At 47.2% G+C, this 118,256-nt stretch overlaps 5 protein-coding genes across 6 annotated transcripts; 3 read left to right on the top strand and 2 right to left on the bottom strand.

Annotated features, from left to right (window-relative positions):
* Positions 1 to 16,011: 16,011 nt before the first annotated feature.
* On the bottom strand, positions 16,012 to 29,185 carry sgsh (N-sulfoglucosamine sulfohydrolase (sulfamidase)). The gene is given in 11 exon segments (XM_052032623.1): positions 16,012 to 18,379; positions 20,926 to 20,953; positions 20,955 to 21,130; positions 21,796 to 21,877; positions 22,718 to 22,729; positions 22,731 to 22,775; positions 22,777 to 22,876; positions 23,497 to 23,647; positions 24,369 to 24,474; positions 26,047 to 26,207; positions 28,930 to 29,185. Coding segments are annotated over 11 exon segments (1,533 nt in total). The 5' UTR covers positions 29,030 to 29,185; the 3' UTR covers positions 16,012 to 17,807.
* A 21-nt stretch (positions 29,186 to 29,206) lies between these two features.
* Positions 29,207 to 60,412, top strand: slc26a11 (solute carrier family 26 member 11). Its single transcript, XM_052032625.1, is given in 21 exon segments — positions 29,207 to 29,330; positions 32,858 to 33,194; positions 34,301 to 34,493; positions 35,978 to 36,063; positions 38,497 to 38,576; positions 41,629 to 41,771; positions 43,371 to 43,546; positions 45,152 to 45,228; positions 47,172 to 47,221; positions 48,223 to 48,283; positions 49,352 to 49,364; positions 49,366 to 49,408; positions 50,436 to 50,468; positions 50,471 to 50,521; positions 50,524 to 50,577; positions 51,517 to 51,561; positions 51,564 to 51,643; positions 52,559 to 52,658; positions 55,306 to 55,439; positions 56,148 to 56,235; positions 58,904 to 60,412. Coding segments are annotated over 20 exon segments (1,764 nt in total). The 5' UTR covers positions 29,207 to 29,330; positions 32,858 to 33,008; the 3' UTR covers positions 58,975 to 60,412.
* Positions 60,413 to 60,454: 42 nt separating this feature from the next.
* Positions 60,455 to 68,565, bottom strand: arl16 (ADP-ribosylation factor-like 16). The gene is made up of 5 exons (XM_052032624.1): positions 68,302 to 68,565; positions 66,245 to 66,303; positions 64,511 to 64,627; positions 63,558 to 63,673; positions 60,455 to 62,380 (listed from the first exon to the last, which is right to left on the bottom strand). The coding sequence occupies exons 1-5, from the start codon at positions 68,372 to 68,374 to the stop codon at positions 62,203 to 62,205; spliced, it is 543 nt and encodes a 180-aa protein (XP_051888584.1). The 5' UTR covers positions 68,375 to 68,565; the 3' UTR covers positions 60,455 to 62,202.
* A 77-nt stretch (positions 68,566 to 68,642) lies between these two features.
* hgs (hepatocyte growth factor-regulated tyrosine kinase substrate) lies at positions 68,643 to 100,202 on the top strand. Of its 2 annotated transcripts, XM_052032620.1 has the most exons (23): positions 68,643 to 68,814; positions 72,054 to 72,138; positions 73,690 to 73,765; positions 75,865 to 75,957; positions 79,743 to 79,866; positions 81,686 to 81,738; positions 82,608 to 82,676; positions 83,039 to 83,163; positions 84,463 to 84,489; positions 86,098 to 86,182; positions 86,849 to 86,947; positions 88,037 to 88,132; positions 88,947 to 88,985; positions 89,094 to 89,237; positions 89,715 to 89,928; positions 90,385 to 90,557; positions 92,484 to 92,624; positions 94,383 to 94,560; positions 96,230 to 96,363; positions 97,006 to 97,119; positions 97,549 to 97,644; positions 98,265 to 98,382; positions 99,749 to 100,202. In XM_052032620.1, exons 1-22 carry the CDS (start codon positions 68,778 to 68,780, stop codon positions 98,370 to 98,372), a joined length of 2,310 nt encoding a protein of 769 aa, XP_051888580.1. In that variant the 5' UTR covers positions 68,643 to 68,777; the 3' UTR covers positions 98,373 to 98,382; positions 99,749 to 100,202. The 2 variants fall into 2 exon arrangements, with proteins under 2 accessions (XP_051888580.1, XP_051888581.1); XM_052032621.1 differs by having other exon boundaries at positions 68,650 to 68,814; positions 89,718 to 89,928; positions 98,265 to 100,202.
* A 2,561-nt stretch (positions 100,203 to 102,763) lies between these two features.
* On the top strand, positions 102,764 to 116,809 carry mrpl12 (mitochondrial ribosomal protein L12). The gene is made up of 5 exons (XM_052033009.1): positions 102,764 to 102,898; positions 103,783 to 103,969; positions 113,830 to 113,904; positions 114,680 to 114,817; positions 116,352 to 116,809. The coding sequence occupies exons 1-5, from the start codon at positions 102,849 to 102,851 to the stop codon at positions 116,466 to 116,468; spliced, it is 567 nt and encodes a 188-aa protein (XP_051888969.1). The 5' UTR covers positions 102,764 to 102,848; the 3' UTR covers positions 116,469 to 116,809.
* Positions 116,810 to 118,256: the final 1,447 nt, after the last annotated feature.

Genomic DNA, 118,256 nt, shown 5'->3' with positions numbered 1-118,256 from the left:
AGTTCCATCTGCTCATCACCCACTCACCCACCCTCCTGGGTCTCCTCCCCAGGTTCACCCTTCCTATCCCCCTCTGCCACTGCACCACCTACCCAACATGTGACCTTGCACCTTACTGCACTGCACTTTCTCTGTAGCTGTGACACTTTACTCTGTACTGTTATTGTTTTTACCTGGACTACCTCAATGCACTCTGTACCAACTCAAGGCGGAGTACAAGGTTAATGGCAGGATTCTGGGCAGTGTGGAGGAGCAGAGGGATCTGGGGGTTCATATCCACAGATCACTGAAAGTTGCCTCACAGGTGGATGGGGTAGTTAAGAAAGCTTATGGGGTGTTAGCTTCCATAAGTCGTGGGATCGAGTTTAAGAGCCGCGAGGTAATGATGCAGCTCTACAAAACTCTGGTTAGACCACACTTAGAGTACTGTGTCCAGTTCTGGTTGCCTCATTATAGGAAGGATGTGGAGGCATTGGAAAGGGTGCAGAGGAGATTTACCAGGATCCTGCCTGGTTTAGAGAGTATGCATTATGAGGAGAGACTAAGGGAGCTAGGGCTTTACTCTTTGGAGAGAAGGAGGATGAGTGGAGACATGATAGAGGTGTACAAAATATTAAGAGGAATAGATAGAGTGGACAGCCAGCGCCTCTTTCCCAGGGCACCAATGCTCAATACAAGAGGGCATGGCATTAAAGTAAAGGGTGGGAAGTTCAAGGGAGATATCAGAGGGAGGTTTTTTACCCAGAGAGTGGTTGGGGCATGGGATGTGCTGCCTGGGGTGGTGGTGGAGGCAGGTACATTGGTCAAATTCAAGAGATTGCTGGATACGCATATGGAGGAATTTAAAATAGAGGGATATGTGGGGGGAAGGGGTTAGATAGTCTTAGGCGAGGTTTTAAAGGTCGGCACAACATTGCGGGCTGAAGGGCCTGTATTGTGCTGTACTGTTCTATGATTCTGTGATTCAATGTAACTGCACTGTGTAATGAATTGACCTGTACGATCGGTATGCGAGACAAATTTTTCACTGTACCTCGGTACATGTGACAATAATAAACCAATACCAATACCTTATCTGGTTCCACCTCACTTTCTAGCCTCTGTTTCAATCTTCCCCTTCCCGTCCACCCACCTTAACTCCATCTGCCTACCCAACACCCACCAGCCTCTGTTTACATCTCCCCACCCCCTTCCCCCACCTGGGTCCATCTGCCCATCATTCCCCTACCCCACCTGGTTCCACCTATCACCTACCAGCCCCTGTCTCGCCCCTCCCTCTGTTCTACATACTGGCCATCTCCCCTCTACACTCTCAGTCCTGATGCAGGGTCTCGACCTGAAATGTCGACCCTCCCTCTGCCTCCACAGATGCCGCTCGACCCACTGAGTTCCTCCAACAGTTTGTTTTTTTTGCTCCAGATTCCAGCATCTGTAGTCTGTGTCCCGCATTTACTGGGCATCTCTACTCACCCTTCTTGAACGGTGGTGGTCCATGTGGCGAAGATGCCCCTGCTGTGCTATTGGAATCAGGAATTCTTAGGACCCAATGATGATGAGATAAGATATCTTTATTAGTCACATGTACATCGAAACACACAGTGAAATGCATCTTTTGCGTAGAGTGTTCTGGGGGCAGCCCGCAAGTGTCGCCATATTTCCAGCGCCAGCATGGCATGTCCACAACTTCCTAACCCGTACGTCTTTGGAATGTGGGAGGAAACCCACGCAGACACAGGGAGAACATACAAACTCCTTACAGACGGCGGCCGGAATTGAACCCGGGTCGCTGGTGCTGTAATAGCGTTACGCTAACCGCTACACTACCGTGCCTGCCTAAGTCCAAGTCAAGCAGACTCTGTTCCCATACACTGTTGGCCAATGGAAACCCTACCCCTGCCTTTGGGGGCGGGGGGGGCGGGGGGGTTAAAGCTGTTTGGTGAATGGTCCAAGGAGTGAGAGGCAGTCCCACGGGAGAACGGAGGTGGTAGCTGATGGGCAGTCCTGCAGCAACTGCTTCTGTGTTTTAGATGGTGTGGGCTGGGAAACTGGTCCGGAAACACTGGACTGATTGACTTTAGAGCTAGAACAAAGTTTCAGCAGTTGAGTGGACTGTAAACACAATGCAGAAGGCTATTCGGCCCTTTATGCTGGTGCTAGCTTCTTAAGAGAAAATGCTCCAAACCTAAACCTTTTACCCCATTGGCAGCACAGTGGCGCAGTGGTAGAGCTGCTGCCTCACAGCTCCAGCGACCCGGGTTCGATCCTGACTTCCGGCGCTGTCAGTGTGGAGTTTACACGTGTTCTCTGTGACTGTGTGAGTTTTCCCCAGGTGCTCAGGTTTCCTCCCACATCCCAAAGACGTGCAGGTAGGTAGGTAATTGGATGCTGTAAGTTGGTGAGAGGTAGAATCTGAGTTGAGTTTAGAGGAATGTAAGGAGTATAAATGGGTGCTTGAAAGTCGACACAAATAACTTTATGACCCTATGGCTATGAAGAAGAACATTGTAGTTGCTGAATTCCGGGAGGGGTAAATGGAATTCAGGGGCAAATCACCATTGAAATGTAGGTGATGATTTTTGCCTTGGTGGATTTAGTACATAGAGCACTACAGCACAGTACAGGCCCTTCGGCCCACGATGTTGTGCCGACATTTTATCCCGCTCTAAGATCTATCTAACCCTTCCCTCCCACATAGCCCTCCATTTTTCTATCATTCATGTGCCTATCTAAGAGTTTCTTTAATATCCCTGATGTATCTGCCTCCACCACCACTGCCAGCAGTGCGTTCCACAAACCCACCACGCTTTGTGTAAAAAAACTTACCTCTGACTTCCCCCTTATATCTTCAATCACATTAAAATTATGCCCCCTCATGTTAGCCATTTTCACCCTGGGAAAAAGTCTCTGACTGTCCACTCAGTCTATGCCTCTTAAAGGTGATAAATCCCTAGGGCGTAACGAGGTGTGTCCCAGGCTTGCTGTGAGAGGCAAGGGAGGAGATTGTTGGGGCCACTGGCTACAGGTGAGGTGCCAGATGACTGGACGACAGCAAATGTGGTCCCTTTATTCAAGAAGGGCAGCAGGGATAAGCCAAGTGACTGTAGGCCAGTTGGTCTAACATCAGTGGTTGGGAAAGTCTTGGAGAAGGTCCTGAGGGGCTGGATTAATGTGCACAGAGAGAGGTAGGGATTAATCAATGATAGCGTGGTTTTGTTATCGGGACATTCAGTCTAACTAATGCAAATTTTTCAAGGGGTGACTAAGTGTGTTGACCAACACTATCGCCTTCGTGTAATCTACAGGGACTTCAGTAAGACCTTTGACGAGGTCCTATGTGGGAGATTGGCCCAAAGGGAAGAAGCCATGGGATCCAGGGCAAATTAGTTCCAAAACTGGATTGGTGATGGGAAGCAGAGGACGATGGGGGAGTATTTTTTTGTGTGATTGGAAGCATTTGGCCAGTGGTGTGCTGCAGGGTTTGGTGCTGGGACCCTTGCTGTTTGTTATATGTGTAACAATTTTACTATGACTATAGGACGTGTGACTAATAACCTTGCAGGGGCACAAACACTGTTGTTGTTGTTGTTAGTGCAGAGGGTAGTCTTCAGCTGCAGTTAATATTGATCAGTTGGTAAAATGAACAGAATAATAACCAATGGAATCTAATCCTGAAAAACAAGAGGACCACCAAGGTTAGGATGCACACCATGAATGGTAGGATCCCAGGAAATACAGAGGAACAGAGGGACCTGCTGAAGGCAGTAGCACAGGTAGAAAAGATATGGAGAGGGTATTTGAGATACTTGCCTTCCTTCGTCAGTAATAGAATATAAGGGCAGTTAGTTATGGTACAACTATATAAAACAGTTAGGCCACGGCTGGAGTACTGTGTGTGTTTCTGGTCACCAAACTATAGGAAGGAAGTTATTGAATCGGAGAAGGTTCAGAGGAGATTCACTAGTATGTTGCCTGGGATGGAGCATTTCTGATGCTGGATAGGCTGGGATTGTTTTCCTTGGACAGACAAGGCAGAGGGAGGGCCTATTTGAGGTATAGAAAATTATGAGGCCATAGATAGGATAGACAGTGAGAAAACTTTCCTCTGAGGAGAGAGATGTCTATGAGCAGAGGTTTAAGGTAAGGGCTAGTAGATTTAAAGGGGATTTGAAAAAGAACTTTTTCTGAAATTTTCCCATGCCTCAGGCTTAGTTCAGGTCGGCTGGGGTAGATTGGTAAACCCCGTTAAAGGGCAAGACAGTGGACAAACAATGGCAAATATTTAAAGAGATAATACATGATTTACTCTGATTGTACAATTCTTTAAGGCAAAAATACAACAGGGAAAGTGGTCAGACACAGGAGAAAATAAAAACAGCATTCATCTGTGTTGTGGAGAGATGCAAGAGATTCTGCAGATGCTGGAATCTGGAGCGATACACAAAAAGTGCTGGAGGAACTCAGCAGGTCAGGCAGCATCCGTGGAGGGAAATAAACAGTCGATGTTTCAGGCCAAGACCCTTCATCAGAACTGGAAATGAAGAGGGCAGAAGCCAGAATACGAAGGTGGGGGGAGGGGGAGGAGCACACGCAGGCAGGGGAGAGGTGAGTCCAGGTGATGGACAAGTCCAGGTGAGAGGGGGATGGTAGGTGGGTGGGGGACGGGGTGAAGATGTAATAAGCTGAGAGGTGATGGGTAGAAAAGGCAAAGGGCTGAAGGAGGAGGAATCCGGTAGGAGAGGGCAGTGGACCATGGAATAAAGGATGGGGGAGGGGAGGAGAGGAGATGGGCAGGTCATCAAGGTGGGGGAAGGGAGCCACAGGAGTAAGGGAAATGGGGGGGGTGGGGTGGGGAAGAGAAAGAAGGCGCGGGGTTACTGGAAGTTAGAGAAACCGATGTTGAGGCCATCAGGTTGGAGACTCCCAAGGCGGAATATGAGGTGTTGTTCCTCCAACCCGCGTCTGGATCTAAGGAAAAGGCTTATCAATTTGCTGGGAGACAAGCAGTAAGCTGAGGGTTGGGAATGTTTCAAAATTCAGCAAAGGATGACCAAGGACAATAAAGAAAGTGGAATATGGGAATCAACCAGCAAGAAACACAAAAACAGAGAAGTTTTACAGGTGTATAGAGAGGAAGACTAGCAAGGGCAAATGTGAGATCAAGGCAAAAGAATTTAGGAAGAGGAATAAGGAAATGGCGGAGAAATTAATACTCTTTTCTCTTACTTTCAAGAAGGAAGGCACACTCCTCCCAGCTCACTGGAGAAGCAAGGGTCCAGTGCAGCAAAGAAATACTACTAGCGAAGTAATGAGCAGGAAAACATCAGTCCCAAAGATCCAATGATCTACATCTCAGGGTTTTGAAGAGGTGATTATTAGAGATAGTGGATGCTTTGGTCATCATTTATTCTGAAGTAGTTACTGCAGATTGGATGGTAGCAAGTGTGACCCCACTATTTAAGAAAAGAGGGAAGGAGAGTGCAGAGAATTGCTGACCTGTTGGCCCATCCTCAATAGTTGGGAAAATACTAGAATCTATAATAAAAGGTTTAGAAAATAATAATATAATTGATCAGAGTTGACATGGGTTTAGGAAAGGGGAATCATGTTTGACTAACATATTTCGAGTTCTTTGAGGATGTATCCAGGAGAGTAGATGAGGGGGAACTACTGTATTTGGATTTGCAGAAAGCTTTCGATAAGGTCCCACACAGAAGTCTGGCAAAATTCAGACAACGTGGAATTGGGAATAGTATACTAGCATGGACTGAGAGTTGGGTAACAGCTAGGAGGAATAAACAAGTCCTCCTCAGGTCGGTGGGCTGTGTCCAGTGGGGTACCACAGGGATCGCTTGCTGGGGCCCCAACTATTCAACGATTTAGCTGAGGGCACCAAATGCAACATTTCCAAGTTCTAAGCAGGATTGTGAGTGGTGACGAGGATGTAAAGAGGCTTCAAGGAGAGATGGACAAACTAATTGAGTGGGCAACAACATGGTAGATGGAGTACAAAGTGGGAAATGTGAGGTTATCCACTTCAGTAGAAAAAATGCTGCAATGGTGACTGATAGGGAAATGTTGATGTTCACTGGGACTTGGGTGCCCTTTTACACAAGCTAATAGGAAGGTGTAAAAGGCAGTTAGAAAGGTAAATGAGGTGTTGAACTTTATTGTTAGAGGATTTTAGTATAAAAGTATATCACGGCAATTATATTGGGCCTTAGTGAGAACAATATGCAAATTTCCTTTGCTAAAACAGGATGTAATTTCTATAGAGGGAGTGCAGATTCAACAAACTGGTTCCCGAGGTGGTGCGAGACATTGAATAGGTTAGACCTCTTTTCGGTAGAGTTGACGTGAATGGGAGGTGACCTTGTTGAAAACAAGGAGGTTGGCTTACCTGGTTGGGGAGCCTAGAACTAGGGTTCACAGTCTCAAAGTAAGCAGTAACCATTCAGCAATAAGACAAAGAGAAATGTCTTCATGCAGAGAATGGCAAAAACTTTGGAATTCCCCAGCGACATGGGCCATGGAGGTTCAGTCATTGAGTTCATTCAAAGTTGAGATGAACAGATTTCTGGATATTAAGGGAGATGAGGAGAGTGCAGGAAGATGTTGCTGGGGGAGGAGATTGACCACGATCTTGACACAAGGGGCCAAATGACCCACTCCCACTCCTCATTTTTACACTCTCACGTCCCCGATCAATAGTGGTGTGTGTGCAAGCTCGCAAGTCTTTCTGCTTTTCTGCCAACGCCTCCAAGTTGGGTCACATATGGAAAAATTTGTCGTCCTCTGGCTATGCTTCCCGTTCTTTTGAGACTGTTTCATGACAGTTGTTCTGAGTTTTGAGCTCCAATTCACAGCAACCTGGATGTAAACCTGTGTTGCATGGCAACTGACCTCAGCTCTGACACTGGTAAAATCAATTATGGATTGTGTATTGCTGAATAAAGTGCAATGCAATCCAATTTCTCGACACACATGGAACAGCTGTGCAACATCTTCACCTGAGCTCTCTGTTACTTCAAAAAGCAAATCAGTCATCTTAACTGGGATCAATTTCCCTTTAGCATTTGTCTCAAAAATCCAATTTTTGTTTCATTTTAGGTTCTATTTCCTTTATCACCCTTGCTTATGGGAATATGCTTAGTTTGTAGCTGCCTTCATGATCTGCCATTGCTTATTTGCTTTCCAACTTGTTTCCAGTTTTCCTCTCCTAGATCCTTCTTCAGATCACTCAAGTTGGCTTTTCTCCCCCCAGGTGGATATTTTTTAACCTTTGGTTTGACTTTGTCCCTTACTACGCTAAACCCAATTATATTATGATCACTGTTACCCAGATGTTCCCCCCACACTTCTGAAACACACCCTACATTCTCCATCATTCCCCTCTTTGTGTGGGGATGCATTACCTTTCTGCTCTTTACTCTGTTTCCCCCCAGACATCATTGGTCCTTCACATATTATTCAGAAGTTTGCGTATTTTTATGCCCCTCGTCTTTGCTATTTTGGCGTCTCAAGTAAATTTACAGCAAATTATATAATCCCTTCATTCTAATCAGATTCAGTCTTTGAAGTCTCTATCTTCTCTAGGTAGAACTGCATTAATATCTTAGATCAGGATATTCCCTGCCCTGTTTTCCTGTTTTTATCCCCCTTCGCTAATGCTCCTGAATACACTCTGCATAAAAACATGGTGCTGGGCGAGGGATAATGCAGGGTTGCAAAACAGATATGGATCAGCAGAATCTGTCAACAAGGGACAGAGAATACACGTGTGCCAGGAATTTGTGGCAGAGCAGGGAAAGTGGTACACAGACCAAATTGAAGGCACTTTATCTGAATGCACAGAGCATTTGTAACAAGTGAATTATAACGCACACTGAAATAAGTAGGTATGATCTAATAGTCATAATGGAGGTGTGATGTCAAAATGACCAAGTTTAGGGTACACATATTCCAGGGTAACTAACTTCGAGAAGAGCGAAACGGGAAAGAAGATGGGGGTCACCCTGATATTAATGAGGAGAATAAGGACATTGGAGGGGAAGAACTGTGCTTCGGCAAAGCAAGAGGTAGAACTAATTTGGGTGAAGCTAAGAAACAGCAAGGGGTTGCAAATATTTGGTGATACTTGTACAAAGGCTCCCAAACAGGAGTAGTAATGTAGAGCACAGATCTAGAAATTAGAGGGATATGTAACAAGGGTTATAAAAATCATCATGGAGGACTTTGGTTTGCCTAATCTATATGTAGAGCAAATTAGCAGTGATTGTGGGGATGATGGATTCATGGAGTGTAGAAGGAATTTCTTTTTATCAGTACTTTAAGAAACCATCGCAGGAACAGACTTTTGTTTTACATCTAGTAGCGTGTGATGAAAAAGGGATAATTGATGATCTGCTAGTGATGGTAACACAATGTAACGTCAAGACTGAAAGTGAATTAGTTCAATCTGAAACCAGGCTCTTGATCTCAATAAAGCAAACTAATAAGGAATAATGCATGGGTTCGCTATGGTGGACTAGGAAACTGCACTGAAAGATCTGAAAGTAAATGAACAATGACTAACATTCAAAGAATTAATACGTGGTTTACAAATCTTTCATATCCCTTCAAGGCAAAAAGAAATACAGCAGGAATAGTGGTCCAACCATGGCTAATAAGAGAAATTGAAGTTAGAATTAGATCAGAGGAAAAGATTTAAACTTTTACAGAATAAAAAAGCAGTAAGGCTGATGATGGAATTATTTAGCAAAGGAGAAATAAGTCATTGCTAAGGAAGGAAAAAGTGAATATGAGAGCTGTCTGGTCAGAGACATAAAAACAGATTGTAAAAGTTTCTGTAGATACATAAAAAGGAAAAGATTAACTAAACTTAATGCGGGGAATAAGGAAATGGCAGAGAAATTAAATACGTTGTGTCCTTCATGGAAGAAGGCACAGTAGTGTAGCGATTAGTGTGACGCTGTCACAGCGCCAGCGACCCAGGTTCAATTCCCGCCACTGCCTGTAAGGAGTTTGTACGTTCTCCCCATGTGTCTGCGTGGGTTTCCTCCGGGTGCTCCGGTTTCCTCCCACATTCCAAAGACGTACAGGTTAGGAAATTGTGGGCATGTTATGTTGGCGCCGGAAGCGTGGCGACACTTGCGGGCTGCCCCCGGAACACTCTACGCAAAAGATGCATTTCACTGTGTGTTTCGATGTACATGTGACTAATAAAGATATCTTAAGAGATTTGATGTGGCTGACAAGTTCAAAATTATCATTGGTTAAATAAAAATGGTATTGGAGAAATTACTGAGAGAAAAAAGGACCTGCTGACCTGCAGCTTAGTGTTTTGAAAGAGCTGATTATGGAGATTAGCTGTCAGCTTCTAAGTTCCATAGATTCAACAGTTCCCACGGATTCGAGAGCAGCACGTGTAACCCTACTACTTAAGAAAGGAAGGAGAGATTTGCAGACCAGTTGCCCTGACATAAGTATTAAGGAAAATGCCGGAATCTGCTAGTGAGGATGTGGTAAGAGGACAGTGAGAAAATAACAACAGGATTAGGCAGAGCCAATGCAGGTCATGGAGAGATTTTACATTTGACAATTCTATTGAAGTTGTAACTAGCAGAATAAATAAGGGCGAACCAGTGGATAAGGTGTGTTTGAGGTTTCAGAAGGCCTTTGATAAGGTGCCATACCAGGGATTATGAAACAACGTCGGAGTTTATGGTATAGGGGATTAATGTACAGGTGCAGATCAAGGATTGGTTAGTGGGCAGAACTCGGAAACTAGGTTCATTTTCAGGCTGTGAGAATCTGACAAATGAGGAGCGATAGGAATCGGTGCTGGGTCACAACTGCTCACAACCCAGATCAACAAGTTGGACGATGGGACCAAGTGTATTATATCTAACTTCTCCAATGGGACAAAACCGAGTGGCAGTGTGGACTGTGAGGAAGGTGCAGAGACGCTTCAGGGAGAAATAGGCAGGTTCAGTGAATAGGAGAGGACATGACACTTGGAATATAATATAGGAGGTTAGTGCTGGTGGAATGGGTTTAGTATTTGATGATCACCATGGACGTGGTGAGCTAAAGGCTCTGTGACTCTATGAGAAATATGAGAGCTCATCTACTTGGGTGGAAGGTGTGGAAACTCTGAATGATTTTTTTTTTCAAAAGGTGAGAGACCTGAAGGATTTGGTGTTCAGTGGGACCTGGATATCGTTGTAGACAAATCACTGAAAATTAACATGGGGCTACAGTAAACAGTTCAGAAGGCAAATGGTACGTTGGCCTTTACAAGAGGATTTGACTATGAAAGAATAAAGACATCCTGCTCCAATTATACAGGCCCTGGTGAGAGTGCGCCCGGTACCTAGTGATGGACAGAATGCAGCAAAGGTTCATCAGGTAGACTCCTGGGATGGTGGGTTTGTGATTTGAGGAGAGAACTGGACTGTTGTTTCTCAAGTTTAGAGCAACAGGTATTAAACTCACCAACATGTCCAAAATCTTTATGGACCACAACAAGATGCTGAGCTTCCTCCCAAACTAATTGGTTGGCCATTCAGGACAGAGGTGAGGAGTCATTTTTAATCTCTGAGAATAATAAGGCTTGGAAATGCTCTACCCAAGAGGGTGCAGAGTCTCAGAGGAGTGCAGGGATATAGAGTCAGAGTCATACAGCACCCAAATAGGCCCTTCGGCCCAACTGGTCCATGCCAACCAAGATGCCCCATCCAAGCTAATTCCATTTGGCCCATAACCTTCTAAACCTTTCCAATCCATGTACCTGTCCAACTGTCTTTTAAAAGTTGTCATTGTGCCTGCCTCAACCACTTCCTCTGGCAGCTCATTCCACATAGATACCACCCTTCGTGTAAAAAAGTTGCCCCTTAAGTTCCTGTTAAATTTTTCCCCTCTCACCTTAAGTCTATGCCCTCTTGATACCCCAACTCTGGGAAAAAGACTATGCATTCACCCTATTTATGCCCCTTATGACTTTATACACCTCTATAAGATCACCTCTCAGTCTTCTACACTCTAAAGAATAAAGTCTTAGCCTGTCCAACCTCTCCTTATAACTCAGTCCCTCAAGTCCTGGCAGCATCCTTGTAAATCTTTTCTGCACTTTTTCCAGTTTAATAACATCCTTTCTACAGTAGGGCAACCAAAACTGAACACAATACTCCCAAGTGCGGGCTCACCAGCGTCCTGTACAACTGCACCATGACCTACCAACTTTTATACTCAATACCCTGAATTACAAAGCCTAGCGGGCCAAAAGCCGCCTTCACCACCCTGTCTACCCGTGACTCACTTTCAGTGAACCATGTACTTGTACTCCAAGGTCCCTCTGTTCTACAGCACTCCCCAGGGCCCTGCCGTTCACTGTGAAAGTCCTACCTGGATTTGACTTTCCAAAATGCAACACCTCGCACTTATCCAAATTAAACTCCATTTGCCATTCCTCAGCCCAAGTACTCAGCTGATCAAGATCAACCTGTCATTTGTTGATCACCATCTCCATTGCCAACTATACCATCTACTTTGGTGTCATCTGCAAACTTACTTACCGTGCTTTGTACATTCTTATCCAAATCGTTGATATAGACGACAAACAGCAATGGGCCCAGCACTGACCCCTGAGGCACACCACTAGTCACGGGCCTCCAGGTCAAGGAACAACCTTCCACAACACCCTCTGCTTCCCACCATCAAGCCAACTGTGTATCTAATTAGCCTGCTGTCCTTGGATTCCATGCGATCTAACCTTCCAGGGCAGCCTACCATGTGGAACCTTATCAAAAGACTTACTTAAGTCCATATAAACCATGTCTACTGCCGTGCCTGCATCAACTTTCTTGGTCACCTCATCAAAAAAACTCAATCAACTTCATAAGATATTAACTCCCATGCACAAAGCCTTGCTGACTACCCCTAATCAACCCAGATGTACGTACATCTTATCCCTCAGAATCCTCTCCAGTAACTTACCTACCTCAGATGTTACGCTTACTGGCCTACGGTGCTCAGGTTTTTCTTTGCTGCCCTTCTTAAATAAAGGCACAACATTCACTACCCTCCAGTTACCCGGCACCTCACCCGTACCTGTGGGATACTGGAGTTGGTGCAGGAAAGTGGTACTGAGGTGAAAAATCAGCCATGATCAGAGTGAATGACAGAGCAGGCACGAGGGGCTGAATGGCCTACTCCTACTTCTTATGTTCCCTTTCCTGCACATACTTGAATCAGGCAAAGTCTACTTGTGTTTAGTCAACTTTATTTGCAAGACCCTTAGCATCAACACACCCAGTATTCCAATACCATTCTCATGAGCATTGCCTTTTCTCCCCTCTCCAGCTCAGCGTCATTCTTTATCCTATTGCTGTCATCTCTCCTAATGTTCCAAGCCCAGGGTGTCCCAGGTTAGGAACGCCCCACTTATGGACACCTCCACAGACAAATGAGCTCCCATGATATTATTAAATTCAAAAGTCCGATGCACACACATACATTTGTTCCTTTGAATGGCCGAACTAGTTTCCTCACCTCAAACAATTGTTCTTTCTTATTAGTCTTTTGATGCCATCGTTACAAAACTGTGGAGGTATGGTTACCGTTGAGTGATTTTTGGATACTTCCTGATTTTTGTGTATTTTCTGATTTACAGACAAAATCTACTTATGGAAGTCTGTGAAAACAGAATTCAGGGATGGCCGGTAAAGCTCCTCTCCTCCTGGAGAATTGGGGCAGGTGCACAGGGATTACTGAGTGGGAGGAGGGAAGGTTGGTGATGGAGAGAAACATGTAGAGAACATGCATAACATCCTGCCGGAAGGAAAGTCGATATAGATCCATGTCAAAAAGGTTTTTAAATAAATTGACGAGTGCACTGAAAGTTAGTGACAGACTAATTCACACAGTAACAGATGAACACCTCTCACCTGTGAGACAGCGCCGGTCACAGTCACTGGGTCTGGGGAATGAGAACAACCCTTCTGAACAAGTAATTGTTTTTCCATCACTTCATGATAGACAGGTCAGAGAAATGGTTCATGTTTTCTCAAAGCATCTACTGCCAATAGGATATTTGTATGTCTCAAGATCCCATGAATACAATGTCAACAGAAGAGCTTGCCATTGACTTCAGGAAAGGGGTCGGTGTATGTGCTCCTGTCTACATCATCAGTGCTCAGGTCGAGAGGGTTGAGAGCTTCAAGTCCCTGGGAGTGAACATCACCAACAGCCTGTTCTAGTCAAATCACGTAGATGCCATGGCCAAGAAAGCTCACCAGCACCTCTACTTCCTCAGGAGGCTAAAGAAATTCGGTTTGTCCCCTTTGACACTCACTAACTTTTATCGATGCACCACAGAAAGCATCCTATCTGGATGTATCACGGCTTGGTATGGCAACTGCTCTGCCCAGGACCGCAAGAAACTGCAGAGAGTTGTGGACACAGCCCAGCATGTCATGGACACCAGCCTCCCCTCCTTGGACTCTGTCTTTACCTCTCGTTTGTCTTGGTGAAGCAGCCAGCATAATCAAAGACCCCACCCACCTGGGTCATTCTTTCTTCTCTCCTCTTCCATCAGGTAGAAGATAGAGGAGCCTGAGGGCACGTACCACCAGACTTAAGGACAGCTTCTACCCCACTGTGATAAGACTATTAAATACAATGAGATGGACTCTGACCTCACGATCTACTTTGTTGTGACCTTGCACCCTATTGCACTGCACTTTCTCTGTAGCTGTGACACTTTACTCTGTACTGTTATTGTTTTTACCTGTACTACATCAATGCACTCTGTACTAACCCAATGTAACTGCACTGTGTAATGAATTGACCTGTACAATTGATATGTAAGAAAAGTTTTTCACTGTACCTCGGTACAAGTGACAATAATAAACCAATACCAATGGGTGATTGGCACAACGTTTGGTGGTGGTATTGACTGAAGGATGAATGTTGGCCAAGGAGAGTAAAGTCCTCTTCAAACAGGACCATGGGGTCTCTATTTAATGGTAAATCCATTCATTGTTCACTGAACTTGGTGGATGTAATTTGGTTTAAATTCATCATTGTTCCTGATGAAATGGGAATTAAGATAATTAAAGAATTTGAAGGTGGAGAGAGAGGAGCTATTTCTGCTGGTGGGGAGTCCAGGACTAAGGGGAAAACCCTTAATCTCAGATCCAGGGGCAACGTGAAGAGTTCTTCACACAAAGGGTGGTGAAAATCTCCAAGTCTCTCTCCCAAAGCTTGCAGGCAATTGAAAATTTCAAGACAGACCAATAGTCAAGGGTTCTAGAAACACAGCAGAGATATTAGAACAAAAGGAGTTTAAGGTATAGACCATCCATGGTCACATTGCATAGGCTTGTAGGCCTGTGACTTCCTTCTCCTTTGTTACTAAGGAACTGCAAAATCTATGGTCATCGGCAAGGGGTGTTAGTAAATATCCTCCGGTATCTCTATGTGTTAAATAGAACAATGTTCATGCCATTTTCTTGCGATCTCACTACTCCTTCACCAAAGGTTACAACTGGGGAATAGGGGAACATTTGTGGAAATCCATGTCCTATGTGTCAGTTGAGGCTCAACAACAACCTGAATTTAAATAGCACATTTAACACAGTAAACACCCAGATGTACTCAACAGCAAGTGCATTGGTCAAATAGGCAAGTTTGAAGGATCATCTTAACTGAGGTTTGGGGAGGGGATTCCAGAGTTTAGGGCCTTGGAAACTGTAGGCTAATCCCTCAATAGTGGGGCTAAATTGGCTGAGCTTTTGAAGGGTTGCAAGCTGGTGGAAGATAAGGAAGGATTTGATAGAGCGAAGGATTTTAAGGTGTTGATCTGTTGCCACTGCAGATCAACAAGCTCAGAGGGATTCTCGCCTGATGTGTGTGAACTTTCACCACCAGTGCAACACTGCAGGAGTGCTGCATTGTCCGACAGACTGCCTGCTCTCAAAACATAAAACATCCCACCATACTCTTTGGAAAAGGTGGAAGTTTCACCAGTGTTTTGGCCAATGCCTTAATCAACCAGCGTCAAAACCAACTTCCACATTTCCATATGACATAGGAGGCTATCTGGCCTATCAAGTCTATGCTGGTTCACAGAGCAATTCCCTTAATTTTCCCCGTAACCTATTCTCCCCACATTCCCATCAATTCTCCAGCTTCTACTATGTACTTAGACTGGGGGGCAATATACAGCAGCCAATTAACCTACCAACCCACACGTCTTTGGGACGTGGGAGGAAACCGGAGCACCCGGGGGGGAAACCCACGTGGTCACAGGGAGAACGTGCAAACTCCACACAAACAGCACCTGAGGTGAGGATTGAACCCATAGGATAGAGGAGCAGAATCAGGCCATTCGGCCCATCAAAGTTGCTCCAACATTCAATGATGGTTGATTTTTTTTCCCCAACTCCATTCTCCCCGTAACCCTTAACCCCCTTACCGACCGAGAACCTGTCAATCTCTACCTTAAATACACCCGATGACTTGGCCTCCACCGCCCTCTGGTAACAAATTCCACAGATTCACCACCCTCTGGCTGAAGAAAATTCCTCCCCATCTCAGTTTTAAAGGCAAGTCCTTTACTCTGAGGCTGTGCCCTCTGGTCCTAGACTCTCCCACTGATGGAAGCAGCCTCTCCACGTCCACTCTATCCAGGCCTTTCAGTATCTGGGAGGTTTCAATGAGATCCCCCCCATCCTTCTGAGCTCTATCGAGTACAGGCCCAGAGATGTCAAATGCTTGGCAGGTCACTGGCGTTGAGGCAACAGCTCTACTGGCTGCGCCACTGTGGCACCCAGTCACTTACCCCTTCTCCATTTCTGGAATCTTGCTGTGCACAAATTAGCAGCCATGTTTCCCTCGGAGGTAAAAACTTGAAAGCTCATTGCTTTACACATTAAATGTTTAATATATATGCAAGCTCATAGTTTATGTAAAGAATCTGTTGTAACTCATTGGCAGTTTTCAGTTATACAAGCTGACTTGTTCCTTTAGGGAAGGTGTTGTCTGTACACAGTGGGTGCTTTATCTGAATGTTTATGGCAACAGCTGAATCCTCTCCATCGTCAGAGCAGCTGTTTGCTTTTGATAAGGAGCTGTTGCTCCCTCTGTCTGTGGTGCTTTGGTATAACCTGTGCTCAGCTGAAGCCGAGCCCTGTTCTGGGTGGGCCACTTCACAGCCTGGGAGCTGGGTGTGCGCAACAGGCAGTTCCGAACTGGCTCCTGTCAGCTGCAGATTCGAAGCACTGAGTTGTGGGTGAAGGGTCAGTGAGAAGGTTGAATTAGCCCAGGAGGTGTGCAGGATGCAGAACGGGGAGTCCTCTTGTGCACAAATCTGGTGCACAAATTACAAAAAGTTTGCAGGCAGGTGCAACAAGTACTCTAGAATGCAAATAGCAATTGTACTTTATTACAAGAGGGTCAGAGTTTAAAAAATAGGGAAATATTCTTACGATTATACAGAGTACAGGTGAGAATATACCTGGAGGACTGTGCACAGTTTTTGCTCCCTTTATTTAAGAAAGGATACACTGGCCTTGAAGGTAAAAGAGAATCACCTGATTCCCGGGATGAGCAGGTCATCCAATCATGAGCAGCAATGGAGATTAGATCTATATTCTTCAGAGTTTTAGAAGAATGAGGAGGGTGATCTTACTGAAACACTACGAGGTCCTCAGAGGGCACGACAGGGTAGATGTGGAGATGTTTCCACCAGTGGGAGAAACTCGAACGAGAGGACAGAGTTTCAAGATGAGGGGATGCTCATTTAAATCTGAGGTGCGTAGGGACAACATCTTGCAGAGGTGGTGAATGTCTGGAATTCTTTACCCCGGAGGGATGTGGAGGCAGGATCATTGGGCATATTTAAGGGGGAAGTAGATAAGTTTTTGAAAGTTCTGGGAATTGAGGGTAATGGGGAACTGGCACAGAGAGGGAGTTGAGGCCTAGGGCTGATCAGCCATGATCATATTGAATGGCAGGGCAGGCTTGAGGGACCTACTCCTACTTTCTGAGTGGCCCCTCAATTACCCACAGTTTGCACTATGCAATGCCTTCTAGAATGAAGCCAGGCCGCTCCCACGTTCTCAGCAAGACTAATAAAGACTAACTGCTTCCGGTCAGGTGTGGAAGCAGATACAACGGCAATATTTAAGAGGAACAAACTATCCGTTGGAGGGACTCAGCAGGCTGAGGGGTGCGCACCCGTGTGTAGAGGAATCGTCGACGTTTCAGGTCGAAACCCTACGTCAGAATGGGTCCTGACGCTGCTCAATCCACTTGAGTTCCTCCAGCAGATTGTGTGTTGCTCCAGTTTCCAGCATCTGCAGTCTCTGGTGTCTCCGGTGTTTAAGAGGCATTTAGACAGGCTCATGAACAGGCAGGGAATGGAGGGATACAGACCACGTGCAGGCAGTTGGGATTAGTTGAATAGGCATCGTGGTCAGCACAGACATCTTGGGCCGAAGGGCCTGTTCCTGTGCTGTACTGTTCCTAGACTGCACCAGAGGTCAGGACTGAACCTGTGTCAGTGGACATGAGAGGCAACAGTACTAACCACTGCAGAAAGCCACCCAGTAAGTATCCAATGCAAGAAAATATTATAACACAAATCAGAGAACAGCATAGGAGGAGCTCACATTGGTCTAACCTGTCCACATAGCAGGACACAGCCTGTGCTCTGGGTTCCCTTATCAACATTTCCTCCTGCTAACACCACCAACATAAGATGGACAACTTCTCCATTGTAAAAATCCTTTACACTCTCTCCCATGTCACAGCTCGTTGTACAGGGGTCTGCACTGAGGATCCAGCTTGTAGGAAGCCTGGTCTTCCAACACCCCATCCGGAGCACACACCCAGGGATCATCGGTCAGCCACTGCCACTTCTTCAGCTGCCCCTTCAGGTCCTCCAGCACGCGCTGGTACCGGGGGTCGGAGGCGAGGTTGCGGATCTCGGCCGGGTCTGCCTGCAAGTCGAAGAGTTCCCACTGCTCCCTGTAGTAGTACCGGTGCAGGGACTTCTTCCAGTGGGTCGGCAGGCCAGACCGCGTGCGGTTCAACAGGTCCTGGAAGGTGGGCGAGAGGTAGAAGTCCTGGTCGATGGGGAAAGGCATCTTGAAGTGAAGGTTGTGGACCAGTCGATACTGGAGGTGCTGGAGAGCCCTCATGGGGTAATACATGGTGACCTCGTGGTGACTCTGACTAGCGTAGGCCGTTTGCCAGGGCTGCTCGGAGCTCAGGACTGGAAGAATGGACTTGCCAGTGAGATGTACCATCTTCTTCCCAAAGATACTGTAGGAGGGATAAGGGACGGAAAACCAGTCCAGGATAGTTGGAGTTATATCTGCAGAAACAAAGAGCAAGATGATTTGTTTCTGGATTAATATTCTCTTTCCCACCTCCTGTGGGAGGAGACCGACTCTCTGCCTCTTGACCTTCCTGGGGATCCCGACAGCAAGTTGTGCGTGGGAGGCTCGACGGAGAGAGGTGGTCAGAACCGGCAGGGCTGTGCTACCTTCTGCAGTCAAGTAGCGTGCTGACAACGCAGCCCCACCCCCCCCCCCGCCTCTGCTCAGACAGACAGCAGAGACCCCTGCAGTGGGTGTGACTCAGTGGGCAGAGTGCACGTCTCTCAGACAGGAGCGGGTGGGTTCAAGTCTCACACCTGGAGGTGGTGGACATAAACCTGCAATGAAGGGTTAGATAGATGTGGGAGGGAAGGGTTAGATAGATCTTAGAGCAGGATAAAATGTCAGCACAACATTGTGGGCCGAAGGGCCTGTACGGTGCTGTAGTGTTCTACGTTCTATGAAGGCACAGCAGGATGTAGCCTGTCAAGAGGTACTGTGCCTCAGGTGAGGGGTTAAATGAAGGCTTCTCCGGGGTGGAACAGATCATGTCTTTGGAAGTGCCATAGAGTTCTACAGCACAGAAAGAGGTTCTACGGCACAGAAAGAGGCTCTTCAGCCCATCACGTCTATGCCGACCTTTTTGCCCACCTACATTAATCCCATTTACCTGCATTAGTGCCATGTCCTTTTGTCTCGCAGCAGCCACACAAATCAGCTCACATTTCCTTACAACACAGGAGGCCATTGTAACGCTTTACAGCGCCAGCGACCCGGGTTCAATTCCGGCCACTGTCTGTGAGGAGTTTGTACGTTCTCCCCATGTCTGTGTGGGTTTCCTCCGGGTGCTCCAGTTTCCTCCCACATTCCAAAGACGTACGGGTTAGGAAGTTGTGGGCGTGCTATGTTGGCGCCGGAAGCGTGGCGACACTTGCGGGCTGCCCCCAGAACACTCTACACAAAAGATGCATTTCACTGTGTGTTTTGATGTACATGTGACTAATAAAGAAATCTTATCTTCCCGCGTTCCCATCAACTCCCCCCAGATTCTCCCACTCACCCATACACGAGGGGCAATTTTCAGCAGCCAATTAACCCACCAACCTATAAATCTTTGGGATGTGGGAGGAAACCCACATAGTCACAGTGGGAACGTGCAATCTCCACACAGACAGCACAGAAGGTTAGGATTGAACCAGGGTCGCTGGAGGCAGCAGCTTTACCATCTGCGCCACTGTTATCAGAGCACAGTGCCAGAGACTCAGGTTCAATCCCCACCTCCGGTGCTGTGTGTGTGGAGCCTGCACGTTCTCCCTGTGACTGAATAGGTTCCCTCCCACATCCTAAAAACACGCGATGGGTGTGTGTAGGTTAATTGGTCACTGTAAATTGACCCCAGTGTGTGGGTGAGGGGGAGAATCTAGGGGGAGTTGGTTGGAATGTGGGGAGAATAAAATGGGATCAGTGTAGGACTGGTGTAAATGGGTGGTTGATGGTCAGCACATTACCCAGTGCGCTGGAGGGCGCACTTCCATGCTGTTTGACTCAATCAATGCCAGCAGGGTATTCGACTGTAGAAGGCAGCACAGCCCTACCTGACCCCAGCTGATGTACAGCAGGGTGCCCAGAAGATACAAAAACTTGAGAACATATACCACCAGGCTCGGGGGCAGCTTCTACACCACTGTTATAAGACTCTTGAACGGACCTGTTATACAATAAAGCTGAACTCTTGATCTCTCAATCTACCTCGTCGTGGCGTTTGCACCTTATTTGTCTGTCTGCACTGCACTTTCTCTGTAACGTAATATTCTGCATTCTGTGTTTTTTTCCCTTTTATATTACCTAGATGTAGTGATGTCTGGAATGATTTGTCTGGATGGCGCGCAAACCAAAAGCTTTTCACTGCATCTCGGTACGTGACAAAGAAAAAAAAATCAGGAAGGACGTGGAGGCTTTGGAGAGGGTGCAGAAGAGGTTCACCAAGATGCTGCCTCGATCAGAGGGTATGTGCTATAAGGAGAGATTGGACAAACTTGGGTTGTTTTCCCTGAAGCAGCGGAGGCTGAGGGGAGACCTGAAAGAAGTTTATGAGATTATGAGAAGCATAGATAGAGTAGACAGCCGGTATCTTTCTCCCCAGGGTTCAAAATGTCTAATACTAAAGGGCGTGCATTTAAGATGAGGGGGGCTAAGTTCAAAGGAGATGTGCAGGGCAAGATTTTTTTTTTAAAAAAAGAGCGGTGGGTGCCTGGAATGTGCTGCCAAGGGATGGTAGTGTAGGCAATCCACCAGAGGCGTCAAAAAGGCTCTTAGATAGGCACATGAACAGAGGGAGATGGATGTTGTGTAGGCAGAAGGGATTAGTTTAGCTAGGCGTTTAATTAGTTTTAGCACACATTGCGGGCCGAAGGGCCTGTACTCCTCTATGCAATAATAAACCATAAAGAGGGAACTGTCTGCAGGGCTGGGGTGGCGCTTTCACCGAGGCAGAGCCTTTAAGCCCCCCACTGGTCCCTGACACTTTTGAGCCACCACGTACCTAGCAGGCTGACGAAGGATTGGCCTGACTTGACCCCAGCGTTCCGGGTGCTCCGGTGAGTGGACCAACATGGGCTCGGCAAATCCAGGGTGGTACAGGTTGGTCCTTCCGTTGGGGAAGGGAATCCCGTTGTCCGAAACTGTAGATCACCAGCGTGTCCTCGCATGGCCAGCCTCCGACAGCTGCTCCAGCACCAGCCCGATCCCTGCAGGACGTCCAGAGGGAAGAGCAGAAGGTTGATCATGAGTGGCCTTTCGGCCCATTGTGGACGTGCTTGCCTTGCCCACTGTCCCCACTGCCCGGGTGGGTGGCTGGAACTCCCCTCACCCAAACCAGGCGACCACCCTGCTGTAGTGTTGGGGGCCTCCGTATCAGCTGCTCAGACCCTGCACACAAGCCCAGGGCACAGGTCTACGCCGACAGTCGCAGAGGCAGCCAATTGGATCCCCTGGGAAGGGAGGTCCACCTGACGGATCTGTGGGAGAAGCACCAGGCTCCCCAACCCTAGGGCAGGGAGCATCAAATCCAGCCGGAGACTCCCCAGCACTGAGGAGCACAGAGTTGTCAGTGTCCGCCTGTTGGAACCGACGTCACACTGACACCTTTACTGATGATGGTTTCAACAGATCCCAGGGCACTATTCAAAGAGCAGGGAGTGTTCCCCAGTGCCCTGGGCAATTTCCCTGCCCCATCCAACATCAGTGCAGGGTCTGCTCCTGCACAGTCTGAGGCTTCGGGGAAACACTGCTAGTGCTGTGTAAACACTAGATCATCTTCCCCACTAACTCTCCATTTGCCAGAACCATCACCTCATCCACTGAGAGCTCACCTGGGTCTAGAACGGCTGACGGAGGTGTAGTGTGAGTTTACCTTGGTCGAGACGGCTGATGGTGGTGTACTGTGCAGCCAGATCAGCACGGGATGCTGGTGTGTCAGGCAGGAAGGGAGGCACCTGGGGAAATAGGAACAGCGCGTGGGAAGAGAATCCTGAAAGGGTTTTAAAAAAAAAGCCTCGTTTCTGTTGTGGCATTTGCCTCTGCCCAGTGAGTGATCACAGCACAGTGCCGGGGGAACCAGGGAGGGAGCTGCAGAGGAGCTCAGCAGACAGCGAAACAGCTCCTGCAGACTCCCACAACCAAATCCAAGTCAAGTTAACCAACCAAAAGTCCAGTACTCAAAAATGCACGGTGGCAGATGACTAGTGACCTGTCCCGGGATGAGGGGGTCATCCTGGGATGGGACACTGAGCTGACTGGGCCTCGACTCTCTGAGTGGGGGGGGGTGACCTCATCGAAACAAAGAAAATATTCACAGGGATAGATGTACGGATGATATCTCCCCTCCCTTGTGTGTCCAGAACCAGGGGTCATGGTCTTAAAAAAAAATCATGGGGGGGTGAACCTTTCAGGAGAGAAATGAGAAGAAATTTCTTCAGAGGTTGGTAACTCCTTGGAAACTCTCTTCCAAAGAGGGGTTGTGGACTGAGGCAGCTTTCATTATGGGGTGCTGGGTGCAGGAAATGATGCTGAAACCCCCTCCCCAGGTTGTAGCACCAGGCAAAGCGAGCAGCTCAGCAAGGATCAGGGACTGGACGGGGATCCTGCTACTTGTGTGGGGGACCTCTGGATTCTGTACTCAGGCCGCACTGCTGGGGGAATATTCAAAGAACCCTTGGAATCCAAATGGATCCAATGGGAACGTGAACGAGGTACATGATAGCTGTGCCGGAGGACGCACAGCCAGATGAGAGCGAGAGCGGGGAGTCACCCAGTGCACAGCTTTCACACCCAACCTTCACCTGCTCTTGGGCCGTAGTGTTGTGGCTTCCAGTCTGGGATCCAGCCCATTCCTGGCTTCCCCGTTCCCAAACTTCTCACAGAAGGCGCCGTACTGGGGGTGGGAGTGTCCACACCGGTGTGGGTCGTGAAAGGCCACGTAGAGAAAGAACGGCCTGAGGCAAAGACCACACGGGGTAGGGGTTAAACTGAGTCCCGAGATACTGGTCCGGGGGGGAGACGCACCCAATGCAGAGACACAGGCCCAGACACACCACCCAACCCCCACCCCAACTCACCCAGACACAGGGCCAGACAGGACCCCCCCACCCCCCCTCACCCAGACACAGGGCCAGACAGACACCCCCCCCTCACCCAGACACAGGCCAGACAGACCACCCCCTCACCCAGACACAGGCCTAGACAGACCCCACCCCTCACCCACAGGCCCAGACAGACCCCCTCCCTCACTCAGACACAGGCCTAGACAGACCACCCACCCCCCCCCCCACCCAGACACAGGCCCAGACAGACCCCCTCCCTCACCCAGACAGACACCACCTAACCCAGACACAGGCCCAGACATACACCCCCCTCACCCAGACACAGGCCCAGACAGACACCTCCATCACCCAGACACAAGCCCAGACAGACACCCCACCTCACCGAGACGCACCCCGTCACACTGAAGCACAGGCCTGATCCCAGATGGACATCCCACCTACTGAGACAGCAGGGCTTGGAAAGCCCATTGTCACCGGAACAAGCCCACCCTCCCTGGGGGTGGGGCACCCACCTGTCCGCCGTGTCCCGCAGGAAGGTCCCAACCAGCAGCTTGATCCGGGTGATGTTCCGGCCCACCTGTAGGATGGAATGGTTCTCCTCCGTCTGCGCGTAGTCGAAGGGGTAAACAGACTCTGGGCCTATGTGCTTCTTCCCGATAATCCCTGGACAAACAAAGGTAATACACAAGGGTGTGTGATGTCGGTGGGGGGGAAACCACGGCTGTGTTTCTAGGAGACGGGGAACACAACACAGGAGGGGCAAACACAGTCACACAAAGGCTGGGGTCTGCAGCCCAACATACAAGCCACAGTGCACTGTATGTAGAACATGTGTTCCAGTGTACTGCACAGAGTTTAGCACACAAGCCAGAGTGTGTTGTGTACAGATAGAAAATAGCCAAGGGCACGTTACATGCAGGAACACACACGGGCCTTAGCGTGTTGCATGTACGGCAGCTCAGGTGTTGCACACAGTAATAACATGTTGCACATGGTATAGCACATAGTGGTTAGCATAACGCTCTACAGCGCCAGCGACCCGGGTTCAATTCCCGCTGCTGTAAGGAGTTTGTACATTCACCCCGTGCCTGCGTGGGTTTCCTCCGGGTGCTCCGGTTTCCTCCCACATCCCAAAGACGTACAGGTTAGGAAGTTGTGGGCATGTTATGTTGGCGCCGGAAGCGTGGCCACATTTGTGGGCTGCCTCCAGATGTACATGTGACTAATAAAGATATCATCTTACATTGTCCAGGGCACGTTACAGGGAGGGTAACACACAGCGAGGGTGGGTTACAGAGCCGCATGAGTGAGTGACAGAAGACACTGAATGGACAGTGCGAAGGTTTGGGAATTAGGGCTGAGTAATAATGCTCAAGGTCCTCACCGGTTCTGATCCCAGCCTGACTGAGCAGCAACGGTAAACTTCGGACAGCATCGAAGGAGTTGAAGTGATGGACACTGTGGTGGAGCCCGTACATTCCATTCTGATGCTGCCGAGAACAAAACAAACACTCAGTTCCCTGCATTGACTCCCGATCCCCTTCAACGTCATGTCACAAAGGCACCCAACACAACGGGTTTCAGCTGCTGTGCAACACTGACACACACACACACACACACACACACACACACAGGTGTGGGATGGCACCAGCTCTCTACACAGTGGGTAACTGACCAGTTCCTTTTGTCTTTAGTGTATGTGTGTGCTTATACGGTGATGCCCCCACAGCCAAATAGCTTTCTAATGCTTTGTGGGAAGGGCAGGCGAGGTGGGAGCAGGCGAAGTGTTCTCCTCTGGCAGTGGTGAGAGGTGGGGAGGTTGCCCGTTACGCTCCCTGCCCACCTTCCCTTCTGCTGATTTCACTGGAGAGCGGATCAGAGAGTCACTGTGACTGGAGGGAGGAGAGAGGGCTACAGAGGGCTGGCCGAGCAGAGGGTCACCAAAGCCCAACGCAGAACCGGCCCCCTCAGGGTCAGCCCTCAGGGGGAGCAGAAAGCAACAGGAGGTCCCAGAGTGACAGTGCGGCACTAACTGGGAGCAGGGACAGGCGCGAGTCCCGTCCTGAGCTTGGGAGGTGACACCCATTATGGGACCTCTGAACAACAGTTAGCCCCCTACAGTCAAAACACTAGAGTGCACATGGGGCATCAGGATCAGCAGGACATTTGGCCCCTTTAGACTAGCCCTGACATCTCAACTCCACCTTCCCAGACCTTGTACTCCCTCACAAACCTATCGCTTGGGCACCAAAGCTCCAACTCTGACCCACTAATGCACAACATTTTGGGTAGACCCACTGCCGGCCTCTTCCTGTCCTCTCTCTGTCAGATCCTGCTGGATGTTTGTGTTGGGATTTACCCCGGGGGAGCGGGATACTGGCCCCCTGCTCCCAAACCACAACCCACCTTCCCAGGGGCTGGTGATGCTCTAACCTCTGATATTATACTAACGGCAGCCTGGTTAAAATAGTTAATGTAGCCAGGGATTTGAATAAACCAGGTAAATAACCTGTGGCAGTCTGGTTAAAATAGTTAACACACCCATGGCAATCTGGGTTCTATAGTAACAATAAGCAGGCATCTGTTAAACTAGTTAAAGAATGCGCAGCAGGCTGGTTAAATAGTTTAACGCACCTGTGGCGATCTGATTACCATAGTTAACATATCCAGTGGTCTGGTTAAAGCAAGTTATGTACCTATAGCAGTCTAGTTAAAATAGTTAACACATCACAGACAGTCCAGTTAAAATAGTTAACCCAGCTGTGGTAATCTGGTCACTACAGTTAACATATCCAGCAATCTGTTTAAACCAGTAACGTACTTATGGCAGTCTAGCTAAAATAGGAGTTAACCCAAGTAAAGCACCTGTGGCAGTCTAGTTAAACTGGTTAACGTACTGGGTGTGGCAGTAATTACAACAGTAAATATATCTGTGTGGCGGGCTGGTCCCAGTAGACCCCCTTCCAACAGTAGCCCAGGCACGCGGGCCAACGTACCTGAGCGGGGCCCAGTCACGCGGGCCCACGTACCAGCGCAGGGCCCAGTCACGCGGGCCCACGTACCTGGGGTAGCCCGGTGAGGATGGCGGAGCGGCTGGGGGAGCAGCTGCTGACGGACGAGAAGGCGTTCCTGAAGATGACGCTGCGCCCGCCCAGCCGGTTGAGGTTGGGCGTCCCGATCGCCGTGTTGTTGTACACCTCGCTCTCAAACCCGGCGTCATCAGCTGTCAGGGAAGGCACAGCACAGGGTTATCCAACGCAGCAGGAACCCCACAACCCAGAATCACACGGCAACTGCAACAACCATGCCTCGTTCATCTGCTCCATGCTCTGTTGGCGCCGGAAGCGTGGCCACACTTGCGGGCTGCCCCCAGAACACTCTACACAAAAGATGCATTTCACTGTGTGCTTCAATGTACATGTGACCAATAAAGATACCTTAACTTATAATCTCCACGTGTACACATTACACGCAGACAGGACCACCCTAGAACTTGCCTGCGTGCACCACGCACTGTGGGGCTTTCCAAGAGAATTCTATTGCGTGGCGCATAACACATTGTACATACCAGTCAACACTCCAGGGATAGCACTGAGCCAGAAGGAACTCCAGAGACTAGAGCACAAAATTCAAGGCTGGCATTCTAGAGTGGGGCTGAGGGAGTGACAAACTGTCACTGGATAAGACATTAAATGGAGGACCCACCTGCCCCCTCAGGATCACTAGATAAGCACATGGAGAAATTTAAAATAGAGGGATATGTGGGAGGAAGGGGTTAGATAGTCTTAGGTGAGGTTTAGAGGTCGGCACAACATCATGGGCCAAAGGGCCTGTATTGCACTGTGCTGTTCTATGTTCTATATTCTATATGTAGGTCTCCTGGTATAATTTTGAAGAGCAGGTGAGTTACTCCTGGTGTCCTGGCTAACGTTAATCACAGAAGAGACAGCACAGAAATAGGCCATTCGGCCCTATCAGTCCATGATGGTTTATGCTCTCCTCGCACGTCCTCCCATTTTTCCTCAGCTAAACCTATCACCAAAACCCCTGTTCCATTCTCAAGTATTCACACACCCCTTAAATGCAGCTACACTATTTGCTTCTACCAGCCGCTGTGGGAGTGAGTTCCACATCCTCACCTCTTGGTAAAGAAGGCTCTTCTGAATTCCCTATTGGATTTCTTGATGACTGTCTTGTATCAATATTCTCGAGTTTTGCTTCGCTTCATAAGTGGGGACATTCTCTCTGTAAAAAAACTTACATCACGTTGAGGACCTTGAGTTTGTCAGTTTTCTCTCTGGAGGAAAGTGACCCAATATGTTTATCCTGTCCTGACAGATAAACCCTTGTATAATCCTTCTCTGCACCCTCTCTAGTATCTCTATGAGCTTTTTCAGTACTTTAAGTGTGGTCTGATCAAGAGTAAACCCTGGTGCTTGGTACATTGCTTTATTATTGTCACACGTACCGAGGTACAGTAACAAACTTTGTTTTGCATGCCATCCATGCAGATCATAGTACAAGGTAAAAGCAATAACAGAATAAAGTGTTACAGTTGCGGAGAAAGTGCAGTGCAGGCAGACCATAAGGCACAAGGTCATGGCCAGGTAGCTTGAGAGGTCAAAAGTCCATCTGATGAAAGAACATTTTATTAGTAATTCTTAGAGTCTTAGAATTTAAATTAAAAAGAGTAGAATGATTATAATAGAGGTAATGAATAGATCTGCAGAGAGCAGCTTGCAAGGAGTCACCACACTCCAGCACCATCTTGTTGGTTTGTGCTTGTCATGGCCTTGCTAACCTGTGGAAGAACTTTCAGTGGCTGGTGTATTTTGTACTCCAAGATCCCATTGGTCAGCCACACCACCACTGCTTGCAACTTCCAAGTACTCAGCGACCGCCTCAGCAAAATTCCTCTTACTTATCTTCATTTGCTAATTATTTGCCCATTCCGCCAGTTTATTAGTCTCTCCCCTGTTAATCGTAGCTGTAAAAGGCACAGAAGTACCAGGCAAGAGAGAGTCTAACCACCTACTCTTGACATTCAAGGGCATTGCCATCGCTGAGCCCCCCACGATCAATGTTCTGGGGTGGGACAGGTGAGTTTGAGACGGGCACCCTGCTGCGAATGACTCACCTCCTGGCGTCCCAAATGCTTTCCACCACCTCCGAAGCCTAAGTCAGGATCTCCGCTTGCCTGGCTGAGGGCAGCTCCAACAACTCTCCCGAACTTTAACACCATCCAGAACCAAGCAGGCCTCTCGACCACTCTAAACCTTCGTTCCCTCCATCCCCGGTGCCTGCAGCGTGCACCATTTACAAAATACGCCGCAGTTACTCACCCCAGCTATTCTGGCAGAGCGTCTACCTCTGGCAGAGCGTCTACCTCTGGCAGAGCGTCTACCAAGATGGACAAGGGTAGCAGGCACGCTACCACCTTCAGGTTCCCCTCACAGTTAGACACCGTCCTGATCTGGAAATATTTTGCTTTCCCTTCATCATCACTGGGCCTAAGTCCTGGAACTGCCTTCCCAACAGCACCGTGAATGTTGTATCTCTGTGATGCTACCGTAAACTATTGAGCACACATGTACTTGTGCACACGACAATAAACTTGACTTTGACTGCAGGAGCACCTTCACCAGCCGTTCAAGAAGGCAGCTCACCCACCAATACATGCTGGCCTTGCCAGTGATGTCAAGGTGCCAAAAGTAAATGATTTTAATAAACTAAACTATTTTTATACATAATGGTCTTCTGTTCATCCTATAGGAAGGTGCTGTGGTTTATGGTATCGAAGGAGGTTACTTGGACTGTTGCATTTGTAAAACAAGAGAGAAAACCAACTCTCTTGTTGGGTTGGGGGGGGGGTAAGAGGTGGTGGGGGTGAGGTGAGTCAGAGGGGTGGGGAGAGGCTGAGAGAGAGCAGATGCTAAGGTCCTTACCGATGATGAGAAGCACGTTCCTCTTCTTCTGTTGAGCCCACGAACCGCTGAGCCCCAAGAGGAGCCAGACCCAGAAGGGACCGCCAAACGGTGGGGTCATTGTGTACAGGGACACTGGCAATATTAAAGAACAGAGTTCATCTGTGACTGGACTCGAACTTCTTTCTGCTTACAATCGCGCTGTGCACTAACTAACCGTGACCAATCTGCAAACTCACTGAGCAAATTAAATTAATGAAACTCCAGCGAGGGCTGGTCCCAGAGCCAGTCAGCTTCCCGGAAGTGAACATGATACATTCTGGTGGCGATCACATGAGGCGCGGTCACGTGATGGACCTCAAATAATCCGGGAGACCGGTCCGGGAGCAGGGAGACGGGTCGTCGGGATGGTGTTGGGTTGGGTGAGTGAGGATACGGTGGTGGAGAGTCTGGCTGTGTAAGTGCGAGGGCAGTGATTGACCTGGGGGCGGCTGGCGTTTCCTTCCCCCTCTGGCTTGTCTGTTACACCATCGCCCTGAGACATTCCTTCAGCACTAATGGGAGGGGAACTGAGTCGGTGCTGTGGTTGCAGTTCGTTTGTAAATATTTCTGCTGGTTCAACCTGATGTTTCACGTATTTGCGATAAGTCGAACGTTTCAAATGGAGTTCTAAAGTTTGGTCGAATTTGTGTTTCTGTTGCTCTGGGCTCCGTCGCTCTATGGGTGTTTCTGTCTTTCGTGTATTGTTCTGTCTCTTTTGGTCCTAAATCTTATCCTGACACTTCCTCTCGGGGTTTAACTCGCCAGTTTGTGGTGAGTAGATGGATCCTTTATTGAGTCCTGTATCTTTGAAATCAGCCCAGTAGTGGGACCACAACAGTGACGCTGCATCCTAAGCGGTGGATTCTCTCTCCGGCTTCCTTCCCCCACCATTCACAGTTTCACTGCAGAGTTGGTGATTAGAGTGGTGTGAGGCTGTTCAAACCGTTCTGGTTCTATTTTATTCGTCGTGTGTGGTACCAGCATCGATAGCCCACCCCCGCACTGCCCTTCAGATGGTGGTGCTGAGCTGCTCTCTTGAACCCACGTTGTCCTTCTAGTGAAGGTGCTCCCACAGTGTTGTCAGGGTAGGGGCTTCCAGGATTTATGCCTAGTGATAACGAGGGGATTTATTTCCAAATCGATATTGTGTGTGACTTGCAGGGGAGTCCGTAGCTGGAGGTGTTCCAATGTGTTTGTTGCCCTTCCTGGTAGAGGCTGTGGGTTTGGGAGATGCTGGGTGAGCCTCTCTCTTGTGTTAGGTAGATGGTACATACAACAACCATGGTGAAACAGAGTTGGAAGGAATGAGGTTCATTATATGTATTTAAGACACTTAGATTTTTGTGTAGTAGGGGAATTGAGGGCTATGGGGAAAAGGCAGGGAGGTGGATCTGAGTCCACTGACAGATCAGTCACAATCATATCGAATGGCCTACTCCTGCTCCTATTTCTTGTGTTCAGAGGGATGAATGGGGTGGCAATCAAATGCAGTTTCATTGGCTGGGATGGTGTTGAGTATTGGACAGCAATCCAGCAGCGGAGTTGGTTTCTAACCATTCACAAACGCTCTGGGATGGGGAATTTCGCAGGATATTCGTAACTCCCTATGAAGAAATTTCTCCTCAGTTTAGTCTAAAATTTGAATATTTCCTCGTGACATAGGCCATTCAGCCCACCGAGTCTATGCCAACTCTCAGATCAATTCCATTCCCCACTGATTTGTAAAGTATCAGTCCCCACGTTCCCATGAAGTCTGCCACCTATGCCACAACTAGGGCAAGTTACAGTAGCCAGTTAACCTACAGATCTACATGTTTTTAGGAAGTTGGGGAAATAGAACACCCCCAGATAATCCACGTGGTTACAGTGCGAGCTCCATACAGCACCCAAGGTCAGGATTGAAGTGGAGCTGTGAGGTGGCATTTCTCCCCTCTGCTGAGGACTTTATCCTGAATCTGTTAACAGCACCTCTTGCAAAGGCACTACAATAAGTGCAGAACGTATTGGAAATTGGTGGCAGGCCAGGCAGCATCTGTGGAGAAAGAGACAGTCAACGTTTCATTAGAGCTGGGAAAAAAAAACTTTTGAGGTTCAGAGAAGGTGGGGTGGAGAAGGGCACAAGAAGGAAGGTGTGGGGCTGTGTGGAAGGCAGGAGAGTTGAAGCGACGATGGTGGATTGAGAAGGGGGGATGTTTTACTGACGTCAGGTCTTACTAATTGAGTTTTTCGAGGAGGTGATGAGGGTGATTGATGAAGGTCGAGCCGTGGATGTTGTCTATCTAGATTTTAGTAAGGCATTTGACAAGGTCCCTCATGGGAGGCTCATCCAGAAGATTAAGTTGCATGGGATCCAAGGTGACTTGGCCATTTGGATCGGAATTGACTCGTCCGTAGAAGACAGAGTAGTGGTTGATGGGACTTATTCTGGCTGCAGGTCTGTGACTAGTGGTGTTCTGCGGGGATCCGTACTGGGGCCTCTGCTGTTTGTGATATATGACTTGGATGGATACGTGGATGGGCGGGTTAGTATGTTCGCGGACGATACAAAGATCAGTGGCGTTGTGAATAGTGTAGAATTTGGCCAAGTGTTGCACCTTGGGAGATCAAATGTAAAGAGACAGTACACTGTTACTGCAACACTCTGTTGGATTAGACCGTGTATGTATGTGTATATGTATGTATTTTTTTCAGGTAATTTTTAACATGTGTAGTGTTTAATACACTTCAAGTGGCCGTACAAGGTATAACAGCTTCTTAGCTTATTGGTTCGTCCATCAGGTGAACACATATTTTCTCATTGGTTGATTTTGCCATGGTTTTCTGATTGGACTATTGTTATCTAAGGAGTACCTCTTATCTCAGGTATAAAAGGTGTCATTTTTTTGTTAATCAGTCTCTTCCCCCTCCCTGTAGCTCATTTTTGTTCCTTTGTCTCCCAGTAGTAAAGCTAGTGCCATGTGCTCTGTGACAGTTCCTTTGTTTTAAACTTTTCCAATAAAACTTTGTGAAGCACCAAGTTGTTTTCAACTCATTCTTGGACTCCTCAAAGAACCTGCGGATTCAAAAATAACCGATCTGACAGCCCTTAACAGTGTTGAAGAGCAAAGGGAGCTTGGGATCCAACTTCATAGCTTCCCGAAAGTGGCTACACAGGTTGATAGGGTGGTAAGGAATGCATGTGGCACACTTGCCTTTATTAGTTGAGGCAATGAGTTGGGAAGTTATGTTGCAGCTTTATAAAACTCTGATTAGGCAGCATTTGGAGTATTGCACTCCGTTCTGGTTGCCCGATTATAAGAAGGATGTGGAGGCTTTGGAGAGGGTGCAGAAGAGGTTTACCAGGGCATGTGCTATAAAGAGAGGTTGGACAAACTTGGGTTATTTTCTCTGGAGCAGCTGAGGGGAGATCTGATGGAAGTTTATGAGGTTATGAGAGGCATAGAATAGACAGCTAGTTTCTTTTCCCAGGGTGGAAATGTCTAATACTAGAGGGTATGCATTTAAGGTGACGGGGGTAAATTCAAAGGAGATGTGTAGGGCAAGTTTTTTTTACACAAGGAGTGGTGGGTGCCTGGAATACACTGCCAGGGGTGGTGGTGGAGGCAGATACGATGGAGGTGTTTAAGAGGCTCTGCAGACAATGGAGGGATAGGGACATTGTGCAGACAGGGATTAGTGTAGTTAGGCTTTTTTTTACTAGTTTATTTAGTTCGGTACAAGTTGTGAGCCATGCTGTACAGTTCTATGTTTTATTCTATGTTATGGGTGCTCCTAAATCTAGGCCCCAGTCAGGGGAAGCATCCTAGCAATAACAACTCTCCCAGAACCACATGCCCTGCCTGACTCTGATCCAAGATGTCGTCTACCAAAGATAATTCCAAGTGATTTTTAAACCTCTATTCTTCAGGGATCCCGGGACAACAAGGGGAGAGCAGGCGGTTTCTGAAGCCGTTGGCGGGGACTGAGGGTGATGTCATCACAAGAACCATCCGTCGGCTCCAGTGAGAAGCACTTGGCAAGACCCATCCTCGGACAACGGGAGAGGAGCCTGAGGCGAGATGGCGTCCGTGCTGAGGGACGTCTGCTCCCGCCGCACCTTGCAGAGGTGTTTCCCGATACTGGCGTGGCTGCCCCGCTACTCGGCTCAGTGGTTGCAAATGGATCTCCTGGCCGGGGTGACTGTAGGGCTGACTGTGGTACCTCAGGCGCTTGCCTACGCCGAGATTGCCGGACTTCCTGTTCAGGTAGCTGGTGTTGCTTTGTGATCAGTGCTCGTCCCAGCAGAGAGCATCAGCATCGAGTTTTAATTGGAATTGACGTTGGAAACACTCCATCAGGTCAGGCAGCTTCCGTGGAGAGAGAAATGGAGGTTGGACTATCCTTCCTCAGAACTTGGTACCAGCTGAGGTTCGATGAGCAAGTCTCACTCCAGAGACCTGCACACTCCAATGCAATGCTGCAGAAGTGCTGCACTGTCGGAGGTGCCGCCTGTCTGGTGTGAGGCCGACCCCAGATCCTGTCTGAAGACTAAAGTACTGCAGATGCTGGAAATCTGAGATTTAAAGCAGAAAATGCTGCAAAGTGAAAGAGTTGAGGGTCATTGACCTGAAATGTTCACTCTTTCTCCTTCTACAGATGCTGCCTGGCCTGCTGAGTTTCCTCCAATCCTATCACCTCCTGTAGAGGTGGTAATTCTCCCTGGAGTCTTGGCCCACATAAAGCTTATGGGATCTTGCTGTGTACAAATTGGCTGCCTGCATTTCTTCCTCCCACTGCCACAGTGATCATGTATTTGATGGCTGGATGTTCTGAGAAGGTGGACAATCAGACGTGGCTTTCCATTAGAGTTAGAGTAATACAGCACAGAAATGGCCCTTCGGCCCAACCTATCCGTGCTAACATAGTGTCCACCAAGCTAGTCTCGTTGGCACGTATCCCTCTAAACCCCTCCCATCCATGTACTTATCCAAATGTCTTTTAAATGTTATTAATGGACCTGCCTCAACCACTTCCTCTGGCAGCGCATCCAATATACACACCACCCTCTGCGTGGAAAAAGTTACCCCTCAGGTCCCTTTTAAATCTTTCACCCCTCACCTTAAACTTACGCCCTCCAGTTTTTAGTTCCACTTCTCTGGGGAAACAACTATGTGCGTTCACCCTATCTATACCCCTCACAATTTTGTACACTTCTATAAGGCCAGCCCTCAGCCTCCTACGTTTCAAGTAATAAAGTCCTTGGAGTTGTTCCCAACCCAGGTTCCAGTTCATTCCTGTCCAGACAACATGAACTTTCTCACTTAAGCGTTATTTAAGTATGTCAAGAACCTTTCCCTGGTTTCCTTTGCAGTATGGCCTCTACTCCTCCTTCATGGGCTGCTTTATTTACTGCCTGCTTGGCACCTCAAAAGACATTACCCTGGGTCCGACAGCGATCATGTCCCTCCTGGTGTCCACGTACGCTCATCACGACCCGGTGTACGCTGTGCTCCTGGCTTTCCTCTGTGGCTGCATTCAACTAGCAATGGGAATCCTGCACCTCGGTGAGTTCCTGACCACAAACTCGCTCAGTCGGTGGTTGACCATTGATTTTTTTTTTGTTCCCTCGGTTTGGGTGGGGGTGACAGAAGCACGGGAAGGGATCTGAACCATCCTGCTGTGTTGCCCAGTATGTCCTGTGTTGGTGGGGGACAGGCACATGCACTTGTGTTGGATTCGGGAGTCACTGTTGGTACCAACGATGGACAATTCCGGCGCTGGCAGCCGGGACGTGCCAAGGATTCCAGCTGTTTCGTGGGTAACCATCCTGCCTCTCGAGTCAGAGGTTCAGTGGGGATCTGGGGAGGAGCGTTTCCACCCAGAGGGTAGTTGGAATCTGGAATGCCCTGCCTGAGGAGATGGTGGAGGCAGAGACTCTTTCAACGTTAATCAGTATCTAAACAAGCATCTGAATCGCCAAGGTGTAGAAGGCTGATGACTGGGATTGTAGATGTCTACCTGATGGTCAGCTTGGATAGAGTGGGCTGAAGAGCCTTTATTTTTTGCATCTCTGTAGCTTAAATCATGGGTTTGACCCAGTACAGAGACATCAGCATAAAGTCCCAGCTGGTGTCCTAACACCACACTGAGTGCTGCACTGTCAAAGGAATGAGGTCCTTTGGAAGGTCACTGATTTGAGACATCAACCCTGCTTCTCTCTCCATAGAAGCTGCCTGACCTGCTGAATATCCCCAGAATTTTCTGTTTTTATTTTAAACTTACAGTAAATGCATTTTGTTTTTGATAAACTGAAGCCCTGTCTGACTTCTGGGCAAAAGGACTCGTGGCATGGACTTTGAGGAAGAGCAGGGGAGTTATCTCTGGGGTCCTGGACAACATTCAATTCTTGCTCAATATTATTTGGCAACTTCCACTGCCTGTGGGAGCTCTGTATTCCCTACGTTACAGCAGTGACAAGACTCCGAGTACTTCATTGACTGTACGGGTGCCATTTGACGTGCCAAGGTTCTGAAAGGCACAGGAAATGCAAGTTTAGTCTTGGGATTTATTTCAGCAATCCAGCCAAGCCCTGTTATTTTCAGCACAGTTGTGTAGCGGTTAGCATAACGCTATTACAGCGCCAGCAGCCCGGGTTCAATTCCGGCCGCTGTCTATAAGGAGTATGTACGTTCTCCCTGTGTCTGTGTGGGTTTCCTCCGGGTGCTCGGGTTTCCTCCGGGTGCTCGGGTTTCCTCCGGGTGCTCAGGTTTCCTCCCACATTCCAAAGACGTATGGGTTAGGAAGTTGTGGGCATGCTATGTTGGCGCCGGAAGCGTGGCGACACTTGCGGGCTGCCCCCCCCCCAGAGCACTCTACGCAAAACATGTACTTCACTGTGTGTTTCGATGTACATGTGACTGATAAAGAAATCTATTTACAAATCCGAGGGACAAATGCTGGTCTGCTTTTCGGCCAATGTCTGGGCTCTGACCCCAGACAGAGTCGGTTCATGTTTGCTGGATCCTAACCCGCTTTGGTTTACTTCTAGGTTTCCTAGTTGACTTCATCTCTTCCCCGGTAATAAAGGGGTTCACCAGCTCTGCTGCTCTGACCATCGGCTTTGGCCAGGTGAAGGTAAGGTGCTCAGTGAAGAACTTTTATTAACTTGTTTTTGGCTGTGGTGGGGTTGATAGAGTCATAAAGGAGGAGACCATTTGGCCCTTTCAGCCTGTGCCAACATTTCAGGATATAATGTTCCATTGAGGCCACATGATATTTTCCCTTCAAGTCCACATGCAACTTCCTTGTGAAAGCCCTGATTGAATCTGCTTCAGACAGTGCGATCCGGGTCGTTACCACTCACTGTGAATAAGACTATTTTCCTTGTGTAACCTTTACCTATCGTCCTAAATCACTGCCCTCTGCTTCTGGATTTTTCTGACAACGGAAGTGGTACTTCATTACTTAACTGGTCCAAGCTATTCAGGATTTTGAACATTTTCAATAAAAAAAGCGCTCGTTTCTGCTGTTCCATTGGATCTTCTAGCTTACACAGTGGATGTGGGGGAAGGAAAATATTTTGAGATTCTACCTTTTTTCCAGCCTCTGCAGTGATTGGAGTATCCTGGAATCTCTGGTTGTGGGAGATCCTTCCCAAGTGAAATTCTAGCATTAGCAAATCTTTATCCCTTTTCTCACCCTGTTCGTAACAAAATATTAAGCAGGCCACCTTAATGTGGTGAAAGTCCCTGTTTCATACACCCACCTTCCCCAGTAAAGGGGAAGGGACTGGAGTGCCTCTTGGCTGATGTCTCTTTCCCCTCCCTGCACACCCCACCCTGCTGCTGGGCAGACTGGTCTCTGGGATTGGCCTGTGCTCTTCTGTCTCCACACTGCCAAAGAGCGATTGGGGTGATCTGCCATACCCTGTGCCGATCAGGAAATGAATCCAAACTGTTTGGTTCACACTGTGGTTAGCCCCGGAGTTAAAGGTCAAGTGGAGTTAAACTTGGTGTCACAAAGGTTGGAGCCCTGAGAGGAGAATGCAGGGGATTAAGGGATTTTTGCTTTTCCCACGGGAACGGCTCTTGAAGTGGATGGAAGGGGCCTGGTACAAGCAGTGTTAATTAGTCAATGACACTCAACGTTTAATAACTCGGCCAATGACTTGCAGCTCTCTCCAGCTCATGCATGGCACCAGAGGACTACGGCCTCCTGATCCTTGCTAATCAGCCTGACCAAGGGTACAGAGCTCCCGGCCAAGGGGAACAGTTCCTCCATCTACTTTGTCCTCTTTCCTCCCACCTTGGTGTTGGGACTGGTCCTTGGAGGGGGCGGGGCTGCACCAGCCCAGCGGATGTCACTCTGCACTGTGGACCCTCGCCCCCCCCCTCCTGCTGCTTCATTGGCTGGAAGGGTTGTCACCTTCCCGGCCGGGCCTGGGATTTCGGACAAGGGACGCGGTTCCTCCTGCCCGTCGATCTGACCTGTGAAAGAGAGTCAGGGTCGAGAGGGAGAGGTTAGTTGTGTGTGGGGGTGGGGGGGGAGGGAGTGAGAAGGAGGAGGAGAGGCAAAGGGCTGGAGGGAGGTAGGTGTGAGGACAACCTCTGGTATCTCTTCCAGTGCCAGTAACTGGTGACCCATGGTGCTGGCAATTCATTCCATTGAGGGAGGGAATCTGCTCTCCTCGCCAGGTCTGGCCTGTGTGTGACCCAGCAACCCAGTTGACTCTATAACTGTTCTCAGATGGGAAGATCCTTTGTTCAGAGGTACCTGGGAATGGGTGATAAATGCTGGTCTAGATAGTGACACCCAACCCCATGACCAAACACAACACAAGGGAAGCCCAGTGTTCAAGCTTTGCAAACTGGAGATTTTGAAATACTGTTTCTCTAAGCACACACCCGCCGTGTAATGTTGCAAATCACTTGTACGAGGGTTTATCTTCAGGTATTGAGATCCTATGAGGGTTATTCCCAAAGGTGGGGTTTGTTGAGCCCCTTGTCTATAAGAGTTCATTGCCCCACATCACAGAATGAGCAGAGGGGGGAAAAGGGAGGTGTGTTTTTTGTTTCTATGTGTTGCCACATATTCCGGAAGTTTGCTCTGGCTGCTGGGGTTTGGGAGCCAGTGTAGTAACTAGGGAATGTTGAGTTTGTTGGTCTGATGGTGCTGTTGAGAGTTTGGGATGATGAAACAAGGTGGAGGTTCTGACTGGATCACACTGTCTGTACGTGGTCTCACCCTGACAGACTGTGTCCAGCGGGTGTAGATGGGGGGCAGTGAGGGTAGTGCCGGAGCAGCAAACAATCTGCTGGAGGAACTCAGCGGGTCGAGCAGCGTCCATGGGAGGAAAGGAATTGTCGACGTTTCGCGTTGAAACCTTCCATCAGGACTGAGAGCGGAGATGGCCGGTATAAAGGGTAGTGGTTAGAAAGTGTTCTGAGGTGGTTGGTGGGCTGAGGAGGGGTGTAAGATGACGGGTAGGGGAGGTGAGTGGGGGTGGAGTTGGCTTGCTGTGAATGGAGGTGCAAGTATTTAACTCTAATGCTCTGTCATTTCACCCAGAACATCCTTGGACTCCGTGACATTCCCCGCCAGTTCTTCCGTGAGGTCTACTATACCTTCTATAATATCTCTCACACCAGGTCAGTGTCCTGTTTACTGGCAGCAGCTCAAGGGTCGGTCTCGGGTTTGATCCTGGGCTTCTCTCGTGAATGGACGAGTTGGGTGTTGCCATCAACCATGACTGCCCCGGACGAGGGAATGGGGTTACAAATTGCCCTGAGATCCTGCTGCTAACAAGAATGTGTGTCAACAGTGTCTTTCACCACCTTGTGACATCCCACAGCAGTTTACAGCCGTGATGTCAGTGGTGCCATTTTTTCATGGGATTCTGGGCGAGGGGTGAAGTTAATGAATAGGCCAGAGGGTCAGGCAGACAATCCAGAGTTCAAATCCTGTGGAAACAAAATGGAATTTTAAAAAAAAAAGAATTATTCATCTGAACTATAGAAGCTACAAAACTAGTGGATTTATTTTAAAAACAACAATCGAGTTCACTTTTCTCCTTCCGGAGACAAAATCTGCCTTGCCCAGGCTGGTCTGTGTGATTGACTTTCAGCTGTCCCTCTGCAAGGGCCCAACAAGCTGCTCCTCACCAGTGCCTCCTGAGGGCAGTTAATGGACAATAAATGCTGATGAAAAGTGAATCTTCAGAAACTATTCACTGGCTGTAAAATGCTTTGGGACATCCATGGTTCAGCAGAGGTGCCCTTGAAGTAGACTTTGGTTCTTAATTTCTTTCCTGATTTTTTTTTGTTATGGTTTGTATGTGCATAGAAGGAAATTAGTTTTGCATATTAATGATAAGATGATTTCTTTATCAGTCACATATACATCGAAACACACAGTGAAATGCAGCTTTTGCGGAGACTGTTCTGGGGGCAGCCCGCAAGCATCGCCATGTTTCCGGCGCCAATGTAGCATGCCCACAACTTCCTAACTTGTACGACTTTGGAATGTGGGAGGAAACTGGAGCACCCGGAGGAAACGCATGCAGACACGGAGAACGTACAAACTCCTTACAGACAGCGGCCGGAATTGAACCCGGGTCCCTGGTGCTGTAATAATGTTACGCTAACTGCTACACTACCGTGCCTGCCTCTGGAGCCAAATACGGGCAAATGGGACTTTCTCAGTTAGGCAATGTGGTCAGCATGCATAATTTGGGCTGAAGGGCCTGTTTTCTGTGCTGTATAGCTCTATGACCTATAACTTACTGGTGGGCATTAGCATTGCTATTAGATGAGATGGTTTGTGGCTTTAAGAAGCACAGTTTAAGCATTCACTGTTGCATTTCTTTCTCCAATAGCTGCTCTCAACATCTTTTTGGTTTTTAATTTTCTCTAGAATATTGTGCTTGGGCGAAGACAATTTCTCATCCTCCTACTGAGGTGTCTCTTGTTTGTCTTTGGTTGTTGCAAGGTGTTGATGCTCCGACCTTCCTTTCGACTTGTAACATTCATCCAGTGTCTGTAGCCCCAGACCATCTGCAGTTAGTCAGGCACGGTAGTGTAGCGGTTAGTTTAACGCTATTACAGCGCCAGCGACCTGTGTTCAATTCCCGCCGCTGTCTGTAAGGAGTTTGTATGTTCTCCCCGTGTTCTCCCTTTGGCCCATGATGTCTGTGCTGACCATTGTATCGGCATGACCTCCTGCTCTTGTGTTCTCTACCTTGTCCAATAAACACAAGCATCCTGCTCAGCTGCCTCAGCTCTGTACGTCAGCCCGGCTACCTTCAGGGATCTGTGGACAAGCACTCCCTCAGCCCGACACGTCTCAGCGCCCTTCTCAACGTAGGAAAGCATCGCTGCAGGTAGCGCGGTCGACTTGCAGCTCCAGAGACCCGGGTTCAATCCTGACCTCGGGTACTGTCTGCATAGAGTTTGCACGTTCTCCCTGTGACTGTGCAAACTTTCTCTGGGTGCTCTGGTTTCTTCCCACATTCCAAAAACATGCTGCTTGTTGGGTTAATTGGCCACTGTAAATTACCCCTAATGTAGGTGGGGATGTGAGAGAGAATAGGTTACAGGGAAACAACTAGAGGAATGAAATTGCTCTGAGGGCCAGCATTGACCCTGGGACAAATGGCCACCTACGTTAAAAGGAAATATAATGCGCATAATTCCATTTGCTGCCTACTCGACCCGTCTGATACCTTTCTGCACTCTACATCTCCCTTGCTATCGACCAGACCTCATCGCAGCCTCCATGAAAAGCCAAGGATCTAGCCCCAATCCTCATGGAACCCCATTGCACCTGTCCTGGGGCAGCACGTAGATGTCATCACAAGGAAAGTGCGCCATCGTCTTTCTCAGAAGGTTAAGGAGGTTCAGCTTGTCACCGAACACTCTAACAAACTTCTACAGGTGTGCTGTTGAAAGTATCCTGACTGGTTGCATCATGGTCTGGGATGGCAAATTGAATGTGCAGGAATGTAAGAAGCTGCAGAGAGCAGTGGACTCGGCCTAATACATCACGGGCGCATCCCTCGCCACCATCGGTGGTATCTACAGGAGGCGCTGCTTCAAGAAGGCAACACCCATCATCAAAGATCCCCACCATCTGGGCCACGTCATCTTCTCGCAGCTGCCATTGGGCAGGAGGTACAGAAGCCTGAAGTCCCACACCACCAGGTTCAAGAACAGCTACTTCCCTTCAACCATTCGGTTCTTGAACCAACCTGCACAACCCTAATCACTACCTCAGTATAGCAACACTAGGACCACTTTGCACTACAATGGACTTTGCTTTTTTTTTTGTTCTAATTGTCTGTCTTGTTTAAAAAAAATTGTTTAATTTACATTTTTCTTGTGAATGTGCCTGTGATGCTGCTGTGAGGAAGTTTTTCATTGCACCTGCGCATACGTGTACTTATGCATGTGACAGTAAACTCTACCTTGAATTGTCAGCAGTGGACTGGTGGCCATAATGCATGTTGACCCTGGCTGTTTGGCCACTTCTGGATCTGGTATTGCAAGTCGGTCCCCATCGCGTTCTCCCCTCTGTCGTTACCTTGAGTTGGGGTGTGTTGAAGGGTTGATCATTTGATGGAGAGTCAGCAGCAGTTGTAATGGGCTGAATGGTCTGCCCCAGGCTGTTCTCACGTGTTGTTTCACCTCTCCTTCCTCTGTCCAGAGTGGGTGACCTCGTGCTTGGCGTCATCTGCCTTCTGCTGCTCATCCTGCTGAAGGTGATGAAGGGCCACCTGGCGGAGAAGCCCAGCCGAATGCCGCTGCTGAACCGGGTGTGCCACGCCATCGTCGGCTTCACCGCCACAGGTCCGTGAGTCCGCCCGTCTTCCCGGCAGCGGGGTGAGCCCAGGGATGCAGGCCATCACTGGGGACACTTGTGCAGTGCAAGGCGCCGCTCTGGGGTGGTGTGTTCAGAGTTGCCGATTACGCCCTGTGGTTGGAGGACCAGTTTTCCTCCTGGGATAGCCAGGCAGGGGGTTCTTGGTGCTTCTGTTGACCAACATGGGGAACAGTGGGTGGGGGAGAGTCCAGGACTGGGTGTCGGCAGTGATATGAGTATTTAAATCCACGTGGCGAATTTTTGGTTACAGTGAGACTCGAGTCTGCGGATGCTGGAATCTGGAGCAACGGACGATGAGCTGGAGGAATGCCGGCATCTTGTCCATTGCTGTTGGTTACTGGGACCCCAATGCTTGGGCAGGAGTCTGCTCTGATTGGCCATTTGGGTTTCCAGGCCCAATTTAACAGTGAACTGGGGGAGAGAGCTCTGTGTCTGAGCACTCCCTGTGTGTGCAGTATCCTGGCCCGTGGCACCAGTCTCAATCTGCGTTATGCGGGCCCCACGAGTCAGTGGAGTAGTTGGTGCTGCTCCTACACACTCCAGAGACCCGGGTTCGATCCCGACCTCTCTGCGTGGAGTTTGCACGCTCCTCCAGTTTCCTCCAGCATCCCAAAAAATGTGGGTTGGTAGGTTAACTGGATGCTGTATTTTGCCCCTGTGTCTGGGTGGGTGGCAGAATAGGTTACAGAGGATCAAGTGGGGAGGGGAATGAGATCGCTCTGAGAGCTAGCATACAGTCGATGGGCCCTTCAGCCAGTCTTCCCACTCCTCGGATATGGCACTGTTGTTGCCTGAGGCATTGCAGCCAAAGAAAATGGGCTGGGGTGTCAGTCTTGATTTGGGGAGTTGGGGGGGGGGGGGGGTGGGGGAGAGGAGAGCAATGTGGCCAAAAGTGAGGGTAGAAAGAGGGAGAGTGTTTGCTGCTGAACTGAATGTGCTCTGACATTTTGTCCCTCGTCCATCCTTGTGCCCCCTCTCCACATCCCACCCCCTCCTATCTCCCTGTCTCCTTAACGATCTGCTCACCTCCGCACCATCCTTTAAACTACTAAATTCCCAGTGAATTGATGTGAAAGTCTTGAGTTTTTGGTTAAATTATTGAGGAAAGTTGCAGTGGTTTTGTTTTATGGTTTGTAAATCCTGGGAGAAGGTCAGGTTTATTTGGGGGGGGGGGGGTGGAGGTGAGGAACTGTTGGGCAGTAGGTACTGGGGAGGTAAGGAAGTGGTCGAAGGATGTCAGTTCCTGTATTGCGGAGGGGGGAAGTGGTGACAGCTGTAGAATGGACCCGACACTGACCCCTCAAACCCTGCTGTGTCGGGCAGGAGCTGGGATCTGGGAGGCGAGACGGTGTTAGCAGGTAAAATGTTTGTGGTAACCTCACGATGGAAGAGTGGAGGGGTTGTGACTGCGTATTGACACAGTGGGAAGGGACTTGGTAATAGTCCTTGAGGTGGGAGAGGGAAGTGGGGTAACGATGGGGAAGATTGGGTGGGGGGGTGGGGTGGCGGCTGCTACTTGTGGAAGATAACTGTTGGATTTGGTCTAACATTTGGACCCTTGGCAGCCCGGAATGCCGTGGTGGTAGTGGTTGCCAGCCTGGTTGCTTTCTGCTTCGAGAGTCAACGTCTGCACGTGTTTACCCTGACGGGAGCAACGGCTCAGGGTCTCCCACGCTTCCAGCTTCCACCCTTTTCCCAAGCGGAGAGCAACGGCACAGTGTGCTTCACTGAGATGGTTCGGGTAAGTGTCCTCCTCTCCAGTCTAGTCCTGCTGAAGATCCTGGTCTGGTTCAAAGCCAGCCACATAACAGAGCTTGGGGAACTGAATCAAGTGTGATGGGACCCCACTGTACTGGGTTTGGTCTGAGTGTGATTGGTTTATTATTGCCACATGTACCAAGATGCAGTGGAAAAGCTTTGTTTTGCATGCTATCTGTACAGATCATTTTAAAACACAAGTGCATCGAGGTAGTACAAGGGAAAAACAATAACAGTGCAAAATAGTGTTATGGTTACAGAGAGAGTGCAGTGCAGGCAGACAATAAGGTGCAAGGGCCACAACGAGGTAGATTGTGAGGTCAACGTACAAGAGGTCTGTTCAAGAGTCTTATAACAGTGGGATAGAAGCTGTCCTTGATTCTGGTGGTGCATGTTTTCAAGCTTTTGTATCTTCTGCCTGATGGGAGGGGGGAGGAGAGAGAATGTCCGGGGTGGGAGGGGTAATAATCATGCTGGCTGCTTCCCCGAGGCAGTGGTAAGTGTAGTCAAAGTCAGTGGAGGGGAGGCTGGTTTCCGTGATGTGCTGAGCTGTGCCCACAACTCTCTGAAGTTTCTTGCGGTCTCGGGCAGAGCAGTTGTCATACCAAGCCGTGGTGCATCCATGATAGGATGCTTGCTGTGGTGCATCGATAAAATTTGTGGGGGTCAACAAGGACACAGAGTTTCCTTGGCCTTCTGAGGAAGTAGAGGTGCTGGTGAGCTTTCTTGGTCGTAGAGTCTACAATGGCTTGGACCAGGACAAGCTTAGCTGTGTGGGGTAGGGCCAGGGCAGCTCAGCACCTTATCTATAAAGCTTTGACTCTCCTCCCAGGTGATTAAATAGTCTGTCTTCCCTGTGGGCGGGGTGGGGGGGGGGGGGGGGGGGGGGGGGGGGTGTGGGGGGGGTGGAAATTGTCTCAGGGTCTTGATCCAAAACATTGGTAATTCCTTCCCGCTCCCACAAATGACTGCTTCGACCCCACTGAGTTCTTCACAGCAGATTGTTTCTTGAATTAAAAATGTGTTGGGGCATTTTGAATAATATTCAATACTTTGGAAAAATTTACCACTCTGGCATCACCAAAATGCCTGGAATGCCAGATTATTGGTTTCACTCTGCTTTTGTTTTGTACCCCCTAACTCTTAAGCTTTTGGTTAACAAAAGCCTATGGGTGTCAGTGATTAGACCAGGATTCACCCCCTGTTTGCAGAAGAGAGCTCCATGCTCTGTGTGGAAGTGTTTCCCAACCTCGCTCCTGGAAAGCCTGGCTCTAATTTATTCTCCAATCCCAGCCGTGACAACACTTCACTCTGCAGAAATAGGATGGATGGAGACTCTATCAGTTTCCCTTTACATCCTTCTGTCCTGGAACACTGTTCCAGGTGCTCTTGTCCTTGTCTGAGTTTTCCAAGAAGAAGTTTGGTGTAGAGAGGTGTGAATCAATGCCAGCTGTATCTCTGGTGTAATGAACACAGTGAGGGTTGGCAGTACCAGTGTAAGGTACCTCAGTGGGAGGGTGGGGTTGATGTATGACAGCCAATTCCAACCTTGACTTGGTGACACTCATCAAACACTTGGTCTTCACAGAACTTCGGAGCAGGTTTGGCTGTTGTCCCTCTGGTGGGATTTCTGGAGAGCATAGCAATTGCCAAAGCTTTCGGTGAGTGATAACTGCGCGCGCACCCGTGTCCACAGGCACATCCTCTCCCTAACCATTTGCACCCCACCCAGATTCTTTGAGCTACTTTAGAATAAGTTGCAATAAAACTCTTCCCCTGAGTGCAACAATCACTTTATTCGATTGATTTTTCCATAAGTTTAGCAGCAGATTGGCACAGCTAGTAGATCTGCTGCCTCACAGCGCCAGCGATCGGGATTCAATCCTGAGCTCGGATACCATCTGTGTGGAATTTGCACATTTTCCCTGTGACCACATGAGTTTCTCCTGGGTGCTCCAGTTCCCTCCCACATCCTGCCAGAGAAAGTCGTCAAGGCAGGTACGATAACATTTAAAAGACACTTGGACAGGTACACAGATAGGGGAGTTAAAAGGGATATGGGCCAAATGCGGGCACATGAGGCTAGCTTAGGTGGGCACCTTGGTTGGCATGGAGGAGTTGGGCTGAAGGGCCTGTTCCTGTGCTATATTACGCTGACTATCCCAAAGACATATGGGAAGGTAGGTTAACTGCCCAGTGTAAATTGCCCCTGGTGTGTAGTTTAGCAGAATCTGGAAGGTGTGGCGGAGAGAGGTTGATGGGGATGTGGGGGGAATAAAATGGGTTAGGGTAGGATTAGTGTACAAATAGGTGCTTGATGGTTGGCATGGACTCGGTGACCTGAGGTCCTGTTTCTCTGACCGACTGTACTGTCCGCAACAATACAATGGGGTATTGAAACCTGTGGTAAACTCATGACCAATGCTGCTCTTCTCCAGGCCCCTGCACCGCTACAACCCCACCGTGGAGGCAGGGCTGGGTGGTGCGGGAGTGCGGGAGGCTCTCACTCTGGTCCCCAGGGCCATTCCACAGCCTTGGGGCCGATCTGTTGGCCTTGATTCATTTGCTCACTATCGCTCCTTACTCTGTGGCCGCTCTTGGGGGGGGGCGCGGTTTCCGGGGAGGGTGGTAAGGATGTCCGCAGCCCTTCACCTGACAGACTGCTTCCAATGTCGTCCCCAACAGCCTGGCTTGAATTTTACAGACTTGCCACCTTCGCGCTGGACTCACTAATCAGAGAAGTTGTTTCTTTTGTCCTCTGATCAACACTGGGAGTACTTGGGCTGTCAATTAATTAAATTAACACTTTAATTGTGTTCATTAACGAAGATTTTGACCTCATTTTTGGTTCAATGGTGAAATTGCCTGTGCTAACCACTGAACAGCTTGCTGTCAACATTTGCCTTGAATACCCATGCACGAAGATGCCACCAGTTGATGTCCTGAGTTGTGGGTGGTCAGCTCCCACCGTCAGAGAGAGAGGGTGAAGGGGAACAGGACCCACACACAGCTGCTGGAAACAAGACTTTGACATGTGGCTGAGTCATGACTCCACTTAGCCAGCTGTCAAACACCAAGATGTCTCTGATGTTCAGAGACATTCTCAGACATTCTAAAGCTGTATTGAAAAAAAATTAAACCACTACACTTTATTTGAAAATCCAAAGCTTAAGCATTTCACTGAACTCATTATTGGAAAATTGAACTATTTTGGTTCCTATTGTGTGATTTTTTTAAAATCTAGGATTAGTTGCTGATTGTAAATATCTGTTACACCTGCTGCAAGACTATTAGTCTTCTAACTAAACAGAATTTAAACCATCAGTTCTAATCACTCACTTAGTCCCAGAACCACTGTGAATCTCTCCTGACCTCCACCTCTACCCCCCCACCCCAACTCCCCACCTCGGAGGAATAGTACCCAAACCCACTACGTCCACACTTGCTGGCAAGTGTCAGATTTCTAGTTGGCTGCTGGCTGTGTGGTTGATGGGTTGTCACCCAGGACCTGATGAGGCACTGGACAGGTGGAGGTCACGACATGCCAGAGTCCTCCTCGTCGGTGGGCAGAGATGCTGGCCTTTGACAGATCTCCTGTTGTGTTTCAGCTGCTCGGAAGGATACAGAATCGACCCAAATCAGGAGCTTGTCGCCATAGGTAAGAGGTGCCTCCATCATATGCGGCAGTGGGGAGTTTTATTCACCCTCTATATTTGGAGCTTTCCTGGGTCCAGGATGCTGTTCCCAGGTGGGGAGTGGGGGGGGGGGGGGGAGGAAGCATCTGGAACACAGCTATCCTGATTCCTTGCTTCCTCTCTGCCTTGTGTTCCAAGGCCAGCCTGTGTATCAGTCCCTGTGTGACCCTGTGCATCTCTCTCCCTCCCAAAGCCCCAACCTTTGTCTTTGATTCTGCTTTCTCCTCCCCCTGCTCTGGAGCCCATGGGGTTGGGAATAGGGAGGGTTGGGTCTGCTGTTAAGTGGGTATTCTGGAGCCACTTCCTATCCCAGAAATAAAGTAAGGTAAAATGTCTTTATTAGTCATATGTACATCGAAACACACAGTGAAATGCATCTTTTTGCGCAGAGTGTTGTGGGGGCAGCCCGCAAGTGTCGCCACGCTTCTGGCGCCAACATAGCATGCCCACAACTTCCTAACCTGTGTGTCTTTGGAATGTGGGAGGGAAACCGGAGCACCCGGAGGAAACCCACACAGACATGAGGAGAACGTACAAACTCCTTACAGACAGCGGCTGGAATTGAACCCGGGTTGCTGGCGCTGTAAAGTGTTACGCTAACCGCTACACTACCGTGCCTGCCCTGTTTGGCACAGAAAGAAGACCATTTGGCCCATGTTCCTGCTGGCTGGAATGGTCATTCAGAGTAATCCTAGTTCCCAGCTGTCTCAATCTTGGCTGAATCCCCACGACGACTCCCTTGGGAGCTCCGGATTCTCTGAGCCAGGCAATCTCAATGACAGGAGGTCCTGTCTTCTGGGAGCACATGGGAACCATGATGAGGTAGGTTCCTTTAGAAACTCTGTCTTCTCTTGTGCCCGTTGCTGGTGCGGTGATCAACGCACATCCTCCACCTCCTGTCCGAGAACCGACGGACCAGTCCACGGCCGGGACCCTCGCCTCACTCCCTCTCTTGTGTTTCCAGGCACTACAAACATCCTGGGCTCCTTCGTCTCGTCTTACCCAGTGACGGGAAGTTTCGGCAGGTGAGTACGGTGTTGGGGGTGACACAGAAGGGTTTGGGGAATGGGTAGGTTGTGGGGGGCGGATGGGGATGGGTTCAGGGTTGTGATGTAGCTGCTGGTAAAGTGGACCCAGACTGGGGGTAAATGTGACTCTTTTTCTCTTTTTTTCTCCCCCCCCCACCCCTCTCCAATTGGTAGATAAGTGGTAGAGAGCACTGTCCCAGGGGAAGGAGGGAGCAGTGGGGGGGAGTGGTTGATGTGCTTGTAAGGTAATCTGGTGCCCTGAGTGACAGGTCTGGTAGGTTTTGAGGAGTAAGGTTTGTCCCGGTTTGATGCCGATTGTGCTTTGGTCTTGGATGTACCACCATCCTTTTTCAATCTTTTATTGAATTTCAAATTGATTCAAATTGATGTACATAACATTAATTCTACATCTGGTGCAAAGAGATCGGGATAACAACAACAGTTAATATTTATACTCACAAGGAGTAAAATATGTAATCCAGACCTCCCGCTCTCTTGCTAAGTGTACATGATGCAAAAAAAAAGGATTGAAAAGAAATTTGATTATATGAAAAGAAAACCCCCAAATCAAAAAAATATTTAATAATAGACAAAAGCAAACCAAAAACTTCAAAGAAAAAAAAACTGGACTGATATTTCCTAGATCTTAAAAAAAACATTATTATGTCGTCAGCTCTGCTCCTCTATATTCAAGGTTATTGAAGGGGATTCGAGAAAGGTCTGCTTATATCATATGGAAATATTGAATAAATGGACTCCATACATCCTCAAATTTAAGCGAAGGATCAACAGTGCCACTCCTAATTTTTTCCAAGTTTAAACGTGTTATAGTTTGAGAAAACCATTGAAATGTAGGGCTTTAGGGTCCTTCCATTTAAATAGAATGGACCTCTTGGCCATTAATGTAACAAAAGTGATCATACGACAAGCAGAAGTGGATAAATGGCCAGAATCCATCATTGGTAACCCAAAAATCCCACTAATAGGATGGGGTTGTAGGATGTATCGCTGTCGACCATTCCGCTCCCTCAACTTTCTTCCGTAACTGGTTTTGCCTCCTCCCAGGACTGCCGTGAACCTCCCAGACCGGTGTGTGCAGCCCTGCTGGTGGAATAGCCACGGGTGAGTAACTGCTTATAAAACGTCAGCTGGAGTTGACTTTTAACCTGTGGCTTCTGCTCCCATTGATCTATAATATAATCTGTTGGGTTCATTGATCCTATTTTTAAAAAGGACCCAGAGTGTGTTCCTGGAACTAGGACGAGGGTCCAATCGAAGCTGCCGGGTAATGGAGTGCGAGATGTGAAGCTTGTGTTGGGTGGCGAGAGCCAGACACTGCAGGAAAGGAGGAGGGCTTGAAAGTAGGAAGGAAATTGGGATGGCTGGAAAAATATTGATCTGTAAAGTACATAAAGCAAGAGGTTAAGCAAGGAAAGGAAATGGCTAATGAAAACTAAAAGCATGGTTTCTTTTGTGTACTCCACAGAAATGGAAGGTCGCTGTAGATGAGGGTATTATCAAGGTGTGGTCACTATGGTGAGGGTGGGGGTGTGGAGCCGGTGCCTGGAAGTGCGGTGGGGGTCTCTGAGGGGGAGCTGAGGAACATTTCCTCAGATGGTGGGGTTTGGGACTCGTTGAAGGGCAATGGAGACAGTGTTTACATGTGTTGGTGAGGAGCTGGGAATGTAATTGGGGCTGGTCAACCTTCCGATCGGTGTGGATATGGTTGGCCAATCAGTAAAACTCCGATAATCCGGCACTTTGTTGGACTGGTAGTTTTCCAGACCATTGGATGTTATTTCTACCAATACCCTCTTAATTCAGACGAGACTGCAGATGCTAGAATCTGAAGCAGTGAATTAAAATCGCAGTGAATTTAAAATTTTAATTCACTTTTATTAAGTTTGCACAATGTTATATTTTTTCAATGGAATGGAGTGTGGTAACCAGGGCTCCTGTGAATGGAAATACAGTGGGACTGTTGGGACCCCAGTGGGTGTGGGAGTGGATCAACGTCTGGCTCGCCAGATGTCGAACCATGGGGATTGCCGGAGAGCGGATTATCAGAGTTTGCTGTGTCCTGTGGAGCGGTCCCCTGCTCTGTGACGGTGGGCTTACCTTGACGCTTGGTGTTGACTTGTGTTCCCAGGGGTCATCGTGCTACTGTCCCTGGCCTTTCTCACCCACTCTTCTTCTACGTCCCGAAGGCAGCCCTGGCCGCCGTCATCATCCTGTGCCGTCTCCACAGTCTCTCGACCTGCGGATTCTCGTCACGCTTTGGAGAGTGAGCAGTAGGTGTCGGTGTCCGACCAGGGTTGAAGTTTCCCCCGTTGCTGCCCGCTTACTGTTTTGTGGTGTCTTCCAGTGGGCCTAATTACAGGAGCCGGGCATGTACTGATCATCTCGGTGGGTTTGTGGGTTCAAAACCATGACCAGGTGCGCAATCGTACATCAGCGTCCGCACTGTGGCGCCTCCTTTTAAATGAGCTGTTTAATAGAAGCTCCCATCGTAATCTCGGCTGTCACTGGAAGGTCCTGTGGTTCTGGCTAATAGCTAATCCTCATTCAAATTCACTGTAGCATTTCAGTGCCTCACAGTTTAAGCAACCCAGATTAGATCCTGTCCTTGGGTGCTGTCTGTGTGGAGTTTGCACGTTCAGTTGTAACTGCCTGGGTTTCCCCTGAGTGCTCAGGTCTCCTCCCACGTCCCAAAAATTTTCTGGGCTCTGTTAATCGCCCCAGTGTAAGTGATGGCTTTGGTGCCATTGATGACTGTGGAGGATTGGAGGTAGTTGATGGACTTGTGTGTGAGAGAGTGGGAAATGAGTGTGGGGATGGAACAAGCCAGGATGGACTCGATGCGCTGAATGGCTTCCAACTATGTTGTAAGAAATATAAGATTAAACGATCGTTATCACATTGCCATTTGTGGGAGCTTGCTGTGTGCAAAGACATGGCCATGTCCTCTTCCAGAACAGCAGTAATGCAGTTCAAAAGTATTCAGTGACAGTAAATATGTTGGATGTTCTAAGGTTGTAAAGGTGCTATAGAAATGCAAACCTTTGGGCTCCTGCCGGTGTTGACTCTCCGGTATAGATTGAGAAGCAGGGATGTGGCTGCCCTCCTGTGGCTGAGTGTGGAAGTGCCACCTCTTCACTCTGCTTCAAACTTGTACTTTAATCAGCTATGCGCTGTGGTTATTCCTGGTAACTGTGTTTTGTTCTCTCCAGAGCTGGACTTGCTGCCATTCCTAGCATCATTCCTGGGTTGTTTTTGGAAATCCAGTATGGAATTCTGGCTGGAATTGCTTTGTCTGGGATAATTCTACTTTTCAACATTGCCAGACCAGAGACCAAGGTAATAATGGCATGTGGATCACTGCCGAACATGGTTCTAAATGTGCTGGGCCTGGCCATTGAGGATGGAATGTTCTTGGAGCTGCCTCTTCCCATTGGGTACTTGATGGCTAGCATGAACAGGATGGGCTGAAGGATCTCCTTTTGCAGTCTACAACACTAGCTGTTTAACATGTCCAATGTCCTTTGCATCTAGCTGTGCCAGGACAGCAGAGCTTTGACCCTGTTTCTTATCTCTGTGAAATGCATGGGTGTAGTCCTGTGTTGCGGATTCACTAGGTCGGCACCTCTTCTGGCCGTGCCTGGTGCTGTTCTTAGCACACCCTTCTGCCCTCATTGCAATAGGAGAGTGAGGGACGTGCTCGGCCACAACACCACAGACCATGGTGGAGTACAGTATTGCTGCTGACGTTCATGGCCCCCTTGGATGCCCGGTTCCAGCTGCCAGCAGATGTGTGGAGTTTATCCGGTTTAAGATAAGTGTACCCTAACTACAGTTAAATTTCAGGACCTTGGTGCAGGATTTTCTGGACCATTTGGATGTTATTCATATTAATTCCTCCTTAAAAACATTTAATTTTATTTTTAGGATATTACTCTGTATTATAAATCCTCCTGTGAGTCCAGTAAGACTTGGAGCGCTTGTATCAAGATCCCAGTGAGTCACAGGGGAGCACGTCAAATACCACACTGTGAGCCAGACACTGAACCATCAGGGTTCCCGAATGTCCAGAGGATGGATTATTGGAGTTTTACTGTATTGCAACACTGCTTTCCAAAGGAGCTCCTCATTGGGGGTGCCTCGTCGAGCCTCAGTGAGAAATATCCTCTCTGCGGTGACCATTTTGCACAAGCTGTTGACCTTGATGTGGTACACTGCTGCTCAAGTCCTAATTCGCCTCTCTCTGTGTCCCAGGTTGCCGATTATGGTCCCATAGTGGTGCAGCTGCAGAGTGGTCTGAACTTCCCTGCTGTCGAATATGTTCGTGACCTGCTGTACAGCCAGGCTTTGGAAGGTGAGTGGAAGCCCTGCCAAATCCTGGTTGTCCCTGGATAGTTCCAGCCTGATCAGCAGAACTTCCTCTTGGGTTTGCTCATTGGGATTTGATCCCATGTGTCAGGTGATGGGAAGCTCGGGAATGGAGCCACCCAGCTGCTCAACTCTAACATTTAAAACTTGCTCTAAAGTTCTTCCATTGCTGCTTCCTCAAAGATGGACATCTAGTTTCCTGTTGGGCTAGCACGTCCGCACTGTCCTCTCTAGTGAGTGGCTTCCTCTTGGCTTGTGTCTTTATAAACCATCTAATCGAATCACTTGGGATCTGTGGTTCCCACCCATCCTCCAGTTTGGGATCCCGTAGACCATCTTTTGTATGGACACAAACTCTCGGTTCATTGACACCTTAAACAATCATTTCCCTCCTAAGATAAGCTATCTTTATTAGTCACACGTACGTCGAAACACACAGTGAAATACACATACAGTGGAGTACTGCGCTCAGTTCTGGTCACCTCTACAGGAAGGATGCGGAAGCCATAGAAAGGGTGCAGAGGAGATTTACAAGGATGCTGCCTGGAATGTGGAGCATGCCTTATGAAAGCAGGTTGAGGGAACTCTGCCTTTTCTCCTTGGAGAGACGGAGGATGAGGGGGGACCTGATAGAGGTTATAAGATGATGAGAGGTATTGATTGGATAGATAGTCAGAGGCTTTTCCCCAGGGGCTGAAATGGTGGCCACAAGAGGACACAGGTTTAAGGTGCTGGGGAGTAGGTACAGAGGAGATGTCAGGGGTAAGTTTTTTTTACTCAGAGAGTGGTGAGTGTGTGGAATGGGCTGCCGGCAACGGTGGTGGAGGTGGATACGATAGGGTCTTTTAAGAGACTTTTGGACAGGTCCATGGAGCTGAGAAAAATAGAGGGCTATGGGTAAGCCTAGTAATTTCTAAGGTATGGATGTGTTCGGCACAGCTTTGTGGGCCGAAGGGCCTGAATTGTGCTGTAGTTTTTCTGTTTCTATGAAATACACCTCTTGCGTCGAGTGTTCTGGGGGCAGCCCGCAAGTGTCGCCACACTTCCGGAGCCAACATAGTATGCCCACAACTTCCTAACCCGTACGTCTTTGGAATGTGGGAGGAAACCGGAGCACCCGGAGGAAACCCACGTAGACACAGGGAGAACGTACAAACTCCTTACAGACAGCGGCTGGAATTGAACCCGGGTTGCTGGTGCTGTAATAGCGTTACGCTAACCACTACACTGCCGTGCCACTGATACTGCAGCCGTAGTGCAGACCGCCTACAAAATATTGCGGTTACTTGCCTAGGCTACCCCGATTAGCATCTCTCTATCAGTTGGTAATTGGCTTATTATTGTCACATATACTGAGATGCAGTGGAAAAGCTTAGTTTACGTGCCATCCAGACAGATCATTCCATACAGAAGTACATCGAGATAGCAAAAAGGAAAAACAATAACAGAATGCAGAATGTAGTGTTTCAGCTACAGAGTGCAGTGCAGGCAGACCAGAAGGTGCAAGGGCCATGATGAGGTAGCTGTGAGATCAGGAGTTCTTCATCATACAAGAGGTCTGTTCAAGTCTTGCAGCAGCGGGATAGAAGCTGTCCTGAGCCTAATAGTACGTGTTCTCAAGCTTTTGTATCTTCTGCCTGATGGGAGGGGGGAGAAGAGGAGAATGACCGGGGTGCGAGGGGTCTTTGATTATGTCGGCTGCTTTCCTGAGGCAGCAGAAGTGTAGACAGAGTCAATGGAGGGGAGGCTAGATTGCGTGATGGACTGGGCTGTGTTCACAACTTTCTGCAGTTTGTTAGGTGGGACCACCATCACCTGCAGATTCCCCTCCCAGTCACACATTATCCTCACTTAGAAACGTAACACCAGTCCTGCGTCGTTGTGGGTGCAAGTCCTGGAACCCCACCCAACAGCACTGGAGGGGGCCTTCAGATTACCGTGCTTCAAGAAGGTAACTCAACAGCTTTTCCAGGGCAACTGTGATTAAGTGCTAGCCCTACTGGTGATGCCTGTGCTATAAATTCACCCCAGTAGGTGAGTGATAGAACCTGCAGGGTAGTGTGAGGATTAAAAAAACAAATGGGATTAATATGAGATTAGCGTAAATGGGTGGTTGATAGTTGGGGCAGACATGGTGGGCTGTATGACTCCATGAACCTGCTGTCTCAATATCTACAAACCATCCACAGCTTGGTCCTATAGTTCCCTGCTACATGTGATGAGCAAACACATTGTGAGAGTGAACTCTGGCACTGGAGTGATTTCCTTTGTTAAGATTCACACAAGTTGGGGAGTGGATGTCTGTTTTCTTTTAATTGAATTAGTTGGGGAGAAGAATAATCAGCCCTTCAACAGAAGTACCACCAGTTTGAGCTCTTCCTGAAGGATTGGACTAGCCAGGGTAGGTCTCCAGTCCAGAGCCTGGTGCTGAATCTGTTCACTTCAGTCAAGAACACAGGGTTGGAAAAATGATGTCCCTGCAGTTTAGTAATTGGTGCTTGTTGCCATGGTGCCAGAGGGAACTGGTTCCACGGAACCGCAAGCCAGCTTCATAATTACGGGATAAAGTAGCAAGATATTTCAAGATAGGCCTGTGGTTTATGAAGCAGTAACAAGGCTGGTTTAACTTTCAGCCTCCCCTCCCCGCTCAGCCATCCTGGACTGCCTTCATGTCAGCAGCATCGACTACACAACCGTCAACAGCTTGCGAGAGCTGATCCTGACGTTTCAGCAGCAGAACCTGTCTCTGCTGCTCTCTAACTTGCGGGTAAGTGCTCACAATCATTGTGCTTTGTCTTCCTGAATTTAATCTTCATCACTGACTGCGTGCCTTCGGCTCTCAAGGTCCTGTCCTCTGAAATCTCCACCCTGGACCACCTCCCATCACTCCTTCAACATGCTCTATAAAACAGTCACCAATCCTAATATCTATAGCTCCATGCCAAATTTCATTAACACTCTAGTGAACTGCCTTGTTATTTTGCCAAAAAAAGCACCTTATTAAAAAAATATCCTTTTGAGTTTAATTCTGTGAGATTTCGGAACTTCCAAACTCTGCATCCACGGCAGATGTGAGCATTCCTCAATTGGATGCCACGCAGATCAGAGCCACACTGATAAACTGTTGTGCAGCCGATGTAATCGTACTGCAGTGCTGCATTTGTTGATTTAAGGAAGAAAATCTTTAAATCAAGCTCCTACCTGTCTACTGAGCTGGGTGTTAGAGAAACGGGCTTCTATTGTGGGGGCTGAGGTAATACTCTGAGTGGGAGGGTGTCAAAGCATATGTCTCTTTGCTGTGACCTATGTCAACATGTAACCTTCTTGAGTTAATCATTGGTTCAGCAAGGTACGTGCTCTGTAAGCAAATATAAATTGGGTTATGTTTGGGGGGGTGGAAACTTTCCTGTTAGAAATATCCACTCACACTGTGAACAGGAGACGGGCAGAATAATCCGTTCTCTTTCTCACTTAGCCCAAGATATTGTCGATTCTGACTTCTGCAGAGATTGAAGGATTGAGATGCTTCAACAGCACTGAGACAGCGATGCATCACCTACTGGGTAACACTGCCTTCATTCAGGATTACTGTCTACTGCTGGTGTTGGGCTGGACTTGCAGCTTGTAGAAATTGGCACAGCCTTGTGCTTCACTGATCCACAAATTCCTTTTTATTCGTACACACAGCTCTCAATCTGTGGGAGGGAAACTAGAGTTTAGTTCTCCTTTGGACTGGCTTAACACATTACACAGCAGTAAAATTTAAGGTCAGCCCATGGGTAAACTTGAAACAAGTGGAGCTTTTAGTGAAGAGAATATTTCAAGACCAGAGAACAAATGTGTGTGCGTATATTTTTCTTTTGGTGTGTTTACAGTTCCAGCTTCCTCACAACAAGATGGTTACGCTGGGATACAGCCTGCTGATTACCATGCCCTTTTTCAGAGCTTCCCTACACTGCTCACTCCAGTACAGGAGCCTGGATAGTGACCCTCTGCCTGCGGAGAGCCACCATTGTCTGGCCCTGTCCTGTCAGCCCAGGGACCCCTGGGTTGCATTCTAAAGTGGAAGTGCCTCAGTCCCTCGAGCAATGCATGATCGAGCATGCTTTGAGCTGATCTGGATCTAAAGTCAAAGTTGAGTTTATTGTCATATGCACAAGTACATGCATGGACAGGTGCAATGAAAAACTTTCAGCAGCATTGCAGCCCCATAGCATCAGATAAGCAGCATTCACAAGAAAAACATAAATTAAGTGTAAATCATATAGGCTATTTAAGCCAAGGCCCTGCCATTTTCCAATCTGACTTGGATTAATGAGCAAGTATCAATATCGGGTTTAAATTAACAATTTAATCTGATGTCAATTGGCATTTGTGGATGGTGGTTCCAAATTTCTAGCATCCTCTTGTTGTGGTGTTGCTAATTCTGTACGAAATTTTGCTGATCTCTCTACACACACTCACTGGCAGCGTAGTGCATTCCCCTTCCTTCTCTGATTTGGAAGGTCCTGGATCAGGACTCAAACAGGGGGTGAGCCCACAAACCCCAAACTGACACCTCCCAGTGCAGGAGGTGGTGCTGCACTTTTGGAGGTACCATATTCCCTCAGTAATTTTAAAATCACTCTTGGGTGCATGCTAAAGATTCCCTGACTCTAGTTATGTAAACCTTAACCAATCTAGAGGACATGGGTTTAAGGTGAGAGGGGAAATATTCAAAGGTGATCTGAGGACCAAGTTCTTCCACACCGAGGGTGGTGGGTATACGGAACAAGCTGCCAGAAGAGGTGGTTGAGGCAGGTACAATCAGTGTTTTAAAAACCATTTGGACAGGTACATGGCTAGGAAAGGAATGGAAGGATGTGGGCCAAATGCAGGAAAATAGGACTAGTGTAGATAGATCTCGGTCAGCAGGAATGAGTTGGGCCGAAGGGCCTGTTTCTGTGCTGTGTGACTCTAACATAACTAATGCAGGTTATCCATATATTACCAATCAGCTCTTTGTTGGGCCCAGCTCTGCAAATTGGCTGTTGTTTTCCTCTGCTACAAAGACTGTATTTAAAAAAAAAAAAAAAAAAAAAAATTTATGAATACCAAGTGTCTGGGAAATTGAGGTTTTCAAAGATCCTTCAGAAAAACAAATTCCTTTGCTTTCCCCCTCCTCCTACATAGTACAATTTACCCATCAAAACACTAGGGAATTCTGTCTATATTTTCCAACACCATGTTCATCTGTGTAACACTTTTGAATATTTAAACTTTTCATATTGTTTGCAAATAAGCTGAAATGTTGTGGGCAGTGTGTTGTTATGCTCGGAGCATAAGGACATGACAGGAATAGGCCATTCAGCCCCTAGTTCCTGCTCTGACTTTCAATGAGCCCAAGCTGATCTTGCACCTTTGCATCACTCTCTCACACCAACCCCATATGCTTCTATCCAAAGGTCTATCTGTCATGAATATACTCAGCGACTATGTCTCCGTACCCCTTTTGGATAGAGAATTCCAGGGATTCTCCAAAGTTGGTGAAGAAATTTCTTCACTCAATATTGAATGGCCAGTCCTGTATTTTGACTCTCTGGTTCTCGAATAACCCGGCCAGGGGAAACATCTACCCTGCTATGTCCTGTAAGAATTTTGTTTCTCTTCCTAATTCCAGTAAAGCCTAGTATTCTTAATATTACTTCATCCCAAAAGCCAATCCTTTACGGCACACCCTCTCGTGTATTTTCTTCCTCTGGCATGGAGACCAGCCCTGTACACAATATTCCAAGTATACTTTCACCAGGACCCTGTGTAATTGGAGCAAGACTTTTTTTGATCTGGTACTGTAAATCCTGTTTTCAAAAAGCCAACATCCTAATTACTTGTTGCACCTGTATGTTAACCATCACTGCTTTATGTACAAGGACATCAGGTCCCTCTGAACACCAACACCTTCCAGTCTAGCACCATTTTTAAAAAGTACTGACCTTCCCTTTTTCTTTAAACTACCAAAGTAGAAGATCTCATTTTTCCATGTCATTTTCCATCTGCTTGTCTTTGCCCTTCCATAGAACCTGACCATGAAGTCACTCAACATCTGCCTCATTGCCCACACTACAGGATAAAGTAGGTTAAAGTTAGCAGAATACCAGAGTTTGGGGGACAATGTCACCTGCTGTGTTTTGCTGTATTTTGATGGGGTTTACAAACCAAAATGTGAACAATTTGTTTTCTTCCCTTCCCCAGCCACAAGAAGTGACCAACTGCAAGACGTGGATGAGAGTGAGAAACCACTGCTTAGTAGCTCTGAGCCATAGTGCAGTAGTTTGCAACAGGTGATGGCTTCTGCACGGGGCTGGTCGGCTGTAGTAATGTGTATAGTGTCACCAAGTTCTGGCCGGAGACCTGTTTCTTCACTGAGGCAGGCACGTGCATTGCATGGCGAGCAATCCACTTTGTTGCATCTCCAGCAACAATATAACTAATCCATAAATGTCTCCAATCACTACAACAGAGACTAGATATAAATCCTCGTTCAGTCAGCTTTCTTATTTTAGTGTATCTTCTAATCATCAATCATTCTCTTCAGTCTCCTTATTTTCCCCTCTGGCTTGTTTTGATCTGTTTCGACAGTCACCAACAGTCTGCTGATTTGGAACTAATGAAGGAGCCTTTGCCCAGTTGAGAGGCATCAGTTTCTAGCTCTGGATACTGGTTGTGGCACGAGTGGCTCAGAGGATCAGTGAGGGAGGAATGTTTCAATGTACCTGTTTGTTGATTCTGGGCAATATCCTTGTGGGTTTGAGAGCCTCACCCTTCACTGTTGGAGAGACTATGGCTACTACTAATCAAACTGACAATATGATGTCCCACTCTTTACTGATCACCAGGATTTGCAGCATGCATTTTTCTTTTCTAATAAGTTTGCATAAAGAATTCAACCTGTTTGGTTTGGATTTGACTTGTCCTCAATGAATGATTTGCATTTCTAGCAGTTTTTTTAAAAAGGTGTGCATTTGCAAACCTTTTTAGTTTGCATGTTTGAGAAGGTCTGCACTTTATTTAGCATCACCCTCTCCCCCCCACCACCACCCACCTCTCCAGTATCAAAACTGGCAAGAGATCAGTATATTGTAAGTCAAAGTTCCAAGCCACTGTCACTCAGAGTATTGTCGACCATTATTAGCCAAATTTTGTGATGCACTCCTTCGCCTTGGAACAGTTTACATTGGAAAATCATGGGAGGGGCAGCTTAAAGGACTCTGCAAACATTTGCATCCTGAAGGAAATATTTAACTGAAGTTTCACTAGTCAAGGGGAATTTTAATGGTCCACTTGTTTACAGTGATAGGTTTTAAACTAGTTAGTAATCCAATCTGTAAATCATTGAGGCCTTTGCCTTTTCAGTCTTTCTCACAGATAGTTTTTTTACGGGAAAATTGGGTAGCTGATGTTGTGTTGCACAGATTTACAAGGAGCACAAGGTTGGGTGGGAACAGTTTTAAATAATATCTGGATAACTCCAGCCATTCTCTCAATGATCTTGTATGTGTAAGGCTGGCAGTAAATAATTAAAGTGACTTTGAAAGTAAACTTGGTTTTTCTGGTGTTTGTGGTTGGGGAGGAGGCTGTTCCTTGTTCCTACATTCTTGGTTTCTGTGACTGTTGCTTGAACCCTGCTCATCAGCAAGTGTCTTGTGATTTTTGCAAAGAAGGTCTGAGGAGCTCAGCTGGATTTTAGGGAAACTGAAGGAAGCAATAACAACACACAGGGTGCTGGAGGGACTCAGCGGGTCAGGCAGCATCGATGGAGGGAAGTGGATAGTCAACGTTTTGGGTCAAGACCCTCCATTTGGGCTGTCCATTTCCCTCCATCGATGCTGCCTGAGCTGAGTTCCCCCAGCGTCTTCTGTCTCTGAAGGAAGCAAAAGGCTGGCAAAAATTCCTTTGCTTGAGTTAAACTTGCATATACTTGAATATTGTACCCATTTACCAGTCCTGTTTGCAGCTAATATGAGAGTAGTTACTGACTGATTTGATTGCTTTGGGATAAGTATCTGGTGTTGGTAGTTCATGTTTTAATCTTGATTTTTCACTCTACCATTCATCAATGAGCAGTTTAGGTAGCCTGAGTTCTGTTCTTTTCCCCCCCCGATATACTTTATTCATATACAAATGGAACAATTTGGGTCTTTCTCTGGCACCTGTGATGCTATAGAGAGGCTGTTGCATTGGGTTCAACCACCTGGTATCCAGTGGCAGCAACATCCTAGACTGTTGTCCTTCACCATGGTGCCTTTGTGGTGGCTGCACCAAGCCTCAGCATGTACTCCTGTAGTGTCCAAAATGCAGCAAAATTTCATGACGTATGTCAGTGATAATAAACCAGATTCTGCCACTCAGCAGCATTCAGTTGCTGACATCTTACAGAGGAAGACCAAGTTTCAGGCAGACCAAAGTGCATCTTTCACTGAGTTGATTTCCAGCAGTAGTTGATGTTAGTCTCGGTATGTGTACCCAGGAATAGCCCAAGGGGCACAGAGTCCTCTATTATGCAGGGTCTACAGGACATTCAACTTTTTTTGAAAAACACTTTATTCATTATATACAGTAAATACAAATGGCACTTTCCCTATGCTGCTTGTACCATTGATTGAATACATTCCCTTACAATGTGTCAATGCCACTCACATTTCCTCAAACAATGCACCCATGAAACGTCTGAGAGGCTGTTACACGGGGCCCAGTCCCTCAACATCCAGTGACTACAATCCTTCCCCACAGAGCCTTTGCAGTAGCTGCGTTGAACTTCAGTGCGTTCCTCAGCACCTACTTCAGTCATTGGCTTGTGGACGTACTTACACTAGAAAACCAAGTTTCGGGCAAATCAAAGTGCATCTTTCATCGAGTTACTGATTTTTCCAACAGCTATCTTTATTTCAAAATATATACTTTATTGATGATGTGTAGCAGTAAATACAATTGGTACATGTCATTATCTTCCAGCAGCAGTCGATGGAGGTCATAAATGTGAAGGAGGGAACAAATACTGCTAGTTGAGGAGAAAATACTGAGCTCTGTAACTACACTGCAAAGTCACAGTGACTGCAGTAAAATGAGATTCCTGTTTTGAGGTAACGGGTAACATGCTCACACCACAAATCTATAGATGACACTATGAATGTAAACAAAGCCATACTTTTTTCTTATTGTATCAAATATTTTGAAATATAAGAGATTAATATTACATAGCAAGTTTTAAGTAAGTTAACAAATACAGAATTTCCTAATGTACAAGTTATTAAGCCCAAGCTGTAACTGGAATCATGCAGATCTAGTGTGGCAGGTGTGATTAATGCTTCCATTCTGTTTTTGTAAGCTGGAAATGCCTCGATATAAAATGCACTTTTAAGTCCAACTTTTTGTCCCTCAAGGTTGAATGTAATTCAAACTGCGCAGGATTTTGCCACTGCGTGTAGCTGTCGGATACAGGTTTTGGGATATTTCAATGAATCCTGTGGAGAAAGGTGCAGTGTTCACTGTCTTCAGGGCAAGTGTTTCCCCTTGAGGTGGGAGTGAAGCCATTTCAAGACCTGGTCCAACCCTCTGCCAGTCCGTGCACTCACCTCCAGCACACTGATTGTCTGCTTGGCACAGGCCAATATGTCATCCATCCTGAACAGACTTTTCATTTCTATCAGGGACATGTGGCAGGGTAGATCACTGAAATGAGAGAGTTGAGTTATTCTCCTGCATTTTATAAAGCAGCAAAAATGATTGGTGATTCTTTAAACTTGCATCCCCTTCAATCCCAATCGTTATTATTCCTGATCAAAAGTTACAATGCTGTTACCCTCCACCCTCTCTTTGATTACAGAGACCTATAACGTACAGCCTCAGCTACTCTACAAGACCACTTCTGCTCTAATGTAGTCTTCACCTAACCTACTTTATCCCAACTTTCCCACCAGCCAGGGCTACTACACAGATCAGGTGCAGGTTAAACCTCTCTACATATAAGAACTTGAAGCATATGTATGCCACCCACCCTCTTGAGGAAATCCTACAAGTTAGTAGGATCATGGCTGAAGTTCTATTTTGTCCAGTTATAGGGTTGTGCAGCACACAACCAGGCCCTTCAGCCCACCACAACCATACTGACCTTTATCCCCCTTCCACTTGAAGATATTCAACAACCGAGCACCCACAGCCCTCTGGGCTGAAGAATGACAAAGCCTGGCAGTCCTCTGAGTGAAGAAATTTCTTGTCTTAGCCCCAAATGGCAAATCACATTCTCAGACTATGCTCTGTAGTGCTGAACTACACGACACTCAGAAGCACATCTGCCTCAGTGCGATCATCTTCCGTTCTAAGCTCCAATGAGCAGAAGCTTATCCTACTTGCTCCTGACACATATCTGAGTCCTGAACTCAGGACAACTTCGTTTTGTGAAACCGTGGTGACGTTTGCATTGACCAACCACTCAGACTCTTAGCCTGTCTGACAAACTTCAGCAGGGCAGGATAGGTTTTTGCTCACTGGATCTTAGACGGGAGGTGATCACGCTGAGGCAGATATGCGTCTTGAGTGTTTGATGGAACAACCGTGATCCTAATAAAATAGGGTTGAAAGGAATCTGATCTGTTACACTTAGTACAAGAGGGGGGGGAGATATGATCACAAGGGCAGACTTTGCTGCTTCTACTGCTCATGTTTCATTGAAAAACAGACGGTTAGCCCTGCTTCTAATTCCATAGCAGTCTGTTTTTCAATGAAATACAACCAGCAAGTTGAGCACCATGCATTCTCTCAGTGTCCTGCCCAACTCACTGAAGCTCAGCCCCAAGTGCCACATTTGAAGACAAAAGCTGCCAGTCAGACTGCTTAGGTCTGTACTTACACTTTGTTGAAGAGAATTAGGACTGGAGTTTCCTGCAGTTGTTCTGCCGTGAGAACGTCGAGTAGCTGAATACATGAGGAGGAAACCTGGGTGGGATTGGAAGCGTCGATCACAAACTAAGGAGGAAAACATTCAATGCTGTAAGGAGGCGGCTGGAGAATTAGTGCATGATGTGAGGGCTTGCAGTTCATCTTATGAGGTAGGACAGGCCTGGGTTCTGTGTCTTGCTGAGGTGGAGCCTGGAGCTCATCCCACAGAGAATAAAGGAAATATAGAGGATGATTGATTCAGGCTGAAGCTCAGTACTGACATGGCCTGGGAATAATTCCCTAGCCTGCCCCAATATATGGCCCTAGCTGTAGGCAGACCATACAAAAGGAAATGAGTCCTCTGTCCTCTTTTTATTTATGGAAGGAAGCAACACTGTGGCCAATAGATTAAGATACAATCTAAATGTCACAGTCAGAATCCATGGTATAAATAGAGGAAAATACAAACTGCTGGAGGAATTCAGCAGATCGAGCATCATCTGTGGGGGAAAGGAATTGTCAACATCTCAGATCAAGTCCCTGCATCAAGACTGAGAGGGGTAAGGGCTGGACGGGGGCTGGTAGGTGATAGGTGGACTGAGGAGAAGTGAAGGATGATGTACAGGTGGGAGGAGGGGAGAGTGAAGCTGGAGTCAGCTGCTGGAGGGTGATGAGTGGGAACACAAAGGCTCCCAGTGCTGGAATCTGATAAGTAAGGAAGGTATAAATGAACTAGTTAAGTAAGCAGGGACATGAGACTTTCCTTCCCCTGCCCCCCCCCCCAAGTTCCTGTTAGAAAAGCAGCTGAGTAAAGACATAAAAGCATAGTAACAATTCACAAACAAGAGGAAGCCATTGCTGCATCTTGTCAGCCTATCCTGGGCCATCAGGTTGTGGGGAGAGATCCACTCTGCTTATACTCACTATCACAGCTTCAGAGTCTCCGTAGTAACTTGGCCAGATGGGCCCCATGCAGCCTCCCAGTTCTCGAATGGTAACTTTCCTCTTATTAACTGTGATATCAGTTAAGTTAGTTCCCACCTGCAGGCAAAGCAGATTAAAAATGGCATCAAATACAAATTGAAAGTGGTAAGATTTTGTTCTAAGATACAGTCGGAAGAGCTTTTAATACACGTCAGTGAGTAACTTACAGCCGAGATCAATTGTTCGACTGCTTCATGCTGGTGCAAATGCTTCTTCCACTCACTCCTCTCCATCTAAACCTCCAATGTATCCTGTTTCTTCCACCCAGTTTTGCTCTGTCACTGTCACCTCGACTGTTCCTTGTGGTATAGAGTTAAACATTCTAACCACTCTTAAACAACCATCCAGTGGTTTCATGGTTACTGTTGCTTGCTTTGTTTGAATTCCATTTTAATTAAATTAATTGAATTTAAATTCCCAAGATGCTATGTTGGGTACTGAACTCACAACCAATGATCTCAGTAACTCAATCACTACGCACTATGCCTCTTGCCTACAATCTTACGAGTGCTACAGTTTTAATACTGCAAGCAGTTTGGTCACCACATTGCAGATGTTATTGCACTGGAGAGGGTGCAGAGGAACATGCCATGTTGCTTTCTCCAGAACGAGGGAAGCTGAAGTATATAAAGATATGAGGGGCTTAGTTAAAGTAAATAGGAAGAGCCGATTATCCTCAGCAGAGGGGTCTAAGTAATTGGTAGTAGGATTAAAGGGGAAATGAGGAGAAGGTACTAATGATCTGGAACTCGCTACCTGAGAAGGTGGTAGAGGCAGAAAGCCTTTCCCATGAAAGCAGAAGTACTTGGATGTGTCCTCAAAGAGCCATAACCTGCAAGGCATCAGACTACTTGCAGAAAGGTGGGATTAGGCTGGGAGTTAATTTCCCACCACATTACAAAACATTGCAACGGGGCTGCTTTCAAAAGCAATTTACTGGCTCTGGTGATACAGTGGAAAATCCTGAAGAACACATTAACTGGAATAAGCCACTCAGCCTCCTGTGTCAGTTACACCACTGAAAAGCATAAACTTCTAAATCATTCTTAACTTTGAACAGTTTTGTAGGTTTAAGGTGAGAAGGGAAGGATGTAAAGGGAACTGGAGGAGCATGTTTTTCACACAGATAGTGGTGGGTATATGGAATGAGCTGCCAGAGCAAGGGTGGTACAATGACATTTAAAAGATATTTGGATAGGTTTGTGGATAGGAAAGGTTTAGAGGGATATAGATAAAACGCAGGCAAATGGGACTTGGAAAGGCACCTTGGTCAGCGTGGACGATTCGGCCAAAGTACCTGTTTCTGTGACGTCTAACTCTATGAATCTATAAATGTACTTGTTGAAGCATTTCATGTAAGACCTTTACGAGCAGTAGGTAGAGATCACTTTTGCCCCAGTGGCAACGCTAAAACATGATTTACTCATGACTTTCTCATCTGTCATTTCATACAGGATATTTAAACACTGATTGTTGGATTTAAATTTTACCATGATGTAGATTACCTACAGGGAAAAAAATTGTTATCTTGCAAATCTTGACAAAATTGTGATAGGTTGCAATTAAGATGACGCAAAAGGTGAAAGGGTACAGATTCTTTTTTTTAATCATTAATGCCACATAAAACTTTGAAGCAGGTTTGCTACGTAATGTATTGAACCAGTCTGAGCATACCGTGGGGAGTGTAGGTGGGGCCTCGTCGAGTTCACCAGCGCCTTCTTTCAAACTCATCTGTGCACATTGTTCAAGGATCCAAAAGTGGAAGACAATTACAAATATTGAAAATTGGTTTAATATAAGATAACCATACATTCATCCACCACATTCTTAATGTGTTTTGATGAAGTGGCTTTGGATAAAATCAAGTGGCAATCGAGCCATTTAGGAATCAATCATTTTCCTTAGTATGTAAGGTCATCAACTCAGTGAAAGACGCCCTTTGGTCTGCCTGAAAATTGTTGGTCTCCCAGCACTGCGAGTTGTCCGTAGGGGAATGCTGCCGGCTGGCACATTCCAGGCTGCAGGAGTACGTGCTGAGGGACACGCTGAAGCTGGGTGCAGCCAACACAAGGGCTCAGTGGGGAAGGACGACAGTCTGGGGTTCTTTTGCCACTGGAGGAGGGGTGGGATCAGGTGAGGAAGCCCCTCAAATATTGTAAATATGGGATTGGGATATCACCCCAGGGAGCCACATGAGTGGCATTGGTGCTGTGGTTTTTATAAAAAGTAACACTAAGAATCGATCTGTACACGAATGTAAAGGTTTGCAATGTTTTATTATTGTATATAGTTTCTTTTATTATGAATAAAGTTTATTTTGCTACATATTTCGATTAAGGGAAAAATTAATTTGCAATTAAATTCCACATTATTGACGATGAGACAAATATGCATGTTTCCAGAAAATCAAGTAAATGAAAAGAAAATGGCAAATGCTAGAAATCTGAAACAAAATCAAAAAATACTGGAAACACTCAATGGGTCAGGCAGCATCTTGGGAAAGAGAATCAGAGTTAATATTCTAGCACTTAGACCATCTTCCAACAAAGGGTCTAGGACGTAAAATATTAACTGCTTCCCTTTCCACAGATGCTGCTCAACTTGCCGAGTGTTTCCAGCATTTTCCAGTTTTGTATCTGATTTATCAGATTGCTCAGATAAACATTCTGCCAGATTTCCTGTAATTTCTTGTGTGCAGTATTTTAAAGATATACAGAATCGGTGCAAGGATATCGTCTGAAATGGGTGCATACTGTGCAGCCTCCCGGCCGGGGGTCACAATAAGAAAGGGTCTCCCGATGAAGGGATGCTGTGTGAGGGGGACTCTCGATGAGGGGATGCCCTGCAGCCAAACTAAACGAAGTTGCATAGAGTAGCGAACTCAGCCCAATACATCACAGGCACATCCCTCCCCACCATCGGAAGTATCTACAGGAGGCGCTGCCTCAAGAAGGCAACATCCATCATCAAAGATCCCCACCATCTGGGCCGTGCCATCTTCTCGCAGCTACCATCGGGCAGGAGGTACAGAAGCCTGAAGTCCCACACCACCAGGTTCAAGAACAGCTAATTCCCTTCAACCATTCGGTTCTTGAACCAACCTGCACAACCCTAATTACTACCTCAGTATAGCAATACTATATCCACTTTGCACTATAATGGACTTTGTTTTGTTCTAATTGTGTCCTTTCTTGTACCGTTCTCTCTTCTCACCCCTCCCATCGGGCAGAAGATACAAAAGCCTGAAAGCACGTACCGCCCGGCTCAAGGACAGCTTCTTTCCTGCTGTTTTAAGACTATTGAATGGCCCCCCAGTATAAAATGGACTCTTGACCTCACAATCTACCTCATTAGAGCCTTGCACCTTATTGCCTGCCTGCACTGCACTTTCTCTGTAACTATAACACTTTATTCTGCGTTCTGTTATGGCTTTACCTTGTATCACCTCGATGCACTGTTGTAATGAATTGATCTGTATGGCGTGTATGCAAGACAGGCTTTTCACTGCACATGTGGCAATAATAACCCTACTTACCAATTTAATGTGTAATTTAATTTTTTCTTGTGAATGTTGTGCCCCTGATGCTACTTGATTTTACTGGCACTGACCCTGCAGCCGTGAACACAGCTGACGGCCGTAACCCAGGGCCATGGTGCGAGGCGGTCGCCCACTACACATCCCTTCCCCATTGAGGCTGATTCCCAACAACAGGCTCCGGCTGAAAGGATATTGTGCAGCGCCTTGAGCAGCAGCGTCTTCCCCACCGCCGTCGGCCCCAACAGGAGGCCGGGGCTCGGGCCCATCCCGTCCTGTCCCCGGGCGGGATCACTGGCTCTCCCGGTCCGTCCGCCCGCTCACCGCCGGTCCGTCCGCCCCGTCCCTCCGCCCGCTCACCGCCGGTACCGAGGGACGGCGACCTCCGCCGCCAGGGGCCGAGCGCGGAGGAAGGCCGCGGCTTCTCCCTCAGTTGCCCGGGCAACGGCTGCCCGCCGGTGACGTCAGCCCGTCCTCCTGACGTCACCGGCGGGGGGGGCCGTGACTCGGCTCCCCCCGCGGTCTGGATGACGACATTCGTGCGTGCGGCCGGCGTCAGAGCGGAGCGACGCCATCCCGGTGTAGGACCGCGACTGAGCCGAGGAAGTAGGAGTCCGCGGCGGGTGCCGGCGAAGGGAACGGACGGACGGAGCGACAAAGGGCGGCGGCGGGATGGGCAGAGGCGGCGGCCCGTTCGAGCGGCTCCTCGGTAAGCGGCCTCCGGCGGCCCGCCGCCGCGTTTCGGAGGGGAAGTTAGAAGCCGAGGTCGGTGGCGGCTGGGCCTCTGCATGGGCCTCGGGCCCCGGTGTCCCCCTCCTCCCCCCGGGGATGGCCCGGCCTCGGGCCCCGGTGTCCCCCTCCTCTCCCCGGGGATGGCCCGGCCTCGGGCCCCGGTGTCCCCCTCCTCCCCCCGGGGATGGCCCGGCCTCGGGCCCCGGTGTCCCCCTCCTCCCCCCGGGGATGGCCCGGCCTCGGGCCCCGGTGTCCCCCTCCTCCCCCCGGGGATGGCCCGGCCTCGGGCCCCGGTGTCCCCCTCCTCCCCCCGGGGATGGCCCGGCCTCGGGCCCCCCCGCTGGCGGTCTATAGACGGGCCAGGGCGGAGGAAGCGCTGGGTTTCATTGCTCCAGACGTCCCAGCCCCGGGCCCACTTGTGTGCGGGTTGAATCCCTCACTTCTCCGGGGCTGTCAGTAGGCCCGCGCGGCGGTGACTGATCGGGAGGGAAGTTTCCACCTCGGACAAACCCCATGGGAGCCTGGGCTTGGTGAATAAACCCACCTAAAGATGATATTATTCTGGGGGCCACCATGGGCTCAATGGGCCGAACAATCTCCTCTACTGTCATAATCTTATGTTTCTGCCAAATGGTTCTCAAGGTTTTTGTTATGGACTGTTTGTTGTTATAGTTTATGACTTGCGGCAGAAATGAGACCAAAATGATTTAAAATGTCAAAATAAAATTTTTGGCTCTGGCTGCATAAATTGAGAACTGCCACTTTAATGTTTTGGGTGTGAACCTTCATAAGTACTTAACGATATAGAGCACAAGTAGGTCATATGGCCTTTCAGACCTGCTCTGCTGTTCATCAATAGCTACTTGGGCTTCATTTTCCTGCATTCTGCCCATACCTGTTGTTTCACTTAATATATAGAAAATCCATTGATCTCTCTTTGGAATGGACTTGGTGTCTGAGCCATCACAGCCACCTTTGGTGGAGAATTCCAAAGATTCACCACCCACTGAGTGAAGAAATTTCTCCTCTTCTCAGACCTAAATTGCCTTCCCTGTATTGTGACAATGTGACCCTTGGATCTAGAGTGCTGAAGCAGGGGAAACATCCTCTTCTCCCCCATCCCGTCAGGCAGAAGATATAAAAGCCTGAAAGCAGGTACCACCAAGCTCAAGGGCAGCTTCTGTCCTGCAGTTATAAGACTACTGAATGGTGCTCTAGTACGATAAGATGGACTCTTGACTTCACAATCTACCTCGTTGTGACCTTGCAACTATTGTCTGTCTGCCTGCACTGCACTTTCTCTGTAACTGTAACACTTTATTCTGCATCCTGTTACTGCTTTTCCTCAATGTACTGATGTGATGAAATGATCTGTATGGACGGCATGCAAAACAAAGTTTTTCACTGTACCTCGGTACATGTGACAATAATAAACCAATTTACCCTGTTTGATTGTGTTTGAATCTTGTAACCATAATGTGATTATTTTCTTTTCATTATGTTTGTTTTTTAAGATGGAAGCTAGGAATGATAATTTTTGGGGGGGGTGGGGGGTGGTGGTGGAAGAATGTGAAGTACAATATAGCTTTTGTTTGCGCAGCTTTAGATACCAGTGCAACAATGTACTTAAGCTGGAATCTGATGATTTTGCCCACAAACAAAGTGGTCTCTAGTCCCTAAAAAAAAAACCTTTTGTTTTCAATTTTCCAATCTAATGAACATTTGTTTAAAAAAAAACTATTTGCAAATGTTTTGTTTAATGGAAGGAGAGCTGTGTCACACTTCTGCATAAATATATTTAAGACTTCCTGGGTACGCAAGCTACAAAATATTATGGATCATTGCACTAAACAAGGCTTAGATTGTGGAGAGAGATTATATAAAATGGGATGTAGATGCTTAGAGTTTAAGTTGACCAAAGTTGCAGATTTTGAAAGGAATTACTAAAGAACATCTTTTTTTCTGCTGGTGTGGATCTCGGCAAGTAGGTAAACTTTGAAGCCCAAATCTGTCCATACAGGATGTGGAATTAGAAGGCACCCTATCACATAGTGGGGTGAAGTGTGATGCACTTTACTGTAATTAGCAATGGATGCTAATTCAATTTGTATTTAAAAATCGGAGTGATTTTTTTTCATAAATGAGGATATTAAAGAATATGGAATACATGACTATAATGTATGGATTAACCATGATGATCTCCCTTCTGAATCTGCTTTCTTTGACCCTGGGCAAAGGTGCTGAAACGGTTACCTTTCTGGGATGGTTTATTCTTTCATTGATGAGGACGTTAGTGCTCCTGATACCATTTCCTCTTTTCTTCCACCCCTCGCTCTGAAAGGCATGAATTAGAGCCATAGTGTGTCTATTTCAATCATCCTATGTTTGCATCAATAATAAAGCAGTCCTGTAATAGAATGTCCCATTGGAAACAGTCCAAATCTGATGGGTATTCTGTGATTTGGTTCAGATGCCTGAAAATGGACTCCATAAGCCCGTGAATTAACTGACTCTGTTGTGTCAGTAAGTTGTATATCGTCGTGATAGCCAAAAATACCAGTCCATTCTGGCCATACTCTGGAGGTGTAAAGTGAAGCAGTGCTCTTTGTATCTGCTGTGTTTTAAAGGATTCTGAAAGCTCTGATTGCAAGTTCATTTGCTGAAGATCACATAAAAAAGAGGCAGCAGAAGCCGTTTGGCCCTTCGTGTCTGCTCTGTCATTCAGTGGGGTCGTGGCTGATCTTTGCACTAACCCCATATCCCTTAATTCACACCTAAAAACTTGTCCCTATGGCTGTTAGTTACTGTTAAGTTAGTGATCATGGCTGCACATGCATATGAGTTAATTAAAATGCTAAGAATGTATTGCTAAATAGAATCTTAAACAAATTCAAGTATGCCAAACTGTTCTTTCCTTTTTATCATTGTTCCTGAGAATGTGGTCAGTGAAGTTTAAAACAGGGTGAGCTTAAAGGTTATGTCCATTTCGCTCTGTGTGCTAGTTTTTTGTTTAATGTGATTAGAGGGAGGAAATTAAAAAGTGAGCTGCTTTAATTTCCTGTTTCAGAAAGAGCAAATTAGTTGCAAAACAGCTCTTGCTGAACCTGTTCCATTTATTTATTTGACATGAGAAAACAGGCTGTTTGGTTGTGAACTACAGTCACGTTCAGTTAATATATCACTGTGTGTATCATTCTTTCTTTTCTTCCCAAACAGACAAAGCAACGAGCCAGTTACTTCTAGAAACTGATTGGGAATCAATACTACAGATTTGTGACCTGATTCGGCAAGGAGATGCTCAGTAAGTGTCTTGGCATCCTGCCTTTTCCAAAAGAAAAACGCATAGTGTTTTAGCTCTGGCTTTGTGTACCATGTCATTGGTTAACCAGGTTAATATTTGTGAATTGGTTCTCCCATGGTTTGCCCCAATGAGGTCCACTCACCTCACCTAGGGAGAATCCAAATACTTACTGACTCGAGCAGGTGTTGACATCTAATTGATTTGGAGCTTGCATTAGGCTTTTCAATTACCGTGGGGAATTGTGTTATGATTGGATTTGTTAATTTGCAAGCAGAATCTTTAAGAAGCTCCTGGAGAAATTGCTTTGATGGAGCCATCTCGACCGCTTGAAACTTTGATTCTTGTGTGTGCTTTGATAGCAGATCTCCAACGTTTTCTGAGATGTTTTCTTGAAGTCAGCTCCACCAGCTTGAGACGGGCAGAGACAGCACACTGGGTCTTCAAAAGCTCGAGGCTTGGGCTTCACAAGCCAGATTTGGATTAATTTTCTCCTCTGTCCCATTTAGATTTTGTCATTTCAAATGGGCCACCTCACTACTTCCCCACTGCAGCGCCGAAAGGGCCAGAGCCCATTGCTTAAAACCCACTCCATTGTCAACCACCTGGTGTGGAGTTGTACTTCCTAACACCTTCCTGGAACTTGCCCTTCACCACAATGAGAAATAGAAGATATGAAAGGATACAGTCTTGTCTAGAAAGAGAGGCTGTGGCAAGTCAAGTAACTGCACTGGTGTTGGCTGTACAAACATTGGGGCATGATCTGGCGTAATGGTGTTGCTTGAAATGGCAGGGAGAACAGGATTAAAGCATTTTAGGCTTTTACTTGAATGGGTTTTGTAGAGATCACTGCCTGTTAACTTTGGAAGGATGTGGCTGGGGAGGGTGGGGATCTGATAATGAGCAGAGAATTAGATAAGCTGACTGCCAATCTGACCTTGCTCAGCGCAGTCTGAAATAAACTAGGTGGTTGTTCACCTTGTGACTCTATCTAGGATCACCAAGTGACTCCCACATTGTCTACGTTTCATTTCGTGAATTGAGCCAACTTGGAATGTTTCTGAGATGTGGTGTCCTGTATAAATGCTAGTTTGACTTGCAGTGGAGTTGTGTAAGGGATTGAGTTTGAGAATTTAGATCAAATGGTCTCACTTTACAATAAATGCCAGCGTTGTGTTTTTTTGAGGATTTAGGGTGAGTGTTGCAAATGTGTTCACCGGGGACCTGTTCCTGAGCATCACTTCTCACTGTGTATCATGGCCACGTCATTGGATAGAAGCAAGGAGACCACATGCTTCTCCCAGAAACTATGAAGCAAGAACACTGCAGGTTGCTCCTGAGCTCTTTTCTAGTGCTTCATAGCTGCTCAATGCAGCGTTGCTTTTTGTGAGTTGGGGATGGATCACCGTCCTCTCTCCCAGGAGACCTTTTTAGAGATGCAAGAATTGCTCGTTCATCTTCTGCATTTTCCTGAGCTAGGTGTGGCCATCCTGAACTTGCCCTAATTCAGCTTGCGACCTTATTTAACAGGAATTTTTTTCTTCATTTCTGCAGGGCTAAATATGCAATTGGTGCCATCAAGAAGAAGCTGAACGACAAAAATCCACACGTCGTCCTCTACACGCTAGAGGTGAGCTTTCCCTTGTCAGCTCTGACTCCAGCCAGAGCAGGCAGACAGTTGACTAAAGTTTATGACAGAAAGTTGAGGGAGCAAGGGGTTGAGTAGTGTCAGTCAGATGTTGGGATTTTTAAAACATTAGTTTGAACCTTCAGAATGCAAAGGCTTGAGTGCGCCCTGTGATGCATTGACTTGCTGCAACAGATCGGGGCAGAGCTAGAACAAGCACAGGTGAAGCACGACTATGACGGTGCCTGATTTTTTTTTTATTGTAATTGCTGGTTTGTAGGAGTAAGCACATTGGCACAGAGTGAAAGTGATGCTATTTTGGGAAGCAAGAGGAATGAAATGGCAATGGTTCACCTCGCAGGTGCTGAGGTGTTACGTGTAGCAGGCTCTTGCCACTATGTGTGAAATAGTGTTAACAGTGCACATTTTCACATCTTTCTTTGCCCTTTTCTGCTCTGTGTAGAACATCTCCAGTTTAAAAGCGATCCTCATCCCTGCACTAGTAAATCTGAGTCTTCATTTGTAAATGTACAAGGTCTGCGTTGGTTATTGAGTAGCAGGGGGCAGCAGAAGGAGCTGGTGAACCTGTGCTGTGACGAAATCAGTGGACTTTTTTTTGATAAAATGGAAATCAAAAAATGCTGGAAATTTTGAAATGAAAATAGATCATGCTGGAAACACTCAGCAGGTCGGGCAGCATCCGTGGAGTCGACGTTTCGGGTCAAAGATCCTTCGTCAGAACTGGGGAAGGAGAGGAAGCAAGTTAGTGTCGAGCTGCAGGGAGACATGGCTAGGGCAAAGTGAATATCTTTAATAGGGTGAAATCAGGATTGCCCTGGGGATTAGCTGTAAACCAGTCCATCTGGTGGATGGTGAGTGGGGTCTGTTGGGGGTAGGGGAGAATGTGGTCCTTTGTTCATAACGAAACGAGGGCATTTGGAGAGTGAGAATGTAAAAGTTGTGAAATGCAGGTCAGACAAGACTGAGCCAGTCTCACGGATGGATGACCTAGTCCATTCTGGTACAGGCAGGGAAAGAGAGTTGTCTGACATTGTAGAATTCAATATAGGGTCTGGAATGCTGCAACATGCCTCGATGTGAGATGACGTGCTGTTCCTCAGGCTCTGTTGGAACAGTGTAGGAGGCCACAGGTGGGTCAGAGAGGGAGTGGGATGGTGAGTTAAAGTGGCAAGGCAACAGGATGCTCAGGGTTGCTCCTGTGGACTGAATGTGGATGCTACACAAAATGATCACCCAATCTACATTTGCTTTCTCCAATGTAGAGGAGACCACATAGTGAACACTGGATGCAATACACTAGATAGGAAGAAGTGCAAGGGATCCACTGCTTCACCTTGGAAAGACGCTTTGGCCCCCTGGCTGGTGGAAGGGAAGAAGTGAAAGGACAGTATTGCATCTCCTGAGGTTGCACAGGGAAGTGTAGTGGTTGGTGCAGACAGAAGAGCAGATCATGGAGTCATAGAGGGAACAGTACCTTCAAAATGCTGAAAGTGAGGACGAAGATGAGCCTGGTGGTGGAATCTCATTGGAGCTGGTGGAAATTGTGAAGGATGATCCATTGAATGCAGAGGCTGGTGGGGTGGAGGGTGAGGACCAGGGGAATTCTATCCCTGCTCCGTCCAGGAGGAAAGCGAATGAGAACGGAAGTGCGGGAAATAGACGAGATGCAGCCAAAGGCTCAGCTAACTTGTTGGAGGGTCTAAAACCAAGGAGCATAGTCTCAGGATCAGGGGGTGGCCTTTGCGATGTAAATGAAGGGAAACTTCTTCAGTTCAGTGGTTAGGAATCAATCAACTGTGAAGGCAACAGATGACCAATCAATGAGTGTTATCAAAGCTGAGGTCTGTGTGCTTTGGACAGCTGGGGAATATGGGGAGAATCAGGCAGTAAAGTGGATTTGATCTTGATCAGTGGCAGAGCAAGCTTGGAAAGACCCAATCCTTCTGTTTATGTATGTACATGAAAGCAAGAAAAATATACTCTATTAGTGGGTGGCTTTGCCGGGATTAAGTGATGCAGTTTTTTTTTTCCGATCTCAAATTTTCTCTCTCTCCCTGTTTTATTCCCTGATTCTCCTTCAGGTTCTAGAATCTGTGGTGAAGAACTGTGGCCAGACTGTTCACGATGAGGTGGCTAATAAACAGACAATGGAGGACCTCAAAGAGCTGTTCAAGGTAACTTGTGCAGCAGTTCTGACCATTTAACCGAAAAAGACTTGCATTTATATAGTGCCCTTCACAGCGGTATTGTCACATAGGGACGTGGCAGCCAATTTGCACTCAGCACAGACAGCACTGTGGTCACGACCAGATCACCCGATGTTACTTGAGAGATAAATGTTGCCTAACGTGCTGAGGAGAACTACCCTTCTCCTCTTTGGAGAAAATATTGCTTGGGTAGCTTTTCCATGGATCTGAGAGACTAGTGTCTGGTATGAAAGATGGCATTTAGTGCTGCACTGGTTTTCTGTGCGGTAGTTTCCATGCTGGGATTTGAACACTGCTATCAGACTGGGAGGTAAGAGTAACACACAGAATGCTGGAGGATCTCGGCAGGTCAGTCAGCATCTATGGAGGGAAACGGACAGTCGACATTTGGAGTCGAGACCCTTCATCTGGACTGAAGGATAGAGGAGGTAGGCGGTGTAGGAGGGTGGAGGGAAGGGATGGAACAAGAGCTGGCAGGTGATGGGCGGATCCAGGTGATGGGCGGATCCAGGTGAGGGGGTGATGGGCGGAGGGGGGAGAGTGGGAATGGCGTCAGAAGTTGGGAGGTGATAGGTGGAAGTAACAAAGGGCTGAAGATGGTGGCATCTGATAGAGGAAGGTGGAGCATTGAATAAAGGGAGGGAGGTGGGGAGGGGAACCAGTGGGAGGTGTGTGTGTGGGTGCTGAGCATATGGAGAAGGTGTGGGGAGGGGAAAGAGATACGGTGATGGGGGCCACGTGGATCAGGAGAAGAGAGAAAAGGGACAGAGGGGGAGCAGTTACCGGAAGTTGGAGGATTCAGTGTACGTGCCGCCAGGTTTGCAGACTGCCTCGGCAGAATATGAGGTGCTGTTCCTCTAATTTGCATTTAGCCTCAACTTGGTGGGGAGGTAAGAGTATTGCTCACTGAGCCACAACTGACATTTTGTTATGTGCTTTAGTTGGGCGCATTGCTCCACATTGCCTCAGTGGAACAAGTGCACTGCCCAGTAAAGCAACTCGTACAGGTGCGGTTTCTGGCCAGAGTCAGCTGTAGCAGCAACAATCACCACCCCCCCCCCCCCCCCCCCCCCCCCCATTCTCCTGGGCTAAGGTGCAGAACCCTGGAAGAGTCCCTGTCCCTCTGTGCGAGGTCAGACAGCACACGTTTCAGAATGGGTCTGTGTCACAATGAGTCATTTCTTCTGATGTAAGCCAATTGGTGTGTGTGGCCCTCCACAGACCAGGTGGTTCTGCCAATGCTCAAAACAAAAAAGGTTGCAGGAAACACAAATCAAATCAAAACTGCAGATTCTAGAAATCTGAAATAAATAATGTTGAAAACACTCAGCAGGTCAGGCAGCACCTGGGGGAAGAGAAACGAGAATTAATGTTTCAGATCCAAGACCTTTCATCAGAACAAACCTGAAATATTAACTGTTTCTTTCCACAGGTGCTGCATAACCGTCTGAATGTTTCCAGAATTTTCTGTTTTTATTTCAAAGCCAGCAGGACTCTATGAGAATATTTCTTTCCCAGTTTCTTGCTGGCTTTGAAATACAAAGAGAAAATGTTGAAAACACTCAGCAGGTCAGGCAACTAAGTGAAGCTACGAGGAACAGTACGCTCACCCCAACTCTGTCCCAAGTATTTTTTAAAAAAGACAGATAATGTTTCTAAATGACTCAGTTATTTTACAGCTGGAAGAACTTGCTTTTTTTTTATTTGTAGGACGTGGGAGTTACAGACCCATCCCAAAATGTGCTGTTTACTGCTGTTACAAACTTTTTTATAGCCAATAAAGGTCTTCTGAAGTGCAGAAACTTGCAATATAAGAGCAATTTACAAGCAAGATCTCACAAATGGCAATATGATGCTGACTTGATAATGCATTTTTATTGATCGAGTTTAAAAATTATTGGCCAGGATACTGGGGAGAACTCCCATGCTTTGAAATAGCACAACAGGATCATATGGGACCTCAGGTTTAATGTATGATCTGACAGGCATCACTTCTTACTGTGTAGCATTTCCTCAGTCTTGCCTCTGGAAGGGGACTTGAACTGACAAGCTGCTGTCTCTACGACAAGCGTGCTGGCATCTGACAGGTGGCTAAGTAATTCAGAGGGCTTTTTGAAGCCATTCTGGCAGCTTACTGTTTCCTATTTATTTCATCTGATCCATTTACTAGTGTTTTTTTTTCTTTTTCCTCTCCTGTCCTTTACATTTAGATTTTTTTTTTATTTTCAGTGAATTAATGGTCTTTTTTTAAACACGAGGTGCAACATAATTACCTCGTCCTTCTCTAGGTTTCTCCTGTCTGCTCCAGTTTCCTCCCACATGGCGAGGACTTGCCAAGGTTAATTGGCCACTGTAAATTGCCCCTAGTGTAGATGGGTGGCAGGAGAATGGGGTAGAGGGAGGCCCAGATGCAATTGGTCTACGTGCCTGTTTCTCTGCTGTATGACTCTTATGATTCAATAAAAGCTTTTTGATGTCCATATTCCCTTGGGTACAGTCATGCCATTGTGTCGCGCTCTCAGATGGTGTTATCCAAACAAGGGTAGTTGTCCTCCTCATCAGTGCATGAGGCTTTTCCTTTTATGTGCTTGGATCCTAATTGGGTAAATTACAAAAACAGGCTGTTGGAAATCCCCATGTGCCTTAAAAATAGTCTCATCTGGAAAGAGATTATATTTTGAGATAAAAAAACTCGCATTTGCAATTTACTCTTTAGCAACTTAAATTAGTTGGATACTCTACTGTGTAAAAGAGAGGCAGACTTTTGCTATCATTGGCATTTGTACAGAGCTCACTTCCTGATGACCTCATTGCCTTGTGATGATAAAGTTCCTCCCTATTGCATTGAGATCATGTGATTGGGGCAGAAGCGGTTGATGTTGCTCATGTGCTGGTCTTATCTCGGTGAACGCAAGCCAATGCCTTCAGCTCCCTGACCTGCCTGTGAATTTTTTTTTAGAAGCACTTACATTATCCTGCTCTTTCCTGAATATCCCTTGTTTACTTGTTGCCTGAAACCAAATCTGAGCAGTGACACCACTAAGGAGTTCCTGGAAAGTAGCCAAGCATTCATACCATCTTGATGTTTTTTAAATTGTTAGAACCTTTTTCTTTCCACGTTCACAAACCCTTTACCAATCCCAAATCTGTCCCCTGCAACCTGCCCAACTTCCCAGTAGAATAGTTTATGCTCTTGGTCAGTCTTGTGTTTTAACCCCTGAAGTGCCTAAACTAAGGCAATTACAAACCAAAGTGCCTGCCTTTGGCTTGATTTTTTTTTACCTCAGCTGCTGTTTTAACCTCTGGACATTTCCATCGTGCATCATTATTTGATCTGATCTTTGTAGCATTTTGTTACTTAAATTATTTTAACACTATCAAAACAATCTTTATCCTTTCCATAAATAATATTTGTTATTTTGTCAGTGCACTGTCCCTTCCAGAGAGGTGGCCCAGAGAATCAAAATCATCCTTAGATAGTACATGGGTTGTGACAAAACAATTGGCACAATGAGGGGTCCCAATTAGCATAAATCCTCCTTAACACAAAATGTCACTCAACAAGTCTTTCCTCTTGGTTTTTCGTGCTTGAGTAGCCTTTAGGTTAACATTGATTATTGGTGACGTTACTGAAAATGTTGTAGATGCAGTGGTCTTTTGTAGTCCCAAAGGTGGTGAGTGGGGTCTTGCATCTCCACCTTGCTGGTTCTTCTGGTGTAGTTAAGTGAGCTAATGTGTGCTGTGCTTCGCAGAAACAGACCGAGGCCAATGTTCGGACCAAGATCTTGCAGCTGATCCAGGCTTGGGCACAGGCCTTTCGCAACGAGCCCAAGTATAAAGTGGTGCAGGACACCTACCAGATCATGAAGGTGGAAGGTAGGAAGTTCTTAGTGGTGGTTGGCAATAGCTGTGGGTTTAACTAGTTCAAAAGAACAGCAATTCCATCACTACCCTCTCCCCCCACCAACCCCTCCACCTCTCCCCAGTCTATTCCATTTCCTTATATACCCAAAGGCTGTGACTGGTATGTAGCTTCCTCCATGGCACCAGCACACTGGTTAATCCCTCACTCCTTCTATGTGAGTGATGGCTGCAGTAGTATCGTGGTTCAAGTGCAATGCAGCCTTTGCTTGGCATCTCCATTGTGTGCTTTCTAAGAACCCTTTGGTTTGTTGTTGGCTCTGCTGATAGCTTTTAATCCTGATTGTCTACTCTTTCATCACTTCCCTTTATAATTTCTCAAGTATCCATTTTTTTTAAGACCTCCGTTAATTCTGGGGCTCTATATCTGCTCCACATTTTCTCAAACTTTGTGTGTCGAAGTTTGTGATCACCCTTTGGAACCTGGTCTTGGTTTCCATCCCCTCCTGCGATGGGGGGGCCAGTAGTTACCTCGCGAGGTGAGGTTTGGGTAAATCAACATTGATTGAACAGACAGCATTGTGTTTGTTCCACACCACAGAGTGCTTCACAACTGAGTCATTGGGATAATCCCTGTGATTATTAGAACCATACATTTAGAAGATTAACTTTTCTTCCAATGCTCCAATGGCTACTGATACATGTCTGCTTTGCTTTGAATAAGGAATCTACAGTATTTAATTACTTATATTTATTTAATGTCTGCTGCATAATTAATATCCCATTGATATCACCAATGACCGTATGAGCTTTGGCTGCTGAACTACAGCTGATTGATTTTTCTTTCTCTCTCTGCTTCAGATGCAGTTACCCAAAGTGAACTTCAAGCCTTGTTGTGGCTTGTGCTTCTGTACAGCTTGGGTGTTTTTGGTTTTAAAATCATCATGTTCATTGTATAAATCTGCTGATGGAGTCTCTTTATTCTGTGTGCGTGTGAGAAAAGGATACTTGCTATCTGCACCATGCTCTTTACTTTCTCAAGCCATGCTGTAGTCTCAGAGCAATTGGTTTCTATAGGGGGGAAATGTAAGGTTGGCCACTAGTGTGTGTGGCTTTATTACAATGTTTGTTTTACAAGAGGGAAATTTGTCTAATTATCAGCGACCCCTGTGATTGGGTTTGCAAATTTAAATAAAGATTGTGTTTGCGATTGTAAGCTTGTTTCAGGAAGTAATTCAGTGTTGGTGTCAGAGCTGATGGGGAATCTGGTTGACTGCATGAAGTTGACTCCTGGTCATAACTAAAATAGCTTGCTGGCTCCAGGAAAATTCAGATTACAAGAGGTTAGGAACCTTTTGCTTTAACAGGCAGAGTGGGATGCGTCACTAAGTACCATGTTGGAGAACTTGACCTTTTTTATTGTTTTCTGGTCGATGCTGAATCCTGTTAAGTCCTCGCGCTTCAATTAATAAACCAGATCCAGCTGTGTAACCTGTCAAGTGGATGAGGGTCAATGTCTTCATTCTGTTGTGATTTAACAAAGGAATGGACTATACAAAGTGTCTGTACAAAGTGCTCCCAGACCTTAACCTTTTAATCAATAATGATCATTAAAACCAAAAAAAGAGTTTCATCATGTTTCAAGAGACAACTTCTCTGCAGTCCTCTTGATTGCAGAGAAGTTGTCTCTTCATTGTTGCCTTTCTGTTTTTTGAAGTCTCGTTGTTTCAAGAGGGCAGTGAAGGAAGTGCAGTTCTCCTGTGTATATTGTGTGCAACTACATAGGTTTAACAGTTTATGTTTTAACTCTGATATCTTTTTATCTTCATTTCAGGCAACACCTTCCCAGAGTTTAAAGAGAGCGATGCTATGTTTGTTTCTGAAAGGGTAAGGGATGTCAATCATGTATTTATTTAATGTTGATATAAATTATGTCAAGTGTAAAATAAAGGCAAGGTGGATATTGGTTCTTGTTGTAAAGTTGGATGCATCTATTTAATGTTTTATCAACTACCAGGTTAAAAGTGTTGATGTTAGTGAATTCTATAACTCTTCATTGTGCGTCTTTTATTCTGCTTATTGTGAAAAATTCTGCAGCAGCGTTAGAGTTTAAGCCCTGTGATTTGTGGAGGATTTATCTTCTATTGGACATTTACTGATGTTTCCCGCATGTCATTCCTGCGGGGAAGGGTTGTCGACCCCGTGGAAGACAGTAAAGATTATTAATTGTGACATATCTTTGACCTTGGGACATCTCTCTGCTTTGTAGCCAATAACAGCTTGTAGAGCTGCTGCCTCACTGTGCCAGAGACCCAGGTTCAATCCAGACCTTGGGCGCTGTCTGTGTGGAGTTCTCTCTGTGATGTGTGGGTTTACTCCAGGTGCTCTGGTTTCCTCCCACATCCCAAAGACATGCTGGTCGATAGGTTAATTAGCTGCTATAAATTGCGCCAGTGTAGATGGGTGGCAGGGGAACAGAAGGTTAGGGTTGTTAGGTGAGTGCAGAATCTGGGCGGTGTTGAAGAGTATGTGGGGCGAATTCAACAAATGGGATTAATGTAGGATTAGTGTAAAATGGGTGATTTATTATTGGTGTAGACTCAGAGCCTGCTTCTGTGCTGTATCTCTATATGACTCTCAATACTTGCTGTTCTATAGAGAAAAGTTGGGAGTCAATTGGCATATGGCAAGGGAACCCTGACAACTGCCCAGAGTGTACTGAAGGGTGATTTTTTTTTTCTTTTGTGCCTCTGCAGGCTCCGGATTGGGTGGATGCTGAGGAATGTCACCGGTGCAGAGTGCAGTTTGGAGTGGTTACAAGGAAGGTAAGTCACTCCTCAACCTCACTTGTGGGTTGGGCAGTTTTTAAAGTCACTGGTGTTGATTCTCATCAGGTGATCAGCAGGCAATGCAGCTGGCAGTCAAACATTGCCTGAAAGTAGGAGAAAATAACATATAGGCAAAGAGTTCAATGGCACCTTTTGTTATCCCTCATGTTCTAAAGTACATTGCAGCCAGTGAAGCCATTAGCTACAGTTGCATTTAAAGTGATGAGTAACAGTAAGCTCTCGCACAAAGCAGGAAATAACTGACTGGATGGTCGCATTTGTTTTTAGAATAAGCATTTGTAAAACTGCAATACTGGATTCCTTAGTTCAATACTATTGTTATAAATTCTTCTCCCCAGCATCACTGCAGAGCATGTGGGCAGATCTTCTGTGGAAAATGCTCCTCCAAGTCCTCCACCATCCCCAAATTTGGGATCGAGAAAGAAGTCCGTGTTTGCGAGCCATGCTTTGAGCAGCTGAACAAGTTAGTAACTTTGGTCTTGATGTGTGAGACTTCACAGCTGGTTGATCTGAAGGGGCAGCCAGTCAGCTTTCAGTAACAGTGTTCCCACGTGCATCAGGGTCTGCTGCTTTAACGGTCCATAGGTCTGCCCAGTGTCTGGTTGGTGTTAAGCAAAGGTAAGATGCTCACCCTCCCCTGGGAGGAGGCAAGTGCAGAGCAGCTGACCAGAGGTGACCACCAGAATTTAGTGTGGATTGAAACTTCTCACAGAATTTGGAGTTACACAGTCTTGCTATTCCTGAACGTTATGACAAAGAGTATGCAAACACTTTGTTTTTTCAGGTCTAGAAACAGCCTGGAAAACACACAACCCTCCACCTTATGTGGTATTGTTGTGCTGCTTGTCCTGGACTGAATTCACTACCTCCATTTGCACTGTTGTTGGGAACTTCACCCGCCAGTGATAGCCAGGCAGAAAGTGGAAGAGACTATCCTGTTTGATTTTCTTCCCTCTGTGATTGGGGCTTTGTAGCCACCTCTCTGCTCAATGCCTTTTGGTGTGGAAAGCAAAGAGGCAAGTCCAGGAGACTTTGTCCTGTGTCCTGTGCTGAGCATTAGTCACCATGGCAACATGCCAGCTTACTAAATTGTCCATGATTTAGCCCGTGGTTAGGAGTGACAGTTCACAAACATGCACATAATGTCTAAAGCCTAGTACATATCTAAAACCTAGGACATTTGAGATACCAAAACTGGGCTCTACTAATGTGGTAATTGTTGACAGAGGAAAAATATAACAAAAAACTGATGAGGGCAAAACATGTGTGACCTGGAAGTGTGACGCGAACATCCGTTTCTCTCTTCATAACAAACAGATGTGGAAGTTTTAGGATCAGCAGTTCTTTATTTAGCGAACCTTTGCAAACTGCTCTGAGTAGATATTAATTTAGAGTACATTTAAGTTGTATATGGGTGGCCAATGTTTGCAAGCCCGCTTGTTAACCTTATTCTTGCCACACAAATGCCAGTCCTTAGCTGCCCTTTTCTATACCAGTTACTACACTTGGAGCAGATGTAATCAGTCAAATTCCTTGCTAAATCCAATAAATTGAATGCTTTAGTAGAGAAATATTCCACTCTTTTCAAAACTTGAAACGTTTCAGTATGTTCTGTTCAATGAGACCGTAAATAAATGCCTCTGTGGAGCTCCAGTCCTTGCAACAAGTATGTAATTGAGTAGACTGGGTGGTTCAGGTTGTTAAAGTTAAGAATACTTCAGTGTGTGAACCTCTCTGGTGACGTATAATTTTTTTTTCACAGAAAGGAAGACCTTGACAGCAGTAACATGTACGCCAAACTTTATTCTTATTGAAATGGTAGATTACGGTTAATCCATTATTGCCACGTAACTTCACCTTTCTATTAATTTAACGTTGATGAAATTTAGCCTTGTGTATTAAATATTGACAATCAGCGTACAGTTTTGTACATTAAACATTTGTAAAGGTTTAAAGCAGAAGAACTATTTATTTGTAGTAGGACTTGCCCACTTGGAGTGGAACCATGGGTTCTAGCTTAATCTGTATAATTATCAGCCACATAGCCAGTAGTGCCTGGCTACTCACCGACTCTAGGTGGGACCTGACTGAACTTGTTGAGCTCGAGTGTAATCAGATATTTTCTAATAAAATGTCTAAGGTTGGGCCAGGCCAGGAGGACTGATTTCATCTCGCCCTATTTGTCCTCTTCTGTTCTTGATTGGGATTTGGTGATTACTGCTCAAACTGATTAATATTATGTTTGTGCTTTGTAACGTTTTCAACAATGGTCAGATCAGGTGTAGAAAGAAGTATTTGGGATCAGGTTTGGATTGGATGTGGTTGGATTTATACCTGAGTGGTCATTTGGACCATGCCGATTACCGGTTTTTCCTCTCTGGTAGGTGAGAGATCTGTAGATGGTAAACTTGGAGTCTTTGTATATATTAAAAAAAAATCCATTGCATTAAAAAAAATACTTCAGTTCTATCATGAAGTTCAGCAGGTTGCATTTTCTGTTAATAAAGCACCTATTAAAATGGTCAAATATACTTCCAATGAGCAGTCCCTAATGAGTCCATTCTAATGGGGGGGAGTCATTTTCAGTAGCCTTGTTTAAATTTTCCAGCAGTTGACTCAGTCCCCATTCGGGAACTGAATCCAAAAGATGGCCAACAGCGACAATTCTTCCCTCCCTGGGTTTGGCTCTAACACCTTACACAGGGACTGCCTCTTGACCCTTGCATAGGGACAATGCATCATAGTGTAATGCTCTGATGCTCTTCAGATTAGGTTGCCGACTCTAGTGCAGCAGTAGATTTCCACGTCAGCACGGTGTGTGATGGGAGGAAATCCTGAATTTGCGTTGTTACATTGGCTGTTGGCAGCAGTTTCCACAGCCTTTGCATGTTCAGTTTCTAGCCAAATTGCTTCAAAACGTGTGGTCTGTTTGAAACTGCCTGCTCCTATGTTGCAACCTGCTGTGGCCAACCAACATTGACCCAGTGATGGCAGATAATAGTGTAGCACCTGACCTCTCCAGCCATTAACATACAGCAATTCCCAAAACACTTACAAGCACCAGTTGCAAAGCAGTTTAATCCATTGAGGCATAAAATATACATGTAAAGGTGCCAAATGTGGCAAGTTCTTAACCCAGCAGCACTCATTGCTCTATATTTCCAATAGTTCATTATCTTAGTGAAAACGGGTCTTTGCCTCATTGAATTAAACGTTTTCGAGTCCCGGCAAGCAGCATTGGGGTAGCCACCTGGACACCTAAGCTTCCATACAAGATTCTGCCATTTGAATTGTCAGGGATCACAGCCTTTGCCGCCTTGTACTTGCGTTGAGAAATTTGAGCTGTGGTTTATTGTGTGTCCTGATGCCACAGGGGCTGACTCTCTTCTCTTCCCAGGAAATCCGAAGTGAAGCCCACAGCCTCTGCACCAGTTGACCTACCCCCAGAGTACCTGACTAGCCCTCTGTCCCAGCAGTCGCAGGTAAGCTGCGCCCCACCTGGGTTCAATTGGGATTTGTAGTCTCCTGCACAGTGGGTGCTTTCATATTATGAGTTCCTGCAATAAAAATGATTACAAAATTTCACATGAGGGCCAGAAACTGCTACTGATGAGGTCTGTCAAGTGTTGAGGATAGTGATTGTCTTTATGTTTAAACTTTCCTCGTGATCTGAATGGTGCATTTCTGTACTTGTGAGAAACCCACTGTGTACATCGCAACTGTTTGCAAATACTTCCCGGTTTGGATCATCTGTCAGACCAGAGTGAGGATCGATTCCTGTTGCATTGATAGAGCCACCATTTCTGGCTCTTTCTTCCCTCTGCCGGTGATGTCACCAGTGGGAAAAAGACTGGGAGTGATGGCTTTTTTGGAGCAAAAAATTCCAAAGTTTATTGTGGGGATGTATATCTAAGAAACAGAATGACTTAAGGGGTAATAACTTTTCCTATTACCCTTCCAGATAAGGAGGTAGCAGGAACCTGTGTTGAGGTGCAGTCTATTTGTAACGTGGCCGATAACCAACAGGATCTGTGTACCTGGGTGGAAGGGGATGGGGGAGGCTTCAAAACAGCAGAAGTAAGAAGTTGTATTTACCACTTGTCTGCCATCTGTTGACTATGTCCCTTCTGCCTCTGTCATTGATTTAGTTGCCTCCCAAGCGTGATGAAGCTGCCTTGCAGGAGGAGGAGGAACTCCAGCTCGCCATAGCCCTGTCACAGTCTGAGGCCGAAGAGAAGGAGCGAATGGTGAGTGATGCCACTTGACAGGATCAACTGTACAGCAAGGAAATCAGATACTGCTGCTGCAGTCAGATTGCGTGCTGACATCAGTGCAAGATCTCATCTTGTGGGGATAGGGGTGGACAACAGTGACTCAGCCCGACCTGACTTGTTGAGAACAGTTAGTTTTATTTGTCCACACCAGTGTGAAAGCAATAGTTATTAGCCTATTACCTGTGCCATTGCATGCTAGAGTGCTTGTATGTCAACAGTCTTTATCAGGATTGCATATGCCAAACAAGCACACATTTAAATTTCAGCCTGTAATAACACAACAGGTTAATGCTGACCATATTGTCAACACTTTAGTTCTCGCTAGTAGGGTCAAGATGCGATGCCTTCCATCTATGAAAATGTTTGGTTGTTAAGGAGCAGTTATTTCTTAATCTGTCTTTGGCTGTTTCAGCCTTTCAGATAACGCCTTTATGTTCATCTTTATCCGCTGGTGTTTCATCTTATGGTCTGCCAGGTGTATAACACGGTGTAAGATTTTCTCCTTACACACAGTTAGTTATCCAGGCATGTTTGAGTGCAAACCAAAGTGTGAGTATAAGTCTAGCTCATGATCAGAGTGTTTTTTTTTAATTTTACTTACAGCGTGGTAACAGGCCCTTCCAGCCCAACAGGTCCGCACCGCCCATTATAAACCCACATTAACTTACCCGTACGTCTTTGGAATGTGGGAGGAAACCGGAGCACCCGGAGGAAACCCACGCAGACACGGGAGAACGTACAAACTCCTTACAGACAGTGACGGGAATCGAACCCCAATCACTGGTGCTGTAATAGCATCACACTAACTGCTACACTACCGTGTTTTCTGTTTATGACTTTTGTTACTTAAAATAATTTAAGTCCTTTAGCCTGACATGATGATTGATGTCGTTCTAGTGAAGATCATGATGATTACAGGAAAAGTTAGGAACTTCTTTTGAAAAAAAATATGCTGGGGTTTGTGTGCATGGAAGTTGATGGCTGGTAATGGAGTTACAAGGTTGATGCACAATCCCTGTTTGCTTTTACTGGCAACTCACTGAAAACTCTCTCCCCTTGCAGAGACAGAAAAACACTTACTCCATGTACCCAAAGGCTGACCCAACGCCAGTCACATCATCAGCACCACCAGTCAGCAGTCTGTACTCATCTCCAGTGGTAAGAGTTCCGCTCCAGATTTTGGGAACCAATCTGAGGGAGAATCTTGTTGTGTAGTTTATGCTAGTATAGTGGTGAAGTTATTTGACTAATACTCTGAAGCCTGGAGGCACTAATTGTAATCCCACAACAAGAGCTGGGGAACTTAAACACTAGTAATCAAATAAATATCTAGTGTTACCTCTGGATTACTCTTTTTTTTTAAAACAAAATGTATCTGGTTCCCTGATCTTCATGCAGGAACACTGCGATCCTTACCTAGCCTGGCTTATACACGTCCCCGGGCCCTCCACTGTCAGGTTGTCTTTTTATGAAGTGCATTTCATGTCCAGCTTTCTGCCAATGCAGAACACTTGAAGTGCAGTCACTGTTTAACAAGTGGCAGGCAATCTATGCACAGCAAGATCCCACACAAAGCTCTAGCTCAGTGATCTATTTCAGTGATGTTTGTGTTCTCACTTAATGCCCGTGTGCCTGCTTCCAAATGGGCAGCTGTGAGGTGAGGAGCATCCAGCTATCATCCCCCTGGACCAGAAGCACAACAGCCATAGTAACATGCTCAGCCCTGGCAGAAGCTAGCTAACAGCACAGAGGCTCGGTGCCTCAGCAGTTCACGTGGCATATTTTCCTCATAACCCATCTTGGCAGCTCTCGCAACTTTTAAAACGTTGAATTCACTTAATAAGTATTAAACAAAGTAAGTTAAATATAGTGGGGTTATAAGAGTACTTACAAGTGAAAGTTGTGCCGGCTTTGTTGGTGGTGGATATTTAGTCTGAATGTCGGAACAAAGTCTTGTGCTTCTCCCTTCCAGAATTCTTCTGCTCCGACAGCTGAAGAGATTGACCCTGAGGTAATAATTTGTTTATTACTTGTTAAATGAAAAGAAGGGCTTGCAATAGTTCTCAAATGTGAAAAGTGTAATGGGACCAAATACATTGTTCTGCTCTCTTATTGAAAGCTGGCTCGATACCTGAATCGCAACTACTGGGAGAAGAAGCAAGAGGAGGTTAGAAAGAGTCCTACCCCCTCGGCCCCTGTTTCTGTGGTGGAGTCAGCCACACAGCCTGTTGACACTCACCCAGCTCCCGTCACAGTAGTGGAGGTAAATGTGTTCTTGTGTCTTGTGGTTTTTTTCCTTCTTGAATCCATTTCCCCTTGAAGTTGTGTTGATTGGCTCGATAAAAGGTGTCTGTTGGCAATATTGTGTCAAGCATTGAGTAGGAAATGGGATGGCAAGGGACGGGGCACACAGCAGGCTAGTACGGCAAACAAAGTGAACTAATGCAAAAAACAGAGGGCCTAGAACATGATTGAAACTCCAGCAACTTCTCCCAATAAAAGCAGGCTTATTTCTCTGTAAAATGCAGTGAATGGAGAATGGTTATATATCGATTCTGGAGATGATCTCATTCACTTGCTGCAGTCTTGGCGTCACCAGGCCTGATTGACAGGGAGTTGTCCAATTATCTTGACTCTCGTGGCAAATAATGTTGTTGTACCATACAGCCTAGAACCGTAACGTGTGAAGTAACTACTAGCAACGAGGGATTGAATGTTTTCTTTCCTCTCTGCTGTTCAGCAGCAGTACCAGAACGGAGAGTCCGAGGAGAACCACGACCAATTCCTGAAGGCGCTGCAGAACTCAGTGGTGACGTTTGTGAACAGGATGAAGAGTAACCACGTGCGTGGCCGCAGCATCACTAACGACACAGCGGTGCTGTCTCTGTTCCAGTCAATCAACAGCATGCACCCTCAACTGCTCGAGCTCCTGAACCAGCTGGATGAGAAGCGCTGTGAGTATGAGTGGCCTTTGGATCCTTCCTGAGATTTAAACCTAACCAGTGTAGTTGGCCTGCATTAACAATTTTATTCCTGCAATAGAGCAGGAATAAACTGAACCAGCTAGAACCATAGAACACTACAGCAGAGAAAACAGGCCATTCGGCCCTTCTAGTCTGTGCCGAAACTTTTTCACCAGTCCCATTGACCTGCACCCAGTCCATAACCCTCCAGACCTCTCCCGTCCATGTATCTATCCAATTTATTCTTAAAACTTAAGAGTGAGCCTGCATTTACCACGTCAGATGGCAGCTCGTTCCACACTCCCACCACTCTGAGTGAAGAAGTTCCCCCTAAATCTTTCCCCTTCACCCTAAAGCCATGTCCTCTCGTACTTATCTTTCCTAATCTAGGTGGAAAGAGATGCAGCTGGCCTGCCTTCAGTAAGGTAATTTCTATTTGTGTTTTAGTGTACTACGAAGGTCTCCAGGACAAACTGGCCCAGATCAGGGATGCACGAGGGGCCCTGAACGCTCTGCGTGAGGAGCACAGCGAGAAGCTGCGGCGAGCGGCCGAGGAAGCTGAACGCCAGCGGCAGATCCAGTTGGCCCAGAAACTGGAGATCATGAGGCAGAAGAAGCAGGTCAGCTCCTCCGAAAGAGAGGTCAAAGAAGCTCTTGTTTCACAGTTCACATCCAGGAGGGTCTGTTCTGTTCCCTCTTCCTGCCCCATCGCCAATGTTGGTGAATAAAATTAACAAATTCAAAGGTTGTAAATATTAAAAAAAGAAAAAAACCCGATTTTCTATACCACCTACCTCAAAATACTTAACCATTTAACTGTGATCACTATTGTAACATAGGGAACCCTTATAATACAGGAAGCCAGCAGACAGTTTTCATTACCCAAGCCTCACGATCACAGAGTTAAATGGCCAGATACGCCGTAGTTGTGAGGATAGTTAAGGAATAAATATTGGTCGTGACAATACGAACTCCCAGCAATACCAAGGATACTTTTCACATGAGAGAGCAGAGCATTGGGTTAACATCTCAGTGAATGGAGTCTGTGTGTGGGTGATTTGCCTTTCATTTCCTCTGTGTTGCTGATTTTAAAAAATGCTGGAAGCTCAGCAGGGATAAAGAAATTAGATCTATATTCGTTGAAGTTTAAAAGAACAAGGGGTGATTTTATTGAAAGTATTATCAGATCCCGAGGGCATGACAGGGTAGATGTGGAGATGTTTCCGCTAGTGGGAGAATCTTGTACGAGGGGATATCGTTTCAAGATTAGGAAGTGGTCATTTAAAACTGCAGTGTGCAGGAACGTCTCGTAGAGAGTGGTGAATCTCTGGAATTCTCTAACCCGGAGTGTTGTCGGGACTGGATCATGGGGTATTTAAAGAGGAAATGGAGAAATTTGAAAGATCGGGGAATTGAGTGCATTGGGAATTTGCACAGAAGAGGAGATGAGGCCTGAGGCAGATTAGTTATGATCATATTGAATGTGGGGTGGGTTTTGAGGGGGCAGAGTGGCCTACTCCTGATCCTGTTTTCCTGTCAGTCAATATCTGGGAAAGAAAGATTTAGCATTTCCAGTCCTTCAACAGTTGTGATGAAGGGTCTTCGATTTGAAACTTTAAATGTTTCTCATCTCACAGCTGCTGCCTGACCTGAGTATTCCCAGCAACTTTTCTTTTATTTCAGATTGCCAGCAACCTGCGTTTTTTAAATTTTCAATTACTGTTGCTTATTTAAAATCTGTTAAATTTTCAATCTGGTTTGTATGAAGTTGGTTTCTGTGAGGTAGTATCAAAGTCAAAGTTGAGTTTATTGTCATGTGTACAAGTCCATGTGTGCACAGGTGCAGTGAAAAACTTACTTGCAGCAGCATCACAGGCACAGAGCATCAGATACACAATATTCACAGAAAAATACAAATTAAACGTAAATTATACACTATTCTTACAAGAAAGAACACAATTGGAACAAAAAGAAACAAGTCGATTGTAGTGCAAAGTTTTCATAGTGTTGCTATACTGAGGTAGTGGTTAGCATTGTGCAGGTTGGTTTAAGAGCCGAAGGGTTGAAGGGAAGTAGCTGTTTTTTGAACCTGGTGGTGTGGGAGTTTAGGGGGAGTGTCTACCAAGGACACAGAATTACTGCACCTCTGCTAATTGGTGTAGCAAGTTAACAGCAGAATGTATTAACCAATCTGGGAAACTCCCTATGATAGAAAGTCCCTATGATAGCTTGATCCCTGGGTCACTAAGCCTTGGAACCAACATCTTGTGAGCATTTATTTTCTGACCTTTCTTGCTTTCTTGATGAATATGAGACTGGTGTCTTTGGTATTTATCACATTGCATGCTGTGCAGCCTAAGTGAAGCACTACTCAGACCTGGAGTCAATAACTTCCAATGCGCCAGTTTAACCTGAAGCCCCCCCCCCCCCCCCCCCCCCCCCCCCTTCTGCTTGGCCCTACTCCCTGCTGGTGAGGTGTTACAACTGTCAGTTTTTCTGTCAGTCTTGAAGTTGTCAGGGTTTGAACCTTTTGCCTTGTGCCTCAGGAGTACCTGGAGATGCAGCGACAGCTGGCCATTCAGAGGCTGCAGGAGCAGGAGAAGGAGCGGCAAATGCGCCTGGAGCAGCAGAAGCAGACCATTCAGATGCGAGCACAGATGCCAGCCTTCCCCCTGCCGTACGCACAGGTTAGAGTTAAACACCGACAATCTGTGCCTGGGATAGCGGAGTGAGCCAATGTTTGTGACGTCAGAGCGGAGTTCAGGCAGCTTCATCACAAGGTCGGGGTGCAGTGGTTGCATTGCACCTTCACAGCTATTGCTTAGCAGTTTGATCCACTGCACTAAGTATTCTGCCTAGGCTTTGAAGCCAGGCTCCGGTGTTGCGTGATGCCTGAGGAGCATTTGACAAACCTCCTGCTTGGGCAGTGATTTACGCTGTGTTCATGCCGGAGGCTTTGAGTGGAGGAGGAAGTGGCTGCTTCTGTCCTGGGTAGGCTGATGTTGATGGCTTCTCATCTGCTGAGTGATGGGTTTTTGTGATTGGCCATTCATTGGGGAGACTATAAAACAGGATTAAAGTGGTTTCAGCTTTATCAGAAAGTAAGTTCCTGTTATGTATTTTCTTTCTATAGATCCTAAGTGCAATTACAAGAATCCCATTACAGGAGTCAGTGATGGGACCTGTAGCCTCTTGTGTCTCCACTTATCACCTTCCAGCATCTGTCTCTACCTCCCTCCACCTGTACCTTTTTTCTATCTCCTGATGTGTCCATACCTCTCGCCCCCAACTGCCTCTCAACTCCATCCCTCCCTCTCCATCTGGCTCCCATCTGCCCATCATCCCCCTCCTTACCTGGTTCCACCTATCACCTACTAGTTCTGCCTCACCCCTCCCTCTCATCTCTTTATCATCCATTGATACTTTCAGTCCTGATGCAGGGTGTTGACCATCCTTCTGCCTCCATGGATGCTGCTCGACCCACAGAGTTCCTCCAGCAGTTTATTTTTTTGCATGGGGACTCGGTATGTCTGGTGTGGATTTCAGTTTGATGGGGCCTGGTCTCTTATTGGCGTGAATGACATTATGCCCCGGTTCCTGAAGTCTTCCCACCAGGCTGCCTTGCCTTGCACTCTTATCTCATAGTAAGATAGTTTGCTGGCCATCAATCAGAAGAATAAACTTCAATATTACAGCAATTTGATAAGAAGTTAAACATACAAAATCATTTGAGAGGGGATTTGGGTTCTTATTCAGTCTGTGTTTAGCTGCCAAATCATTGCAGTGGTTTGACACCTAATTGTGTGGTCTGGCATTGGTTTACTGTCACATGTACTGAGATACAGTGTAAAACTTTGTCTTGCGTGCCATCCATGCAGATTATTTCAAAACATAAGTACTTTGAGATAGTACAAGGGAAAAGCAATAACAGAATGCAGAATATAGTGTTTCTATTACAGAGGAAGTGTAAGCAGAGAATAAGGTGCAAAGCCATGACTTATTGCTTGATTTTAAAGCTTTTGTATCTTCTGCCTGATGGAAGGGGGGGAGAAGAGAGAATGACTGGGGTGGGAGGGGCTTTGGTTATGTTGGCTGCTTTAATGAGGCAGTGAGAAGTATAGGCAGAGTCTATGGAGGGGAGGCTGGTTTTCATGATGGACTGAACTGTGTCCACAACTCTCTGCAATTTCTTGCGGTCTTGGGCAGAGCGGTTTATACCAAGCTGTGGTGCGTCCGGATAGGATGCATTCAATGGTGCATCTATAAAAACCAGTGACGGTCAACAGGAACATGTTTGGATTGATACAAATTTCAGAGAAAATATGCAATTACTTAATGTGTTCTTTTAAATGGGACATGCTGGTTGACTTTCATGTTGCATTTGATGGTGTGGTATTTATGAATTAATCTGACACTCCTGTTTAATCTGAGCTGCTCCTCCTCAGCTGCAGTCCATACCCCCTGCTGGTGGTGTGATGTATCAGCCTTCAGGTCCGGCCAGCTTCCCAGCCACGTTCAGCCCGGCTGGTTCAGTGGAAGGATCACCCATGCACTCTGTGTACATGAATCAGACAGGACAACCTGGCACTGGACCATATCCCTCCATGACCGTTTCTGGAGCAGGTGAGGTGCAGCTTGGGGATCAGAACACTTGGTGTGTATCAAACTGGTTAAATTGCCAGGTCAGTCTATCGGGTTTCTGATGAACTGAGCGCTCCTTGCTTTGGAACTAACTGATTCAACCAGATTGGATCGAGGGGGAATATGGATAAGCTTGGCTTGGAACCTGTGGTTAGCTAGATTAGAGGGGGGCTGGGATGTTGGCCTGACAGTGCTGCTATTTTCTTTTACTTGCATCAACAAACTCCTAATGGGAAGTCAGAGTTATACAGAACAGAAACAGGCTCTTCAACCCAACTCGTCCATGACAACCAAGATGTCTATCTGAGTTAGTCCCATTTGCCTGTATTTGGCCCATATCCCTCTAAACCTTTCCCATCCATGCACCTGTCCAAATATCTCTTAAACATTGTAATTGTATCTGCCTCTGCCTCTGGCAGCTTGTTCCATATACCCACCACCCTCGTTTTCCCCTTGGGTCCCTTTTTAAATCTTTCTCGTCTCACCTTAAACCCATGTCCTCCAGTTTTAATCTCCCCTATCCTGGGGGAAAAGTGAACTCTGTCGGAACGGTGCTGACTGTTTCAGTTGCCATGGCACTTGAGAAACGAGCATTAATGTAAATGGTGTACCCAAGCAATAAGACAATCACATTGGTGTTCAGGAGATATGGGGAGCCTACGTTTAATGGCTGACTGTGGTTAGCCTGTGATGGTGATGGACCTTGAAGAGCAACACTGATTGTTTTCACAACCAATGGATGATGGCCAGCAGCCAGAATGGATAGAGAGAAGGTGTCAGCACACAAAAATCACTAAATTGAGATTCACAACTTGCTGTATGGATTTTGAATTTGATCACTGGGTTGCTCGCCCAGTACGTTGCTGAACTATAGGGCAATAGCTTGTATTTAAATAACGCTTTCTACAAAGTAAGGAAATGGCAGTGGAATTAAACAAATATTTTGTCAAAATGCCTTCCAGAAATATTGGACAACCAAGGGTCCAGTGTCAATGATGTAAAAGAAAGTAATAGTAGTTTTAACAAGAAAATGGAGAAGTTAATGAGCCTGATAAATCTCAAGGAGCGGACAGGCCATTCGGATCCTTGAGCTTGTTCTGCCATTCAACGAGACCTTGGCTGATCTTTCCACCTCTTTCCTGCCCTATTCCCCAAACCTTTCTCTTATGTTCTTGAATCCCAAGCATTTCATCAGGCTTAGTCGAGTAAAACTTTGGTCTCTCTGAGGCTCGGTTTCAAAGGTTTACTTGAGGAGAGTGGGTTTAAGGAGTGCCTTGAAAGGGCTGGTAGGAGGAGAAAGAGGTGAAGTTGGGGTGGGGTTTTGCTGTAGTTCAACAACTGAGTTGGGGGAAGCAGGAAAGACCAGAATTGGAGGAGCACTGAGATCTGAGGATTATGGGGCTGGTGGAGTTTAAGGATTGAAGGAGAGGAAAATGGTTAAAAAAAAAGACTGGAGTTTAAACTTGGTGTTGTCAAAGTAGAATCCAATACTGTCAGTAAGTAGCTGAGCTGCTGCATTGGAAAGGGTAACGTGGTTCATTTACCTCCCATTCACTCTTCACTTCAGCATGCTCCTCATTCTGCGGGATTGCACATGATTTCTGATGCGGTACAGTTATTGTGAGGTTAATGCAATTCTTGTACACCTCAGATCCAGCCATGGTGAATCCCTACATGTACCAGGCTGCAGCTCCAACCAGCCAGACCACCCAGCAAGCCCAGGCAGTTCCCACGACAAATCCCGGCTACTCAAGCTACCAACCTACCCCTACGCAGAACTACCAGGTAGGTTGCATCGGTCTTCCCTCTCGTGGATCCAGGTGTTTGGCAATTCATGGATTCCTGCCTGGTAGAAAATGTCTGTTCTCCCTTTTGTGCTCACACTTGGTCTGTCTTAATGCTCCCGCTCTCCCCACCATTCTATGCTTAACGTGGGGCGTTTGGTGATCAGTTTTATTTTGTATGCTGGTTGACATTGTAATGAACTTCTGCAGCTGTGCTTAGCTTTAACCAACGCTGTGCTTTAACCTCTGCTGTGTATTGGACAGTAGTGTGGTGTGCCCTGTATGTAATCTATGCTGAACCATTGAGTATACCACGTAGGAGGCCATTCAGCCCACTGAGTCTATGCCGACTCTCAATGCACTCCCATCCCACTAGTTTTCCCTGTAACCTATTCTCTCCATGTTCCCTTTAATTCCCACTGGGTATTTCTCAACAGGGGCTCGAAGGGGGAAGTTGAAGGCTCACTATTATTAATTCATGGAGAGACCTCTTTTATCAAGCACTGAAGAACCGCAGTATAAGGGGAGCCCACTGCAGGTGCTATTGTGTGGGCATAGGGCGTTCTGGTTTTGTGTGTGTGTGCGCGCGCGTGCGCTTGTTGGTATTGTTTCAGCTTATTGAAATGTGCGCCTTCTATTGCAGAATGTGGTAACCCAGGCACAAAACATGCCAACTCTTCCCCAGCCTCAATCGGGTGGACTGGGTTACATGGGATCCCAATCTGTTCCAATGGGCTACCAGCCATATAACATGCAGGTAGGCACATGCCACAGTTTTCCATATTCATAATTTCTTTGTGTTAGTAATTAAAAGCCTGTGATTGCAAAATCCCTGTTCCAAAGCCCAACATATCATCAATAATATTGTTAATAATCTTTTGCAAAGTTTAACACATCCTGATCTGGAAGTATTTGCTGAAAAGAATACCTGAGATTTGAGTAGCATCAAATGTCAGCTTTAATATTTTTAACGATCACTTTTTGTTGTGCCAGTTTTTAATGGGTTCATTATTAAAATAACTGACATTTTATACTTGCAATGAACTAGAAATGTAGGTGTTCTGGACCCTTTCATTCTTGATGACCCAGGCCTGTGGTTACAATGGATGTCTGTATGGGTATGTTGTTCTGCTCCCTCGTGCTGTTTTTCATTTCCAAGCCTCATTCCCGTGTTGTTTTCCTGCAGAATATGATGTCGGCGCTCCCAGCTCAAGATCCCTCCATGAGCAACTTGCCGCCACAGCAGTCTTACCTCCCCGCTCAGCAGCCGATGTACCAGCAGGTAGGAAAAGTGTTTCTCCCTGTTGCCCCAGGTCGTCTTTTGTTACGGCCTAGACTGGGGAAAATGGCTTGGGGCACAAGATGCAAGAGGAATGCGAGCAAGAATTGAAATTGGTTTATTATTGTCACATGTACCGAGATACAGTGGAAAACTCTTCTGCTTGCCATCCATACAGATCATTTCAAAACGCAAGTACATCGAGGTAGTACAAGGAAAAAGCAATACCAGAATGCAGAATATAGTGTTACAGTTACAGAGGAAGTGCAGTGCAGGTAGACGATAAGGTCCAAGGGCCATGATGATGTAGACTGAGGTCAAGACTTCGTCATTAACGTGCAGAGGTTCATTCCAAGTCTTTTAACAGTGGGATAAAGAACTCTTTATCCAATGATGAGTACTGATGGTGAGGAAAGGCAGTGAGGCTTTTTAAAGGGAAGTGGATAGCTATTTGAGAGAGGAAAAAATGTGTAGAAGATTTGGGGCAGTCGAGCTGATGGGACTGTTCAACAAGAAGCCAGCAGGGATTCAGTGGACCAAACGTTCTCCTACCTTGTGCCAAAACCATTCTGTGTTGCCTTCAACCATCTGCATCCTAACCCTGTCCCTTCCTCCCTCCGCAGATGGCCCCCCCCGGAGCTCCGCAGCAGCAACAGCCGCAGCAGCCGCAGCCACCGCCGCAGGTTCAGCAGCAGCCAGGCTCCGAGGCGCAGCTCATCTCATTCGACTGACTCTCTCGCTGTGGGTGAAGGAGGTTGGGGGAGGGAGGGTCGCCCTTGCACTGGGGCTTCTCGTTGCCAGTTAATTATTGGAGGGGAGCAAAGGAGGAAGGTTGGGTCTGTGTGACACCACATGTTGGATTAATGTTGCTTTTACACGCTGGCTCCCCTCAACTTCCTGAGCCCTGTGGAAAGCTTGGACGCTGCCTAGCCATCTCTGACCGCACCATGAGCCTTCTCGGTGTTTTGACAGCAAAGAAGTAAAACATCCTCACAGTCACTTCAGGCACTGACTGTCTTTCGCCAGTCATCAGGAGCCCGCCTCAGTTGGGAAGGATTCTGGATTGTTGGGGGGGTGGTTGAGAGTGCAGATGTGTCCAGACCAGGCTTCCACCTTGCGAGTGAAAATATTCCCTCCTTTTCCTCCTGCCCATGCTTCTGACGGCCATCGGTAACTGTCCACACTCTCAGTAGCTTCGTCCCAAACTACTGGAGCATGTCCCGTTTGTGTCATTCACACAAAAATGGCAGAACAATAAGGTGTAAAGTGGTGAATGGAGTGAGGCTGGGCCCCTTACCCCACACACATCCCCATTTGCTCCTTCCTCTCACCACTTCAGCTGCTTTTTGTAATCACCTTGTTCTTTATATAGTGGATATTCAGCTCACTTTTATCCTTCCCTTCCCACCATCTCCATCTCCACTGCCCTTGTCCCAGCCCTGTGAATGAGGGCCTGCTCGGATCGCTGCTGTGGTATCCAACCCTGAGGCAAACAGACTGTCTACACAACTCTCTCTGTTGGGGCTACTTCACAATGGTGCATTTGTACCTGCTGCCAGTCTGAGCATCCAAGCAGCAAGACTCCCAGCTGTTGTCTGCTGATTAACAAGCTGCAATTATGCCTTGCTAAGAAGGGTAGTGTGTCTTATTGAATGAGGCAGCTGAACACCTTGCACAACACTGGATAGCTGGCACTTCTGATCAACTCGGACAGTGTTCACATACAGCGAAGCACAGCCTTCATTTTATTAGACACATTACCTTTGTTGAGCAAGGTGCAACAATGCCTTGGTAACCAGCAGAACACCAGCCACTGTCTAGGCTTAACCACTGTGAATCTGCTGGGGAGATGCCTGTTTGTGTTAAATCACATGTGCAAAATTCTCCCATCTGTAAACTGTTGGCAGTTGTCCTGGTAAAATTCTTGTGCCTCACCTAGTGGCTAGCCTGTTCACTACAATAAAATGTTAGACAGTGAAACCCCCAAGAGATGGTGTTTGGTGTCCAGCCCCTTGATATTCGTTGATAGAACACAGGAGCCAGAACACAGTGATGTGGAGGCTGTGCTGATTACACTGCTTCTCAACTGTCTGTTCTTTTCTTACAGAAAGCCAAAAGCAACTGCTCTTATAATCTCGGTTGGGTTGACAGTGAAGACGGAGTGCTCATGACAATTGGTGCAAGTTAATTAAGAACGCATTCTAACTGTCCATACATTAAACTGAATTCTGATGTGTGTGTGTGTCTTCAGATCCAAGTGGAACTAAAGAATCAATCACCTTAAATAGCAACCCAATCCTTTGGCCTAAATAACAGATGGACATTGTAATTGGCTACTTAGAGTAACTGTTTGCTGATCTGCCATATACTGTCCTCCCTACTGGAGCCACAGGCACTTTACAGTGGAAATGAATGATCTCTGTGAATTGTCACTACATTGTAACTGGGTCTTGTATAATTAGGCTTAATTGAAACTATAATCCATGTAGCTGATTGTATATTGTGCTGTCACTCTCTGGTGTATGTTCATGTTCTTTACAGCATAAAAGCTAAAAATCTAATTTAAAGAACTCCTGGCTTCATTAAAAATAGTGTGCATGTTTAAAACAGGAAAATTGTTCATTTGCAGTATAATAGTGTGCAGGAGAGCTTGAATTGCTGTGGTTTTGGACAAAAATAGTACAGGTTTATCCTGCTGTCAAGAAGACACTTGACACGCATGTTCTGTTATACTTTAAATGAACGTCTCCTGTGTGTTACTTTTCTGCTTAGTACATTGTTGTTTGTTGAGCTCTTGTCATTTTTTTCCAACTAATTTTAAAAACATATGTTTAATAAACTTTTTCTTCACTTCCATGAAATCATTATCTGCTTCAGGAAAATTATGGTTAGGAACAGACAGCTTTCAAAAAGTGAATTGGATAAATACTTTGGGTAGGGGTAATTTGCAGGAAAATGTCGATAGAAATCCAGTTAGTTTCCTTAGAGCTTGGATGGACAATGATTATCCAACAGCAGCACGACCTTTTATGTATTGTGTGTGGGTGACTAATGGGTGCCATGGATGTTTGAGGGAATGTCTGTGATAGTAGTAAAATAAAAACAAAGTGCTGGGAATCCTCAGCAAGTCAGCTGTGGGAAGAGAAACCGAGTTAACGTTTTAAACTGAAGACCCTGTGATAGGGTGAAACTAAGAAGCAAGTTTTGATCAACATCTTGTTTAAAGCAAGAAAGGAAACAAACTATTGAGGGTGAACACAGTGCAATGGACAAACAAAGCCTGGGGAGAGGAGAGAACTACTTCCAAGTTGGGGCATTCCTGGAAGAAATGGTGCAAATGCCATCTTTCAGGTTGTGGAGGAATGCAGTTTCCAACTTCATACCAACAATATTACTGGCATTGTACCCAAGTGGTAGTTGCAGTACAACGCTGGGGTTGCAATTGTATCAATAACATAAACTTGTCAGACTGCAACAGAAGTGACAGTGTGTGTTGAGCTGTGTGAAAGCCCCCCCATCTTTCTCTACCACCCACCTGACCTTTCAGAAAACCATACAGCACAAAGACAGGTCCTTTCAGCCCACCTGTGATATCTATGAACATAAATCCAATTTGCCTGCATTAGGCCCATCTCTCTCTTCATCTTACCTGTTCCAAGTGCCTATTCAAATGTCTTTTAAATGTTGTAATTGTACCTGCCTCAACCACTTCCTGCTGCAGCTTGTTCCATGTACGCACCACCCTCTGTGTGAAACGCCTCTCATTTCTCACCTTAAACCTGTGCCCTCTGGTTCTAGGCTCCCTTAGCCTAGGAAAAAAAGATTCCAACTATCTATGCCCTTCATAATTTTGTAAACCTCTACGGTTACCCCTCAGACTCCTACATTCCAGTTAGAGCCTATCCAATCTCCCCTCATTTCTGCAGCCTGCCATTCCAAGCAACATCCTGGTGCATCTCTTCTGCACTCCCTGTTGCTACAACCAGAACTGCACTCAATACTTTGTTCAATGCCCCCACACTCAGCCCATTACCCCCTCCCCCACGCATCCCACCCACCCTCCCTCAAACACCCCATCCTCCACCCCTACCCCTTTTGCTTTGCCCACACGCCCTTGCCCACATGCCCCCACCCTCCCCACACACACACACACCCCCCACCCTCCACACACACCCCCTCACCCTCCACCCCTCCACACACACACCCCCTCACCCACACCCCCCACCCCTCCACACACACACCCCCTCACCCACACCCCCTCACCCACACCCCCCCCCCCTCCACACACACCCCCTCACCCACACCCACACCCCCACCCCTCCACACACCCCCTCACCCACACCCCCCACCCCTCCACACCCCCACCCCTCCACACACACCCACACCCCCCCACCCCTCCACACACACACCCCCTCACCCTCACCCCTCCACACACACCCTCACCCTCCACACCCACACCCACCCCCCCCACCCCTCCACACACCCCCTCACCCTCACCCCTCCACACACCCTCACCCTCCACACACACCCCACCCCCCCCCCCACACCACACACCCACACCCCCCCCCACCACACCCACACCCCCTCCACACACACCCACACCCCCCACCCCTCCACACCCACCCCTCACCCACCCACCCCCACCCCTCCACACACACACCCCTCACCACCCCTCACCCCCACCCCTCCACACACACCCCACCCCACCCCTCCACACACACCCACACCCCCACCCTCCACACACACCCACACCCCCCCCCTCCACCACACACACACACCCCCCCCCCACACACACACCCCTCACCCTCACCCCCACCCCTCCACACACACCCTCACCCCCACCCCTCCACACACACCCTCACCCCCCACCCCCCCACACACACACCCCCACACACACCCACACCCCCCCACCCCTCCACACACCCCCCCTCCACACACACCCCCCACCACACACACACCCCCACCCCACACACACACCCCCCACCCCACCCCTCCACACACACCCCCTCACCCCCACCCCATCCCCTGTACCCCCCTTCCCTCACACACACTCATCCCACCCCACCCCCTTTCGACCCGCCCCCGCTGCACCGAGCGCCTGCCCTCTGCCGTTGTTGATAAAGTTTTGTTGAAGCCAGGCGGCGCGCTGCCTGCCGGGTAGGAGAGGCGCTGGAGGTCACGGGACCACGTGCCGCCGCCGCCGGGAGATGTTGGCGGCGCTGGGGAGAGCGGCCGGGCCCGGCCGGGGCCTCGTCAGGTACTGGGGGCGGCGGGGGGTGGGGGTAGGGCCGGGGGCCTGAGAGCCGCCACCCGCTGGGTCTGCCGGCCGCGCGTCCTCGTCCCCGTCCCCCAGCAACTACACCCGCCCGGCCCCGGCAACACTCCCGCGCCACTGCTCCCGGCTTCTCCTTCAATTCCGCCTCCACTGGCTTCACCGAGACACGGTGGCGGGACAGGACGTGTCCCCCCTCCTCCTTCCCCCCCCCCACCCAGCCCCTCTGTCCCCCCCACCCCGTCTATCCCCCCCACCTCCTCTCCTCTCCTCTCTCCCCACCACCAACACCCTTCCCCCCCACCACCACCCACCCCTGTTCTCTCTGCTCCACCAAGCCCCCTTCTCTTCCTCCCCACCCCCTCCTCCTCCTCCTCACCCCTCCTCCTCCTCCTCCTCACTTCCCCCCCACCAACCCACCCCTGTTCCTCTCCCCTCCCCATCAGCCCCCCATCTCCTCTCCCCACCCCCCCTTTCTCCTCTCTAGCTCCATGTTTAATTGCACTTACATTACCAGACATTGCTGTCTGGAATGCTGACACTCTACTGCCGTTATTGCAGCAAATGTCTTTTTAAAATAAAAACTGCAGATGCTGGAAATCAGAAACAGTAGGTCAGACAGCATCTGTGGAAATATTTCCGGTCCAGGGCCCTTTGACACTTCTGATGAAGTGTCTGGGACCTGAAACATTGACTTCATTTCTCTTCCCACAGATGCTGCCTGACCTGCTGGGTTTTTCCAACATTTACTGATTTTGTTTTCAGGATTGCTTTTCCTGCAGGCGACGGTGGCTGCGGACACTGTTTAAATCACGCTGGCCACCGGTGCCTCCTGTTGAACGTGCTGTTTCCGTCCAATCTTTTGACAGGAGAGAGTTGCAAACCTTCTGTGCCCGGCGAGCGCTGAGAACCAGTGCTCGCAAGCATGATGACACCCTGGCAACGCCGCCCCTCGACAACGCTCCCAGGGATTACTCGCCAAAGATAAAGCAGCTGGTGCAGGAAATAGCGAGTCTGACACTTCTCGAAATCTCTGATCTCAATGAATTGCTAAAGGTATGTCCTTGAAAAGTACATGTCGGTTAGGGCATCCTCTCATTGAAGTGCTGATTTGAAGTGCCCTCTGACCTTGACACGAGGACACAAATCAGGGTGAGGCATGTACGTTAGAACGTAGAACAGTAGAGCACTGGAACATGCCCTTTGACCCATGATGTGCTGATGACACTTAATCCCACCTGCCTGCATATGATCTCTATCCCTCCATTCCCTGCATACTTCATGTACCTGTCTAAGAGCCACTTAAACACCTCTATTGTATCTGCCCCCACCACCACCCCTGGCAGAGCATTCCAGGTACCCACCACTCTGTGTGTAAAAAAAACCTGCCCTGCACATTTCCTTTGAACATTCCCCCTCTCGTCTTAAATGCATAGCCTCTAGTATTAGATATTTAGACCTTACTGTCTGCAGAAATCTGATCATGAGCCCAAGAACAAGGTAATGGAAGACCCACATGCCATCCTTTGTGCTGCTCCCAGTGAGATTTTCAAATTTTGATCCTCTCTTGGTTGATCTTCCACCTGGATCCAATTGTGTTCACCCACATCTTGAGGTGTTCAAAACCCATTCACCCTTGATGCTGACCCACACACTGGCTCCCACTTTCAATTTTAGCTAATAGTATCAGTGGCAGTTTGCAGTGTGGACAGAGGCCATTGTGTCTGTGCCGGTCATAAAAGGGCTAACCAGCCAAATCTCACCTTCCAGCACTGGGTCCATAGTCCTGCAGATCACAACTCTTCAAGTACACATCCATTTAAATGTGAAGAGAGTTTCTACTCTACCATCATTTCAGACAGTAAGTACCAAACCCCGACTGCCCTCTGTGTTGGAGAAAAAAATCTGTCTTCCAGTTACTTTAAACCTAAGCCCCCACATCCTCTGGTTTTTGATCCCATTGTTTTGGGAAATAAGTCCTTCGTGTTTATTCTATCTAGGGAATTATATATATCTGAATTAAGTCTCCCCTCAGCCTCCGAAGTCATAAGAAAACAATCCCAGCCTGAACAATGTTTTGCCTGTGGGTACATTTTTCCTATCCTGGCAAGGTCTGTGTAAATTCCCTCTGCATCCTCTCAATCCCATCTCCTCTGTAACATGGAGACCAGATCTGTACCTGTGACATAACTAATGTTGTGTACAGTTCCTCCCTGCTCTTGTATTCTGTACATTTGGCTGATGAAGGAAAGCTTCCCATATGCCATTATAAACACTTTACTGAGTGGCTCTTCTACCTTTAAGGATCTGCAGACATATGTTCCTAGGTCTCTCTGTCCCTCCACTCCATTCAAAATCCATCAATCATTGTATATTCCATGTGCATTACCTCACGCTTCTCTGAATTAAGTGTCTGCCTAAGGCTTGCTGCATATTGTCTCCCGCACAGACACTTTCTATCATCTGCAAACATCTTTACCGTGCTCCCTTCATTTCCCTGCACCTGAATTTGACAGGTACCAACCAATCGATTATGTCAGCTAACTCGACGTCAGCTCAGGGTTCTGAGGCCCTGGATACCTCGCTGGATGCCATCGCTCATCCAGCCCAGGGGCTCTGTTGGCACCGTCCCTCCACTTGTCTGTGGGCTCCCTCGGTGCTGCTGCTCCTTCATCCCAAAGGCTCCCTGGACACTATCCCGCTGCCTGCCCACCCAGTGCCGTCTTGATGTCAGCTCTGGAGTGCAGGTTACTGGCTTGCCTTGGGTGGTGAAGTTCCAGATTGTCTGTTGTTCTGGTCACCGCATTACAGCAAGGTTTTCTGTGCAGCTCTGGTTGCTGCATTACAGAGAGGATGTGAAGGCTTTGGTGAGGGTGCAGAAGAGGTTCACCAGGATGTTGCCTGGATTGTGGAGTATGAGCTATAAAGAGAGGTTGGACAAACTTGGATGGTTTTCTCTGGAGCTTTGGAGGCTGAGAGGCGACCTGATAGAAGTTTACAAAACTATGAGAGACGTGGACAGGGGTCACAGTCAGAGCCTTGTTCCCCAGGGTGAAAATGTCAAATACTGGAGGGCATAGGTTTAAGGTGAGAGGGGAAGAGTTTAAAGGAGATGGACGAGGCAAGTTTTTGTTTTACACAGTGGTAGGTGCCTAGAACACAATGCAAGAGGTGGAAGCAGGCATGATAGCAACATTTAAGAGGCATTTAGAAGGCACATGAACAGTCGGGATGGAGAGAGAGACCATGTGCAGGCAGATGGGATTAGTTAATTTGGCATCAAGGTTGGTGTGGGCACTGTGGGCCAAGGGGCCTGTTCCCGTGCTGTACTGTTCCATGTTCTAATTTAGCTTTATGGGAAACAAGGGACCAAGGGTTAAGGTTTAAAGTAATGGGTGGGAAGTTCAAGGGGAGATATCAGAGGAAGGTTTTTTACCAGAGAGTGGTTGGGGCATGGAATGCAACTGCCTGGGGCGGTGGTGGAGGCAGGTACATTGGTCAAATTCAAGAGATTACTAGATAAGCATATGGAGAAATTTAAAATAGAGGGATATGTGGGAGGAGGGGTTAGGTAATCTTAGGCGAGGTTTAAAGGTTGGCACAACATTGTGGGCCGAAGGGCCTGTATTGTGCTGTACTGTTCTAAGGCCTGAGGCCTGTAGAATTTCACAGGTCACTAAAGCATCTGTCAAAATATTATACTTCACTTAACATTGCAGAAAATCTGCACCCTGTTATCAAAATAAAAACAGAAAAGGATCTATCAACATTTGGATAGACAAGGTGCAATTGGGGATACTCATCTTCTTTATCTGTGGGAAAATTGTGTCTTAAATCTTCTTCCCAAAGGTCAGGTAGTGGATTTTGTCTCTATGGACTTCAGCAAGGCCTTTGAAAAAGTCCTTAAATACTCAGTGGGTCGGGACAGCTTTGTGGGAGAGGGCCTGTGTTATTGTTTCAGGTCAGTATCCCTTCAGAACGGAAAAAGTGAGCCGATGATTCTGACGATTGTATCTTTAAGTTGCAGAGGGTGGGGGTGGAGAGGGGAAGTGAAAGAGAACAAAGTGAAACATCTGTGGAAGGGTTAGAGACCAAGGCTGTCCAGGTGAACGCAATTGCTTTTGATGCTGTACAGTTAATCATATATGAGGAGTGGGGATGGCGGGAGGTGATACAGGGCAGGTAGAGGAATAAAGCAACAATACCGTGCTGGAGCAGAGAGGTGCGGATCACAGCAGTTGTTGGACGTGGAAATTAAAGACAATGCTGGAAATAACCAACAGATCAGGCAGCATCTGTGGAGAGAGAAAAAACTGAGTCAATGTTACTTTTGAGCGGCCCTGACACAAACAGGAAGGGCTGGTTATCTGAAGCTGTGGGGTTCTGAGAACTGCAATGTGCTGAGATGGAAGATGGGATGCCTTTCCACAGCTTACACTGGGGTTCAGTGGACCAGTGTATTTCTTGTATTTCCTTATGACTTGCGAGGCCATTCAGCCCATCAAGCCTATGCCTGTTCTCGGACCAGTCCTTTCAATCTCATTCTCTTATTTTCAGAGTCATGCAGTAATATAGCGCGGAAACAGGCCCTTCTGCCCAACTTGTCCATGCCGACCCAAGGTGGCCATCTAATATATTCCCATTTGTTCACATTTGGCCCACATCCCTCTAAACTCTTCCTATTTTCTACAACTTATTCTCACTCAGGTGCTCATAACTTGTCCTCCTTCCACCCACCGACACGAGGGATAATTTAAAGTGGCTAAATGATCTACCAACATTTTTGGGATCTGGAAGGAGACCAGAGCTAGGGAAGTCCACACAATAGCAGAGAGAACAGGCAGCACCGGAGGTTAGGATCGAACCGGGGTCGCTGGAACTGTGAGGCAGCTACTCCACCTCCTGCACACTGTGGTCCCCTTTGCTAGCCCTCCCACTACCCTCTCCCCTCCCATTCAGAATTCCAGAGGGACAGCTGTTCTGATGCTGCAACTCCCTGATTCACTCGTCACTCCCCTTCTCACGGCACTTTCCCACGTCACCAAAGAAGATGCAAGACCTGCCCTTGTATCTTGTCCCTTTCCACCAAACAAGGACCCAAACACTCCTTCAGATGGAAGTGCGGATTCACTTGAACTTCTTCCACTTTAAGGTGCTGCATTCAGTGTTCAAGATGTGGTCTCCTCTACATTGGAGAAACCAAACACAGATTAGGAGACTGCTTTACAGAACGCTTCCGTTCAGTCCATAGGGTGATCCTAGCTTCCCGTCACACTCCCAATTCCTTTGGCTACCTACACTGTTCCAACAGAGCCAACATCACTTGCGTCCACCTGTAACATTAATTTGTTTCTCTCTTCCTTGCATGCCTGATCTACTGAATATTTCCAACATTCTCTTTATTTCTGTTTTCCAGCAATCACTGTGTTCTACATCCCAGTCATGTTTCTTCTCTCTCGGACTGCCCATCTCCCACTATCTGCTCTCTTCCAGGCAGGGATAGTGTGACAGGTTCAATACTGCCATTGAATTAATCTGCATTCTTTGGGAACATGGGAAGAAATTGGAGCACGGTGAGGAAACCCTTGTGGTGATGTTTAAGAGACATTTAGACAGACACTTTAAATAGCCAAGGCATGGAAGGATACAGTCAGAATGCAGGCAGATGGGTAAAAGGTCAGCACTAGAGGATGTGGTCTGAAAGGCCTGTTTTGTGCTGAACAGCTCTATGACACAGAACACAGCACTGGAGGGAAGTATTAAACCCGGGCAAGCTGGACTTGTGCAGTCAGACCCAGGTGATTAGTCCTTGGCGATTTATGACTTGTGAAAACTCAAGTCAAGGCAGCATCTCAGCTCCAGGAATCAGGGGCAGCAACAGGTCATGAGGAAACTTCAAATGTTAATCAGACGGGTTTTCCCCTCAACAAACATTGCCTGGCTTTCTGTAGCAGAGTTGTGTGAGGGAGAGAGAGAGTCACAGGGTGTTGGGAAATAAGGGGAGGCAGGATGTGGGATTTCTTCCCAGGAGCAGGCACGGACCAAATGGGCTTCCTCTGTTGTTATAAGAAATCAGCAGCTGAAGCAGATCAAGACCTTATTCTGGGAACGTACAGCAGTTCATGCACACCCTGAGCAGAGAAACCTAGTTGTGATGTGACCTTAGACAGTATGTTTTTAACAGTAAAAATGTCTTTAAAGATTGCACCTATGAATGTGTGTGGTGTCAGAAGCAATACGTGATGTTCCAACAACATCAGCAAACTCAATACTACACTCAGAGTCCTGATTGTAGGGTGTACAATGTGTTCACCGACACTGTGGAAGGAACACCGCAAGTATACACTGGATCTAAACCAGAGGGGTCAGGCCAGCCCAGAGTAGATTTCTGTCCAAAAAGTTTACTCTTAAATCCACCAAATCACACCCAGGGGCCTTCTCTGACTGCTGTCACCTACAGAAAGACCAGAGGATTGCCAGAGTGATATGGAAGCTGAACATCAAACTGCTTGACCCCAGAAAGGCATCAAGGAACTAGGGTTGAGAAACATGAAACCCATCTTTGATGCTCCCATGTACTGGTGGGGATGCAAACAAGACAAACATCAGGAGGTTCTTCATTGTCAAGAATGTCCAGAAAGCATGAGAAAGTCAGAGGGAAACGCACCCAACTCCAGAAAAGAATGCAGAATTGACATCTACGGTAGAACGGGGTGGATGTGAGAGGGAGCTTCAAGAAGTTAAAAACCAACAAGCCTCACTCCTTGCATTGGAATCCTCCAAGATCATCGTCCGATCCAGAGTCCTGGTGATTCACCTGGACCAGAATCTGTCTCCTACCCAACAGGGAGATCTCTTGACAGGGACACGGTCACCTATAAGTAGGAAAGAGGATGAACACTGCCTAGTCAACTTGGACCAGGAGAAGGCTTTTGACAGAACATCACATGTGTATATGATGGACATACTCTTCAGAATGGGATTTGGGCAAGGGAATTCATAAGTGGATACAACAAAGCTCTACAGGGACATTTAATGACTAATCTCTGATGTACCCGTCCATTCCCTCCCCCCACATCCCCAGTGTGTTTTCTGGTGCAGCCTAGCAAGGAATTTGATGGCAGGCCCATACACCTGTACTGTTGAATGCCTGAAGGTGTGTGAGGTGGTCCAGGATGACTCACCCATCTGATTTTCATCTCTTCAGTGGCACAGTCCTAACCAATGAGTGGGAAAACAGAGAGCTTTCCAATCAATCTGGAGTTGGGCAAGGCTGCCCTCTCTCTCCTGTCTTGTTTCTGTGTTACGTAGAGCCTTTTAGAACATAGAACATAGAAAAACTACAGCACAATTCAGGCCCTTCAGCCCACAAAGCTGTGCCGAACATGTCCCTTCCCTAGAAGTTACTAGGCTTACCCATAGCGCTCTATTTTTCTCAGCTCCATGTACTTATCCAACAGTCTCTTAAAAGACCCTATCGTAACCGCCTCCACCACCGTTGCCGGCCGCCCATTCCATGCACTCACCACTCTGAGTAAAAAAACTTACCCCTGACATCTCCTCTATACCTACTCCCCAGCACCTTAAACCTGTGTCCTCTTGTGGCCACCATTTCAGCCCTGGGGAAAAGCCTCTGACTATCTACCCAATCAATACCTCTCATCATCTTATAAACTTCTATCAGGTCCCCCCCCCCCCATCCTCCGTCTCTCCAAGGAGAAAAGGCCCAGTTCCCTCAACCTGCTTTCATAAGGCATGCTCCGCATTCCAGGCAGCATCCTTGTAAATCTCCTCTGCACCCTTTCTATGGCTTCCACAACCTTCCTGTAGTGAGGTGACCAGAACTGAGCACAGTACTCCAAGTGGGGTCTGACCAGGGACCTCTATAGCTGCATCAATACCTCTCAGCTCCTAAATTCAATTCCCCGATTGATGAAGGACAATACACCATATGCCTTCTCAACCACAGAGTCAACCTGTGCCGCCGCTTTGAGCATGCTGAGTCTGTCAGGGAGAATGGAGTAAAAGAAGTGATGACCCCAGTCAGTGGAGGCATTCAGGTCAAAGCCTCTCTAAACACGGAGAATGCCGCTGTCTTCTGCGTGTATCGCGGATCCATGTGTGTCTGCAGCCAGTGTGAATCCGTGTTATGGGCCAAGATCAATCGTAGCCAAAACATTGCCCTATTCTTTGACATCTAGTCTGACCGATCCTCTTGTTCCCTTCACTGTCGGGTCCGATCCCCTGAAGGTGCAGGAAATATGATTTGGAGGAACTGGGAAGTGTGGTAAGTGGAGCTTATAGATAAAGAAAAACTGGTATGCTGGCAACAGCGCTGATGTAGATGAACCTGGACGTGAGGTGTGAGGTGCTCTCAGTGTTGTACTTGATACAGGTGTGGCCCATATCAGGCAACTGTACACAATCACCTGGGACCTTTTGCAGTTCACCTGGAGCTCAATAATGGAATGAAGATCTATAAACTTCGGGGGAGGGGGTGAGAATGTATCCAATGTGGCTCTTGTTCTGCTGGCTACCTTTGTGTGTGGCTGCCTGTGCTTAGACCCTGGGTATGCAGACACCAAGCGTCAATACATGCTGAGATTCTGTCTGTCCTCAGCATAGTGAAAGATGGCTCTGGCTATATTGCCTCAGAATATTCGTTCTAGTTGGACTGTTCTGCACCGCCTGGTCCTCAGTGAACACTTTATCTAAAAGAAGGCCTTTGATCACAAGTCAGTCAGTGGGTGGTGTATACATAACGTTGTCAGAGTCCTGCAGGAGGAGATGGTGGATCAGTGCGGTGATTCCCCGAGCAGACCGTCACAGACTTACTTCACCACCAAAACTTCCCAACAAGCACCAAGGCCTGGTTTGATTGGTGGTGAGAAAGGCCATCTTGTTCAGATCTTTCACCTGCTATTGGCCGTTCTGCCCTTGTAACGATAGAAGTGAGACCATTGTCCTTCGTGAATGCATCTTTGACAGAAGGGTCAGGGCTGAGGTGCAGAGGTATTTGTCAAGGTTCATCTTTGCTATATGAGCTGTCCCAGGGCCACGCATTGAGGCAAAGGTTAACTGCTGGTGGAAAACCATCAACACAGTGAAAAATGCCATCTCATCTGTCTAAAACTCACCAGCACAAGGTACTGTCTGTGACCAGGCATGGTAAACTGGCACGCTCTAACATTCAGGAGTGTGTACCAAAGGACAAGCTGTGCCACTGCAGGGGCTCTATGGAGAAGCTCCACAGTGTGAGCCCTGACCCAGCAGCTGAAATCTGTGTTAAAACACAAACAGCTATTTGTTCGTCAAAGTCAAGTTTATTGTCACATGCATAAGTCCATGTGTGCACAGGTGCAATGAAAAACTTGCAGCAGCAGCATCACAGGCACCTAGTGGCATATAAGCAACATTCACAAGAAAAACAAATAAACGTAAGTTGCACACAATTTTTACAAGAAAGAACACAATTCCAACAAAAAAACACAAAGTCCCTTTTAGTGCAAAGTGATCAACGAGGTCATGATGTTTCTAAATTGCAGTGATTAGGGTTGTGCCGGTTGGTTCAAGAACCAAATGGTTGAAGGGAAGTAACTGTTCTTGAACCTGGTGGTGTGGGACTTCAGGCTTCTGTGCCTCTTGCCCGAGGATAGCTGCAAGAAGATGTCAAGATCCCCACTATCCGGGCCATGCCATCTTCTCACAGCTACCATCGGGCAGGAGGTACATAAGCCTGAAGTCCCACACCACCAGGTTCAAGAACAGCTACTTCCCTTCAACCATTCAGTTCTTGAACCAACCGGCACAACCCTAATCACTACAGTTTAGCAACACTATGACCATTTTGATCACCTTGCACTAAAATAGACTTATTTTTGTTTTTCTTGTGAATGTTGCTTATATAATGCCACGTGCCTGTGAAGCAGCTGCAAGTAAGTTTGTCATTGCACCTGTGCATACAGGTACTTGTTCACATGACAACAAACTCGACTCTGATTTTGGTGGGGAAGGATGTGCCTGTGATGTATTTTGGGCTGAGGCCACTTCTCTCTGCAGCTTCTTGCGTTCCTGCGAATTCGAATTGCCGTACCTGGGCTGTGCATTGCATTATAATGGATGACCTGCTAACATTAAGTGAGGGGAATAACATGAAAGTTTGAACACATTGAATGCTTTCTATTACATACCTTTTCATTGTTGTGAATAAAGTACATTTTGAAATCTAAATAAAAAATACATTGGAACAAGTGCAATAAAGCTACCTTCTCACCTGCCCCTTTATCAATATCTCACTCTGAGTGAAACAGGTTAGTACCTGTGGTGTTAACTGTACAGTGTATTGTTCCTGGATAGGCATCTGTCAGGAGGAGATGGGCCGATTTTCCCGTTTTTTTTGGTTAATATTTATTCAAGAGATGTGGGCTTCACAGGCTGAGCCAGCATTTAATTGCCCGTCCCTAGTTGCCCTTAAGAAGGTGATGGTGAGCTGCCTTTTTGAACCGCTGCAGTCCGTATGGTGTGGGCACACCCACAGCGCTGTTAGGGAGAGAGTTCCAGGATGTTGACCCAGCAACGGTGAAGGAACAGCAATATTTTTCCAAGTCAGGATGGTGTGTGGCTTAGAGGGCAGTTTCTAGGTGGTGTTTTTGGAAGGTGCTGTTTAAGGAGGCCTGGTGAGTTGCTGCAGTGCATCCTGTAGATGGTACAAACTGCCGCTACTGTGCGTCGGTGGTGGAGTGAGTGAATGGTGGTGGATGAGGTGCCTGTCAAAGAGGCTGCTATGTCTTGTATGGTGTCAAGATCCTTGACTGTTGTTGTACTCATCCAGGCAAGCTGTGGTTGGGAGTATTGTTGTTCCTGTGTGAATTCCGGTATCGCTGGGACCAATTAAAACTCTTCTTCTGTCTCTTCAGAAAACACTCAAAATTCAGGATGTTGGGATGATGCCAATGGCTGGAATGATGGCAGCTGCTCCACCTGCCTCTCAGGTAAAGCCCCAACGGGAAGTGAGTCATTCCTTGCTCAGACTCACCTTGTGTGAGTTTGATATCTAAGGCGGGGGTTGGAGTCTGGGTGATTGGGATTAGGGAGCAGGATGAACTATATTGAAAGTGAATTCTTCGGAGGAAGAATTCTTTCCTGTGCCTGCCTTGTGCTGAATCTGTGCACAGTCCAATAGACTGGGGCTGCTGGAAGCACTGCCCTTCATGGCTTTGCCTTTAATTAAACATACATATTACAGCACAAGAACAGGCCCTTTGGCCCATGATGTCTGTGCTGAACAAAGTATCAAAGTGGCTCCTACACAGTACAAGTTGAAAGCTTGGCGATGATTTCTGTTCTAGATAGGATTGTTTCAATTTATAGTCCCTAAGCTACAGCACCAGTAACCCGGGTTCAATTCCGGCTGCTGTCTGTAAGGAGTTTGTAGGTTCTCCCCGTGTCTGCATTGGTTTCCTCCGGGTGCCCCGGTTTCCTCCCACATTCCAAAGACGTACGGGTTAGGAAGTTGTGGGCGTGCTATGTTGGTGCCGGAAGTGTGGCGACACCTGCGGGCTGCTCCCAGAACAAAAGATGCATTTCACTGTGTGTTTCGATGTACATATGACTAATAAAGAAATCTTATCTCATCTAAAACCAAGGTGTGGGCATTGTAGTCTCTCATATAACCCCCTGTGTGGCTATACCAGCTGGAGTAATCCAGTGGTTGGCCCCATCTCCTCCTCACTCCCTCTGATTTCTCTGTTGCCCCTGTTTCTCTAGGAGATTGAGGATGAAGCCGTCCCGGCCAAGAAGGAGAAAACCCAATTTACGGTGAAGCTGGTGGAATTCAAGGCGGCCGACAAAGTGAAACTCATTAAAGAAGTGAAGAACTGTATTTCTGGGCTGAACCTTGTGCAGGTGAGGCAGGCTGGAGGAGGGAGCAGTGGCCGTTTCCATAGGGACAAACTTCTTAGTGCTCAGGACTGCCTTACCTCAGCGGGTAACACTCTTACCCTGAACCAGGTTGTGGGTTCAACTCCCACTCTGGTCAATTCGTACACATACTGCAGGCTGATGCTCCAGTGAAGTACTGAGAGAATGCTGCACTGTCAGAAATGTGTTTCTGGGGCCCCTTCTGCTCTCTCAGATGGACAATCAATCTCGTGTCACTAGTTTGAAGAAAAAGGAATTATTGTCAGTTCCTGGTGAATATTCAACTTCCCTCAAACGATATTTATGGGAGCTTGCTGTGCACAGATTGCCTGCCTTGTTTTCAGCAGTGACTACATTTTAAAAGTTGGCATTGGGCTTTGGGAAGGGCACAATTTGCCTGATGCGGCCTGGCGGTACAAGTCAGTCTCGTTCCAGGCTGCACCTATGCAACTGGTGTCATGACCAGGGTTTTGGAGTGATGCAGCACAGAAATGGTCCCTTCAACCACTGGGTCTGCACTGACTGTTGAGCACCCATTAGCACTAATCTCTGTTTATTCTCTCAATGTTCCCATCAAGCCCCCAGCCCCCGATTATACCACTCACCTGCACACACCGGGCAAGTTACCTTGAGGCAGCAGCTCCACTTGCTGCCTCACTGTGCATCCCCTGTCATTCAGCAGCTGGTGCTGCCTGCAATCTTTCTAACTGCATTGGTGCTGATTCCGATCAGGGACGGACTGTGACACCCATCTCCTGGGCAGATGATTTCCCCGGGCAACTTGCACTCCAGCTCCTGAGCCCTCACTGCAGCGTTACAGCAGGAGGCAAGTTTAAACCAAGGCTGCTTGAAGATAGCGAAGGGGGAGCTCCCTCACTCTCGGCCAGTGTGGAGGGGAGGCGGGGAGCGTGGAATGCTTCCACTGTCTTGACCACTGTTACTGCCTCCACCAGCAGCAAAGATTCACCAGTCTGATTTTCTGCCTGTGGGATCTTGCTGTGTATGCCACTGCAGAATGCTGATTGTATTCCGTTATGTATTTGAATGTAAAAAAAAGTATGTATTTAATTATATGAAGAGCTCTGGGATATCCTGACAGAAGGATTGTATTTCTCCTTTAAATGGTGGCTGTGCATGGTGCATTTGGCCCATTTGCAGGGTTGGTCTCTGCACGTACTGTCTGTGTACTGCACATTCTCTCAGGCCATGCTGGTTGAGTGGGACGTCGTGCATGTTTGCTGGGTGCATACACTGTTATTCCAGCACAAAGTAACACCAGCCTTGTGTCTATACCTTCAGTGTGCTGCTATCTTCATTGATCAGGGTGGTGAAGAGGTGCTGCGTGCACGCTCCCTTGTGACTGTGTGTGCTGGCACTTCTGTGGCATACTTGCCTGCTGTACTTGTGTGTACGCATCAGGCTGGGATACCCTAGCCCAGGGGCTTGATTTGGAGCTTTCCCCATGTTTGGAATCTTCTCTAGAAGTGAGCAGCAATTAACATTACGTACTCCTTCTCAGGCCAAGAAGCTGGTGGAGTCCCTGCCTCAGGAGATGAAGGCCAACGTCTCGAAGGAAGAGGCGGAGAAGTTAAAAGCTGCCCTCGAGGCAGCAGGAGGAACTGTGCAGATAGAATAAATTCCTGACTCCTGCCGTTGCCTGGCCTGGAAGATACAATGGAAACCAATTAAAAGGCCTCGGGGGCCGATTGGTATCAGAGCTGCTATACTGCATCCTGGGACTTTTAAGTATTCAGTGGGGAGTGTAGTTTGACCAAGGTATTGTTTGTATGTATGTCTACATATCCTGGCTTTATACCACTTCTAAAGTGCTGGAGGGTGCAGATAGGAAAGATGGAGATACTGTAAATGTCTGTCATGTACAGCAACCCACACTGGGTGCAACCCTCGAGCTCTGTCTATTGTGCTTGTCATTTCCATCCACATTAAATGAGGAAAAGAGGGAACATTTATAAGATAACAAAGCTGGCTGTGTTTGATATCCCACGATTGAAGCTGGTTTGGACTATGGGTTGCCATTACAGAAGCTGAGAGCAGCGTATGGGGCGGTCACTGTCAGCCTGTGGCCGTGCACCAGTTCACTGGTGACGTCTGGTTCACGCTGGAACAAACGAGGCTGAGAGAAGATTTAATGGAAGTGCCTGAGTTTGTGGTGGGTGTTCATGGGACAGTGGGAGGGAAGCAGTTCTCATGAAGGGATTGAAAATTTTGGACTAAAATGTGCAAAGAAAAACCTGACGTGGCCCTCACTGCCTGCAGACAATCGATCAGGTCATGCAAAGTCTACCACACGGACTGTTTGGCCCATCACACCTGTATCATTTGAAAAAAGCACAACCCAGCCCATTCCACCTTTCCTCGCAAGGTCTTTAGCCCTGCAGGTCACGGCTCTTCAAGACAAACCTAGGCGCTTGTTCAGAGTGCCAAGGATTGCTACCTCCACTGTCAGACAGCGAGTTCCCCTCGTAATTTCACATAACTCGTTTATGTCTCCCCTCCACCTTCTCTGATCCAAGGCTGATCAAACCCAGCCCCACCCAGTCTTTCCTCAGAGAATTAGCTGGGCACTTGAGAGGATAATTTGCAGATGAGACTGAAGGATTCCTTTACCAGGAGCTGGCATGGACCTGATGGGATGAGTGGCCTCTCGTGCAGAATCAACGCCATCAAATAGGGTTAAAGTTGGAGTGACGTAAAGTACCAAGAAGAACACTTTGCATTTCAGGTCAATGGTATTTCATCAGGATTTGGTGACTTTTTTCTCTCTCTGTTGAGTGTTTCCAGAATTTTTGTTTATATCAGATTTTCACCGTCTGTGATATTTTTCCCTTCAGGCGCTTCCCCTGGGTTTGCTGGGTAGTGAGTCACTACCTCAACCTATGGTGGGCTAGGGGTCTGTCCCCGAGCCCTGTCGTGAGCATCACTGCCCCCTACATGCTCTCCAAACATCGACCCAGTCATCACTGCTCTGTCCAAGCCCGAGGGCATTCAGTGCCTCAGCCTCTTAGTGCCTCAGCATTCCCATGAAGCACAGCCTGACAGAGTATAACACAGAAAGGGAGCTTGGGTTTATTTTCACCAGTAGTCTTACAGCATGGAAACAGGCCCTTCAGCCCAACTCATCCATGCCAACTGTGTTGCCCAGCGAGCTAGTCCCATCAGCCCACGTTTGGTTTAGAGCCCTCTCAACCTCTCCTCTTCATGTACTTACCTAGATGGCTTTTAAACGTTGCTAATGTGCCTGCCTCAGCCACTATTTCTGGCAGCTCATTCCAAATACGCACCACCCTTTGTGTGAAGAAGCTGCCCCAGATGCCCTTTTTAAATCTCTTGCCTCTGATCTTAAACCTATGCCCTCTTGCTTTTAGCACCCCCTCCCTGGGAAAAAGGCTGTGTACTTTTACCC

This window comes from Pristis pectinata, chromosome 18, assembly GCF_009764475.1.
Source record: "Pristis pectinata isolate sPriPec2 chromosome 18, sPriPec2.1.pri, whole genome shotgun sequence".
Classification (NCBI taxonomy): Eukaryota; Metazoa; Chordata; class Chondrichthyes; order Rhinopristiformes; family Pristidae; genus Pristis; species Pristis pectinata.
The sequence above is the reverse complement of the archived record's forward strand: the minus strand, read 5'-3'. Positions and strand labels throughout refer to the sequence as shown.

Excerpts from the sequence above, each read along its gene's own strand:
- mrpl12 (XM_052033009.1), top strand. The coding sequence starts at position 102,849 with ATGTTGGCGGCGCTGGGGAGAGCGGCCGGGCCCGGCCGGGGCCTCGTC. Across the intron at positions 102,899-103,782 it reads CCCGGCCGGGGCCTCGTCAG|GAGAGAGTTGCAAACCTTCT; the intron begins GTACTGGGGGCG and ends ATCTTTTGACAG. Across the intron at positions 113,905-114,679 it reads CTGCTCCACCTGCCTCTCAG|GAGATTGAGGATGAAGCCGT; the intron begins GTAAAGCCCCAA and ends CTGTTTCTCTAG.
- arl16 (XM_052032624.1), bottom strand. The coding sequence starts at position 68,374 with ATGGGCCCGAGCCCCGGCCTCCTGTTGGGGCCGACGGCGGTGGGGAAG. Across the intron at positions 63,674-64,510 it reads GAGACTCTGAAGCTGTGATA|TTTGTGATCGACGCTTCCAA; the intron begins GTGAGTATAAGC and ends TTTCCTCCTTAG. Across the intron at positions 62,381-63,557 it reads CTAATTCTCTTCAACAAAGT|TGATCTACCCTGCCACATGT; the intron begins GTAAGTACAGAC and ends CTCTCATTTCAG.
- hgs (XM_052032620.1), top strand. The coding sequence starts at position 68,778 with ATGGGCAGAGGCGGCGGCCCGTTCGAGCGGCTCCTCG. Across the intron at positions 79,867-81,685 it reads CCAGATCATGAAGGTGGAAG|GCAACACCTTCCCAGAGTTT; the intron begins GTAGGAAGTTCT and ends TCTTCATTTCAG. Across the intron at positions 81,739-82,607 it reads CTATGTTTGTTTCTGAAAGG|GCTCCGGATTGGGTGGATGC; the intron begins GTAAGGGATGTC and ends GTGCCTCTGCAG.